Source organism: Lissotriton helveticus, chromosome 5_1 (genome assembly GCF_964261635.1).
Source record: "Lissotriton helveticus chromosome 5_1, aLisHel1.1, whole genome shotgun sequence".
Lineage (NCBI taxonomy): Eukaryota > Metazoa > Chordata > Amphibia > Caudata > Salamandridae > Lissotriton > Lissotriton helveticus.
The window spans coordinates 1,050,850,321-1,050,994,499 of NC_136065.1; the positions used below are offsets into that span (position 1 = coordinate 1,050,850,321).

The 144,179-nt window shown below is 45.1% G+C and overlaps 1 protein-coding gene across 1 annotated transcript; it reads left to right on the forward strand.

Annotated features, from left to right (window-relative positions):
* The first annotated feature begins 69,826 nt into the window (after positions 1-69,826).
* Positions 69,827-116,799, forward strand: LOC144753484 (neurotensin receptor type 1-like). The gene is made up of 2 exons (XM_078641156.1): positions 69,827-70,748; positions 116,228-116,799. Exons 1-2 carry the CDS (start codon positions 69,842-69,844, stop codon positions 116,797-116,799), a joined length of 1,479 nt encoding a protein of 492 aa, XP_078497282.1. The 5' UTR covers positions 69,827-69,841.
* Positions 116,800-144,179: the final 27,380 nt, after the last annotated feature.

Below are 144,179 nucleotides of genomic sequence, written 5' to 3' on the forward strand. Positions count from 1 at the left end.
AAGTTCAAATGTTGAAGCAGAGAAGAATCAAACTTCGGAACAAGGAGACCGCATAACTTGAAACTTGACTGGAGAAGGTCGAAGTCAGGCAGGAAGTAGGTTTGAAAAAGGCGCAGTCCAGATTAGGCGTTATCTGAAAAGATAAAGTAATTAGACTAAAGAATCTCAAGAGACATATCAAGAGAAAGATCAAATTCAAAGGTCATAAAACAAAGTAAACATTATATTGCAATAAGTTATACGATGTAGCAATAATAAATGGAAAGCCTCCAGAGGAGGGAGGGAGGGATAATGTCAGCCTCCGAGTCTTTAATGAAATCCCGATTCTCTAGTCATGTAAATATGAGAATCGCAATTTCATTACAAGACCGGAGGCTACATTATGCATGTTGGAAGCTTCCTAAAACAGCATCAGACATGTGTTGGATGGGTTTACAATAATGACGAGCGAAGGTACCTGCATTGGACCAATCAGCAGCTTTCACAATATCATCCAACTTACCTCCAGACCAAAGTGATTTGCTAGCCATAGCACCACTTAGGGAATGAGCCTGAAATATGGATAAATCAACTCCGGCTAACTTCATAACCATTTTAATCCATCTAGCAATAGAAGGAGAACTAATACCTTTATGAGGTTTGATAAAAGAAATAAGCAATTGATTAACACCAACTGGACGGAGTTCAGACATTCTGAGGTCATATTCTTTCATGCATTGAACAACACAGAGTTTAGGATGTAGATCGAATCGTGGGTAAAAGATGGAGTCAGACATGGTTTTAGTACGACTATGAATATCAAATTTAACACCAAAAACATTATAGGAACGATAGGAAATATCCAAAGAACGGATATCAGAGGATCTTCTGCAAGAAACCAGGCATAAGAGTGTAGCCAGTTTAATAGAAAGATACTTCCGGTTGAGGAGAGAATTAGAAGGCCAATTACTAAAGAGACGAAGAATCAAATTAACGTCCCAAAGTACATCATACTTGGGTCTAGGGGGTCTTTTGAGGCGAATACTCTTCATGACCCTACAAATGATAACATTTGTTCCAATGGTTTTGCCATTAACGAGGGAATGTCCCGCAGAGATTGCTGACCTAAAGCAATTAATGGATCTATAACTAAGTCCCCTTTCAAATTGTTCGACTAGAAAATTGGTTACGTCAACAATAGGAGCCTCCAAGGGATCCAGGTCCCTTTCCAAGCACCAACAAACCCAAAGTTTCCAGATTCTATTGTATCTGTAATGTGTGCCTGGTGCCCAAGACTCCCTGAGGAGAACTGAAGCCGTGTCCGAAAGTCCTGAGATCTCGTTAGATCTCCTGACACCTTCCAAGCAAGAAGGGACAAAGTCTGATTGAGAATAAGGGGATGAATTCGACCGTCTGAATCTGTGAGAAGATCTTCCAGAGGCGGGATTAAAAAAGGAATGCTGCAAGTTAGTTCCAGAGCAGTGGGAAACCAAGCTTGGGAGGGCCAGAAGGGAGTTATCAAGGTGAGGAAACATTGTTCCTGTCTCACCTTCTGGAGGACTCTCTGAATCATCGCAAAGGGGGGAAAGGCATATCCCCGGACATCCCTCCAAGGCTGGAGAAAGGAGTTGAATGCTCGAGCACCCGGGTCGGGCATCCAGCTGAAATAATCTGGAAGTTGGGAGGTGAGTCTGCTTGCAAAGAGATCCACCTCTAGAGGGCCCCAAATGTGATTTAAGGTCCGGAAGACGTGAGGGTTCAGCTTCCAATCGCTGAAATCCACAAGGAACCTGGAGTTCCAATCCGCGGATGAGTTGGCAGAGCCCGGAAGGTATTCTGCTCTTAGAGCAATCTTGTGCTCCAGGCAAAACATCCAAAGTTTTTTTGCTAGATCCGAGAGATCCGCCGACCTCGTACCTCCTAGGCGATTGATATAAGCCACTGCCGACATGTTGTCCATTTTCAAAAGGACAGACCTTCCTTGAAGCGAATCTTTGAAGCTCATAAGAGCATAAAGTCCGGCCGTCAGCTCCAGATAGTTTATGTGGTGGAGAGATTCGTCCTGAGACCAAAGTCCTCCAGTGTTTACATCCGAGAGGCAAGCACCCCAACCATGAAGGCTGGCGTCTGATTCCAGAACAAATTCCGGGGAAGAGCCAAAAATGGCCTTGCCGTTCCAAGCCTCCAGATTGTTTAGCCACCAAATCAATTCTGAACGAGAGTCTGAGTCCAGAGAAATCTGATCTCCGTACCAGAGTCCTGACCTCAGGGCTCTCGCTTTGACTCTCTGAAGAGCCCGATAATTGAGTGGTCCTGGAAATATCGCTTGAATTGAAGATGAGAGGAGACCTAGTAACCTGGCTAAGTCCCTGAGGGAGAGAGACTGTTTGCTCAGAGCATGTTTTATTTGCTTCTTTATTTTCGCGATTTTCTTTGAAGGAAGGAGGAGGAGACAACGGGTGGTATCGACCGTGAAGCCTAGGAATTCCAAGGATTTTGAAGGAGTCAAGTGAGACTTTTCCTTGTTTATGATGAAACCTAGACTTCCTATGAGGTTCATCGCAAAATCCAGGTCTCGAATTAAGTGTGACCTTTCCTGTGCCATAATTAGAATATCGTCTAGGTAGATAATTAGACGAACACCCCTTGATCTTAGGTGGGAAACAACGGCTCTCATCACTTTTGTGAAGCACCATGGTGCGGAAGAGAGACCAAATGGAAGAGCTTGAAATTGGTACAGTCGCCCCTTCCAAAGAAATTGGAGAAAACGTTGATGGACTTTGGCCATGGGGATAGTAAAATAGGCGTCCTTGAGGTTGAGTTTGGTTAACCAGTCCCCTTCTAGGAGCAGATCCCTTAGGAGGTGGATACCCTCCATCTTGAAATGTTGGTAGGAAATGAATCTGTTTACTTGGCGGAGGTTTATAACTGGCCTCCAACCCTTGTCTTTCTTTTCGACCAAAAAAAGGTTGCTCACAAAACCTAAGAGATCCATAGGGACCTCCAAGATTGCACCTTTCTGAATCATTGAAGAGATTTCCTCTTCTATTATGTCTTGTTGTACCTGCGACATTGGAATACATTTTGGGAGAGAAAGCTGAATAGGTTCTTGATCGAAATCTATCGTAAAACCCCTTACAGTGCTTAGAACCCAAGGATCCTGAGTGATGGATTCCCAATTTTTTACGAAATACTTCAGTCTTCCGCCCACCTTTGAAGGGAAAGAAAGGGAAGGTAGAGGGGAAGCACTCACCTGAGGAGTTGGTTTGGGTGTTAGACCCACGTGCCCTGAATCCTCTGCCACGTTGTCCTCTGCCTCTTTGCGGGTAGAATTGCGGACTAGAGTATTGATACTGTTGGTATTGTTGGTATTGAGGGTAGCCTCTGCCACCTCCACGAGATCTGAAATTGGGCCTCTGAGAGAAACGGCCGGAAGGTTGGCCGCGTCTTCCGGCCCTTCCAAAAAGGCTATTTCCAGTATTAAAAACCTTGCGCATGTTCTGTTGCGCTCTGTCTAAGGCAGTGAATGTAGAAACATACTTGCCGAGGGATTTAATTAAATCTTCGCCAAAGAGAAGTCCTTTTTGGTTATTAGAGGGCTCTTTATCGGCGAGATCTGCAAGTTTAGGGTTAATACGGGTGAGAACCACTCTACGCCTCTCAGCATTAATGCTTGTATTAGCATTTCCCAAAAGAATAATAGCTCTTTGGCTCCATCCTCTAATGAGCTCGGTATCAAGATGGGTTCCTTCTAGATGGGCCTCCTCTGCGGAGTCGAGGATTCTTGTGAGAGGGCCAAGGACGTCAAGGAGACAATCTTGACAAGTTTTGAAGGATTTTTCGAAACCCTTCCTTGGATCACGTCCCAATTTAAAAAGGAATTTGATCAAGTCAGGATCAAGATTTGGGGTGTAACAGGTCTTATCCCCAAGCGAGGGTCTGGAGCATTCTGCTCTCAAGATGTTACGAGTTTCCCTCTCCAAGGGATATCTAATCCATTTTTTAACAAACTTGGAAACGTGTTCTTGAGGGTACCATTCAGAGCTTCGAGGGTGTCTTAAGTTTTGAGGAGAAAGCATCTCCTCACCCAAGGGGTTACATATAACATCTTTACTGGAAGGGTCCGTATTATCTAGGCCATCTCCAAAATCGTGGTCTTGGTCATTAAGGTCGAATATATATTCGTCTAGAAACTCAGAGTTAGAATCATCTGAGGCATTATCATCGTCGTGGTGAGCATTCTTAAAATGTGTGTCGCTTCGGGCACCAATATTCTTTGTGCCGCCAAGGGCACCCAAACTAGTTAAGGTGCGAAGACCTCCCTCATTCCTTGAGGTACTAGGACCTCTAAATGTAGATGAGGTGCCAAGACCTCCCATGCTCAGGTCAATATTATTACTCTTTTTTAGTCTTTTGCCAGAGAAAGGATTATTTTGTTTTTGAATAGAGCGTTTAGAATTCATTAGTGCAGGGTGAGCCTCTTTAAGAGATGATCTCACTTCGAATAAATCAGTGGTGATATCCTGACAAGGGGCAGAGGCCTCTTCAGAGCCAGAGCTAGACATAGAGTAATAGATTATACCCACGAAGTAGGAGAAAAAACGGGGTGAAGACCACTCGAAATGCTGAGATAGCGTTTTAAAAAGCTAGAGTATTGAGGATTATAAGCCAAGTTGTTGAGGCGAGTAAACTGTCGTTTGCCGGTAAATACGAGCGCTGTCAGGCAAGGGGGGTTGCCATAGAGACGCGCTAAGGCATGTGGACGCGTGCGGAATAGAGGAAATGCTCCTAGCAACCAAACGACGCGGCGTCGCTGTTGCTAAGGGTCATTCCTCGAAAGCGCCACAGACGGGCGTTGCTGAGCGCGAGGAAAAGCCGGTCAATAACTAAACAAGAAAGAAGGTATTTACTCAATAAATAGCGACGTGTACCGTCGGAGAAGCTAAAGTTAAAGAGTAAGGGAAGAAGAACACTTATTTCTTATGAAAAAACGATGTGTATCGCCAGAGAGACTTGCGAAGCGCAATTTAAATAAAGCAGACAGGACGTCAAACAGCGAACGATCGTGTGTGTGGGGGGGGGGGGTTGAGATGAGGGAAATTTCCATATATTGGAAATCGGTATTGGAAGGGGTGTGGGATTAAGGGGGAAGGAAAGCACCACACCATACAAGCAGACTCATGCTAAAGTCAAAACCCCCAAAATACTTATAATCATTGAATAAAACTCTAAATAATGATCTAAACAATCAATAGAGTATAAAATATAAGAGAGTATAAGGTAGGACTTATCTGCTTGGGAGCCGCATTTAAAAGAGGCTGTGTGTTGTTGGCTCATGGCTTTTAGCTGTTGCCTTTGTTCTATTTGGAACTTTCTATTGTGATGCGGCTGCTGGGATCTGCATTAAAAGTTGTATGCATAATGTAGCCTCCGGTCTTGTAATGAACTTGCCTGGGTCTGCCTAGTGCCTGCGACAGGAAAAGGCGCAAAATGCAATGTGGTCGCACCTCAATTTCGCAGTGAAATCCTGCCCTTTTTGGGCAAAGAGACTACCTTTTGTTTTTGAACCCTAGCTCCGCCGGCACCTATGGAAACCTAGCAAACCTATACATTTTTGAAAACTAGACACCCAGGAAAATTCAGGATGGGGTGACTCGACTGCCTACCACCAGGTTCTGTTACCCTAAATCCCTTGCAAAGCTAAGAAATTGACAAAAGAAACGCATTTTCCTCACATTTTTGCGGTGGAAAGTTCTGGAATCTGCGTGGATCAACAAATTTCCACCCACCCAGCATTTCCCCGGGTCTCCCGAAAAAAATGGTACCTCACTTGCCTGGGTCTGCCTAGTGCCTGCGACAGGAAACAGCGCAAAATGCAACGTGGTCGCACCTCAATTTCGCAGTGAAATCCTGCCCTTTTTGGGCAAAGAGACTACTTTTTGTTTTTGAACCCTAGCTCCACCGGCACCTAGGGAAACCTAGCAAACCTATACATTTTTTAAAACTAGACACCCAGGGAAATTCAGGATGGGGTGACTCGACTGCCTTCCACCAGGTTCTGTTACCCAGAATCCCTTGCAAAGCTAAGAAATTGACAAAACAAACACATTTTCCTCACATTTCTATGAAAGAAAGGTCTGGAATCTGCGTGGATCAACGAATTTCCACCAACCCAGCGTTCCCCCGGGTCTCCCAAAAAAAATGGTACCTCACTTGCCTGGGTCTGCCTAGTGCCTGCAACAGGAAACCGCGCAAAACGCAACGTGGTCGCACCTCAATTTCGCAGTGAAATCCTGCCCTTTTTGGGCAAAGAGACTACCTTTTGTTTTTGAACGATAGCTCTGCCGGCACCTAGGGAAACCTAGCAAACCTATACATTTTTGAAAACTAGACACCCAGGGGAATTCAGGATGGGGTGACTCGACTGCCTACCACCAGGTTCTGGTACCCAGAATCCCTTGCAAAGCTAGAAAATCGACAAAAAAACGCATTTTCCTCACATTTCTGTGGTGGAAAGTTCTGGAATCTGCGTGGATCAACAAATTTCCACCCACCCAGCGTTCCCCCGCATCTCCCAAAAAAAATGGTACCTCACTTGCCTGGGTCTGCCTAGTGCCTGCGACAGGAAAAAGCGCAAAACGCAACGTGGTCGCACCTCAATTTCGCAGTGAAATCCTGCCCTTTTTGGGCAAAGAGACTACCTTTTGTTTTTGAACCCTAGCTCCGCCGGCACCTAGGGAAACCTAGCAAACCTATACATTTTTTAAAACTAGACACCCAGAAAAATTCAGGATGGGGTGACTCGACTGCCTACCACCAGGTTCTGTTACCCTAAATCCCTTGCAAAGCTAAGAAATTGACAAAAGAAACGCATTTTCCTCACATTTTTGCGGTGGAAAGTTCTGGAATCTGCGTGGATCAACAAATTTCCACCCACCCAGCGTTCCCCCGCGTCTCCCAAAAAAAATGGTACCTCACTTGCCTGGGTCTGCCTAGTGCCTGCGACAGGAAACAGCGCAAAATGCAACGTGGTCGCACCTCAATTTCGCAGTGAAATCCTGCCCTTTTTGGGCAAAGAGACTACCTTTTGTTTTTGAACCCTAGCTCCACCGGCACCTAGGGAAACCTAGCAAACCTATACATTTTTGAAAACTAGACACCCAGGGGAATTCAGGATGGGGTGACTCGACTGCCTACCACCAGGTTCTGTTACCCAGAATCCCTTGCAAAGCTAAGAAATTGACAAAACAAACACATTTTCCTCACATTTCTATGAAAGAAAGGTCTGGAATCTGCGTGGATCAACGAATTTCCACCAACCCAGCGTTCCCCCGGGTCTCCCAAAAAAAATGGTACCTCACTTGCCTGGGTCTGCCTAGTGCCTGCAACAGGAAACCGCGCAAAACGCAACGTGGTCGCACCTCAATTTCGCAGTGAAATCCTGCCCTTTTTGGGCAAAGAGACTACCTTTTGTTTTTGAACGTTAGCTCTGCCGGCACCTAGGGAAACCTAGCAAACCTATACATTTTTGAAAACTAGACACCCAGGGGAATTCAGGATGGGGTGACTCGACTGCCTACCACCAGGTTCTGGTACCCAGAATCCCTTGCAAATCTAGAAAATTGACAAAAAAAACGCATTTTCCTCACATTTCTGTGGTGGAAAGTTCTGGAATCTGCGTGGATCAACAAATTTCCACCCACCCAGCGTTCCCCCGCGTCTCCCAAAAAAAATGGTACCTCACTTGCCTGGGTCTGCCTAGTGCCTGTGACAGGAAAAAGCGCAAAACGCAACGTGGTCGCACCTCAATTTCGCAGTGAAATCCTGCCCTTTTTGGGCAAACAGACTACCTTTTGTTTTTGAACCCTAGCTCCGCCGGCACCTAGGGAAACCTAGCAAACCTATACATTTTTTAAAACTAGTCAACCAGGGGAATTCAGGATGGGGTGACTCAACTGCCTACCACCAAGTTCTGTTACCCAGAATCCCTTGCAAAGCTAAGAAATTGACAAAAAAAAACATTTTCCTCACATTTCTGTGGTCGAAAGTTCTGGAATCTGCGTGGATCAAAAAATGTCCACCCACCCAGCGTTCCCCCGGGTCTCCCGAACAAAAATGGTACCTCACTTGCCTGGGTCTGCCTTGTGCCTGCGACAGGAAACAGCACAAAACGCAACGTGGTCGCACCTCAATTTCGCAGTGAAATCCTGCCATTTTTGGGCAAAGAGACTACCTTTTGTTTTTTAACCCTAGCTCCGCCGGCACCTAGGGAAACCTAGCAAACCTATACATTTTTGAAAACTAGACACCCAGGGAAATTCAGGATGGGGTGACTCGACTGCCTACCACCAGGTTCTGTTACCCAGAATTCCTTGCAAAGCTAAGAAATTGACAAAGAAAACGCATTTTCCTCACATTTCTGTGGTGGAAAGTTCTGGAATCTGCGTGGATCAATTAATTTCCACCCACCCACATTTCCCCGGGTCTCCCGAAAAAAATGGTACCTCACTTGCCTGGGTCTGCCTAATGTCTGCGACAGTAAACAGCGCAAAACGCAACGTGGTCGCACCTCAATTTCGCAGTGAAATCCTGCCCTTTTTGGGCAAAGAGACTACCTTTTGTTTTTGAACCCTAGCTCCGCCGGCACCTATGGAAACCTAGCAAAGCTATAAATTTTTGAAAACTAGACACCCAGGAAAATTCAGGATGGGGTGACTCGACTGCCTACCACCAGGTTCTGTTACCCTAAATCCCTTGCAAAGCTAAGAAATTGACAAAAAAAACGCATTTTCCTCACATTTTTGCGGTGGAAAGTTCTGGAATCTGCGTGGATCAACAAATTTCCACCCACCCAGCATTTCCCCGGGTCTCCTGAAAAAAATGGTACCTCACTTGCCTGGGTCTGCCTAGTGCCTGCGACAGGAAACAGCGCAAAATGCAACGTGGTCGCACCTCAATTTCGCAGTGAAATCCTGCCCTTTTTGGGCAAAGAGACTACCTTTTGTTTTTGAACCCTAGCTCCACCGGCACCTAGGGAAACCTAGCAAACCTATACATTTTTGAAAACTAGACACCAAGGGGAATTCAGGATGGGGGGACTCGACTGCCTACCACCAGGTTCTGTTACCCAGAATCCCTTGCAAAGCTAAGAAATTGACAAAACAAACACATTTTCCTCACATTTCTATGAAAGAAAGGTCTGGAATCTGCGTGGATCAACAAATTTCCACCAACCCAGCGTTCCCCCGGGTCTCCCAAAAAAAATGGTACCTCACTTGCCTGGGTCTGCCTAGTGCCTGCAACAGGAAACCGCGCAAAACGCAACGTGGTCGCACCTCAATTTCGCAGTGAAATCCTGCCCTTTTTGGGCAAAGAGACTACCTTTTGTTTTTGAACGATAGCTCTGCCGGCACCTAGGGAAACCTAGCAAACCTATACATTTTTGAAAACTAGACACCCAGGGAAATTCAGGATGGGGTGACTCGACTGCCTACCACCAGGTTCTGGTACCCAGAATCCCTTGCAAAGCTAGAAAATTGACAAAAAAACGCATTTTCCTCACATTTCTGTGGTGGAAAGTTCTGGAATCTGCGTGGATCAACAAATTTCCACCCACCCAGCGTTCCCCCGCGTCTCCCAAAAAAAATGGTACCTCACTTGCCTGGGTCTGCCTAGTGCCTGCGACAGGAAAAAGCGCAAAACGCAACGTGGTCGCATCTCAATTTCGCAGTGAAATCCTGCCCTTTTTGGTCAAAGAGAATACCTTTTGTTTTTGAACCCTAGCTCCGCCGGCACCTAGGGAAACCTAGCAAACCTATACATTTTTTAAAACTAGACCTCCAGGGGAATTCAGGATGGGGTTACTCGACTGCCTACCACCAAGTTCTGTTACCCAGAATCCCTTGCAAAGCTAAGAAATTGACAAAAAAATGCATTTTCCCCACATTTTTGTGGTGGAAAGTTCTGGAATCTGCGTGGATCAACAAATTTCCACCCACCCAGCGTTCCCCCGGGTCTCCCGAAAAAAATGGTACCTCACTTGCCTGGGTCTGCCTAGTGCCTGCGACAGGAAACAGCGCAAAACACAACGTGGTCGCACCTCAATTTCGCAGTGAAATCCTGCCCTTTTTGGGCAAAGAGACTACCTTTTGTTTTTTAACCCTAGCTCCACCGGCACCTAGGGAAACCTAGCAAACCTATACATTTTTGAAAACTAGACACCCAGGGGAATTCAGGATGGGGTGACTCGACTGCCTACCACCAGGTTCTGTTACCCAGAATCCCTTGCAAAGCTAGGAAATTGACAAAACAAACACATTTTCCTCACATTTCTATGAAAGAAAGGTCTGGAATCTGCGTGGATCAACAAATTTCCACCAACCCAGCGTTCCCCCGGGTCTCCCAAACAAAATGGTACCTCACTTGCCTGGGTCTGCCTAGTGCCTGCAACAGGAAACCGCGCAAAACGCAACGTGGTCGCACCTCAATTTCGCAGTGAAATCCTGCCCTTTTTGGGCAAAGAGACTACCTTTTGTTTTTGAACGATAGCCCTGCCGGCACCTAGGGAAACCTAGCAAACCTATACATTTTTGAAAACTAGACACCCAGGGGAATTCAGGATGGGGTGACTTGACTGCCTACCACCAGGTTCTGGTACCCAGAAACCATTGCAAAGCTAGAAAATTGACAAAAAAAACGCATTTTCCTCACATTTCTGTGGTGGAAAGTTCTGGAATCTGCGTGGATCAACAAATTTCCACCCACCCAGCGTTCCCCCGCGTCTCCCAAAAAAAATGGTACCTCACTTGCCTGGGTCTGCCTAGTGCCTGCGACAGGAAAAAGCACAAAACGCAACGTGGTCGCACCTCAATTTCGCAGTGAAATCCTGCCCTTTTTGGTCAAAGAGACTACCTTATGTTTTTGAACCCTAGCTCCGCCGGCACCTAGGGAAACCTAGCAAACCTATACATTTTTTAAAACTAGACCTCCAGGGGAATTCAGGATGGGGTTACTCGACTGCCTACCACCAAGTTCTGTTACCCAGAATCCCTTGCAAAGCTAAGAAATTGACAAAAAAATGCATTTTCCCCACATTTTTGTGGTGGAAAGTTCTGGAATCTGCGTGGATCAACAAATTTCCACCCACCCAGCGTTCCCCCGGGTCTCCCGAAAAAAATGGTACCTCACTTGCCTGGGTCTGCCTAGTGCCTGCGACAGGAAACAGCGCAAAACACAACGTGGTCGCACCTCAATTTCGCAGTGAAATCCTGCCCTTTTTGGGCAAAGAGACTACCTTTTGTTTTTTAACCCTAGCTCCACCGGCACCTAGGGAAACCTAGCAAACCTATACATTTTTGAAAACTAGACACCCAGGGGAATTCAGGATGGGGTGACTCGACTGCCTACCACCAGGTTCTGTTACCCAGAATCCCTTGCAAAGCTAAGAAATTGACAAAACAAACACATTTTCCTCACATTTCTATGAAAGAAAGGTCTGGAATCTGCGTGGATCAACAAATTTCCACCAACCCAGCGTTCCCCCGGGTCTCCCAAACAAAATGGTACCTCACTTGCCTGGGTCTGCCTAGTGCCTGCAACAGGAAACTGCGCAAAACGCAACGTGGTCGCACCTCAATTTCGCAGTGAAATCCTGCCCTTTTTGGGCAAAGAGACTACCTTTTGTTTTTGAACGATAGCCCTGCCGGCACCTAGGGAAACCTAGCAAACCTATACATTTTTGAAAACTAGACACCCAGGGGAATTCAGGATGGGGTGACTTGACTGCCTACCACCAGGTTCTGGTACCCAGAAACCATTGCAAAGCTAGAAAATTGACAAAAAAAACGCATTTTCCTCACATTTCTGTGGTGGAAAGTTCTGGAATCTGCGTGGATCAACAAATTTCCACCCACCCAGCGTTCCCCCGCGTCTCCCAAAAAAAATGGTACCTCACTTGCCTGGGTCTGCCTAGTGCCTGCGACAGGAAAAAGCGCAAAACGCAACGTGGTCGCACCTCAATTTCGCAGTGAAATCCTGCCCTTTTTGGTCAAAGAGACTACCTTTTGTTTTTGAACCCTAGCTCCGCCGGCACCTAGGGAAACCTAGCAAACCTATACATTTTTTAAAACTAGACCTCCAGGGGAATTCAGGATGGGGTTACTCGACTGCCTACCACCAAGTTCTGTTACCCAGAATCCCTTGCAAAGCTAAGAAATTGACAAAAAAATGCATTTTCCCCACATTTTTGTGGTGGAAAGTTCTGGAATCTGCATGGATCAACAAATTTCCACCCACCCAGCGTTCCCCCGGGTCTCCCGAAAAAAATGGTACCTCACTTGCCTGGGTCTGCCTAGTGCCTGCGACAGGAAACAGCGCAAAAAACAACATGGTCGCACCTCAATTTTGCAGTGAAATCCTGCCCTTTTTGGGCAAAGAGACTACCTTTTGTTTTTGAACCCTAGCTCCGCCGGCACCTAGAAAAACCTAGCAAACCTATACATTTTTGAAAACTAGACACCCAGGGGAATTCAGGATAGGGTGACTCGACTGCCTACCACCAGGTTCTGTTACCCAGAATCCCTTGCAAAGCTAGAAAATTGACAAAAAAAACGCATTTTCCTCACATTTCTGTGGTGGAAAGTTCTGGAATCTGCGTGGATCAACAAATTTCCACCCACCCAGCGTTCCCCCGCGTCTCCCAAAAAAAATGGTACCTCACTTGCCTGGGTCTGCCTAGTGCCTGCGACAGGAAAAAGCGCAAAACGCAACGTGGTCGCACCTCAATTTCGCAGTGAAATCCTGCCCTTTTTGGGCAAAGAGACTACCTTTTGTTTTTGAACCCTAGCTCCGCCGGCACCTATGGAAACCTAGCAAACCTATAAATTTTTGAAAACTAGACACCCAGGAAAATTCAGGATGGGGTGACTCGACTGCCTACCACCAGGTTCTGTTACCCTAAATCCCTTGCAAAGCTAAGAAATTGACCAAAAAAACGCATTTTCCTCACATTTTTGCGGTGGAAAGTTCTGGAATCTGCGTGGATCAACAAATTTCCACCCACCCAGCATTTCCCCGGGTCTCCTGAAAAAAATGGTACCTCACTTGCCTGGGTCTGCCTAGTGCCTGCGACAGGAAACAGCGCAAAATGCAACGTGGTCGCACCTCAATTTCGCAGTGAAATCCTGCCCTTTTTGGGCAAAGAGACTACCTTTTGTTTTTGAACCCTAGCTCCACCGGCACCTAGGGAAACCTAGCAAACCTATACATTTTTGAAAACTAGACACCCAGGGAAATTCAGGATGGGGTGACTCGACTGCCTACCACCAGGTTCTGTTACCCAGAATCCCTTGCAAAGCTACGAAATTGACAAATCAAACACATTTTCCTCACATTTCTATGAAAGAAAGGTCTGGAATCTGCGTGGATCAACGAATTTCCACCAACCCAGCGTTCCCCTGGGTCTCCCAAAAAAAATGGTACCTCACTTGCCTGGGTCTGCCTAGTGCCTGCAACAGGAAACCGCACAAAACGCAACGTGGTCGCACCTCAATTTCGCAGTGAACTCCTGCCCTTTTTGGGCAAAGAGACTACCTTTTGTTTTTGAACGATAGCTCTGCCGGCACCTAGGGAAACCTAGCAAACCTATACATTTTTTAAAACTAGACCTCCAGGGGAATTCAGGATGGGGTTACTCGACTGCCTACCACCAAGTTCTGTTACCCAGAATCCCTTGCAAAGCTAAGAAATTGACAAAAAAATGCATTTTCCCCACATTTTTGTGGTGGAAAGTTCTGGAATCTGCATGGATCAACAAATTTCCACCCACCCAGCGTTCCCCCGGGTCTCCCGAAAAAAATGGTACCTCACTTGCCTGGGTCTGCCTAGTGCCTGCGACAGGAAACAGCGCAAAAAACAACATGGTCGCACCTCAATTTTGCAGTGAAATCCTGCCCTTTTTGGGCAAAGAGACTACCTTTTGTTTTTGAACCCTAGCTCCGCCGGCACCTAGAAAAACCTAGCAAACCTATACATTTTTGAAAACTAGACACCCAGGGAAATTCAGGATGGGGTGACTCGACTGCCTACCACCAGGTTCTGGTACCCAGAATCCCTTGCAAAGCTAGAAAATTGACAAAAAAACGCATTTTCCTCACATTTCTGTGGTGGAAAGTTCTTGAATCTGCGTGGATCAACAAATTTCCACCCACCCAGCGTTCCCCCGCGTCTCCCAAAAAAAATCGTACCTCACTTGCCTGGGTCTGCCTAGTGCCTGCGACAGGAAACAGCGCAAAATGCAACGTGGTCGCACCTCAATTTCGCAGTGAAATCCTGCCCTTTTTGGGCAAAGAGACTACCTTTTGTTTTTTAACCCTAGCTCCACCGGCACCTAAGGAAACCTAGCAAACCTATAAATTTTTGAAAACTAGACACCCAGGGGAATTCAGGATGGGGTGACTCGACTGCCTACCACCAGGTTCTGTTACCCAGAATCCCTTGCAAAGCTAAGAAATTGACAAAACAAACACATTTTCCTCACATTTTTTTGAAAGAAAGGTCTGGAATCTGCGTGGATCAACAAATTTCCACCAACCCAGCGTTCCCCCGGGTCTCCCAAAAAAAATGGTACCTCACTTGCCTGGGTCTGCCTAGTGCCTGCAACAGGAAACCGCGCAAAACGCAACGTGGTCGCACCTCAATTTCGCAGTGAAATCCTGCCCTTTTTGGGCAAAGAGACTACCTTTTGTTTTTGAACGATAGCTCTGCCGGCACTTAGGGAAACCTAGCAAACCTATACATTTTTGAAAACTAGACACCCAGGGGAATTCAGGATGGGGTGACTCGACTGCCTACCACCAGGTTCTGGTACCCAGAATCCCTTGCAAAGCTAGAAAATTGACAAAAAAACGCATTTTCCTCACATTTCTGTGGTGGAAAGTTCTGGAATCTGCGTGGATCAACAAATTTCCACCCACCCAGCGTTCCCCCGCGTCTCCCAAAAAAAATGGTACCTCACTTGCCTGGGTCTGCCTAGTGCCTGCGACAGGAAAAAGCGCAAAACGCAACGTGGTCGCACCTCAATTTCGCAGTGAAATCCTGCCCTTTTTGGGCAAAGAGACTACCTTTTGTTTTTGAACCCTAGCTCCGCCGGCACCTAGGGAAACCTAGCAAACCTATACATTTTTGAAAACTAGACACCCAGGGAAATTCAGGATGGGGTGACTCGACTGCCTACCACCAGGTTCTGTTACCCAGAATCCCTTGCAAAGCTAAGAAATTGACAAAAAAATGCATTTTCCCCACATTTTTGTGGTGGAAAGTTCTGGAATCTGCGTGGATCAACAAATTTCCACCCACCCAGCGTTCCCCCGGGTCTCCCGAAAAAAATGGTACCTCACTTGCCTGGGTCTGCCTAGTGCCTGCGACAGGAAACAGCGCAAAACACAACATGGTCGCACCTCAATTTTGCAGTGAAATCCTGCCCTTTTTGGGCAAAGAGACTACCTTTTGTTTTTGAACCCTAGCTCCACTGGCACCTAGAAAAACCTAGCAAACCTATACATTTTTGAAAACTAGACACCCAGGGGAATTCAGGATAGGGTGACTCGACTGCCTACCACCAGGTTCTGTTACCCAGAATCCCTTGCAAAGCTAGAAAATTGACAAAAAAACGCATTTTCCTCACATTTCTGTGGTGGAAAGTTCTGGAATCTGCGTGGATCAACAAATTTCCACCCACCCAGCGTTCCCCCGCGTCTCCCAAAAAAAATGGTACCTCACTTGCCTGGGTCTGCCTAGTGCCTGCGACAGGAAAAAGCGCAAAACGCAACGTGGTCGCACCTCAATTTCGCAGTGAAATCCTGCCCTTTTTGGGCAAAGAGACTACCTTTTGTTTTTGAACCCTAGCTCCGCCGGCACCTAGGGAAACCTAGCAAACCTATACATTTTTTAAAACTAGACCTCCAGGGGAATTCAGGATGGGGTTACTCGACTGCCTACCACCAGGTTCTGGTACCCAGAATCCCTTGCAAAGCTAGAAAATTGACAAAAAAACGCATTTTCCTCACATTTCTGTGGTGGAAAGTTCTTGAATCTGCGTGGATCAACAAATTTCCACCCACCCAGCGTTCCCCCGCGTCTCCCAAAAAAAATCGTACCTCACTTGCCTGGGTCTGCCTAGTGCCTGCGACAGGAAACAGCGCAAAATGCAACGTGGTCGCACCTCAATTTCGCAGTGAAATCCTGCCCTTTTTGGGCAAAGAGACTACCTTTTGTTTTTTAACCCTAGCTCCACCGGCACCTAAGGAAACCTAGCAAACCTATAAATTTTTGAAAACTAGACACCCAGGGGAATTCAGGATGGGGTGACTCGACTGCCTACCACCAGGTTCTGTTACCCAGAATCCCTTGCAAAGCTAAGAAATTGACAAAACAAACACATTTTCCTCACATTTCTATGAAAGAAAGGTCTGGAATCTGCGTGGATCAACAAATTTCCACCAACCCAGCGTTCCCCCGGGTCTCCCAAAAAAAATGGTACCTCACTTGCCTGGGTCTGCCTAGTGCCTGCAACAGGAAACCGCGCAAAACGCAACGTGGTCGCACCTCAATTTCGCAGTGAAATCCTGCCCTTTTTGGGCAAAGAGACTACCTTTTGTTTTTGAACGATAGCTCTGCCGGCACTTAGGGAAACCTAGCAAACCTATACATTTTTGAAAACTAGACACCCAGGGGAATTCAGGATGGGGTGACTCGACTGCCTACCACCAGGTTCTGGTACCCAGAATCCCTTGCAAAGCTAGAAAATTGACAAAAAAACGCATTTTCCTCACATTTCTGTGGTGGAAAGTTCTGGAATCTGCGTGGATCAACAAATTTCCACCCACCCAGCGTTCCCCCGCGTCTCCCAAAAAAAATGGTACCTCACTTGCCTGGGTCTGCCTAGTGCCTGCGACAGGAAAAAGCGCAAAACGCAACGTGGTCGCACCTCAATTTCGCAGTGAAATCCTGCCCTTTTTGGGCAAAGAGACTACCTTTTGTTTTTGAACCCTAGCTCCGCCGGCACCTAGGGAAACCTAGCAAACCTATACATTTTTGAAAACTAGACACCCAGGGAAATTCAGGATGGGGTGACTCGACTGCCTACCACCAGGTTCTGTTACGCAGAATCCCTTGCAAAGCTAAGAAATTGACAAAAAAATGCATTTTCCCCACATTTTTGTGGTGGAAAGTTCTGGAATCTGCGTGGATCAACAAATTTCCACCCACCCAGCGTTCCCCCGGGTCTCCCGAAAAAAATGGTACCTCACTTGCCTGGGTCTGCCTAGTGCCTGCGACAGGAAACAGCGCAAAACACAACATGGTCGCACCTCAATTTTGCAGTGAAATCCTGCCCTTTTTGGGCAAAGAGACTACCTTTTGTTTTTGAACCCTAGCTCCACTGGCACCTAGAAAAACCTAGCAAACCTATACATTTTTGAAAACTAGACACCCAGGGGAATTCAGGATAGGGTGACTCGACTGCCTACCACCAGGTTCTGTTACCCAGAATCCCTTGCAAAGCTAGAAAATTGACAAAAAAACGCATTTTCCTCACATTTCTGTGGTGGAAAGTTCTGGAATCTGCGTGGATCAACAAATTTCCACCCACCCAGCGTTCCCCCGCGTCTCCCAAAAAAAATGGTACCTCACTTGCCTGGGTCTGCCTAGTGCCTGCGACAGGAAAAAGCGCAAAACGCAACGTGGTCGCACCTCAATTTCGCAGTGAAATCCTGCCCTTTTTGGGCAAAGAGACTACCTTTTGTTTTTGAACCCTAGCTCCGCCGGCACCTAGGGAAACCTAGCAAACCTATACATTTTTTAAAACTAGACCTCCAGGGGAATTCAGGATGGGGTTACTCGACTGCCTACCACCAAGTTCTGTTACCCAGAATCCCTTGCAAAGCTAAGAAATTGACAAAAAAATGCATTTTCCCCACATTTTTGTGGTGGAAAGTTCTGGAATCTGCGTGGATCAACAAATTTCCACCCACCCAGCGTTCCCCCGGGTCTCCCGAAAAAAATGGTACCTCACTTGCCTGGGTCTGCCTAGTGCCTGCGACAAGAAACAGCGCAAAACACAACATGGTCGCACCTCAATTTTGCAGTGAAATCCTGCCCTTTTTGGGCAAAGAGACTACCTTTTGTTTTTGAACCCTAGCTCCGCCGGCACCTAGAAAAACCTAGCAAACCTATACATTTTTGAAAACTAGACACCCAGGGGAATTCAGGATAGGGTGACTCGACTGCCTACCACCAGGTTCTGTTACCCAGAATCCCTTGCAAAGCTAGAAAATTGACAAAAAAAACGCATTTTCCTCACATTTCTGTGGTGGAAAGTTCTGGAATCTGCGTGGATCAACAAATTTCCACCCACCCAGCGTTCCCCCGCGTCTCCCAAAAAAAATGGTACCTCACTTGCCTGGGTCTGCCTAGTGCCTGCGACAGGAAAAAGCGCAAAATGCAACGTGGTCGCACCTCAATTTCGCAGTGAAATCCTGCCCTTTTTGGGCAAAGAGACTACCTTTTGTTTTTGAACCCTAGCTCCGCCGGCACCTATGGAAACCTAGCAAACCTATAAATTTTTGAAAACTAGACACCCAGGAAAATTCAGGATGGGGTGACTCGACTGCCTACCACCAGGTTCTGTTACCCTAAATCCCTTGCAAAGCTAAGAAATTGACAAAAAAAACGCATTTTCCTCACATTTTTGCGGTGGAAAGTTCTGGAATCTGCGTGGATCAACAAATTTCCACCCACCCAGCATTTCCCCGGGTCTCCTGAAAAAAATGGTACCTCACTTGCCTGGGTCTGCCTAGTGCCTGCGACAGGAAACAGCGCAAAATGCAACGTGGTCGCACCTCAATTTCGCAGTGAAATCCTGCCCTTTTTGGGCAAAGAGACTACCTTTTGTTTTTGAACCCTAGCTCCACCGGCACCTAGGGAAACCTAGCAAACCTATAAATTTTTGAAAACTAGACACCCAGGGAAATTCAGGATGGGGTGACTCGACTGCCTACCACCAGGTTCTGTTACCCAGAATCCCTTGCAAAGCTAAGAAATTGACAAATCAAACACATTTTCCTCACATTTCTATGAAAGAAAGGTCTGGAATCTGCGTGGATCAACGAATTTCCACCAACCCAGCGTTCCCCTGGGTCTCCCAAAAAAAATGGTACCTCACTTGCCTGGGTCTGCCTAGTGCCTGCAACAGGAAACCGCGCAAAACGCAACGTGGTCGCACCTCAATTTCGCAGTGAACTCCTGCCCTTTTTGGGCAAAGAGACTACCTTTTGTTTTTGAACGATAGCTCTGCCGGCACCTAGGGAAACCTAGCAAACCTATACATTTTTGAAAACTAGACACCCAGGGAAATTCAGGATGGGGTGACTCGACTGCCTACCACCAGGTTCTGGTACCCAGAATCCCTTGCAAAGCTAGAAAATTGACAAAAAAACGCATTTTCCTCACATTTCTGTGGTGGAAAGTTCTTGAATCTGCGTGGATCAACAAATTTCCACCCACCCAGCGTTCCCCCGCGTCTCCCAAAAAAAATCGTACCTCACTTGCCTGGGTCTGCCTAGTGCCTGCGACAGGAAACAGCGCAAAATGCAACGTGGTCGCACCTCAATTTCGCAGTGAAATCCTGCCCTTTTTGGGCAAAGAGACTACCTTTTGTTTTTTAACCCTAGCTCCACCGGCACCTAAGGAAACCTAGCAAACCTATACATTTTTGAAAACTAGACACCCAGGGGAATTCAGGATGGGGTGACTCGACTGCCTACCACCAGGTTCTGTTACCCAGAATCCCTTGCAAAGCTAAGAAATTGACAAAACAAACACATTTTCCTCACATTTCTATGAAAGAAAGGTCTGGAATCTGCGTGGATCAACAAATTTCCACCAACCCAGCGTTCCCCCGGGTCTCCCAAAAAAAATGGTACCTCACTTGCCTGGGTCTGCCTAGTGCCTGCAACAGGAAACCGCGCAAAACGCAACGTGGTCGCACCTCAATTTCGCAGTGAAATCCTGCCCTCTTTGGGCAAAGAGACTACCTTTTGTTTTTGAACGATAGCTCTGCCGGCACCTAGGGAAACCTAGCAAACCTATACATTTTTGAAAACTAGACACCCAGGGGAATTCAGGATGGGGTGACTCGACTGCCTACCACCAGGTTCTGGTACCCAGAATCCCTTGCAAAGCTAGAAAATTGACAAAAAAACGCATTTTCCTCACATTTCTGTGGTGGAAAGTTCTGGAATCTGCGTGGATCAACAAATTTCCACCCACCCAGCGTTCCCCCGCGTCTCCCAAAAAAAATGGTACCTCACTTGCCTGGGTCTGCCTAGTGCCTGCGACAGGAAAAAGCGCAAAACGCAACGTGGTCGCACCTCAATTTCGCAGTGAAATCCTGCCCTTTTTGGGCAAAGAGACTACCTTTTGTTTTTGAACCCTAGCTCCGCCGGCACCTAGGGAAACCTAGCAAACCTATACATTTTTGAAAACTAGACACCCAGGGAAATTCAGGATGGGGTGACTCGACTGCATACCACCAGGTTCTGTTACCCAGAATCCCTTGCAAAGCTAAGAAATTGACAAAAAATGCATTTTCCCCACATTTTTGTGGTGGAAAGTTCTGGAATCTGCGTGGATCAACAAATTTCCACCCACCCAGCGTTCCCCCGGGTCTCCCGAAAAAAATGGTACCTCACTTGCCTGGGTCTGCCTAGTGCCTGCGACAGGAAACAGCGCAAAACACAACATGGTCGCACCTCAATTTTGCAGTGAAATCCTGCCCTTTTTGGGCAAAGAGACTACCTTTTGTTTTTGAACCCTAGCTCCACTGGCACCTAGAAAAACCTAGCAAACCTATACATTTTTGAAAACTAGATACCCAGGGGAATTCAGGATAGGGTGACTCGACTGCCTACCACCAGGTTCTGTTACCCAGAATCCCTTGCAAAGCTAGAAAATTGACAAAAAAACGCATTTTCCTCACATTTCTGTGGTGGAAAGTTCTGGAATCTGCGTGGATCAACAAATTTCCACCCACCCAGCGTTCCCCCGCGTCTCCCAAAAAAAATGGTACCTCACTTGCCTGGGTCTGCCTAGTGCCTGCGACAGGAAAAAGCGCAAAACGCAACGTGGTCGCACCTCAATTTCGCAGTGAAATCCTGCCCTTTTTGGGCAAAGAGACTACCTTTTGTTTTTGAACCCTAGCTCCGCCGGCACCTAGGGAAACCTAGCAAACCTATACATTTTTTAAAACTAGACCTCCAGGGGAATTCAGGATGGGGTGACTCGACTGCCTACCACCAAGTTCTGTTACCCAGAATCCCTTGCAAAGCTAAGAAATTGACAAAAAAATGCATTTTCCCCACATTTTTGTGGTGGAAAGTTCTGGAATCTGCGTGGATCAACAAGTTTCCACCCACCCAGCGTTCCCCCGGGTCTCCCGAAAAAAATGGTACCTCACTTGCCTGGGTCTGCCTAGTGCCTGCGACAGGAAACAGCACAAAACACAACATGGTCGCACCTCAATTTCGCAGTGAAATCCTGCCTTTTTTGGGCAAAGAGGCTACCTTTTGTTTTTGAACGCTAGCTCTGCCGGCACCTAGGGAAACCTAGCAAACCTATACATTTTTGAAAACTAGACACCCAGGGGAATTCAGGATGGGGTGACTCGACTGCCTACCACCAGGTTCTGGTACCCAGAATCCCTTGCAAAGCTAAGAAATTGACAATAAAAACGCATTTTCCTCACATTTCTGTGGTGGAAAGTTCTGGAATCTGCGTGGATCAACAAATTTCCACCCAGCCAGCGTTTCCCCGGGTCTCCTAAAAAAAATGATACCTCACTTGCCTGGGTCTGCCTAGTGCCTGCGACAGGAAACAGCGCAAAACGCAACGTGGTCGCACCTCAATTTCGCAGTGAAATCCTGCCCTTTTTGGGCAGAGAGACTACCTTTTGATTTTGAACGCTAGCTCCGCCAGCACCTAGGGAAACCTAGCAAACCTATACATTTTTGAAAACTAGACACCCAGGGGAATTCAGGATGGGGTGACTTGACTGCCTACCACCAGGTTCTGTTACCCAGAATCCCTTGCAAAGCTAAAACAATTGTGAAAAAAATGCATTTTCCTCACGTTTCTGTGGTGGAAAGTTCCGGAATCTGCGTGGATCAACAAATTTCCACCCACCCAGCGTTCCCCCAGGTCTCCCAAAAAAAATGGTACCTCACTTGCGTGGGTAGGCATAGTGGCTGCAACAGGAAAAGGTCCAAATCGTACGGTGGAGAATTAAGTTTTCAATTTGAGAGCGTGCGATTCAAGGGACAATATTACATGGAAATTGTGACAGACAATTTCAAGTTTGCAGGAGATTGTGGATAAAAATCAACAATAGAATTCACCAGAAAGACATGACCATATACTTCCATGGTTTAACAATAATATCTAAATTTAGTAAGTTATTTATAGCTATAATGTACACCTTAACAGAGTTACTCAAAAGTCAAACATTCAAGCATGGCTATCTATTCCTCAAAGACACACACATACAGGTTGGATTTGGCACGAGGGCGAGTGATGGTTCAGTACATAAAATGTTATTAACAAGATATTTCAAAAAATGAAATGCTCTGTCAATAAATAAATGCATGAAAACCGAACCAGTGACTCGCAACTCGTGAGCTGTAAAGCCACGACAAGGCACCAACCGTTTTACAGGCCATTCACTCACCTTTCATACCTGATACAAACCAGACCATTGACACCATCCGGAAGGAACAGCAACACATTACAACAATCACAATAAGGGACAAGGTACACCCTACTTCAGAAAGAGATAAAAGACAAATATTACTGCACAGCCATCTATTCCGCAAGCACACACACATACTGGTTGGATTTGGCACGAGGGTGAGTGATGATTCAGTACATACAATTGTATACGCAAGTATTTTCACAAAAAGGAAATACACTGCGTATAATTGAAAGTATGATGAACTGAACCACTGACTCACAGCTCGTGAGCTGTAAAGCTACGTCAAGGCACCAATCTCTTTACAGGCCATTCATACACCTTTCGTACGTGTGACACATACAAAACATTCACACCGCCAGCCGCGGACCCATCACATTTCAACACTCACACCTGCAGACAGCGCCATTCAAGGGCCCATCACTTTCACATGCCCACATTTCTGACATTGTAACAACACAAAATGATGGACTGCGTGGAGTGTCACTCAACTAGCAGTGTGTGTATTGACCAACAGAAAGTAACTACTCACACACCGCCAGCCAAGCACCAGTCCACCCACACCACCATCCAATCACCAGACCATGCACACCGCCAGCCAAACACCACTCAGCGCACACCGACAGCCAAGTACCACTCCACACACACCACCAGCCAAGCACCACTCCACGCACACTGCAAGCCAAGAGCCACTCCACACACACCGTCAGCCAAGCACCACTCCGTGCACAGACAGCCAAGTACCACTCCACACACACCATCCAGCCAAGTGCCACTCCACACACACCGCCAGCCAAGCGCCACTCCACGCACACCACCATCCAAGCACCAGACCATGCACACCGCCAGCCAAACACCACTCAGCGCACACTGACAGCCAAGTACCCTTCCACACACACCACCAGCCAAGCACCACTCCACGCACACCGCAAGCCAAGCGCCACTCCGTGCACAGACAGCCAAGTACCACTCCACGCACACCACCAGCCAAGCGCCACTCCACACACACCACCAGCCAAGCGCCACTCAACACACACAACCAGCCAAGCGCAACTCCACACACAGCGCCATGCAAGCACCACTCCGTGCACAGACAGCCAAGTATCATTCCACGCACACCACCAGCCAAGCGCCACTCCACACACACCACCAGCCAAGCACCACTCCAGCACACCACCAGCCAAGGACAAATCCAAACACAACACCAGGCAAGCGCAAGAGCACGCACACCGCCAACCAAACACCAGACCACGCACACCGCCAGCCAAACACCAGTCCACAGACACCGCCAGACAAGCACCAGTCCACAGACACCGGCAGCCAAGCGCCAAACCATGCACACCGTCAGACAATGGACACTACACGCAAACCAACATCATACTTTAATTTTTTTTGAAAATAAAAGAAAAACAAAAACAAATTGCAAATTGATACAAATCTATTAACTCAACAACTAAATCTAAAAAGACTACACAAATGCCAACTTTGAAACTGAACAATAAGACCAACCAGTTCACTTTACCACTCATTGATACTCCCAAAAATTATTTTGCGTGTGGTACAATCTAAAACAAGCAGGTACACACAGCCCGGGGTTTGAAGGGCAGTCGGGGCAGTACATACGAACCTCCTTCCACAAACCTCTTCGCCAACAGACTCTACATCTCCGACTGGGAAAGTCTTTTGAGATTGTAGGAGGAATTGTATCAGGAAAGTGGCGATCTTTCAATCTGGCAACATCCTCCACCACTCCAACTCTAGGAACACTTGCCTGTTCCACTAAAACAAGGCTGCCTATTACAGACTCCTGAAACTTTACAAAAGTCATCTTTGACTGGGGACAAGATTTCTGGAACACAACAAAAGCATTAAAGGTTGCCAAGTGGAAAAGATGGATAGCCAACTTCTTGTACCAAATGTAAGCCTTACGAAGAGCAGCATACGGTTTCAACCTCTGATCTACTCTGTCAACACCACCCATGTACTTATTGTAGCGCAGTATGCACACAGGTTTGCGCACTTCTGCAACCTGACCCCAAACAGTCACCGGTTCAGTGCTTTCATCATGTATTGTAGTCAACATGTAGACATCTCTCCTGTCTGAAAACTTCACAGCTAGAAGCTCCTCACAACGCAATGCACTGCACTGTCCCCAAGCAAGCTTTTGACAAACAAGTTCTTTTGGGAAACCTTTACGGTTTGAGCGGATTGTGCCACAAGCAACAGTGTCCACTTTGGCAAATTCCCTGAACAACCGCACACCAGTGTAGAAGTTATCGACATACAAATGATGGCCTTTGTTAAAAAATCCACGACCAAGTTCCCACACAATTTTCTCAGTCACTCCAAAAGTCGACGGACAACCAGGGGGGTTAATCCTGGATTCCTTACCAGTGTACACCCTGAAATTAGAGACATATCCAGTCTCACTGTCACACAGCATATAGTTTGATTCCATAGCGTGCCCTCTTACTAGGAATGTATTGCCGAAATACCAAGCGGCCCTTGAACAACAGCAAAGACTCATCCACTGCAATTTCTTTCACAGGTTAAAAGATCTCAGAAAATCGATCAACAAAATGATCAATGACAGGCCAAATCTTGAAAAGACGGTCACAATCAGGGTGATCTCGTGGCAAAGCAAGACTATTGTCAACAAAATGCATCATCCGAAGCAGAAGCAAATAACTATCACGACTCATGACTGCCGGAAATATAGCTGTTGCCATCAAGGGACTAGTAGACCAATATGAAGCCATTGATGGTTTCCTAAGCAAGCCCATCAAAAAAGTTAAACCCAAAAACTTTTTCATCTCCTCCAAATTTGTGGGAGTCCACCGGGTAGCTCTAGCGTGGGGCTTAAGGCTGGCACTGTTCACCCTCAAAAAAAATTCAGCATACAAATTAGTCTGCTCTACAATCTCTGCCAAAAACACATCATCCATAAACAACTTGAAAAAATCAATAGGCAAAAAGTTTTCAGTGTTCACCCTACACCCTGGAACACCAGTAAATTCAGGCAATGCCGGCTGCACCATGCCTGGTGCAACCCAGAGGTCAGAACTTTCAACGTCAAGTCTTGCAGCCGCAGGCTGCCGCCCAGCTGCCTCTTGTCTCACTACACCAACTGGAAGTCTAGCAGTCCCAGGCTGCAGCCCAGATGTCTCTTGCCGCACTATTGGCACAGCAATGTCCTCCGCAACCACAGGCACAGCAATGTCCTCCGCAACCACAGGCACATCATCCACAACAAAAGTAGCTTCATCAGCACTCAAAGTGTCTTCATCATCAGATGAAGCCATGTGTAGAGAAAACTCACTACCTGAATCTTCACCTCCCACCTCTGGCTCAGAATCAGAGTCAGTCTCTGGACCATGGTCAGAGGAAGAATCAAAAAGCATTCCAACAACTTGCTGAGCAGTAATCCGGCGGCTAGCCATTATCCTTACAAATAAAGGAGTCTGCACAAACAACTCAACAACCCCAACACTGCTCAAAGTAAGATAAAAAATGTAAGCCTTTTTCACAAAAAACTATATTTAGAAAAAATATACAATTCACTTACAAGACACAACTACACTCACCAGCACCTACTCTGCAAAGACACAGCAAATAGGCAACGATATCCCACTAGAAAGAAGAAAAAAAAACTTACATCTACAGAAGGACACATCAAAAACAAATGCAAAACATGTTTTACAATCACAACAAACAGAAACCAAACATACTCGTATTACTACACACTTTGCAAAATAAACAATTACATTACAATTGAACAAAAAAAAGGTCTCTTACCAAACACATGCAACTACAGAAACAGCAGAACAACAGAACCACCAGTAACGGAATCGCACACTGCAACAATCTAAAGAGAAAAAAAACCAATACACATTAAAAGAAACAAAAACAACACACATTACAACAGGCTATGTCACAAATGGGGTGTCTGTCCCCATGGGGGGCAGAATATAAATCATTATAAACATGGGCCCCCTGGAAGCAACCCTACGGAGGGCAGAGAGGCCAAATAAAGACACGGCAGAACATACTTTTGAAAACAAATGGGCCCAAGGAAGCAACCCTTGGCCAAGGGGTCGCTCCCTATAAAAAAAAAACCTGGAGTCTAGTGGGCTTTTCTATCCCCCCCTGGGTCCAGAAATGGTAAAAAAAACAGCCGATCTGCCCCCAGGGGGGGCAGAACAGTCTACAATATTTATAATGCCCCCTGGAAGCGACTCTTGCCCAAGGGGTCGCTTCCTTTATAAATATAATAAAATCCCTGGTATCTAGTGGGCTTTTCTACCCCCCCTGGGTCCAGATGCGGCCCAAAAAACAGCTGATCTGCCCCCAGGGGGGGCAGACAAGTAAAAAAAAACAATAAGGTCCACTAAGAAGCGACCCTTCCCCAAGGGGTCGCTTCCTTTTCAAATGTAAACAAATCCCTGGTGACTAGTGGGCTTTTCTGCCCCCCCTGGGTGCAGATCGGCCAAAAAAACGGCCGATCTGCCCCAGGGTGGCAGAAAAGTCTGAAAAATATTTTATCCCCCTAAGGAAGCGACCCTTGCCCAAGGGGTTGCTTCCTTTATAAATATAATTCAATCCCTGGTGTCTAGTGGGCTTTTCTGCCCCCCCTGGGTCCAGATGCGGTCCAAAAACAGCCGATCTGCCCCCAGGGGGGGCAGAAAAGTCTAAAAAAAATAGGGCCACTAGGAAGCGACCCTTCCCCAAGGGGTCGCTTCCTTTTCAAATACAAACAAATCCCTGGTGACTAGTGGGATTTTCTGCTCCCCCTGGGTGCGGATCGGCCAAAAAAAGCGGCCGATCTGCCCCAGGGGGGGCAGAAAAGTCTAATAAATAATATGGCCCAAACAGGAAGCGACCCTTTGCCCAAGGGGTTGCTTCCTCGACAAAAAATTATGCCCAAACAGAATCCCTGGTGACTAGTGGGGCATTCCTGGTGCACGATCGCGACGCTGTGCGCGATCGTGCACCAGGAATGCCGTGCATTGGGACATCAGGGGAGAGGAAACACAGTTTCCTCCCCCCCGATGCCTCAAGGCACCAAAAAACGCCCCCCCGCCTCACCGGAGCACCAAACACCGACCTGTCTGCTGGACGCGCTGGAAACAAATGGCTTCCAGCGCGTCCAGCGCTTCCTGATGACGTCGGCGCGCGCTGTGCGCGCTGACGTCACCAGGAAGCGTGGGGGGCCAGGGGGTGGCAGCGGAAAGTCTTCCGCTGCCACCCCAGGTACAAGCACCAACATCGATGACGGAGCGGTTCCGTCATCAGCACAGCCCAACCGATGCTGATGACGGAACCGCTCCGTCATCAGCATCGAAGGGGTTAAACTGGTGTAGATATTTCAAGAGCTCAATCGGGCCAAAAATGTCAAAATCAGTTCTGTCCCATGCAACCCCGCCGGGTATTGGATTGGCTGTGACGTTCACTGATGACAGTTCTCTTTTCTCGATGTGAGATGACTTGTGAGGCTTAAGGACCAAGTTGATGTTCTGACTTGCTGTGTCCATTGTACTGTATTTTCCCTCAATGAATTTTCCCAAACAAAGAACCATGATGAGCCAAAGCAGGAGGAAAAGTACACCTAACACAATCCAAAATTCAATCCATGGAGAAATCAGATAGGTTTCTTTGAGTTGATGAAGGAGTTCTGTTACTTTTTCTTTGAAAGTTTTTGTTGCTGGCGTTTCTTCAGGCTCGCTTGGATCTTCAGAAAAGTCCTCAAAATTGATGAAGTAGCCAGATGCAGTTCTGTCAATTGTTGGAATTGCTTCCAGATTTTCAGTTGCTTTTGGATTTTTCTTTGTTTCATTAGCATAGTCTGAGGCTACATCATTGTAGACTGGTGTTTCTTGACGAACTGTTGCAATTTGGGTTTCAAGAGGCACAAGTTCCATGGCATTTTATTCACTGCAGGTTTATCAAATGTGATTAGTCTCTCAGTTTGAACCTCTTGTATTGTAGCAAATTTTGGTACTCTGCTATTTCTTGGGAGTCCACTGGGCCTACTACTTATTATTGGCCACATGATTGTGGTTTTACCAGGTCGATGGATACAACTCGGTTCTCCTTTTCACCAGCAAGGGGCGGTAGTACAACTGATCTTGCTCTGTTGACGGCTAAGACAGGTACTGCTTTTCTGTAAGAAGGCCCAAATTCCTTCTTCACCGCGATCTTCTCTTTGACCAGATCCCCAATCTTTGGAATCCAGACAGGTCTTGCTGGGACAGGTGGTTTTTCTTCAGTGGCTGTTGGCTGTTGTTTTAACTTTATGTTGCTCAGGTTTCGTCTTGTTTCATTTAAGTCCTGCAAAACAGCCAAACGGTCTTTGATATCAAAGCATTTTTCTTCTACCACTGAAGTGTGACTATCAAGGTCCTGAATATGCATTCTAGTACCGAAGAATAGTTCGTACGGACTGAGACCTTTTAGAGAATTTCTTGGCAGATTATTAAGACTACGTTGGACACTTGTTAAATGTTTGACCCACCCATCACCCGAACCTAATACCCTCGCCGTTATAGATTGCTTTATGTCCCGTTTTTTTCTTTCCACTACCGCATTTCCCTCAGGATGGAAGGGACAAGAGTACCGCAATGCAATGCCCATGCTGGCCATGGCCTCTTTGTAAGCCCTAGAGCTAAACGCAGGACCCTGGTCAGAATGTAACATGCCAATTGCGTATGTGCCGATAAAGACTCGCAAATCTTTTATAACAGTTCTGGCGTCAGCCGAGCGCTGGGGCCACATCCAAATGAATCTCGTGCAGGAATCCACTGCGACCATGATATATTTATAGTTGCCATCCCCTTGTAAGGGACCACAGTGGTCCAGGTAAACACAAGCTAATGGTTTATCTGAGATTAGAAGGGGAGTCTGCGCTGGTCGTTTCACTGTTGATACTTTCATTCTTTGGCATATTTCACATCCTAGAACATAGTTCCTAGTTTGCTTTCTCATGCGCGGCCACCAATATCTCTGTTTTAATAACGATATTGTGGCGGAAACACCAGCATGTGCAGAAGCTAGCCCTTCGTGTGCCGCTATAATTAGTCCTAACCTGTGTTCCATGTTTGGAATTGCCCTATCCCCCACTCCAGGGATTCGTGCAAAAGGAACATTATTCGCATCAGTTATGTATGAGTACTTTACTGGAAAGCCTTTTGGGAGTGATTTTCTATCATCTTTTACTGAAGCACTGACAGCTTGCATTACATTGCTGTCTATTTTTGTTTTTGACCGGGTGATAGCAGCTACGGAAGCCGTTTGCACAGCTACCTTCGCGGCTTCATCAGCCAATGAATTCCCCGCAACGTGAACACCATCGCGTTTATGACTCAGTGTATGTATCACGTGAGTCTTTTGTAGTTCTTTCTGTGAAAGAACTACTTGTTCCCAAAGCATTTTATGCTTTATTGTGCCACCTTTTGCATCTTTGAAGCCATTTTGAACCCAGTTCTGCAAGTATTCATTACAAGACTGAACGCAGTAATATGAATCGCACACTATTAGTGTGGGGTATTCGCGATCGGTATTTTCAAGCGCCATCTTAAATGCTAGTAGTTTTGCTCGCTGAGCTGTACAATCTCCTAGAGATTGGGTTTTAGTGACCAGTGGTCTAAATTTTCCTTTGTGCCAACGACCTTTAACAATCGCGCACCCAGCACTGTAAGCTTGCTTACCCCCAACTGCGGGTTGTGCTGATCCGTCTGTATATATTATACAGCCGTAATGTTCTAGAGGCAGGATTTCGGTCGGCAGAGGACATTCATAATCATATTGGAGAACTTCTTGTGTTTTTAAATTAGGATCAAATTCGTATACTACGTCTGTTGAAGCAAGAGAATTAACCCATTGTATCCATCTTGGATGTAGTGCTTTAGCATTTGGAATGCTTGCTTTTGTTACTGCTTCTAGGGCAGGTACTGGTGTTACGATTATTATTCGTTTACCTTGTGCTAGGGCTCTTTCTTTTGCTACAGCAGTCTGAATCGCAGTTAGAATTTTTTCAGTAGAACTGAATTTCATTTCAGCTTGTGTGTACAAGTGTGATTTGTAAGCTATTGGTACCGTTTCTCCCTCATGAGAGGATAGGTACGTGAATCCGCATCTTCCTGGGATGACTCGGATTACAAGGTTGCGTGTGTTTTCGCGTGTTTGTAATTTAGTTTTAGCTAACATGTCTGTTTGCAATTATCTTAAAATTTCTGTGTGTTTCTGAGTCCAATTTATTAGTTTAAAATCAGGTTTTATCAATTCATAGAGAGGTTTAACCCTCTCCGCATAATTTAGAATGTATGTTCTTCCGAAATTCAGGAAACCTAGTATTGATTGTAAGTTCTTCAGCGTTTTAGGTGCTTGGAGTACAGCACACTTCTCTAAGAAGTTGTCTGCTAGGCTTTTGCCTTCACTTGATAATTCATATCCTAAAAACAGGACAGCTAGATGGGCAATTCGTGACTTTTTAAAGTTGAATTTGTAACCCTCAGCTGCAAACCCAAGTATTATGGTGTTTACTCTTTTCAAGTGAGTATCCAGGCCATCATCTGTGAGATAGATGTCATCGACATAAGATAATGCTTCATCATCATATATTTGTAGTAACTCTGTTACCCTTGCTGAGAATAATCCTGGGCTATTCTTGAATCCCTGTGGGAGTCGACAGAAGTTTTTTTTGTGACCTCATGATTGAGAACGCGGTCAAATACCTACCCTCAGGTGCAATGTTTTGACAAAAGAATCCATTAGAGATGTCTAATGTCGTTTTGTATTTTTTGCGCACGATGTTATTCATTAGTGCTGCACTGTGTGAGTTTTGTACTGCAAATGTTTTGCAACAGGAGTTTAAGTGTCTGTAGTCCAAAACTAGACGATATGAATCATCTGGCTTGGAGACAGGAAACAAAGGATTGTTCATTTGTGAGGTGCATGTTTCAATCACCCCCTGGTATTCAAGTTGATCTAAGATCTCCCTGACTTGCTTTTTAGCTTCTTGTTTAACTGGGTACTGCCTTTGCGCAGTGGGTTGACATTTTAACTGGATTTTGTGAGAAGGAGAGTCCTCATCCCATCCAACATGATTTTTATATAATGCAGGAGCTTGGGCCACTGCCCATTTTCTTGCTAATGTATATTTTTTATGAATTGGAATATGATTTGAGAAGGCAGGCATAATCATTTCTTCACCATGAGGGCACTCCCTGATAAACTCTGGTGGCCAGTCTTGCTCAGCTAAAAGGATGTCATAGCCTTTCGAAAGGTTATCCCAAAAGAGACCCCTTACTTTCCTAGTCTTGTCCCCCTCTATACGCAGTGTTATTTCGTATATTTTATTAGGTTTGCTAACTCTGGTATCTGCAATTTCCACCTGAATGTATTCATTCGTGTCCACTGTCTCCAGAAGATTCATCAGGATCTTGCGAGCTATGGTCACTTCTGCTGCGCTGTCTAGCATTGTCTGAGCCCACTCTCCGTTTTTCAGTTGTGTCCTCAGTATCCTCGGCATGTTTAATTATTTTAATACTAGCTACCTTCTTTCTTGGAAATTTTAATTTTTTACTTTGATGAGCAGGTCTTCGTCTTTGGACTTGAGGTGCTCTTCCTTGTGTTCTGATCGTCCTCTTCTTTCCGATTTCAGTGAGGAAGTCTGAAAAGATCGAGAGGGACGTCTATTAATATCTTGATATCTATCAGGTTTTTTCAGAGTATCCCTTTTTCTAAGGTTGTATCTTTTCTCAGAGGGCTCCCTCTGGGGAGACTTGTGTCCTTGGTCCGGGGATCTTTCTCTCCGTTGAGGAGACCTTCCTCTGGACTGGAATCGTTTTCTTTGGGAGTGGATTGTTTATTACCATCCCAACTCTTTTTTGGAGTATTTAGATTATTTTTAATAAAGGTTTTTTCAGGATTTTCAGTTAGTTGGGGTTTTACTGGTTTCCCACCCAAACTATCTCTTCCTAGTTCTTCATAGGATTTTTCTGTGATTCTGGCAAGTTCTAGAGGTTGTTCTGCTATATCTGTTTCTTTCAATTTCTGACGGATCGCCACAGATGCTGCTTCTCCTTTTATGTTGGCTAATAATATAGCCGAGACCTGCTTGAAGTCTTTCAGTAATTTCATACCCAGAGTTAAAGTAGGTTCTGGACCGTATTCATTTTGAATCTGTCTTAACACATCTGGTATTACCGCCATGGATGGAACACCATGTGTTTTTGTGTAAATGGAAGCAAAGACTGTGCCCCAAGTGTCACAGTCCTCCACATGTGGTGTGATCCCCATTGGAAGACAGTCAGAATTCTGTGTTTCTCAGTAGGTGTAGTATCAGGAAATACTGCCTCTATTTGAGTGATTTTTTGTGCTAACCAGAATGGAATTTGTCCTGAGTTACTCTACTGTCTAGCGTTAGATTATCGCCTTGCCCCACATTGGGCGCCATGTAGTTTAGTTCCTATATTCCCAATAGGCTCTGCGCATTGGAATAATATAAACAGCAGTGTAGACGTAGGACTGAGGTCGACTAGGTCTCTACTGACTATATTAGACTTAATTAGTTTTGCCAGCTAGCTCAGAGGTCACTAGAAACTTTCTCGAATGTTCAAGAAGGAGTTAACTTTCCTGATTAGACAAGAAGGGATTAGTTTCTGACAACCATAAAACATGACAACTTTGCTCCCTCAGAATAAGAGTGTATCTCTAGAGTCGTGTGAAAACAATAGACAGCTATTTTACTCAGTCAATCGTGCATACTTAGTTTCACCAGAGTGCAGAGAAAAGAGAGACGCGCGTTTTCAATAAAAGGTGTTATGAGCAGTCTTCTTTCTCATGCAAGAGAAATGAATTGCCACCCTTGCAATACTTAATGTAAAGTAAAGTGCGTACAGTAAAAGGAGTATTATGAAACAATACTGTAAAAGAATTGATATGGTTTCTTAGCCATATGATACTTTAAAATGGATAAAATATATACATACATAAATACATTGACTAACGTACTCAACTGGTGCTTCTAAATACGCCTACCCCGGTGTACCTGACCTAAGCCTAATACGTGGGAAGGAGTAAGTAAGTAGCAGTTTAAGTTAAGTTGGTTTTTGCCAAGAATCTGAGTCAAGAATTCTCTTAAGGGTTTAGTCAGCTCCGTACCTGGGTAATAGAAAGCAGGAGGTCTGGTATCTCTCTCTCAGGACTCGATATCCTAGCAACCCGCAAGGGCGGCTGAAAACACCGGAGCTGGATTTCTCAGCAGGAGAAAAGACAGCGTCTTTCTCAGTGCGTCAAAAGGGAGGGGCAGCGTCCGTGGGCTCTCGCATCAGCTGGGCTCTCGGGCAAGTAGATAGCCGCTCTGCTCCAAACCACCGTGTGTTTGCTTAAGGCAACGTTGGTATATTTATACCTGAAAGGTGCCGGGTTTGACGTAAGGTTGGACATAAGATGTCAATAAAGATGTCACTAAGAACTGGCCGTTCTTACAGTGCTCACAGGAGTTCTAGGACAAATCAAAACAAAATGTAAATGTAAATGTAAATGTAAATGTGCTGGACTTGTAAAGCGCACAGCTGCCTGTGAGCGTCCCGGCGCTTGCTTAGGGAACCCGTCCTGGTATTCCCCTGTGAGAAACCCCGGCAGGGTGTCCACAAGGTGAAAGTCAGGCATCCCGCCGCGAGGGGCCGTAGTGGAGATTAAGCAAGCTATTGCCCAGAGTCGCAGAGTGTGACCCCGTGAGTTGAGTAGGCACCAGAGCGAGAATTGTCGAGTCCGTGGAATTTTGAGCCCGAGACCCGCCGAGGCGGGGAATCGAACCCTGGTCCACGGTCGATCTCAGCTTCCGGGTCTGCCGCCTCTAACCACTGAGCCACGCTTCTCCAAAAAAGCTTGGGGAATTCCCAGGTTGCTGGAGGTTTGGTTTGTTTAGAGAACTCGTTGTACTCTCTAGGAGCCTGGGGAAGTAGCCTTGCTTAATTTGGACTGCATGGGCTATGACTAAATATGGATATGATTCTTATGCCTTTATAAGGATATTATTTATTATAACCACATAAGGGCATAAATCAGGAATATCGAGTTAGAATTACAACACCACTTGCATTCTGATTAACTAGGTTAGTCCACCCACTTATTTTTTTTAGGACTTGTGTCCTGGTGTGTGTATAAATGAATATATGTCTGTATATATAAATATGTATACATATGAGCAATGAACTCAAAGATAATCTACACGGAGAAGTGACAACATTGTGAAACCTCTTCTTGGGCTACTACAGCCAAATGACCATGATTGTATACTTTACCTCTTCTCATGAGTAATTGTTGACTAGTCACTTCGTGACCCATATCACGTATTTCTTTAGTCTGGGGCCAACTATGGGAGCATTTGGCAAGCATACCTGACTTCTGATCAAGGTCTACCCGCATCCTGGCGTAGACACATTCCTAGTGACATTTGGTTCCACCGTTGTCAAACCAACATTAGGTACCGACTCTGATTATTTCTGGCACTGTTCACCAGGACCAGGCCACCAAACGCAACCATGCGATACTGGGGACGGCATTATGGTTGTTGAGGTCCGAATGCAAATACCAAAGGCATGCAAGCTCATTTTTATCTGAATTTCAGAGTTTTTTGATGATATATTGCATTCAGTTTTGATGGCCTGCAGCAGGGGTTGACCACAGAGCTGAACCCTACAGCAACAGGGAGTTAAAAAAAAAATATATTATTCTAGGATGAGGTCCCATTAGGGCCCTCCACCTATGCCAGGGGGTCATGGGATGCTACCCATGCCCCATTATGGCTGCTTTACATTTTTTTGGGAAGACTCAGGGAGCAAGCTCAATGTCTTATCATAGATTTTCATATTTATTACACAAGCGGCAGTAGCACTGCTGTAGTCATGTTTAGGTCAGAGTTTCCACTGAATATGCATTTTTAGTTTTCTTAATAACTTTGGGTCCATACAACCAATCTGCACAGAATTTCCCTTAAAAAGGTCCTGGAATTTAGATTTGTCAATCCATGTTTCGCATAGGTCCATTAAGGGAAGAGCAAAAGAGATTCAAAATAATAGTGTTCTCATTGTAAACCCCATAGGAGTCTTTCCTCCCTGCCAGACACAAAAAACACTGAATATACTTACACCAAACTTGGCATGGAACTAAAACGTTTATCAGAGAAGTGCCTTTGCTTGGTTTAATGTAAATCCATTTAGTAGCTTGGGGGAAATTGGCATTACAAAAATGTGTTGAGTTGGCTTAAAAGGGATAAAAGTTAGTGATATCTGGACTGTTAGTTTGTGGACAGTCTGCAAACTTGGGTTCGAAGACAGTTTGTGGGCCCAAATCTAAAAAAATAACCAAATTATTCTTGGCTATCTAGTCAGGTTTCCAGAGGCAAAGGCTTTTATTGGCTGGCCATCATTAAAGGACACAGAGCACACTCCTACCATCCTGAAAACATAAAAGGCCACATAAGGGGAAAAGGCAGACACATCTAGCCCCCAGGCGTAAGTGGGAAGGCCACCTAAGGATCCTGTCCTTAATAATATAATATAAAATAAAAAAATAACATTAAAAAAAAATGTTCGTGCCGCAGATTCTGGAAACTCTTCTCAGGGTTGGTGGGCCCTAACAGGCACAGGCCACCTTGTGTTCACAGTCCATACTCAGTACAGAGACCCCAGACTATGAAACTCATGTAACTTGTTGAGTCCTGTTCCACAGTCAATACTCTTAGCACCCAAACGAAAACCTTTGAAACTTATTGACCTGCTTTGAGACCCATCCCAGATACCCAGGTCATGATACTTAATTTCAATTTGAGCAACATTTATAAAGCGCAATTAATGCACGAAGTCGTCAAGGCGTTATACTGAGTTCAATGATGATGGGTTCTCTTTTAGGTGTCTCACCTGCAGCTCTTATGCGTGTCCCTATTTAATCACAGTCCCTTTCACCCTGCCAAGCACTATTTATTTATTTCTGTGCCCTTTCGCCCCCTCACTCCTAAAGTCTCTTTGGATATCCCGTGCCTGTCTTGCAAACCCTCTGGGTTCCCTCGTCCCCTCATGCCCTTTTTAAACCACCCTGTCGAACTTCTACATGAACTCTTGGTGCCTCATATACACCCAGAATCGCTTGTGTCCCCAGTCCAACCCTTCTTTGGCTGTCTCGCCCACTCCTCGTAACACTCTGTGTGCCCCTCTGGTCCCCTGCAGACCTTGGTATGCCCCCTCCTGACCTGAGCCCATCTGTATATCTTATGCACACCCTCCACCCCCCATGTGCCACCCTCCTCACCTGAAGCATAGGTATATGCCCTATGACCTTTGCACCCCCTGTCTCCTCTCAAAGTGACTGTTCTCCCTTGCAGCCACTCTGGGTGCCCTTGTCCCCCTCCAGCTCCTGAGTGTGACCCAGTCCCTTCTGCCCCTCTGTGTGCCCCTCATAGCCGGCAGCCCATGTGCCATACTGAATCATCTACCAGACTATATGTCTCTCTGGCCCCTGCCTCTAACCCCTCTCCATTGAGGAGGGAAGGGTTAGATTAAACCCCTGTGCTCATGCAGCCTTTTTGTTTTGTAAATGTATTTGCCAAATTCTTCAAGAGATTGTTTTTAAAGAAAATTGAGTCAAGGGATCAGTGTTGTATTTTTTTAACAGTACTTAATCCCCAGGCTGAATGTTTTAAATAATTATTTTCTTCTATGCTCACAAATATTGGGAGAGAATAAATAAATACTGCTGGGATAGGATGTATAATATAATCACCACTGGGAGGGGACTTCAGAGCTTCTACCCCTTCCATGCAAATGGATGGCACGTTTTCTTTCTTTTTCCATGTTCTACTCCTTGCCTTCCTTAACGTTGCTCAAGAATGAGGGAGTGAAATTTGTCCTTCCTCGCCTTCCCCTCAATACAATTAGAAAGGAACAGGTGCCAGCTTCTCACCTAGTCTGCAGCTGTTCACTTTTGCGAACAGGGTGCAGGAGCTGGTGCAATCTAGCTGACTCCCCCATGAAAATGTTGCTGGCCACAGAGGAACAGATTAGCTGGCAATTGCTCATGCGCCCTCTTCACAACTGTGAAGTGGGTGTTGGCTGACCCATGACTCCATTTCCTACAACATTCTGCAGCAGTGAGCAGGCTATGGAGGAACGTGTCAGCTGCCACCCACTCCTGAGCCCTAGTCCTAATTATGATCAAAGCATGTGAATGGAGATTATTGGGCAAGGTGAGGAGGAGAAGGAGAAATTTCGAATTTCCCCTCACTTCTCCATGCAATGTGTGGGAGGGTTAAACGTGTATTCTATTGGCACTTGGACAGTATGTGAGCGTACACAGCATCACCCTCCTGCCCTAGGGCAAGGTGGACAAACATGGCTTCTATTGTCTCCTCCATACCCTTCCCAAACAGAAACGATAATTTTTATAAACTTGGTTCTGTTTGCATAGTTAGCAAGCTTGGCAACATAACTTCAATGGTTAGCTAAAATATTTTCTCAAAATGAGATCTGTTTAAAAATGTATTAAAGTTGAGCCAGATAGGTTGCTAGACTAAATGCATGACCATGGTAGCTTTCAAGGGCTCTGGTTATCAATGAGGAATATTGTTCAGGAGACTTTGCTTGTCTTTCTACCCCAGTTAGTCACATTCGTTTTTCCCATTTTCTTCCTCACTACTAGAGAAAAGAATCACTGAAAGTCTGCTGGACAAGAGTTGAGACCAAATTCTTTCTGAGACTTCAGTTTAACATTCTGTTTACAGAGTGTTTTATATATATATATTTTGGTACCCATTTATTGTGAAAGGACATAATATGGAGGTTTTTGATCAGATAATTCCTTGTACTGACCTAAGGAGCTATTAAAGTTGCCTGTGTGAGTTATGAGTCCTAATAAGATTTGGGTACGTGTGAGGCAGGAGCATAGATCAGACATTTTCTTGGTTGTAAAGGGGATGTCCAGGTGTGGACATTTCACAGGGAAGGCTTTGCAACCAGAAGCGGAGCTGTGGTGGCCGGTTGAAATTGGTTCCTCCCATCCCAGCAGCTACTGCTAAAAATCTGGGGTGAGGTGGGAAGCAGATCTATTCTTCTCAGCCCAAATCCGGCAGGTGGCAGCCTCCTGTTTCAGCAAATTATGCAATTTGTGGAAATTTCTTTATTTGCTGCCGGAGGAGTGCCGAAAACCATGGTCCATGCCACTGTGACATCCAGGCTGGACTATGCAAACGGCCTTTATTAGGGCCGGCCAGGGTACCTAGTAAGAAGATTGCAGATGGTTCAGAATGCGGCTGCGAGACTGATTAGACATGTTCCATTCCAGCATCACATCTCTCCGCACATCAAAGAGCTTCACTGGCCGCCAGTGGCAAGGAGAATTGAGTTTAAGGCTATGACCTTAGCTTTTCGGTCATGTCATGGCAAATGTCCGAGTTGTCTGAAACGTCGGCTATGTCATTATAAACAGAAGCGTTCATTGAGATCTAATTCTTAAAATCTGCTCTGGACTCCACGTTTTATGAAAGCGTGGCTGGGTGGCCGATCTTTCACTGTGGGAGCTACCAAACTATGGAACTCTACTAATTTTCGCCGGATTGAGTCAGATCCAGTATTTAGGAAGGCTGTGAAAACTTGGCTCTTTAGTCTGGGTTAGTTTCCCGGGGAGTCTCGGGGGTCTGCTTTTTCGGTCACTGCTGCAAGCTGCCACTGCTGGAGCGCCAGGACACCTCTGTGAAGGTAGCTGTTCACGCTTTATATACATGTTGGTATTATTATTATTTATACACTCTGTATATTGAATAGGAAAAACAGGTCTCATAATGTATTTTAAGTCCTCAACTATAGGAACTCAATCTGCCTAATGTAAACCTCCAAATATTTTAGGAAAAATCCCTTCACTCTAGTACAGCCAAAATTGGTAAGAAGACGGAGGCTTCCCATTATCCCATCTTTTTTTGCCTTGATTAAGTGTTTAAGTTCTCTTCACTATCAATGAAGTTGTGACTATGACCTGAAACGACCCTGTTTGTGCTGAGAGTACCTTTTAGGACAACTTCACACATAATGTTGATTTGTATAGCGCACTTATCACCTGAGAGGGTACCCAGGCGCTTGGGCAAGGTGCTTAGGTGTGTGGTCCCAAGGTGCTTTTATGAAGCGTCCGGTCTTCAGCTTCTTGGGGAACTCAAGAAGTGAGGAGGAGGGTCTGATGTGTTGAGGTAGGTCGTTCCATGTCTTGGGTGCGATGTAGGAGAATGAGCCACCTCCAGTTTTGCTTTTGTGATTGTGGGGAGTGTGTGCATGTAAGAGTGAGGCAGAGCCTCCGTAGTTATCTAAAGGCAACAAATTCAAATCCCGACAAGTCAGACTCGGCCTTTCATCCTTCTGAGGTTAATTCACTGAGTAATATTCAGTAGTGGCTGCTACCGGATGGGAGTGGTGAGGCGGGGGGAACGAAGAAAATGAAAAAACAAAAACAGTTACCTGGGCTGGCTGATCTGTGTCTTCTTCCTCCATCCTCTTCTTCCTGTCTCTGCCGGCAACAGGAAGCACCCGGGCTCCTCATAGACAAACAAAATGCTGCAATGTAATGTTGTGATAGGTCTGAGCACCATGGACCTGCGCTCAGATGGGGAATGGGAGGCTTTGCATGTTCCTCACCAGGCTGTGTAAAGCTGCCTGTTGGGGAAGATGCAAAGCGCACAAGGCTGGTTGGCTGGCCCGAGACAGCTGCCCAAGCAGTCAAACACACTTAAAGAGTGTAAAGCACTCTTCTCCCTGATCTGGCCAGCCCCGCAACGAGAGCCACTGACTCAATAGGAAAAATAAAATGATTATAATGATATGTTATTATCATTTATTTTTCCTTTTGAACAGTGGGCGATGCTCCTCCACCTTAGCGAGGAGCCGCCACTGGTAATATTAAATTGGGCAGTAGTAACATCTCTTCTTTGTAGTGCTTAGAAACAGCAAAACTGTATCATAAACAACATATTATTATTTAACATATTTCTTTTTATACTTACCTCCATCTTGCTCTGGCTGACCACCTTCCTTAGGTGTGTCCCTCCTGCTTGGCTCACTCTGCTCCACCCCTTGACCCTGAACTCAGAGCCTCAGTCCCACTACATGACAGGAAATGCATCACACTTAGTGAGATTGAGAGCTACATGGCAGAAAATGCATCACACTTAGTGTGATTGAGAGCTAGATGACAGGAAATGCATCACCCTTAGTGTGATTGAGAGCTCAGAGATTGATCCAAACCCCAGGACTGTTAATCATACTGCAAGTGTGAAATAAGACCTGTCTTTGCTTTAGGAAAATGATCACACACAAACTACTAGAGACTTGCACTGTAAATGTAACATAGTGCCTGCCATTGGTTAATGAACATAAACATTCACCACACGACTTGACTCCTGCAGGCCGCAATTTCAGGCTTTATCTCTCCCACAGAATGATGTGCAGGAGCGCTCTGAGCAGGACTAAATGTGCATGCCTGATCGGAGAAAGCATGGGCCTATGGTCCTGGGCCACTAGACGTGCAGTTTTTTTAAAATCTTTTATTAAAATTATAAACATCAGACAAAAAGACCACACATCGCTCCACATATTATGCGATTACCCCATAAAGCACGGATAGATGTCTGTGCTGTAGCTACAGTAAAGAACTAAACCTCCACCACACTACCGCACCCGCCAAATGTCCATTGTGAGCGAGCAGTTCAGTCAGGGCTCGGGCCGCTTAGAAGTCCATGGTTGCCATATCTTGTCCTATTTTTTGGGCAACCCCAACACTTATAAATTTGTTTCTCATGCAGGGAGCACTAATATATGTTACTTCTCCATTGATCCATATCTGGGGGGACTGGAGAACAATATTTTTTCTGACAAAAAAAGGATTTAAAGCACTCCGCTAAGTCATAGTATAACTCCAATCAAGCAACTTTTTATGTACATGAAACCTCCCACAGTAGTCTGATCCTCAAACAAGTTCCATAATCTCCAAATTCAAAACAGGATAATCACAGAAAATTTCACAGCCACCACGTGTTTCGTCTGTGTCAAAGATATAGTAGCAGACTTCCTTAGGGCTATACTATTAAAATATATATATATTAGAACACATTCTAAGTTGTTTGAGATGTTAGTACCTTCACTAAAGTTCACCACTAAAGCCACCTCTTGTGGAAATAGAAACCATGCAGCAAACTTCGCTGTGCCTCCAGTCCACGGTACCCAGATACCAAAGCCGATGTAACTAGACCCAGTGGAAATAAAAAAATTGGAGATAATAAGGCAGGTTTAAGGACAATAAAGAAATCAGAAAAAGAACCAAACTCATGTTGTGATAATAGAAATGCAAATAGAGACCTGTTGCTTACCTGCAGCTAAATATTCCATTTATCCCCTCCTAATATTTCTTCTGGCGACCTTCAGGCCAACCCTGTACAGTATTTTTGCATATTGTGATAAACAAACTTCCCCCCATATACCAAGTACCTCGTGTTTGCTGTGATAGGATCTTCCAGACGGATCACTGAAATTATATCGACCACAAAAATATCGAGATACAAAAATATCGAGGAAAAAATATTGAGGGACAAAATATCGACTGGCTATCTTCAAACAGGTAAGTACTAAAATATCGACTCAAAAATATCGAGTTACAAAAATATAGACTGTCAAAATATCGTTTTTTTTAAATGTCTTTAAATTAAGTTAAAACTAATATAATAATAAATATATTTAATATAAACGTAGTTAAAATTATTAAATAAATGTAATATTGATAAATAATTAATGTTAATTAAAAAAAATATAACAAAAATAATACATATAAATATATATAAAATCATATTATTAAATAAACATATATAATATTTTTACCGTAGCATAGCAAAATGGTTAAAATTTATTGTAACAACTCTACTGAGTTCAACAGTGGCAAAAGCGTTGGATAGCGTAGGGGTTAAAATTACTATTCCCACTCCAGTGGGTGCAACAGTAGTGAAAGCGTTGGATAGCGTAGGGGTTAAAATTCCTATTCCCCTTTCGGAGGTGCTGGGGTGGGACCTGCCCCGTACCCCTAGGCTGGGTCTCCTTCATGTCCTGGAAAATGTTGGGGGTAACACTTACAAACGTCACTTGCTGCTGTTGGGGCTGGTGGTGGCCAAGCGAGATCTGGCCCAAGCCTGGAAAAGCGAACGTGCCCCCCCAATTGGTGCATGGAAAGCGGGTCTGGACTTCCTTATGGGCCTGGAATTACCTGTTTTTGAGGCCAGAGGGTGTCCCCGGAAACATTTCAAAATTTGGAAAAGATGGGCGGACTACAGGGGTCTGAACCTCGATCCCCTGGCTGATATTGATGATGTGTTGGCCCTGGATGTAGACCCCGTACCTTAGACTGTTGGCTGACTCCACCTTTGTTTTACATCTTATGTTGCTACGCTGTGAACACGTGCACTGGGTTCGGGTGGGATAAGGGGTGGGTAGTAGGGGGGGGTGTTGCAGGGCGTTGTTGGGGATGGGTGGTCTGGGAGGGGATTAGGGTATGTTTTTCTATAACTCTGGGTTCACTGCTATGCCTTTTACATGTCTGTTGTTGACAGTCTCCTCCTGACTGTGGAGGGCTGTATTGCATCTTGCTTGAACTCTCAATAAATACGGTTTTGAAAAAAAAAATTACTATTCCCACTCCAGTGGGTGCAACAGTAGGGAAAATGTTGGATAGCGTAGGGGTAAAAATTACTATTCCCACTCCAAAGAGTGCAACAGTAGGGAAATTGCTGGATAGCGTAGGGGTTAAAATTACTATTCCCACTCCAGTGGGTGCAACAGTAGGGAAAGGGCTGGATAGCGTAGGGGTTAAAATTACTATTCCCACTCCAGTGGGTGCAACAGTAGGGAAAGCGCTGGATAGCGTAGGGGTTAAAATTACTATTCCCACTCCAGTGGGTGCAACAGTAGGGAAAGCGCTGGATAGCGTAGGGGTTAAAATTACTATTCCCACTCCAGTGGGTGCAACATTAGGGAAAGCGCTGGATAGCGTAGGGGTAAAAATTACTATTCCCACTCCAGTGGGTGCAACAGTAGGGAAAGCGCTGGATAGCGTAGGGGTAAAGATTACTATTCCCACTCCAGTGGGTGCAACAGTAGGGAAAGCGTTGGATAGCGTAGGGGTTAAAATTACTATTCCCACTCCAGTGGGTGCAACAGTAGGGAAAGCGTTGGATAGCGTAGGGGTAAAAATTACTATTCCCACTCCAGTGAGTGCAACAGTAGAAAAAGTAAAAACTTCATAAATAAATATAATTAATAGAAATATTATTACCAAATAAATTTAATTTCCTATACCAATTACTTTTATTTACCAATTAAAATTTAATTAATGGACAATTATTAATTAATTAACAATTATTATTAATTTACATAATTCATTAATTATAATTAAATTACTTCCCACCCTATTCCCCTATAAACCCACAACCCACTACAGAAAATAATTTACTAAAAATTAATGATTTATCAATTAATCAATTATTATTAATTACCAATTATATTTTAATTAATTACCAATTAATTATTATTAAAAAAGTATTATTAATTTACATAATTATTTAATTATAATTAAATTACTTCCCACCCTATTCCCCTATAAACCCACAACCCGCTACAGAAAATAATTTACTAAAAATTTATTATTTATCAATTAATCAATTATTATTAATTACCAATTATATTTTAATTAATTACCAATTAATAATTAATTAACAAGTCTTATTAATTTACATAATTAATTAATTATATTTAAATTACTTCCCACCCTATTCCCCTATAAACCCACAACCCGCTACAAAAAATAATTTACTAAAAATTAATTATTTATCAATTAATCAATTATTATTAATTACCAATTATATTTTAATTAATTACTTATTAATAATTAATTAACAATTATTATTAATTTACATAATTAATTAATTATATTTAAATTACTTCCCACCCTATTCCCCTATAAACCCACAACCCGCTACAGATTTATATTACACAATTATTACAAATTATTAAAAACGTACCTTATTTTCGATTTTTTTTTGGTCTATATTCTATCTAGTCGATATTATGTCTAGTCTATATTTTTGATTCGATATTTTGGCTATTAATATCGATATAACTCGATATTTTTGTAGTCTATATTATGTCTAGTCGATATTTTATCTAGTCTATATTTTTACCTCGATATTATGTCCAGTCGATATTTTGGAATCGATATTATGTCTGTGTACCCTTCCAGACCATTCATGCCAGTGAGGAAACCCTCCACCCCTGTCCAGAATGCCTTCAGTGCCCGGCATTCCCACAGTGTATGTATTGTAGCCATGCAGGCATCGATCAATCAATCAATCAGGGATTTGTGAAGTGCACTACTCACCCATGAGGGTCTCAAGGCGCTGGGAGGAGGGTGGGTGAATATCGGGTAGCTCCGGCTCATCCGAAGAGCCAGGTCTTGAGGCTCTCACGAAATGCTTGCAGAGTGGGGGTATGTCTGATGCTGAGGTGGAGCTGGCTCCAGGTCTTGACTGCAAAGTAGTAGAAGGATCTCCCTCCTGGTCTGGCTCTGCTCTGCTCTGCAGATACGGGGGATTTCAGCCAGTGCAAGGTCGGCGAAGTGGAGGTTTCTCTTGGGGGCGTAGAAGGAGATTCTTTTGTTGAGGTATTGAGGTCCGGTGTTGTGGTGGGCCTTGTAAGTGTGAGTGAGTAGCTTGAATGTCATTCTTTTTTCACAGGGGAGCCAGTGGAGGTCTCGTAGGTGCTGGGTGATGTGGTCTTGTCGTGGGATGCTGAGGATGATTCTGGATACGGTGTTCTGGATTGCCTAGAGTTCATGGAGTAGAGATTTGTTGATTCCGGCATAGATGGCATTCCGGTAGTCCAGTCTGCTGATTATAGTGTGTGGTTGACGGTCTTTCTGGATTCGGAGGGGATCCATTTGAAGGTCTTGCGAAGTATGCAGAGGGTGTTGAAGCACGTGGAGGATACGGCATTGATCTGTCGGCTCATGGTGAGGCTGGAGTCGAGTATGATCCCGAGGTTGCAGGCTTGGTCCGTGGGTGTGAAAGGGTTGCCAAGGGCGGGGCCACCAAGTGTCGTCCCACACAGAGGGTGTGGATCCAAGGACGAGGACTTCTGTTTTTTCTGAGTTGAGTGTCAGGCAGCTGCTGCTCATCCAGGATGCGACTTCCTTCATTCCTTCCTCTAAACTGTGTCTGGTGAAGTCAGGTTCCTTGGTGAGAGAAGCTAGGTGTCATTGGCGCAGGATACTATGCTGAGTCCGTGTTTTCTGACAATGGTTGTGAGTGAGGCCATTGAGATGTTGAAGAGCGTGGGGCTGAGGGAGGATCCTTGGGGTACTCCACTTCTAATCTCTGTGGGTTTGGAGAGGAAGGGCGAGAGTCTAATTCTTTGAGATCAGCCAGCGAGAAAGGAGCACATCCAGTCTAGGGCAGTTCCCTGTATGCTGACGTCATGGAGTCTGGCGGCTAGTGAGCGGTGGGAGATGGTGCCAAAGGCTGTTGAGAGGTCTGGTAGAATTTGGGATGCCATGTGGCCTTGGTCAAGGAGAGTGCGGATGTCGTCAGTGTGGACTAGGAGGGCTGTGGTTGCTGAGGAATTCAGATTGAGAAGTGTTGAGAATCGAGTTCGATTCTATGAAGTTTGTGAGCTGGTTGTTGATGATCTTCTCGGTGACTTTGGTGGCGAAGGGGAGGAAAGAGATGGGTCTTTAGTTCTTGAGTTCCGTTAGGTCTTCAGAGGTCCTTCTTGAGGAGGGGTTGGACTTCTGCACATTTCCAGTCGTCGAGGAAAGTGCCTGTTTTGAGGGTGCAGTTGATTGTACGCCGTAGTTCAAATGCTATGGTGGAGGCGGCTCAGTGGAAGATGTGCGGCAGGCAGGGGTCAGTGGGAGTGCTGGAGTGTATGCTCCTCATGGTCTTTGTGGTGTCTTCTGTGCTGACAGGAGTCCAGGCAGTGATGGTCCGCTGTGTGGCGTTGCTGGTGGCTGGTGCTGGGTCGGCGTCTTGCTTCTGTTCATTGAAGTTGTCGTAGAGGGTCCTGATCTTTTGATGGAAGAAGGAGCCGAGTTTGCTGCAGTCATGGGTTTCACTGGGGGGTTCGGTGAATTCTTGTATGATACTGAATAGGTCCTTGTAGTTGTGGGAGTTGGGGGGGGATTCTGTCCTGGATGTAGATTCTCTTTGTGGATCCGATGAGTTGGCGGTGTTCTGTCATGGCGGTCCTGTAGGCGGTGCGTGCTTCAGAGGTTTTGATGTTCCTCCATGCTTTCTCGAGTCATTGGCACATGCACTTGGATTCTCTGAGTCCGTGGTAAACCAGGGGGCTTTCGTGGTGCGTTGTCTGTCGGAGTTCTGGAGGGGGCGAGAGTGTTTGCGCAGTTGGCGGTCCACCTTTGGAGTTCGTTGGCTGCGGAGTTGGCATCAGTCGTGGTGGATGGAGGAGTGTGGCTGAGGGTGGCATTGAGTTGCTCTTCGGTGATCTTGCTCCAGTTTCTGTGCGGGGTGTGGTGTAGGCTTGTGTGCCGTGTGTTTCAAGAAGGAGAAGAGGACGTAGTGGTGGTCTGTCCAGAGTGGGCTGTGTGGTGTGACTGAAACAAATGTTGTTTCCTGCTGCGGAGATGGGGTTGAGGGTATGTCCTGCCTTGTGGGTGGGGTTGGTGATGAGCTACTTCAGTCTGATGTTGGCGAGGTTGTCAAGGAGGGCAGTGGAGATGGGGTCGCTGAGGTTGTCGAGGTGGAAATTCAGGTCTCGGGTCAGTGCGTAGTCCATGGAGGCAAGGGCGTGGGGCGGGATGAGGTCTGCCATTGTGTTAGTGAATGGGGAGCAGGGTCTGGGAGGTCACTTTGAACAGGCCTGGTGTGATCTAGTGCATGAGGTCTTCCGCCCAATTAGCCTTAAGGTCAACCAGCTCAGTCTGAGGTGTTGGTGGTAATGGAGCAATATATAAGAGAGATGGTTTTCTGCTGCATTCCCTGCATAAAAGATCTGTCCTCAAGTGGAGATGCATCAGCCAAAGCGGATTTTTTAGGGACAAGTTCCAACAGTGCAAGGCACAGCGGCGGGAGTTAAAAAAACCTTGGTACCAGCTAGATCGAATTACTCCTGCAGGTCCCTAAGAGTGTATGGTCCATCAGTATCCCATACATCACCCAGCTTGCTGATCCCAATCAAGTCCCAACAACAGAACCCTCGTAGGGGCTCTACCTCCAGGAGCAAGTCACTATCCCAAAGGGGTGTTTCCCTCATAAGGATTCCCTCCCATCTGTGGTGCTGTGTAGCCCCATCCCAAGCTTGGAACACTGCCAATGTGTGTTGTGGGAGAAAAGCCTGACTTCCCCTCGTACAGATGACCAGCAGATAGCCCCTGTAGCCCATTGTGTGTCTGTCAATTTTCTAGACAATCATTGAATAGGGCAATTCCACCCTCATATACTCCCATAGTTCGTTTCTCTAGGGATATCCTGGCAGGCTTTCCATTCCACAGTAGAGTTTGAATTTCTGTAACTACCCTCTGAAAGAGGTTTGTGGGTATCCAAATACCACAGGAGTGTTTTGGACTACATAGGTGAATTTTGGAAGGGGAATCATCTTGCACATTACAGCCCTACCGAGAAGAGGTGGGCAGACTGTACAAGTATTTGAAGAAATGTCAGAGTATGTCTAGGGTTGCATATAAGTTCATATAGAAACATTCCTGGCTGTCTCTGATGATATCCATCCCCAAGTATTTAAATCCCCCTGCTACCATGGGGATTGGCCACCTTAGCATGTTTTTGAGTTAATATCAAGAAAGAGTAGGCTACAAACAGATCTAGCATATGAAGCAGTTGATCTATGGTCAGCTCAGATGTCATGTAATTCCTATAAACCTATATGGGATCTGCGCATTTAGACAACATAGACTGTGCGATTGGTGTCCTGACTGATTCTAGACACGCCCACTGGGTATGTTTGACTGTATACCAGCTAGCTCACAGTGCCACCAGAAACCCCTCTTATCATGGACCCCGCTTATCACTGTCACATCAGTGATCGTGGAAACAGTACAGTACTTTTCACTCAGTCACTCGTGCTCACTTTGCCTCAGAGAGATACACAGAGTAAACGTGGGGACGTATTCAAATTAGCATTTATTGAACCTGTGTCATTCTAGTGTAAAATAGGTGTGTTGAAACAACCATAAGACAGAAACGAAAATAAAGGATTGTAAGCACCAACAGAGTAAAAGGATGGTATATTTCTACCATAGTGCTAAAACAATTAATACAGGCAGGTATTAAAATACATGACAGTAAAAATGTGTACTCCTACGATGCGACCCTAACTAGATGTACCTAAGTGTACCTAGCATGTATGTAAGTGTAGAGCCAAAAATCCCTCTAGGATAAAGCCAACCCCATTACCTGAAGTGAGAGACTGTGGGACCCCGTCTTGGTCTTGAGAGGACACCCCGCTAGGGATGTCAGACCACTGTGAGCATCTTCCATCAGTGTGTCAGCATGGAAGTCCTTTTCTCATCTGTCTACCTCAGCAAGATATGGTGTTTATATACCCAAAGTGGTACCTTCAGGGGTTCTAACTTGCTGTGTCATGTGGACTTATGATGACGGAAGGAATGACCCTTATACATAGTTATTCTGCAGGAGATAGTAGTCCTGCTTAGTTTCCAAGAATCTAAGAATCCAAGAATTGGTTTTAGTCAGCATATTTTTCTGTGCAGTTGTAGGTGCAACCTTATAGTAATATGAGATCGGGTTAGAAATGTTCAATCCGGAAAAATAAGAAAATTTCAGTGCAAACGTTCTCAAACTACTTTTTGGTGGTGTCGGGCAATGTTCCCATTGGTGGTATGTGAACACATTTTGTGGAATACTGGATTTGTGTAAAAAGTGATGACCATCATGTTGGTAACAGTACATAGTGTTATAGTCTGATATGACTTCTAACATTTCAGAGCTTGAAAATGTGACAGATTGTTCTAACTCACACAACGTATTATTTAGAGTTTCAAAATCCCAATTGTGAGATAATACACTGGAGGTAATGATATCATTTAGATCAATTTTAAATACATTAGGTATTTTAAAAGTTCTGTGGGACCAAATACATCATAATCAACCTTGTTCCAAACTATACTATCAGGAATTGGAACAGCTGTTATGTTCACGAAGGACAGGTCTCTTTGTTCACGATGAGAAGATGTATGAGGTTTCAGGACCAAGTTCACATTTGATACAGCAGAAAGCTCTGAGAGATAGTTTCCAGTCATGAGTTAGCAAAATACAGTGACTAGGCCAATCCAGAACACAAATAACAGTATTCCAGTTACTATCCAGAGCTGGAGCCAAGGGGGTACTAGGTAAGTCTTTTTCAGAAAAATGTAGAAGTCACAAATTTGTTGCTTACTGGAAACTGGAGCTGGCGTTTCAGGTTCACTGGGATCCAGAGAGAAGGTATTAAAATCATTGAAGGAGCCAGATGCAATTTGATCTATTTTTGGTAGCTCAGCGGATTTTGTTGAACTGGCAGACGTCTCTTGTAGAGGCATATTTATGTAGATATCGGTGTTAGGCCGAATTACTATTTGTCTTTCATTTTGGTTTTGAAGTTCTGTTTCCAGAGGAACGAGTTCCATTTCATTGTTGGAAATTCCAATATTTAATATAGATGACTTTTCAAAATGTATGAGTCTTTGTGTCTGAACTTCCTGTATGGTGGCGAGAGGAGAGCGTCGGCTTCCCAGGAGCCCACGGGGCCTACTATTCAGTATCGGCCACATAGTGTGGTTTGATCAGATCTATGGAGACAAATCTCTTTTCTTTTTTGCCGGCAAGAGGAGGAAGAAGTTCCGTTTTTGCACCTCCTAGGGAACTTCTTGGCATATTGTTAAGGGCCCTTTGGACCTTGTATAAGTGATTGACCCAACTACCACATGAACCTAATACTCTTGCTGTTAAAGTTTGCTTTAAGTCTCAGTTTTTCCTCTCCACGACCAAATTTCCCTCAGGACGGTACAGAGAGGAGTACCGCAAGGCACACCCAAACGTCCCATGGCTTCCTAGTAAGCCCTAGAGCCAAATGCGGGACCACGGTTAGAATGTAATGTGCCAATTGCATATGTCCCTATAAAGACTCGCAAATATTTCATAATAGTTCGAGGATCAGCTCATCGCTGAGGCCAAACCCACAGGAATCTGGAGCATGACTCCACTGTCACCAAGATATACTTGTAAGCCCCACCCGATTGTAGGGGGCCGCAGAGGTCCAAATAGACACAGGCAAGTGGTCTGTGTGATATTTGTAATGGTGTCTGCACAGGACGAACTACGGTGGAACCCTTCATCTGCTGATAGATGTTTCACTTTCACACAACATTCTTTGTTTGTTTAGGTAACCCTGGTCACCAATAGCGTTGTTTCAGTAATGAAACTGCCACAGTAATCCATGCGTGGGCATAAGGTAGACCCTTGTGTGCAGCTAGTATTAAGCTAATCTGCGATCTATGTTTGGTATTACCCTATCCACCACTCCTGGAATTTGAGCATACGGAATGTTATTTGCATCTAATTTGTAGGAGTACTCGAGTGGAAAACATTTCAGTAAGGCTGTGCTGTTTTTGCATGAAGCAATGACAGCTACCATTATTTGTTTATCTATTCTCATTTTAGAATGAGTGATTGCAGCTACAGAAGCAGTGCGTACTGCCCCTTTTGCGGCTTCACTGTCCAATGAATTCCCTTCAACGTGAACTCCATCACATTGATAACTCAGCGTGTGTATCACGTGAGCTCTCGGTAGTTCGTTTTTCAACTCAGCTACCTGTTCCCATATCAAGTTATGCTTAGTTGTGAAACCTTTTGAGTCTTTAAACCCATTCTGACCCCAGTAGTGAAGATATTCATTGAATGACTGGACGCAGTAAAAAGAATCACACACTATCAGTGTGGGGAATTCTCGATCTGTATTTATAAGTGCCAGTAAGAGGGCTTTTAGTTCTGCCAGCTGCGCTGTGTGGTCTCCTAGAGACTGTGTCTTTGTTCTGTTAGGATGGAACTTGCCTTCCTGCAAACGACCTTTCACAATCGCACATGCTGCGCTGTATTGTTGTTTACTACCTATGGTCGGCTTAGCAGAACCGTCAGTGTAAACAATATATTCATACTGATCAAGAGCCATTATTTCATTCGGGAGAGGATATTCTTCTTCATATTGCAGAAATGCATCAGTTTTTAGAGTAGAGTCAAATTTGTAATCTGCATCTGTTGCAGTGAGAGAGTTAGACCATTGTATCAATCTTGGATGTAAGGCTTTAGCATTTGGAATGCTTGCCTTTGTAACACCTCTAAGGCTGGTACTGGATTTACAACAATTATTCGTTTCCCCTGAGCCAGTGCTCTTTCTCTCACTACAGCGGTCTGTACTGCTATCGGAAGTTTTTCTGTTGAAGCAAAACGTATTTCAGCGTTTGTGTACAAGTGTGATTTGTATGCTATGGGTACTGTTTCTCCTTCTTTGAAGGTTAGGTAAGAATACCCTGATAACCAGGGGACGACCCATATGAACAGGTTGCGTACATTTACTTGTGTCTGCAAGTGTTTTGATGATATGTCAGCTTATGGAGAATGAAGGATGTATGTGTGTTTCTATGTCCAATGAATAACTGAGATTTCAGTTCTTATTAGGTCGTAGAAAGGTTTTACTTTTTGTACGTAATCTAAAATTTAAGTACTGCCAAAAATTAAAAAATAAAGAAGTACGCAGGAAGGAACATACATAAAAAAGAGTAAGACCACACATAACAGGGGAAGTCAGCTTGGAGGGTCCGAAACAGCAAAAGGCGGGAATAATTAAGCATATTTATTAAACAAAGGCAGACATTTAGGAGGAGCACCAACTGAGGCTGATAGAAAAGATGGGAGGTGCTTTAAGCACATATTCTGGATACAGCATGCCTCACCTCACAGAACAGTGCATAGGCTGCCTAGGCTCATTCTAATAAAAGGTTAGGTAGTGCCTAAATGCCTTTATGTGCAAGCTACCCTTGCTCGCTGAATGAATAGCTCATAACTTTTTCCCTGTTCCTGCATCCCTTATTTCTCTCATCCGCTCTCATGTCTCTCCTCTGCTACATCCCTCACATTTCCTGTGCCCTTTCTTCCTTCTCTGTTTCTTATTTTATCTTTCATCTTTCTTCATCTCTCCTGTTATTATCTCTACTCTTCCCAGTCTATTTCCTTCCACTGGCCATCATTTTTCTCACCCTTTTTGATATTACATATTGCGCACTTATCTCCTTATCTCTCTGTGCCCTCTCTCACCTGTCTCCAGGCCTTAATTTTGCAGGTCTGTGGAGTAATGTCCTATGCTCCCCTGGTGAAGGACCGTTCACCAACAAGCCAATGTGTTAGCTCCCTTCACTGTGGTGAACTTTGCAGAGCAGGTGCCATACTTAAATCACCTAGTCAGTAAACTATTTTGTTCAGAGAAAACAAACACACTCTCAAACCAAAATGTGTTTTTTTCCTGAACAAAAAGAAAATGGCCTTAACTTGCAGGTAGCTTTTTCTCTGTCTGATGGGGCTATTTACTTTTTTCCCTGCCTGTTTCCTACACGCCTGGCTTGGTGGAAATGGGCAGGGAAAATGTGTGATGGCAGTCCCACCCTGAATATGGTGACACAACTGTCACTGTGATCTAGTGGTCCTGTGGCAAATGAACCACTGAGTCAGGGATTACCGTTGGCAGTGGCAGTGGAGACTCCATCAACGGTAACCTACACATTTTCCAACTCTAAATAGAGCGAGGAAATCGCTAGTTTGGTGTGGCGGAAGGTCCTTCAATTGTTGATGGTCCTTTTGTTCCACCAAACTCAAAAGTGTTTTGATGCTATCATGTGAGCTTATGGAGAATGAAGGATGTCTGTGTGTTTCTATGTCCAATGAATAACTGAGATTTCAGTTCTTATTAGGTCGTAGAAAGGTTTTACTTTTTCTACGTAATCTAAAATGTAAGTTCTGCCAAAAATTAAAAAATATAGAAGTACGCAGGAAGGAACATACATAAAAAATGAGTAAGACCACACATAACAGGGGAAGTCAGCTTGGAGGGTCCGAAACACCAAAAGGTGGGAATAATTAAGCATATTTATTAAACAAAGGCAGGCATTTAGGAGGAGCACTAACTGAGGCTGATAGAAAAGATGGGAGGTGCTTTAAGCACATATTCTGGCTACAGCATGCCTCACAGAGCAGTGCATAGTCTGCCTAGGCTCATTCTAATAAACGGTTAGGTAGTGCCTAAATGCCTTTATGTGCAAGCTACCCTTGCTCGCTGAATGAATAGCTCATAACTTTTTCCCTGTTCCTGCATCCCTTATTTCTCTCATCCGCTCTCATGTCTCTCCTCTGCTACATCCCTCACATTTCCTGTGCCCTTTCTTCCTTCTCTGTTTCTTATTTTATATTTCATCTTTCTTCATCTCTCCTGTTATTATCTCTACTCTTCCTAGACTATTTCCTTCCACTGGCCATCATTTTTCTCACCCTTTTTGATATTACATATTGCGCACTTATCTCCTTATCTCTCTGTGCCCAGGCCTTAATTTTGCAGGTCTGTGGAGTAATGTCCTATGCTCCCCTGGTGAAGGACCGTTCACCAACAAGCCAATGTGTTAGCTCCCTTCACTGTGGTGAACTTTTCAGAGCAGGTGCCATACTTAAATCACCTAGTCAGTAAACTATTTTGTTCAGAGAAAACAAACAAACTCTCAAACCAAAATGTTTTTTTCCTGAACAAAAAGAAAATGGCCTTAACTTGCAAGTAGCCTTTTCCCTGTCTGCTTGGGCTATTTACTTTTTTCCCTGCCTGTTTCCTACATGCCTGGCTTAGTGGAAATGGGCAGGGAAAAAGTGTGATGGCAGTCCCACCCTCAATATGGTGACACAACTGTCACTGTGATCCAGTGGTCCTGTGGCAAATGAACCACTGAGTCAGGGATCACCATTGGCAGTGGCAGTGGAGATTCCATCAACGGTAACCTACAAATTCTCCAACTCTAAATAGAGCGAGGAAATCGCTAGTTTGGTGTGGCGGAAGGTCCTTCAATTGTTGATGGTCCTTTTGTTCCACCAAACCCAAAAGTGTTTTGATGCTATCATGTCAGCTTATGGAGAATGAAGGATGTCTGTGTGTTTCTATGTCCAATGAATAACTGAGATTTCAGTTCTTATTAGGTCGTAGAAAGGTTTTACTTTTTCTACGTAATCTAAAATGTAAGTTCTGCCAAAAATTAAAAAATAAAGAAGTACGCAGTAAAGAACAGACATAAAAAAAGAGTAAGACCACACATAACAGGGGAAGTCAGCTTGGAGGGTCTGAAACACCAAAAGACGGGAATAATTAAGCATATTTATTAAACAAAGGCAGGCATTTAGGAGGAGCACTAACTGAGGCTGATAGAAAAGATGGGAGGTGCTTTAAGCACATATTCTCAATACAGCATGCTTCACAGAGCAGTGCATTGGCTGCCTAGGCTCATTCTAATAAAAGGTTAGGTGGTGCCTAAATGCCTTTAGTGCAAGCTACCCTTGCTTGCTGAATGAATAGCTCATCACTTTTTCCCGGTTCCTGCAGCCCTTATTTCTCTCATCCGCTCTGATGTCTCTCCTCTGCTACATCCCTCACATTTCCTGTGCCTTTTCTTCCTTCTCTGTTTCAAATTTTATCTTTCATCCTTCTTCATCTCTCCTGTTATTATCTCTACTCTTCCCAGTCTATTTCCTTCCACTGGCCATCATTTTTCTCACCCGTTTTGATATTACATATTGCACACTTATCTCCTTATCTCTCTGTGCCCTCTCTCACCTGTCTCCAGGCCTTAATTTTGCGGGTCTGTGGAGTAATGTCTTATGCTCCCCTGGTGAAGGACCGTCCACCAACAAGCCAATGTGTTAGCTCCCTTCACAGTGGTGAACTTTGCAGAGCAGGTGCCATACTTAAATCACCTAGTCAGTAAACTATTTTGTTCAGAGAAAACAAACAAACTCTCAAACCAAAATGTGTTTTTTTTCTGAACAAAAAGAATATGGCCTTAACTTGTAGGTAACTTTTTCCCTTTCTACTGGGGCTATTTACTTTTTTCCCTGCCTGTTTCCTACACGCCTGGCTTGGTGAAAATGGCAGGGAAAATGTTTGATGGCAGTCCCACCCTCAATATGGTGACACAACTGTCACTGTGATCCAGTGTTCCTGTGGCAAATGAACGACTGAGTCAGGGATTACCATTGGCAGTGGCAGTGGAGAATCCATCAACGGTAACCTACAAATTCTCCAACTCTAAATAGAGCAAGGAAATCGCTTGTTTGGTGTGGCGGAAGGACCTTTAATTGTTGATGGTCCTTTTGTTCCACCAAACCCAAAAGTGTTTTGATGCTATCATGTCAGCTTATGGAGAATGAAGGATTTCTGTGTGTTTCTACGTCCAATGAATAACTGAGATTTCAGTTCTTATTAGGTCGTAGAAAGGTTTTACTTTTTCTACGTAATATAAAATGTAAGTTCTGCCAAAAATGAAAAAATAAAGAAGTACGCAGGAAGGAACATACATAAAAAAGAGTAAGACCACACATAACAGGGGAAGTCAGCTTGGAGGGTCCGAAACACCAAAAGGCGGGAATAATTAAGCATATTTATTAAACAAAGGCAGGCATTTAGGAGGAGCACTAACTTAGGCAGATAGAAAATATGGGAGGCGCTTTAAGCACATATTCTGGATACAGCATGCCTCACAGAGCAGTGCATGGGCTGCCTAGGCTCATTCTAATAAAAGGTTAGGTGGTGCCTAAATGCCTTTATGTGCAAGCTACCCTTGCTCGCTGAATGAATAGCGCATCACTTTTTCCCTGTTCCTGCAGCCCTTATTTCTCTCATCCGCTCTCATGTCTCTCTACTGCTACATCCCTCACATTTCCTGTGCCCTTTCTTCCTTCTCTATTTCTTATTTTATCTTTTATCTTTCTTCATCTCTCCTGTTATTATCTCTACTCTTCCCAGTCTATTTTCTTCCACTGGCCATAATTTTTCTCACCCTTTTTGATATTACATATTGCGCAATTATCTCCTTATCTCTCCGTGCCCTCTCTCACCTGTCTCCAGGCCTTAATTTTGCAGGTCTGTGGAGTAATGTCCTATGCTCCCCTGGTGAAGGACCGTCCACCAACAAGCCAATGTGTTAGCTTCCTTCACAGTGGTGAACTTTGCAGAGCAGGTGCCATACTTAAATCACCTAGTCAGCAAACGATTTTGTTCAGAGAAAACAAACAAACTCTCAAACCAAAATGTGTTTTTTCCTGAACAAAAAGAAAATGGCCTTAACTTGCAGGTAGCTTTTTCCCTGTCTGCTGGGGCTATTTACTTTTTTCCCTGCCTGTTTCCTACACGCCTGGCTTGGTGGAAATGGGCAGGGAAAATGTGTGATGGCAGTCCCACCCTCGATATGGTGACACAACTGTCACTGTGATCCAGTGGTCATGTGGCAAATGGACCACTTGCGAGAAGTTGGCCTGATATATAGTGCTCACTATTCTAGTGATCACTCTGTATCATTCCAAACAACTCTTATTGATGATTGGTTGTAAGTCAACCTTATAGACCAGCTATCCTAGTAGCGTGGACAAGATCAGTCTTTAGGCTAAACTCTAGAGGGCGTGTTAAGCCAGCTGTTTTACCATTTTGAACACCAAGTGAAAGGACACCACACAAGTTGTTATAAAAATAAAGGATATTTATTAATAACAAGTCTACCCTGAACTCTTTATGAGTCAGGGAGCTAAGCACAATACAAAACTCTTACGAAAATACTGCAAGTTGCACAAATAACACAAATGCCCGAGGGGCACGAAAAACCATATACTCTAAAAGTGGAATGCGAAATGCTAGCAGGTGAGTAACACGATCCAGAGGCTTCAGGACCGCTAGGGCTACCTTACTGAACCCTTAGGTTAGGAGCAGGAGGCCTAGGGCGCCCGGGTGCAGAGTGGGAACTCTTACGCGGGATGCGGGACAAAGTCTATGGATGCTAGCAATTCTAAAGTTACTGTTTCCGGACGAATCCGACTATGTAGACTAAAAACGACAAAGGATCTGGACACTAGGATAGTGAACCTTGGCTGGAGCACCGAGATGCTCGAGTTACCTAGCCCAGGGGCTGCGGCTGCATAGGGTTCAAAAGACGTCGGGAATCCTCGTTGTAGTCTATGGAGCCTGAAAGAAGATGTTGCTGGCAGGCGACCAGTGAAGATGTTCGGTGTGATCCAAGGCTGGATCAGTGAAGAAGACGACCTGAAAGCAGAGGGGACTCAGTTCTCAATCACTAGCCAGTGATTGTGTGGGCACCAGGATGGCACCGGATGAAGTCACCGCGACCAGGTGAGTGGGCGACGCTGGACTCTGCAGCTACACGGGCCAGGAGGCGTTGTCGGCGTCCAGGCTGGAGGTGCGAGCTGTCCCACGATGGTGTCTGCTGTCGGCGATGCTGGATCCAGGATTGGAGCAACAAGCCTTGGCAAAGGCAAGCCCACGCGGTTGAGTCAAAATGGCGTCTGGAGTGGACCAGGAGGGTCCAGGGTACTTCTTGTTGGACAAGGAGCAAGGGCCAGTCTAGGGGACCTAGACCAGCAGTGAAAACGTCGTGGTACGTCGTCAGGAGGGTCACTAGCTGACAGGCAAGTGACCGGACAACGTGGTGAACAGCAAGGCAGCAGAAGGGCCCCACGCAGATCTCGTGGAGGCTGGGGGGCTGGACTTCGGTGCTGGCGCTGCTCAGGGTTGGGGCTTCTCAAACCCCAGTGCACCCACTCGAGGATCCCTCGGTGGTCGTGCTGGTTAAGCGTCGTGCAGGTCTTGAAGATAGCCGGTCCCACGGGTCTCGTCGCACCCACGAATCTCAGCTGGGCTGATCATGCAGGTAGAGGTCATAGATGGCAGGGAATCCGGGTCTCGTCGAGCTGGTCAGTCTTGATCCGGAGGATGGACGTGCAGCAAACCGCAAGCGCTTAGATGGTGCCTACTGGTGCAGGGTGGCTACTCGTTAGCCACAAGGGAGAGTCTTCAGAGAGTGACAAGAGTTCCTTTCGTGGAAAGTAGTTCAAGTTTCAAGATTATCCAATTTGGGAAGGGTGCCCGCTCCTACCTTTATTCTAAGAAGAGGGGCTGGCACGCGACTAGGTCCTGCCCATGGGTGGGACCAGGAGGGGGGTGGTTACACCCCTCTCCTTTGTCCGGTCTCTCCCCAGCTCAGGGGCTGGTGTGCCCCTGGAACTGGTTTGAGCCGGCATATGCACAGTGAGCACCGGGGTGCCACTTGCAGTCACCTTCCTCTCAGCCCTGCCTACCTGGGATACACAAAATCCTGTCTGGGATGGTGCTGGCACCGCCCCTGACAGGAAACCCTTTGTCCAGGCCTCCCTCGCTGGAAGGACTCCCAGCAGCAGGAGGTCAGACTTGTGTCTGTGGTGGCAGCCTCCATTTTGTGATGCTGAGGCTCGAGTTAGCTTTAACCGGGGTTCACAGTTACATACATGTCGTGTCCCTCTAGAAGGGTGGAATGCTAACCCCGTCGCCAGAATTGGCGAGGGGTTAGTATTCCAATTCGTATGACACCTTATTCAACATGTTTTGATAATGCTATGCCAAAGTTAGCATTTAACCGCGAGGATTATAATGCACTTAAGAGTATATGGTATAGCGTTATCATGGAACAGCTATTAGGACTTGGTTCCGCAAGCTTCAAACGGGCTCAGCTCATGCCAGAGCACCATCTCACATAATTCCAAGCACTCTGCCTTCAGGATTGATAAGGCCTTCCATAGGAGTGACTGATAGGAATATATGTGTCCATTTTAGGTTTAGATATAGGGAACTATATCTAAAGCAAAGGGTGATTACACCACCTTGCCCCAGCTGTCATGCAGCCAGTTGTGTCTGTATTGGATGGCCAGCCAGGGGTGGCATAATACATGCTGCAGCCCCTGGTAGGCCCTGGGTACACCTATGCCCTGGATACCTAAGGTATACTGTACAGGGACTGATAAGGTGGCCCAGTACCAATTGGTAAATGCACCTAGGGTACATGGTTGTAATTTTAGAGAGAGAACAGCTAGGCTGTGGGTCTGATTAGCAGGCCCACAGCCAGGGAAAGTCGTAAACCAGTGAAGCAAAAAGCAAAAATCTGGGGTGGCCATGGGATTGCAGACCCCACTCTCCTAAATAACCCCCCCCAAACTTAGGGACATCAAACTAACCTTGTCCAGGTGAGTCTTCTGGTTCTAAGTGGAAGCACCTGGAGAGACCATCTGCATTACCATGGTCAGTCCCTGGGCGGTGCTCCACTGTAAAGTCCATCCCCTGTAGGGAAATGGACCACCTAAGAAGTTTGGGGTTTTCACCCTTCATTTGATTTAGCCATAAGAGGGGCTTATGGTCGGTCTGAATCTTGAAGTGAGTACCAAACAAGTATGGCCTCAACTTCTTCAGGGCCCAAACCACAGCAAAGGCCTTCCTCTCAATAGCTGACCAACGTTTCTCTCTAGGGGTCAGCCTTCTACTTATAAAAGCAATGGGCTGGTCATGACCATCAATATTCAGCTGAGATAGAACAGCTCCCACACCCAACTCAGAAGCATCTGTTTGGACAATGAAAGGTTTGGAGTAGTCTGGACTCTTGAGAATAGGTGCAGTGCACATGGCCTGCTTTAGGTCATCGAATGCCTTCTGACAGCTAACTGTCCACTGAACTTTCTTTGGCATTTTCTTACTTGTCAGGTCATTAAGTGGAGTCACAATGGTTCCATAATTTCTGACAAATTTCCTGTAATAACCAGACAGGCCCAAGAAAGCTCTGACCTGTGTCTGGGTGGTTGGAGGAGCCCAGTCCTTTATGGCCTGTATCTTGCTCTCCAGAGGTTGAACTTGGCCTCCACCTGCAAGGTGGCCCGAGTATACAACTTGACTCTGCCCTATCTGGCGCTTAGTAGCCTTGATAGTGAGGCCTGCCTTTTGCAGGGCCTCTAAAACTTTCCTTAGGTGGATCAGGTGATCCTCCCAGGTGGAGCTAAAGACAGCAATATCATCTAGATATGCTGCACAAAAGTCATCCAACCCAGTGAGAACTTGGTTCACCAACCTTTGAAAAGTGGCAGGTGCATTTTTCAAACCAAAGGGCATCACCACAACTTGGTAATGACCTCCTGGGGTAGAAAATGCTGTCTTGGCCTTGGCATCCTCAGCTAACCTGATTTGCCAATATCCAGCTGTTAGGTCAAATGTACTTAAGAAAGTTGCAGAAGCCAACTTATCTATCAGTTCATCTGCCCTAGGTATTGGGTGGGCATCTGTCTTAGTGACAGCATTGAGACCCCTGTAGTCTACGTAAAACCTCATCTCTCTCTTGCCATCCTGGGTGTGAGGTTTAGGCACTAGAACTACAGGACTAGCCCAAGGGCTCTCTGAGGGTTCAATGACTCCCAATTCCAGCATCTTTTGTACTTCAGTTTTTATGCAGTCCCTGACGTGGTCAGGTTGCCTGTAGATTTTACTCTTTATAGGCAGACTGTCTCCAGTGTCCACCTCATGTGTGTACCAGTTTGTCTGACTGGGGGTCAGAGAAAACATTTGTCTGAAGGATTGAAGGACTTGCTTACAGTCCTTTTGTTGATGCTCAGTGAGGCTGTCAGAAAAGACTACACCATCTACTGACCCATCATCAGGGTTCTGAGTGAGCAGGTCTGGGAGAGAGTCACTCTCTTCCTCCTGTCCCTCATCTGTGGCCATGAGCAAGCCCATGTCCTCCCTGTCAACAAATGCTTTGAGCCTATTCACATGAAGTACTCTGTGAGGGCTCCTGGGAGTTCCCATGTCCACCAAGTAGGTGACTTCTCCCTTTTGCTCAATGATGATGTGGGGTCCAGACCATTTGTCTTGGAGAGCTGTTGGGGCCACTGGCTCCAACACCCACACCTTCTGTCCTGCATGGTAAACAGTTAGGACAGCCTTTTGGTCATGCCAAGCTTTTTGAAGTTCTTGGCTGGCCTCCAGGTTTTTAGATGCCTTCTCCATGTACTCTGCCATCCTGGAGCGGAGACCAAGTACATAGTCCACTATGTCAAGTTTAGGCTTTTTGAGAGGTAACTCCCATCCTTCCTTCACAAGACATAGGGGTCCTCTTACAGGATGTCCAAACAAAAGCTCAAAAGGGCTGTAACCAACCCCCTTCTGTGGGACCTCTCTGTAAGCAAACAGAAGGCAGGGTAAAAGGATGTCCCATCTTCGCCTAAGCTTTTCAGGTAACCCTTTTATCATCCCTTTGAGGGTCTTGTTGAATCTTTCAACAAGTCCATTGCATTGTGGGTGATAGGGTGTGGTGAATTTGTAATTTACACTACACTCCTTCCACATAGCAGTCAAGTATCCTGACATGAAGTTTGCACCTCTGTCAGAGACAACCTCCTTAGGAAACCCCACTCTGGAGAAAACTCCAACCAGGGCCCTAGCCACAACAGGAGCTGTAGTGGTCCTAAGGGGAATAGCTTCTGGATACCTGGTGGCATGTCCACTACCACCAGTATAAATCTGTGCCCAGATGCTGTTGGGGGGTCCATTGGTCCAACAATGTCAATCCCCACTCTCTCAAAGGGAACCCCCACCACAGGTAGTGGTATAAGGGGGGCCTTTGTGGTGCCACCTAATTTGCCACTGGCTTGGCAGGTGACACATGGGCGACAAAAGTCTTTAGTGTCCTCAGACATATGAGGCCAGTGAAAGTGTGGGGCAAGCCTGTCCCAAGTCTTGTTCTGGCCTAAGTGACCTGCAAGGGGAATTTCATGGGCTAAGGTGAGAAGGAAACCTCTCAGAGACAAGGGGATGACCAGCCTCCTGGTAGCACCAGGCTTGGGGTCTCTTGCCTCAGAGTATAGGAGTCCATCGTCCCAATATACCTTATGGGCACCTGTAGCATTCCCTGCAGCCTCAGCAGCAGCCTGCTGTCTGAGGGGTTCAAGAGAGGAACAGTCTAACTGTGCCTGCCTCAAGTCTGCCATGGAAGGTCCCCCTGTCCCAAGAAACTCAACCTGTACAGGCTCAAGTTCTTCTAGGACAGTTCCTTCTGGGGTCTTGGGGTCAGTCTCCTGAGAGAGCTGATCTTCTACCTGAGGCAGGGGGGGAAGGGTCAACCTTACCCCTACTGCTCTTTCTCTTGGGTAGTGTCTGGTCCATTCTTCCAGGATCCAGCACTAGTTCAGCTGGGCATTTCTTGGCCTGTGACCTAGTCACAGCAAGGACATGTGCTGACAAACCTAACATTTCCACATGAGTCCTATACTCCACATCTGACCATAAGGAGGATTCCAAATCATTGCCCAAAAGACAGTCCACTGGGAGGTCTGAACTAACAACAACCCTTTTGAGGCCATTTACCCCTCCCCAGGAGAAATTAACAAGTGCCATACTATGGGAGGTAGTGCCATTGCTAGCATTGGTCACCAGGTAGTCTGAACCTAGTATTACCTGTTCAGGGTCCACAAAGTTTGGTGTCACCATAGTGACACTGGCACAAGTGTCCCTGTAGGCCTGAGCCATTTTTCCATTGATCAAAGGCGTCTGCCTGTACTTGCCCAGAGTACTGGGACTTATTGTAGGGGTCATATCCATGTCCCCAGTACAAACAAGAACAGCCTGAGTAGGTATCCTGACTAAGTCAGAACCCGCCTCAGTTCCCAGGGTTAACCCCACTATAGCCTTGGGAGGATTACTACCACTACTAACTGTACTAGGGGGTGCAGATGCCTTAGGGGCAGTAGTGGTAGGAGTTAGGCCTTTCTTGGTGCACTCACTAAACCAGTGAGTATTACTTTTACAGTATTGGCACCATGGTTTCTTCTGACCATTATTCTTCTTCTTTTGGGAATTCAGGGACCCACCCTCTTTAGATTGTTGGGGCCCTGTTGAAGACTTCTGGTCATTTTGCTTATTCTCATTACCCTTGGGGTCTGCTTTCTTTTGGCCACCGCCCTGGTTCTGGTTCTGCTGCTTGACCCTTGTCCTGACCCATCTGTCTGCCTTCTTTCCCAATTCTTGGGGAGAGGTCAGATCTGAGTCAATAAGGTGCTGATGCAACAACTGATTTTGACAATTATTTAAGATTTGTTCTCTCATAATTAGATTATACAATCCTGTGTAATCAGTAACTTTACTTCCCAGTAACCAGCCTTCAAAAGCCTTAGTGGCACAATCAACAAAGTCAGCCCAATCCTGAGACTGAATTTTCTGGGTGTCTCTGAACAGCAACCTGTACTGTTCAGTTGTTAAGCCAAACCCATCAATCAGCGTATTCTTCAGGACTTGGTAATTGTTAGCATCCTCAGCTCTAGTAGTGAGGAGCTTATCTCTACCTTTACCTTCAAAGGAGAGCCACAATATAGCTGCCCACTGACTCTGGGGGATGCACTGGACAGTGCAGGCCCTCTCCAAAGCAGTCATCCATTTGTGGATGTCATCCCATTGTTTAAAGGGGGGCACTATTTTACTCAGGTGTCTAGTATCAAAACTCCTGTCTTTATCCTTAGGGATATTGCTGCCACCAGTGGGGACTGCCCCACTCAACTGTTGCTCTCTAGCAAAGGCAAGCTTCTCCTTGGCAAGGGCAAGTTCTTCCCTCTGAATCCTCAGATTAGCCTGTTTCATCCTTGCTTCATGTTCTCTCCTCTGAGGGGAAGTCATTCTCCTCTGGGGAGAAGTCATTCTCCTCTGAGAAGAGGCATGAGAGTGCACAGATCTATTGGAGTCCCTAGAATGAGACCTATCTCTTCTAACTCCAAAGTTAGGCCTGCTTAGGGTCAGTACTGGGGGTCCCCCAGATCCTTCCCTATGTAGGTCTAAGTTGGCCCTAGTAAGTCTGCTGACTAGCTCAGGACCTTTGTCTGCCTCATCCCCAGAAGGATCCTCTTCATCCTCCTCCTCCTCTACTTCCTCAGTTTCAGGGAGGTCAGGATCACCAAGGGTACCCTCTAAGGCTGGCATGCTCCCATCTGTCTGAGAAGCTTTTCTAGCATCATATGTCTCTAAGAGACCTAACAGAAAAGGAGTGGTAGGGTTAGAACCCTGTTTCAATTTCCTGGAGGTACACAATTGTCTCATCTCCTGGAAACTGAGAGCTGCATATCTGGAAAGGACCTGTGGAGGGTCACTAACCACTAGGGGAGTCTCTGCAGACTCTCCATGGGTAGACATGCTTCTAGTGTGGTGTAAGTGATGCACCTACCTACACTATGGGTTTACCTACTGATCACTTGCTAGAGTTGTAGTTAGGGTGTGCTAAGCCCTGTTACACTACAACAGCTGGTTCAGTAGAACTCAGAGTATTCTAAGCTAAGTTATATGTACCTTGGTACTTATGTGATCTTTCAAATGATATTCTTAGGATACGTGTGTGGTAAAACAACAGCAAGCTCAAATCCCAACCGCTGCTCACCAATGTGAGACGTTGGCCTGATATATAGTGCTCACTATTCTAGTGATCACTCTGTATCATTCCAAACAACTCTTATTGATGATTGGTTGTAAGTCAACCTTATAGACCAGCTATCCTAGTAGCGTGGACAAGAGCAGTCTTTAGGCTAAACTCTAGAGGGCGTGTTAAGCCAGCTGTTTTACCATCACATATACCCCTTGAACACCAAGTGAAAGGACACCACACAAGTTGTTATAAAAATAAAGGATATTTATTAATAACAAGTCTACCCTGAACTCTTTATGAGTCAGGGAGCTAAGCACAATACAAAACTCTTACGAAAATACTGCAAGTTGCACAAATAACACAAATGCCCGAGGGGCACAAAAAACCATATACTCTAAAAGTGGAATGCGAAATACTAGCATGTGAGTAACACGATCCAGAGGCTTCAGGACCGCTAGGGCTACCTTACTGAACCCTTAGGTTAGGAGCAGGAGGCCTAGGGCGCCCGGGTGCAGAGTGGGAACTCTTACGCGGGATGCGGGACAAAGTCTATGGATGCTAGCAATTCTAAAGTTACTGTTTCCGGACAAATCCGACTATGTAGACTAAAAACGACAAAGGATCTGGACACTAGGATAGTGAACCTGTGCTGGAGCACCGAGATGCTCGAGTTACCTAGCCCAGGGGCTGCGGCTGCATAGGGTTCAAAAGACGTCGGGAATCCTCGTTGTAGTCTATGGAGCCTGAAAGAAGATGTTGCTGGCAGGCGACCAGTGAAGATGTTCGGTGTGATCCAAGGCTGGATCAGTGAAGAAGACGACCTGAAAGCAGAGGGGACTCAGTTCTCAATCACTAGCCAGTGATTATGTGGGCACCAGGATGGCACCAGATGAAGTCACCGCGACCAGGTGAGTGGGCGACGCTGGACTCTGCAGCTACACGGGCCAGGAGGCGTTGTCGGCGTCCAGGCTGGAGGTGCGAGCTGTCCCACGATGGTGTCTGCTGTCGGCGATGCTGGATCCAGGATTGGAGCAACAAGCCTTGGCAAAGGCAAGCCCACACGGTTGAGTCAAAATGGCGTCTGGAGTGGACCAGGAGGGTCCAGGGTACTTCTTGTTGGACAAGGAGCAAGGGCCAGTCTAGGGGACCTAGACCAGTGGTGAAAACGTCGTGGTACGTCGTCAGGAGGGTCACTAGCCGACGGGCAAGTGACCGGACAACGTGGCGAACAGCAAGGCAGCAGAAGGGCCCCACGCAGATCTCGTGGAGGCTGGGGGGCTGGACTTCGGTGCTGGTGCTGCTCAGGGTTGGGGCTTCTCAAACCCCAGTGCACCCACTCGAGGATCCCTCGTGGTCGTGCTGGTTAAGCGTCATGCAGGTCTTGAAGATAGCCGGTCCCACGGGTCTCGTCGCACCCACGAATCTCAGCTGGGCTGATGATGCAGGTAGAGGTCACAGATGGCAGGGAATCCGGGTCTCGTGGAGCTGGTCAGTCTTGATCCAGATGGATGGACGTGCAGCAAACCGCAAGCGCTCAGATGGTGCCTGCTGGGTGGCTACTCCTTAGCCACAAGGGAGAGTCTTCAGAGAGTGACAAGAGTTCCTTTCGTGGAAAGTAGTTCAAGTTTCAAGATTATCCAATTTGGGAAGGGTGCCCGCTCCTACCTTTATTCTAAGAAGAGGGGCTGGCACGCGACTAGGTCCTGCCCATGGGTGGGACCAGGAGGGGGGTGGTTACACCCCTCTCCTTTGTCCGGTCTCTCCCCAGCTCAGGGGCTGGTGTGCCCCTGGAACTGGTTTGCGCCGGCATATGCACAGTGAGCACCGGGGTGCCACTTGCAGTCAACTTCCTCTCAGCCCTGCCTACCTGGGATACACAAAATCCTGTCTGGGATGGTGCTGGCACCGCCCCTGACAGGAAACCCTTTGTCCAGGCCTCCCTCGCTGGAAGGACTCCCAGCAGCAGGAGGTCAGACTTGTGTCTGTGGTGGCAGCATCCATTTTGTGATGCTGAGGCTCGAGTTAGCTTTAACCGGGGTTCACAGTTATATACATGTCGTGTCCCTCTAGAAGGGTGGAATGCTAACCCCGTCGCCAGAATTGGCGAGGGGTTAGTATTCCAATTCGTATGACACCTTACTCGACATGTTTTGATAATGCTATGCCAAAGTTAGCATTTAACCGCGAGGATTATAATGCACTTAAGAGTATATGGTATAGCGTTATCATGGAACAGCTATTAGGACTTGGTTCCGCAAGCTGCAAACGGGCTCAGCTCATGCCAGAGCACCATCTCACATAATTCCAAGCACTCTGCCTTCAGGATTGATAAGGCCTTCCATAGGAGTGACTGATAGGAATATATGTGTCCATTTTAGGTTTAGATATAGGGAACTATATCTAAAGCAAAGGGTGATTACACCACCTTGCCCCAGCTGTCATGCAGCCAGTTGTGTCTGTATTGGATGGCCAGCCAGGGGTGGCATAATACATGCTGCAGCCCCTGGTAGGCCCTGGGTACACCTATGCCCTGGATACCTAAGGTATACTGTACAGGGACTGATAAGGTGGCCCAGTACCAATTGGTAAATGCACCTAGGGTACATGGTTGTAATTTTAGAGAGAGAACAGCTAGGCTGTGGGTCTGATTAGCAGGCCCACAGCCAGGGAAAGTCGTAAACCAGTGAAGCAAAAAGCAAAAATCTGGGGTGGCCATGGGATTGCAGACCCCACTCTCCTACACCACTGAGTCAGGGATTACCATTGGCAGTGGAGACTCCATCAACAGTAACCAACAAATTCTCCAACTCTAAATTGAGCAAGGTAATCGCAGGTTTGGTGTGGCGGAAGGACCCCCAATTGTTGATGGTCCTTTTGTTCTACTTAACCCAAATGAGGTATTCTGTCTCTTTAATGGTGATCTCCCTCTACTTCCTCTTAATGTCTTTCACCCTGTGACTTTCTCTGTCTCTCTCTCTCTCTCTCTGTCATCTCTTTAATGTGGCCATACTCTTTCGAGCTTATTTTCACCTCTTAGATTGGCCAACCTAAGATGCATTTGTCATTTTCTCTTTAGAAAGAGACGGGCACAATTTCCAGTCGTATGCTAATCATGAAGTTCTGCCGTGGATCACAGAGTTATGCCTTTCTTTCTTGGTTTAATTATGAGCATCGTGGCTTGCTAGCATTTTCCCTCTCTCACACTAGAGCACATTTGTTGGGGACTGTGCTACCTTTCTAAAAATATTTTTAGGAATAATTGGCCAGGAAGCAGGCAGTAATTGCAAGCTGCAGTTAAGCACCACGATTCATGAAAGCAAAAATTAAAGACACCGTCGAGCATTTACATCTCCGCCTGAAGGCACTTTATGCTTTTTTTAATTATCGAAGCTGGGTCAGACACAGGTATCTGGGCATACACCTGGGAATACTATGTGCCATCTCCAGTAGGCTCCCATTACCCCTGTGAGGAACTGTACATTGCGTAGATTTCCTCAAGGTGGAATGGAGTTCACTGTGTAAACACAGATTATTATTTTTTTTTAATATCCACAGAGAAATCATTTTCCCAACAAAAATAAGATTTCCCATGAAGAAATCACTTTGATCCATTCTGGCAAATGAATTACTCCAGGCTTGGTCTACATTCACTTTCCAGCCATTTCCAGGGTAGGAAGGGGGTCTCTTCAAAGCTTTGAGAAGGCCAGGAAATACATCTTTACTGTGGGCATTGACCAGCGTGCAGTGAGTGTTAAACAGGCTTTGCAAAGCGCACCCTCCCTCCCCCGTGTAGAAGTTCCTATTGTGTTTTTTCCTCATTAATAGCGAAGAAATATGCAGTAGTAATACAGTAACGCCTGCCAGGAATACTTTTGTAAATTCCTGGCATGGGTTTGTGAGGTAATTTCATCCCCAAACCCATGTTTATGGCCGAAAATGCCTACATGAATTGCGCCCTTATAGTCTCTTTAAGGTTCCAACCCCACACGGCCTTCCTTTCTCATTGCCTAATAATATTCATTTTAAATGCATTGCTTTTTTGTCACATGTTAGCAGAATGGGGGAAAAGATTGTGTATGCACGTGCGCGCGTCTCAGTCATCAAAAGCATCGAAATTGTGTTTGATTGTACCGCTCTGCCCATCCAGCGAGAAAACGCTCGTTTAAGACATTTCTGTGGACAAAGAAAATTGTTGACTCTGCTGTGACTTCAGTGGTAGGCATACAAAGCCGCAGCAATAACTCTTTTGTACTTTTTCCACTCAGGATGAAGAGACGGCAGAGGAGCTGCGTCACATCCAGCTATCAAAAGAGGCACCACAGACCTGAACCGAGTGCTTGTCACGCCGTGCAGGGTTCAGCTAAAGGAATACATATGGTGCTCTCGAGAGACATCGTCTGAAGGGGCTCGTGCTTTCTCTGGACACCTCTAGCAGAGCGCAGGCAACTTTGCTCTGGTGTAAACATGAACCAATCAATCGCGTCGTTTCCCAATGAGTGCTTGAAACACATCAGCTTTGAGAATGAGTCTTTATGGAACGAAACTACAAGCACAAACCTGACTAGAGAAAGCAGTCACCATCTCTTCATTGGTGCCCAGCAACAGGAACCCAATCATATTGCCATTCCGGCAACCATATTTTACAGCCTTCTCTTCATTTTTGGCATCATGGCCAATGGCCTTACCATCCTCACCTTGCTGAGGAACGGGCGCATGAGGGTGAGCGCCGTCCGCTTTTACCTCCTGAGCCTGGCTATGGCTGACGTCCTACTGCTGCTGACTATTCCAGTCACCCTGTATAGATACTTCTGGCAGTACTACCCTTGGTCCCTCACTGACCCTGTCTGCAAGCTCTACTTCATGATCCGACAAGTCTACTGTGTTACCACCAGCTGGACAATCATCGCCTTTACAGCGGAGAGGTACATCGCAATTTGCCATCCAATGTGGTCCATTACAGGCCTCCGTCAGTCTCGCATGGCTTACCTCCTAGGCGTTATCTGGCTGATCTCCTTCATCACTGCTGTGCCCGTTGCCATGGTCTACGGCCAATCAGCTGCCTGCATCCTGGACTATACTGCCACCTCGCAGGAAGAGGCAGTGCTTGATTCCACGGTGTGTGAGATGCTCGAGCAGAAGCCATACATTGTGTACAAGAGCATTGTACAAGTGCGCAGCGCTTTATGCTTTGTCATGCCGTTGGTCACCATCATGATCTTCCATCTTCTCATCTTCCATCATCTGAACCTCAACCACAGGCAGAGAGAGCAGATTGGTCTCACTGGCACCCGGGGATGCAATTTCTCCTCAGCTCATGCTAGCTGTACAAGGAACCGCCCTCTCTCAGAGAAAAAAGCACGGCAGCTCATGGGTGAGTCATTTCCTTTTTGCCTCACACTTTAATGATTATTAAGTAGGATGTCATGGTCAGTCTTGATATGTGACATAACATAATATGGCCTGAGAACTACTTTAAAGCTGTTGCAAAGCACTAAGATGGGAAGGAGGGGAGGGAATGTTAAAAGGGGAAGGTATTCAAAATGTACCAGAGTGTGGGTGGACAAAAGGTTTGCATGACATATTCCCTGAATTGCAGTTTGTAGCCCTGAGAGTATGGTGAGGTCTTCCCTCAAATTTCTTGAGTTGGTGTCCTTACATGATGATCGAGGCCAGTGCACTCATGCAAGCATTAAATAAGCTGGGGCAGTGCAGATCCTAGAGGTATCCTGTTTTTCAAGGAAGCAATTTTGCAAAGGAAAGTCTCAAGCTAAACCTGATACATCCAGTTATCCAGGCAGAAATTGAACAAATCAAGGCCCATTGTGACATTCTAGGCCTGAAGTGCCAGATAGTTAGGAGCTCAACCTGTGCGTCGGTGTCTAATGCAGTGAGATATGCGAAATGATCAATGCAAAGCCTAGGTTTTGATATAAGGAGGGAATGAGCTCCTACCAGATTTTAATCAGGGCTCGGCCTGCGTCCTAGTTAGACAGAAGCGGCACTGAAGATACAGTGAGGCTCAGCATGAACAGTGAGCCTTGAGACAATCTTCCAAAGGGGCATTTGTCAAGCTGGCAATACCAGAAAGTAGATGAAAATTAGATAAGGTCCCTGGACTGACTCTCGTTGTTTTACAAGAGGTGTGATGATGGTATGTTTCAAGACCTGTTGGTGAGCATGGTGATGTGATGGAAGAGGACTGGGAGGCATAGGCTGGCTAATTTGGCAATATATGTTTTTGGTGGCAACATTTGTTTGAAGGTGGCCTGAGTTCTGGTTAGCTTAGTTTCTTGATCAGTTGGGACATTGAGCAGAGCAAGGCAGGTGAAAACAGGTGGTAGCCTCTTTGCATGTTGTTTTTTGGTGATTGATGCACTGGAGGACGTGGTGGTCACTATATTGATGAAAAAGGACGATGTCAAAACAAAATGTTTTGCAAGGGTAGTGGATATGCAGCTGGTTGTAGAGAAGTTACTAGTATGTGATAATCTCCGACCAGTTCCTAATATGAATTTTCAACTTCAGAGATTCAAGATTGATAGTAGGCGTTTTGGTTCTGAGAATGGAGTGCTTGGGTACTCTCTAGGAGTTTAGATGACACATTTCTAGTTGCTTGCTCTTTCATTTCATTTAAACTGGATCAATAGTAATCCAAGAAAATGATGGTGATATGACTATTTATGCTTTCTGAATTTAAGTGGGTCAATGTGGTCAACAATGGTAGAAATCCTATATTTAATGGTGTCCATAAATATTCAGTGTAAAGGAATTTTTAAAGGAGGTAGAGTTGATGCTTTTAGGTTTCTCCTCAGTAGAGAAGCCTCTGAGTCTGTGGGTTGTTTGGGTGGGTTGCTAAAATTCCTATCCATATCAAATTTGTGGATGTAGTTATCAGATTGTCACGTTATGAATTCCGGTGTGGGGCTAGTAATGCTCAGATTAGAAATAAAATCAGAAGCAGACTATGTCCACCCCCGCATTTTGGTATATGCACAACGTCAAGTATAATACTTTGAAATGTCTAGAAATACCTGGCGCAGAATCGGAAACTAACCTCCTCAGAGGGCGATCTCTCTGCTTCCACACTCTTAGAACCACCTTTGTTAAAGAAATATACAACCGTAGCTCAAACATTTTCAGGAAGCACCCCAAAACATCTGGAACTCTATTACTTCCATCATCTGCACATGCCCCTTTCAGAAACCAGTACAAAAGGGGGTGGTGATGGACAGAGCATCAGAACCAATCAAACACTCACACCCAGTCAAAAGATCTGGGTTTGATCCATCACCGTTCTTTAGCCCACTCTGCCACCCCAGTTCAGACATGGCTATATGCAAATCAGTCTGACCCTGTGCCTCATGGGAGCAGTCCAGCCCGAACTGCCAAGCCATGCCTCCCCTGGACCGGAAACAAGCTTCCGAGGACCGGTTTCTGGCATTCCAGCCGTCTTCAGCCCGGCTTGCTTGAATCCAGTGGCAAAGTGAGCAAGGGACTCACGTCTGAGCATACCCTGCCACACTTACGACGGCCAAAGCAGTACAAAAGGGGGTGGTGATGGACGGAGCATTAGAACCAATCAAACACTCACACCCTGTCAAAAGATCTGGGTTTGATCCATCACCGTTCTTTAGCCCACTCTGCCACCCCAGTTCAGACATGGCTATATGCAAATCAGTCTGACCCTGTGCCGGTCCAGGGAAGACATGGCTTGGCAGTGCGGGCTGGACTGTTCCCATGAGGCACAGGGTCAGACTAATTTGCATGTGGCCATGTCTGAACTGGGGTGGCGGAGTGAGCTAAAGAACGGTGATGGATTAAACCCAGATCAGTTGACTGGGGTTGAGTGTTTGTATTGTCAACGCTCCGTCCATCATCCCCTTTGGTTTTTCTTTGTTCGCCCTAAGTTGGCAGGGTATGCTCAGACGTGAGTCCCTTGCTCACTTTGCCACTGGATTCAAGCAAGCCCGGCTGAAGACGGCTGTAATGCCAGAAACCGGTCCTGGGAAGCTTGATTCCGGTCCATGGAAGACAAGGCTTGGCAGTTCGGGCTGGACTGTTCCCATGAGGCACAGGGTCAGACTGATTTGCATATGGCCATGTCTGAACTGGGGTGGCGGAGTGAGCTAAAGAACGGTGATGGATTAAACCCAGATCAGTTGACTGGGGTTGAGTGTTTGTATTGTCAACGCTCCGTCCATCATCCCCTTTGGTTTTTCTTTGTTCGCCCTAAGTTGGCAGGGTATGCTCAGACGTGAGTCCCTTGCTCACTTTGCCACTGGATTCAAGCAAGCCCGGCTGAAGACGGCTGTAATGCCAGAAACCGGTCCTGGGAAGCTTGATTCCGGTCCAGGGAAGACATGGCTTGGCAGTTCGGGCTGGACTGTTCCCATGAGGCACAGGGTCAGACTGATTTGCATATGGCCATGTCTGAACTGGGGAAGCGGAGTGAGCTAAAGAACGGTGATGGATTAAACCCAGATCAGTTGACTGGGGGTGAGTGTTTGTATTGTCAACGCTCCGTCCATCATCCCCTTTGGTTTTTCTTTGTTCGCCCTAAGTTGGCAGGGTATGCTCAGACGTGAGTCCCTTGCTCACTTTGCCACTGGATTCAAGCAAGCCCGGCTGAAGACGGCTGTAATGCCAGAAACCGGTCCTGGGAAGCTTGATTCCGGTCCAGGGAAGACATGGCTTGGCAGTTCGGGCTGGACTGTTCCCATGAGGCACAGGGTCAGACTGATTTGCCTATGGCCATGTCTGAACTGGGGTGGCGGAGTGAGCTTAAGAACGGTGATGGATTAAACCCAGATCAGTTGACTGGGGGTGAGTGTTTGTATTGTCAACGCTCCGTCCATCATCCCCTTTGGTTTTTCTCCTTTCAGAAACCAGACACTTCTTCTTTTTCAGTGACATCTTCGTGGGTTAACATCCTACATATAGGTATGCTATACAGGCTTTCATCTATGCAGTTCTAGAAAAAAGATATCTAATCTGTCTGAATGAGTGCAGAAACTTCCAGGAGTATGCTGGTTCAAACCAAATTATTACAGAATAGAGAAGAGTCTGTTTTAAAGTTTAAAGCTTGATGTAGAGGTAGAGGATGGATAAGAGTGGAGTGTAGTTAATTGCAAAAAATGAGCTCCGTTTTGCATTGTAGATATACTTTAAGACACATCATAAAATGTCAAGCTAAACTTTGCTCCAGTAGTTTCAAAATTTAAAGCAGCAATCAATAAGCTACGCCTCGTGCTAATGTCCAATGACGTTTTTAGCAAGTCAGCAATTTCTAACATGGGTGAGGGAGGGAGGATGTACAATGTAAAACAAAGAGTTCCTGCTTCCTGCACTACATACTGAATGCTTTTTTTTTGGGCAGGATTAACAAAGATATATGTGTGTGTGTGAGCATATATATATATATATACATATACAATATATGTATATATATATATATTTTTTTCCAAACAAAGCCCTGGCGCTCAGGCGGGCACACGACGTTGTCCTGCACTTAACAGTGTTCTCTGCCTCGTCGCAGCTCGCTGTCAGTCCTCCTCAATTTTCACATGCTCGATGCGTTTCGAGGCAATCGCACCTCTTCTTCATGAGCTAAACATGCAAGCACTGTCTTTGCATCACCTATTTATTCATTGTTGCTTCAATCAATTGGAACCGCCTTTAGTGGGCGTGACTCGGTTGGTGTCCTGTCATATTGCATGCTGGTATTTGCAGTTCTTTAGGTGAGCTACTAGTATTTTACCATGGTAGGTTCAGTGTCTTTCTGTTAATTTTAAGCTTGTCATTTTCCTTAGTAGGGCGGAGTTCCTGAGTTCACGAGTCAATTTTGCGAAGGGGCAACGTGCTGAAAGAGAAGGAAATGGTGTCCTTCTCAGCCTTTCCTTGCAGAAATGGTGCTCAGCCTGTTTCCGCGGCGCAAATACCAGCATGCAATATGACAGGACACCAACCGAGTCACGCCCACTAAAGGCGGTTCCAATTGATTGAAGCAACAATGAATAAATAGGTGATGCAAAGACAGTGCCTGCATGTTTAGCTCATGAAGAAGAGGCGCGATTGCCTCGAAACGCGTCGAGCATGTGAAAATTGAGGAGGACTGACAGCGAACTGCGACGAGGCAGAAAACACTGTTAAGTACAGGACAACATCGTGTGCCCGCCTGAGCGCCAGGGCTTTGTTTGGAAAAAAAATAATAATAATAATAAAAAAAAATATATATATATATATATATATATATATATATATCTTTGAGCAATCCTGACCGCTATCGAAGCGGTATCGCAACATGCACAGACCTCTTCTCCTTCACACAGATTAAGCTTTAAAGTAAAGCGCCATCACACCATCAATTGTGTTCGCAGTGGAAATTTATTACAGCAAGTGCAGAGCAAATGCTCTCCTTGGCGCGTTTCGCTCCGCAGGCGGAGCTTGGTCACATGACGCGCCCAAAGTAGGTGTAACAATATATAGTGATTGAAAGGCTCTATCACCCATAGAAAAAGAGATGAAAAGCACATAACAACAAATTGGCATAAAATTAACTCATGAATATATAGATCACAATGTATGTGTGTTCAATAAAACACTCAAACACAGCAAAACAAATGCAAGCATAGTGCTCAAATCATTATGAAATGAAAACAACCATTACATTAGAAAATATGCTATGTACACAAGGCAAAGTCATGATAACAATCAGAGCATAGTGCTCATATTCAAAGGTTCAAGGTATGATTGAATGAACTATGATCTATGATGATGATTTCATAAAAAATGAGGGTAATAAAGCAACTTTACCAATTTCTAATGTTGAATATAGGTTTCTCAATAGGAGCTTGATTCTATGTAGAATAAATTATTGATAAATTACATACAGTATGTTTCAAACCCCATATATTTTACTTAAAGTTGCCACTACCTCCCCTAACAACCCAACCACAATGTTCAAAAGAACATTTCTCCTTGTAACAAACGTACCAAAGTGAAAATAGAACATGATATACAATATGCCAACTAGACCAAAAGTGCTTGTGTATACTGGGGGAACAAACAATTTATAAAAAATATGTAATTATGAACGAAAACAGCTGAAGCACAAATTATGAAAATCCTACTAATTCATTTAGCATACATAAATGTATATCTTCCAAAATCGGTGCATTATCAGATTACTCAAAAATAACCTATCTTTAGACAAAATTCCACAGAAACAGCAAAAATGGATTTAAAGTTTCAGTTATAAAAAATTGTGAAGTTCATCAATTGCATTTAAACCATTGGTGCCTTGGAATCAAGTAATAAAATAAAATATGTCTCTCTTTGTCTAAGGAGTTTTTCTCTATCTCCCCCCCCCCCCCGTCCGGGGTTGGGAACCGACCCTAAAAGTGTGTACTGGAGATCTTTCAATTTATGACCATGGATAGCTTTGAAGTGGCGAGCCACCGGGTAATTACTGTCCGAATTCACAATTGCCCATATATGCTGTAAAATACGTTGATTGGCTGGCAATTTAGTGCTGCCAATAAATGACAAGTTGCATGTACACGTTAGTTGATAGATGACAAAATCACTACGGCATGTCAGATATTCTGTAATGGCGATCGGTTTATCATTAATTGCAGATTTATAGTGTGTGCCGTTCTTTGCAAAAGTACAAGCGCGGCAAGACGTGCATTTGAAAAAACCTGTTTTAGACAGCCAAGTTTGTTTCGTTGTTAATTCAGGTTGGGTCTTGTCCAGTACATCTTTCATGGAGGGAGCCCTCCTGAAAGTAATCGCCGGTAATTTGGGTAAGATGGGACCCAAAATGACATCCGTTAAAACAATAGGCCATTCTGAATTAATAATCCGTCTCAACATGCGTTCTTGTGAGCAATAGGTGGTAATGAGACAAACAGAACCACTGGAACTGTTATCAGAAATAGTCAAAGTTCTAGGGGTCAGTAATTCATCCCTCGAAAGTAGAGATGCTTTCGAGAGGGCGCGGTTCAACAATTCAGGTTTGTAACCGCGCTCGAGAAACCTCTGAGTTGATTCAACTAGACATTGATCCGATGCAATTGGATCACTACAGATTCTTTTGATGCGAACAAATTTGCCAAATGGAACACTGTTAATTGTATGGGATGGATGAGCACTATGGGCATGCAGAATGGCATTGCCTGCCGTTGTTTTCCTATACAATTTGGTGTGGAGCCTACTCTTCTCAATGTACATCTGTACATCAAGAAACTCAGCAGAGTCTGATGTGATGGTAGCAGTGAATTTTAAATTGCGAGTATTGATGTTAATCTCGTCTACAAATTTCTGAGCCTGAGCCTGCGAACCATTCTATATGATGCATATATCATCGATGAAACTCCAGTAATAGGCTAGATGTGAAAGCCACTGGCTGTGGTTTTTGCCTAGCATGTGCTCCTCCCACCAGCCAACATGTAAACATGAATAGCTGGGGGAGAAGCACGAGCCCATGGCAACACCACGTTCCTGATGGTAAAATTCATTTTCAAATTGGAAATGGTTGTTAGTTAAACAGATCGTAATCATTTCTACCAACATGTTATTATGATCTCGCAGGATTACATCGCGGTTATCCAAATAGTATTTGGCAGCCTCCATACCTTGGGAATGATTAATGCTTGTATACAAAGATTCAATGTCCATCACCAAAAAAACAGAAATCAGAACACCAGTTGACATGTTTAATTTTAACCAAAAAGTCTGTAGTGTCTTTAAGATAGGATGGGAGTGAAGTCATGTGAGGTTGGAGAAAATAATCAATGTACTTGGATAAGTTTTCATTCATACTGCCTCGTGCCGAAATGATAGGACGACCAGGAACAGGGGTAATCAATTTGTGTACATAGAAGAAAGAGTTGCCCCAAGGTGGGAATGCACTTACGGGTAGGAATTAATGCCAAAGTCAGTCCTTTTGCTGCCAGACGCGTTTCGGTCCAAAGCCCTCTTCAGTGGCAGACCATGTGACATGACGGCAAGCGGCAAACACCAGTAAATACCCACAGTAATTATACGCAGGTGTAGCACCTGAGGCAATGCTTTCTGGGACTGGTAGTTTATCAGTGGAACCCAAGTGGGTCGCCGCCGCCATTCACATGTAAAAAAGTGTTAAAAGGATTGCCAATGTCCCCGCAAGCACCCCACAAGTAAAAGGCACTTCCCGTACCACAATACGCTGCCAAAATGAGGCAGCTGTGGACCCGCAGTTTGTCCGCTGTAGTGCAAACCCGCGACCGGGCCGGCCGCAAACAAATGGAAGAAAGAGGTGCCCCAAGGTGGGCATGCACTTGCGGGTAGGAATTAATGCCAAAGCCAGGGCGCGAGCCGCGAACAAAGTCCTTTTGCTGCCAGATGCGTTTCGGGCCAACGCCCTCTTCAGTGGCAGACCATGTGACATGACGGCAAGCGGCAAACACCAGTAAATACCCACAGTAATTATACGCAGGTGTAGCACCTGAGGCAATGCTTTCTGGGACTGGTAGTTTATCAGTGGAACCCAAGTGGGTCGCCGCCGCCATTCACATGTAAAAAAGTGTTAAAAGGATTGCCAATGTCCCCGCAAGCACCCCGCAAGTAAAAGGCACCTCCTGTACCACAATACGCTGCCCAAATGAGGCAGCTGTGGACCCGCAGTTTGTCCGCTGTAGTGCAAACCCGCGACCGGGCCGGCCGCAAAAAATGGAAGAAGGAGTTGCCCCAAGGTGGGAATGCACTTACGGGTAGGAATTAATGCCAAAGCCAGGGCGCGAGCCGCGAACAAAGTCCTTTTGCTGCCAGACGCGCTTCCGGCCAACACCCTCTTCCGTGGTAGACCATGTGACATGACGGCAAGCGGCAAACACCAGTAAATACCCACAGTAATTATACGCAGGTGTAGCACCTGAGGCAATGCTTTCTGGGACTGGTAGTTTATCAGTGGAACCCAGGTGGGTCGCCGCCGCCATTCACATGTAAAAAAGTGTTAAAAGGATTGCCAATGTCCCCGCAAGCACCCCGCAAGTAAAAGGCACCTCCCGTACCACAATACGCTGCCCAAATGAGGCAGCTGTGGACCTTCAGTTTGTCCGCGGTAGTGCAAACCCGCGACCGGGCCGGCCGCAAACAAATGGCAGAAAGAGTTGCCCCAAGGTGGGAATGCACTTACGGGTAGGAATTAATGCCAATGCCAGGGCGCGAGCCACGAACAAAGTCCTTTTGCTGCCAGACGCGGTTTGGTCCAACGCCCTCTTCAGTGGCAGACCATGTGACATGACGGCAAGCGGCAAACACCAGTAAATACCCACAGTAAATATACGCAGGTGTAGCACCTGAGGCAATGCTTTCTGGGACTGGTAGTTTATCACATACATATTCATATAATATATTCACTGAAAAAAACATAGGTTTCAGGCACGTTATAGTTAGGAATTAGCATTTAAAAAACCCTAGAAATTGACTGAAAAAAAACATAGGTTTCAGGGGCATTAAAGTTAGCTGGACATTTCACTCGTACAAAACCATAGAAATTACCCTGTTATAGTTAGTTCAGCTAACTATAACTCGTGTGCCCGCAATGCACTGCTGATGACGTCACATATTACATCATTCATGACATGGCCAGTGACATCACTCATGACATCACTGATGACATCTCAAATGACATCACTGATGACATCATCCAATGAATGTGTGTTTTTCTGAAAATTAAACATGTTTTATGTATGTATATCTCAAGCTCAATGGAAGAATAAATGGGTAAATGAGTGTCTAAATGGATGATTTGTTTTATAATACTTATTGTATAACGGACTGATTAAGTGTGTCTTAGTGAAAACATGGGTTAGTGAGTAATGTTTAAATATGTAAATATCTGTATCAGTCTCTCACTTTGTGTATAATTGGCTGCATGGGTTGGTGAGAAGCTACATGAGTGTCTATATGGGTTATTAGTTGTTTTTTTTGAGTATCAGTATGAGTGTCTGAGTGTCTGTATGGTTCGGTGGGGGGTATTACTTAGCGCATAGATGCATGAATGAGTGACTCGCTGTTTGTATGTGTTTTGAAGACAGCATGTGTGCAGGACTGTATGGGTGGATGAGTGTGTGTATGGGTGTGTTAGAGAGTGAATGACTGTCTCAATAGTGTCTTTATGAGTAACTACATATGTTTTAAACTAGTATATGTGAGTATTGGTGTATATAAGTGAGTACAAGTGTGAGTGAGAGATTGGAAAAGTTCCTGTATAAATAAGTATGTGTTTCTATAAGTGACTGTTTAAGAGAGTAGGTTTGTGTACGTTTCAGTAGAAGTAAGTGTAGTGGTGTGTGTATAACGGTATATACAAGTAAATGGATGTTTGAATCTTTATTAGCATGAGTGACTATGTGTGTGAGTAACTATGAATGAGTGGCGGTGTGTAACAGGATGTATAGGTGTATGAGTACATATGATGAGTGAGTACATGTATGAGGGACTATATAGGACTGTTGGTGAAAGAGTGGATGTGGATGTAGCTCTTGGAATTACTGAATAGGTCGTTGTAACTGGTATTGATATGTCAATTTATTTGAAAATGATAGTTCCTATTTTTGAATGAAAGGTTATATTAGGGTGAGAGGAGGTCTGCCACTCTATCACAAGGATGATGTCATCAGTGATGTTATCAGTGATGTCATTTGAGATGTCATGAGTGATGTCACTGACCATGTCATGAGTGATGTAATATGTGATGTCATCAGCAGTGCATTGTGGGCTCGCGAGTTATAGTTAGCTGAACTAACTATAACGGGGGAATTTCTATGGTTTTGTACGAGTGAAATGTCCAGCTAACTATAATGCCCCTGAAACCTATGGTTTTTTCATTGAATTTCCAAGGTTTTTGAAATGCTAATTCCTAATTATAACGTGCCTGAAACCTATGTTTTTTTCAGTGAATTTCAAAGGTTTTTTAAATGCTAATTCCTAACTTTAACGTAACTGAAACCTATGGTTTTTTAAGTGAATTTCAAAGCTTTTTTAAATGCTAGTTTCTAACTATTCCTACAGAGGTAGGACATGTGAAGAAAGGAGAAAAAACACACAGAAAGAAGAAAAAGAAATGCAGAAAGAAGCAACAGAAGTCCTCAAAGACGAAGAAAAGTGCAGGAAGAAAGAAGACGTGCAGAAAGAACAAACAGAGGAGCAGAAAGAGGCCTTTGTTGCAAAATCATCCTGTACCCTCAACTTTTTCAGATGGGTACTGGTGGTAACTGCCTCTGACTAACCAGTCCTAGAGCCAGTGCTATGCTAAAAGACACTTAGAATACAGTTAAAACACCTTCCTTCACTAGGGAACACTATGCGTGGGGTACCCCTGTTATTAGCATGACCTCCTCTGTAAGCCTCTAGTATATAATAGGGTCGGGGGATTAAAACTAACTCTTAAAACGCGCCACAGGGCACATTTGCACACTGGTGAAGGGAGGGGGGCTGAGCTGAGCTGCAAACACGCACTGTGACCGTTTTAATTTGGGGGATAAAGTCCCCTTGAATCCTGAGTGTCCCTTGGGTACAACTAGCCCATCAGGTATCTCTCGTTATCACCACAGAGCTGCGTTGCAGAAAAAATAGGCATGGCCCGACCACCTCTCTGCAACACAGCGCTGTAGCGCTTACTGGAAGCACCTGGTGGACTAGTTGGCCCCCTTGGGCCCTCAGTATTGAATGTGAATTATTTCCCCAACTTAAAACGTGCCATAGGGCGTGTTTGCACACGTCACCACAGGCCCCATCCCCTCCCTTCCCCACTGTGTAAACATGCCCTGTGGCCATTTTAAATTGGGAGATTAACTCCCCTTGAATCCCGAGGGTCCCTTGGGGCAAATTAGCCCACTAGGTACGTCCAGTAAGCACCATTGTAGAGAGGTGTAAAAAGGGGCAAAGCCTGCACCACCTCTCATCTCACCGCAGTGGCGCTTACTAGAAGCACCTGTTGGGCTAGTTGGCCCCCATGGTCCCTCAGGATTTAAGAGGAATTATTTCTCCAACCTAAAATGCGCCCCAGGGCGTGTTTGCACACGTCACCTCAGGACCCGTCCCCTCCCTTCTCCACTGTGTAAACGCGCCCTGTGGCTGTTCTAAGTTGAGAGATTAAGTCTCCTTGAATCTTAAGGGTGCCTAGGGTCTAACTAGCCCACTAGGTACCTCCAGTAAGCACCACAGAACTGTGTTCCAGAGAGGTGTAAAAAGGGGCATGGCCTCTGAACACCTGTCTGCAATGCAGCTCCCTGGCGCATACTGGAGATACCTGTTGGGCTAGTTGGCCCTCAGGGACCCTCAGTATTGAAAGAGAGTTAATCCCCCAACTTAAAACACCCCACGGGGCGCGTTTGCAAAGTGGTGGAGGAAGGGGGCGTGGCCTGAAGTGACATGTGTGCAAACACACCCTGGGCGCGGTTTAAGTTGGGGAATTAATTCCTCCTCAATCCTGAGGGTCCCTGGAGGCCAAGTAGCCCACCAGGTACCTCCAGTATGCGCCAGAGAGCTGTGTTTTTGGCCCCCAGGGACCCGCAGGATTGAAGAGGAATTAATTCCCCAACTTAAAGTGGGCCACAGGGTGTGTTTGCACACATGTCAACTCAGGCCCCGCCCCCTCCCTTCACCACTGTGCAAACGCGCCCCGTGGCACGTTTTAAGTTGGGGAATTAACTCCCCTTGAATACTGAGGGTCCCTGGGGTGCAACAAGCCCACCAGCTACCTCCAGTAAGTGCCACAGAGCTGCGTTGCAGAGAGTCTAAAATGGGACGTGGCCTTAGAACACCTCTTTGCAACGCAGCCCCCTGGAGCATACTGGAGGTTCCTGGTGGGCTAGTTGGGCTAATTCAAGCAGAATTCTTTCCCCATCAGCAAACGCGCCAGGGGGCGCGTTTGCAGAGTACTCAAAGGAGGGGGGGTGGCCTCCGGAGCGATGCAAGTCCTTTTTTAAAAAAAATGTAAGAAGGGGTCTGTGTGCCCCCCCCTTCTTTCCCTAATATTCTTGGCCCTGGGGACCCCATCCCCCATGGCCTGCCCCCAAGTGTATTTTTTTTTTTTTTATTTTGGCAAGGGGGCCGCGTGGCCTCCCTCCTGAGGCCAAAATCTGCCCCCAGGGACCCCATCCCCCGGGGCATGGCCATATTGTAAAACATTTTTTTTTGGAGGGGTCTGCCTTGCCCCCTCCTTAGGCCATTTATGGCCCCAGGGACCCCATCCCCCGGGGCCAGCCTTTGTTCTTTTTTTTATATATATTTTTAAATTTTGGTGAGGGGGGCCGCGTGGCCCCCCTCCCGGGCCACTTGTAGCCCCAGGGACCCCATCCCCCTGGGCTGGCCCTCTCCGTTGGTGATCGTGGGGGGGGGTCCTCAACACCCCCACGGTCCCGCCGGTTACCCGCATCCTTCGGGAGCCGGCATTGCTTTTCCACATGGGGAGCTGCTAAGATGCAGCTCCCCGTGTGGAAAAGCAATTTGGTTTGAATTTTGAAAGAGAGAGCAGGTTTCAAGGATGTTATGGTTAGTTAGACTTTACTCTCGTACAAAACCAGAGAAATTCGGCCGTTATAGTTAGTTCAGCTAACTATAACTCGCGCCCTCTCAATGCACTGCTGATGACATTACATATCACATCATTCATGACATGGTCAGTGACATCACTGATGACATCTCAAATGACATCACTAATGACATCACTAATATATATATATATATATATATAAAACAACAACTTCGCTCACCCAGGCTTGTCGAACACTCGGCCGGTGCTTCCAATGGCGGGGGTGAACCGCATCTGTTACACAACAACTACGAATCGTGGAGCACTCTCAGGAGTTTAAACGTGATTTTATTGCGCAAATGCATTTCGGCATAGGCCTTCTTCAGTGCATAAAACCATTTCAATTAGGCATAGCCCACATCCTCTTCGGTTGCCGGGTTCCGCTAGCAGTGGTTCGGACAAACCAAAATAAACAACAACTTCGCTCACCCAGGCTTGTCGAACACTCGGCCGGTGCTTCCAATGGCGGGGGATGAACCGCATCTGTTACACAACAACTACGAATCGTGGAGCACTCTCAGGAGTTTAAACGTGATTTTATTGCGCAAATGCATTTCGGCATAGGCCTTCTTCAGTGCGTAAAACCATTTCAATTAGGCACAGCTTGCGTTTTCCTTTTAAGTTTTCATTGTGTTCTCTATTTGTGGAGCTTAGACCAATCATAGGGCGGCATCCCCATGTATGGAAATGTCTATGGCAACCTGGAAAGGCATCAATGTCCCATAATGCAATGTAACTGTTCAATCATGCCCCACATTGGTGTTTTGCGCTTATTGCCATTTCCCATTGCTCAATATTTTGCCGCCTCTGTGGTCACTCACACCTGCTCGCTGCGCCTATCATCCTCGCCTGCTGCTTTGTTCGTTCTTGCGGTGTCCCGTAGGTGTCCCTCATATGGCAGGTAACCTTGGACTTGGATAGCCCACATCCTCTTCGGTTGCCGGGTTCCGCTAGCAGTGGTTCGGACAAGCCAACATAAACAACAACTTCGCTCACCCAGGCTTGTCGAACACTCGGCCGGTGCTTCCAATGACGGGGGGTGAACCGCATCTGTTATACAAAACTACGAATCGTGGAGCACTCTTGGGAGTTTAAAGGTGATTTTATTGCGCAAATGCATTTCGGCATAGGCCTTCTTCAGTGCGTAAAACCATTTCAATTAGGCACAGCTTGCGTTTTCCTTTTAAGTTTTCATTGTGTTCTCTATTGGTGGAGCTTAGACCAATAGATATATATATATATGTATATATATATATATATGCCAAGGTGTAATAAAGAATGAGTGGGTGTATAAGTGTCTGAATAGATGATTTAGTAGGTGCGTGACTGTCTGTATAAGTGAGTGATTAAACGTGTTTTACTGAATGCATGGGTTAGTGACTAAACTGTGTAAATGTCTGTATCAGTTTGTCAGGTGGTGTGTAGTGGTTGCATGGATTGGTGAGTAGCTAAATGAGTGTCTATATGGGTTATTGATTGGTTATCTGAGTATCTGTATGGTGCCTGAGTGTCTGTGTGCGTGGGTGGGGGGTGTTTGACTCTGTGCATAGATGTGTGAATGGATGATTCACTGGGTGTATGGCTTCAAGAGTTATGTTATGTTATATTATATTATGTTATGTTATGAAACATTTGTATCGCGCACTGGTGGACATAACAGAAAAACAGCAATTTTAGGTGGCTTGCTTGAAAAAGAAGGTCTTCAACTGCTTCTTAAATAGCATGGTAGCCTGAATATTACGCAGCTCCAGAGGGAGGGAATTACAGGCCTCCGCTGCTTTAACAGAGAGGGAACTACCCCCTAGCCGAACCCTACGAAAGCGGGGAATGACTGTCAAGCGCTGAATAACAGAGCGGAGATTTATGCGAGGGACATAGAAGGAAAAGCACCTCTGGAGATAGACCGGGCCTAAACCATGCAAGGCTCTATGAGCCAGAGTAAGGGCCTTGAACTGGACTCGATTGACTACAGGCAACCAATGCTAGTCCCGTAGGTGCTGTTTCATACTTGAGCACCCAGGGATTTGCAGCAGAACCCTAGCTGCCGCATTCTGTATTACTTGTAATTTTTTTGACTGATACCCTAGAAGTCCAATATACAGACCATTAGCATAATCAATGCAGGACAGGATAAGAGCCAGAGTCACCATTTCCCTGGCTGACCTAGGTAGCAGACGGAAGAACTTCCTGAGAGATTTTAAAATATCAAAGCACCCGCCCGCAAGTCGCTTTATCTGAACGGTAAATCTAAGATCCTCCCCAAACCAGATTCCCAGATTTTTTACAGAGTTGCCAGATGACTTAGGCTGGGGGTACTCTGGAGGCCACAGAGTCTCCCTAAAAGGCGGTCGGGAAGGAACCGTAAAGAAGAACCTCAGACTTGCCCTCGTTGCACTTCAACTGTGCCCTAGCCAGCCATATGAAGACGGCCGAAAGGCAACACTGGGCTACTGTGGGGGACAGCTCACTTTCCTTCCAAGTGAAGAGGAGCTGGGTGTCATCTGTACATCTGTGAGGGACTGTATGGGTAGGTGAGTGTGTGTATGGGTGCGTTGTTGAGTGAATGGATGTCTCAGTGGTACATGTGTGAGTAACTACATATGTAAAAGGCAGTATATGTGAGTGTTGGAGTATATAAATGACTATTTGTGAGAGTGAGTGATTGTGAGAGTGGCTGTATGGATGAGTATGTGCTTGTATTAGTGATTGTATAAGAGTATAAGTATGTGTTAGTATATGTATGAATAAGTGAGGTGGTGTGTGTATAACGGTATGGTTGAGTAAATGGGAGTGTGATTGATCTGACTGACTAGGTGTGTGAGTAAATATATGGATGCGTGGTATTGTGTGAGTGTTTTTATAGGTGTATGAGGGCATATGATAGTGCCGTATTGATGAGTGACTGCATGTATGAGTTACTGTATGGGTGAATGAGTAGATGTGTGTATAGACCTAGGAATCACTGAGTGGGTATGTAGTAACTGGTTTTGGTGTGTCTATGGTTTCGAAAATGGTAGTCTGTAATTTAGAGTGGGTGTATCACAGGTTAAATTTGGGTATGAGGAGGTGCATCAGATTATCACGTGGATGATGTCATCAGTGATGTCATCAGTGATGTAATTTGAGATGTCATCAGTGATGTCATTGACCATGTCATGAATGATGTACAATAACGGCTGAATTTCTCTGGTATTGTGCGAGTGAAATGTCTAACTAACTATAACGTCCCTGAAACCTGTGGTTTTTTTCAGTGAATTTCTAAGGTTTTTTAAATGCTAATTTGTAACTAAAATGTCCCTGAAACCTATGGTTTTTTCAGTGAATTTCAAAGGTTTCTTAAATGATCATTTCTAACTATAACGTCCCTGAAACCTATGGTTTATTCAGTGAATTTCAAAGGTTTTTTAAATGCTAATTTCTTACTATTCCTACAGTGGTAAGACATGTGCAGAAAGAGTAAGAAAAGCACAGAAAGAAGCAAGAGAAATGCAGAAAAAGTCAACAGAAGTCCAGAAAGTAAGTTGAAGAAAGTTGCAAAAAGAAGCAAGAGATATGTAGAAAGAACCAACAGAGGTGCAGAAAGAGGCCTTGTTGCAAAGTCATCCTGTGCCCCTAACTTTTTGCTGACTGGTACTGATGGTAACTGACTCTGACTAACCAGGCCCGGAACCAGTGCTCTGCTGAAAGACACTTAGAATGCAGTAAAAACACCTACATACACTAGGGTACACTGTCAGTTGGGGTACCCCTGTGATTGGCATAAATTCCCCAGTACATAACAGGGCAGGGGAATTAAAACTACCTCTAAGTCAGTGATGCCGAAAGAGGCAGGAGAGGTACCAAAAAAAGCGATAGCAGTGCAGAATGAACCAACAGAGGTGCAAAAAGAGGCAAGAGGGGTGCAGAAAAAGGTAGGAGGGGTGCACAAAGAGACAAAAGAAGTACAAAAAGAGGCAGGAGGAATACAGAAAGAAAAAAAAGAAGTGCAGAGAGAAGTATCAGAGGTGCTGAAAGAGGCGTGAAGGGTGCAGAAAGAGGCAAGAGAAGTACAGAAAAAAGCAACAGAGGTGCTGAAAGAGGCAAGAGAGGTGCAGAAAGAAGCAAGTGAAGTGAAGAAAGAGACAACAGAGGTACATAAAGATGCAAGAGAGGTACAGAAACAAGCAAGAGAAGTGCAGAAAGAGGCAAAAGAATTGCTGAAAGAAGCAACAGAGGTGTAGAAAGAAGCAAGGGAAGTGCAGAAAGAACCAACAGAGGTGCAAAAAGAGGCAAGAGGGGTATAAAAAACGGAGAGAGAAGTGCAGAAAGAAGCAAAAGAGGTGCACAAAGGGGCAAGAGGGGTACAGAAAGGCATGAGCAGTGCAAAAAGAACAAGAGATGTGCAGAATGAGGCAAGAGATGTACAGTAAAAAGCAAGAGATGTGCAGAAAAAAGGAAGAAGGGTATAGAAAGAAGCAAAAGAGGCGCAGAAAGAGGCAAGAGAAGTGCAGAAAGAAGCAAGAGAGGTGCAGAAAGAGGGAAGACGAGTGGAGAAAGAGGCAACAGGGGTGCAGAAAGAGACAACGGGGGTGCAGAAAGTAGCAAGAGAGGTGCAGAAAGAGGCAATACAAGTGCAGAAAGAAGCAACAGAGGTGCAGAAAGAGTCAAGAGGTGTACATAAAGAGGAGAGAGAAGTGCAGAAAGAAGCAAAAGAGGTGCACAGAGGCAAGAGGGATACAGAAGAGGCATGAGCAGTGCAGAAAGAACCAAGAGATGTGAAGAATGAAGCAACAGGGGTGCAGAAAGAGGCAAGATATGTGCAGAAAGAAGCAACAGAGGTGCAGAAAGTAATAAATGTGCAGAAAGTGGCAAAAGAAATGCAGAAACAGGCAAGAGATATGTACACAAAGGCAAGAGATTTGCAGAAAAAAGCAAGACTTGTGCAGAAAGAGGCAAGAGAAGTGCAGAAAGAGGGACAAGAAATGCATAAAGGGATAAGAGAAGTGCAGAAAGAGGGAATTGAGGTGCAGAAAGAGGCACAAGTGGTACAGAAAGAGGCAAGTAATGTGCAGAAATAGACAAGAGAGGTGCAGAAAGAAACAAGAGAAGTGCAAAAAGAGGCAAGTGAGGTACAGAAATAGGCAGGAGAGGTACAGAAAGAGACAAAAGAACTGCAGAAAGATGCAAGAGAAGTGCAGAGAGAGGCATGAGAAGTATAGGAAGAGGCAAGAGAGGTACAGAAAGATGCTAGTGAGGTGCAGAAAGAGGCAAGAGAGGTGCAGAAAGAAAAGAAGTACGAAAAGTGCCAAGAGAAGTGCAGAAAGAGGCAAAAGAAGTGCAGAAAGAGGCATGTGAGGTGCAGAAAGAGGCTATAGAGTTACAGAAAGAGCCAAGTAAGGTGCACAAATAGGCAAGTGAAGTGCAGAAAGAGGCAAGAGAAGTGCAGAAAGAGGCAAGAGAAGTGCAGAAAAAGGCAAGCGAGGTACAGAAAGTGGCAACAGTAATACAGAAAGAGGCAGGAGAAGTGCAGAAAGAAGGAAGAGAAGTGCAGAAAGAGGCAATAGAAGTGCAGAAAGAGGAAAGAGAAGTGCAGAAAGAGGGAAGAGAAGCGCACAGAGGTAAGAGAAGTGCAGAAAGAGGAAATAGAAGTACAGAAGAGCCAAGAGAAGTGCAGAAAGACACAAGAGAAGTACAGAAAGAGGTAAGAGAAGTGCAGAAAGAGGTAAATGAAGTACAGAAAGAAGCAAGTGAGATGCAGAAAGAGGCAATAGAAGTGCAGAAAGAGCCAAGAGAAGTGCAGAAAGAAGCTAGGGAAGTGCAGAAAGAGGCAAAAGAAGTGCAGAAAGGCAAGTGAGGTACAGAAAGAGGGAAGAGGAAAGAGAAGTGCAGAAAGAGGGAAGAGAAGTGCAAAAAGAGGGAAGAGAAGTGCAGAAAGAGGCAAGAGAAGTACAGAAAAAAGAAAGAGAAGTGCAGAAAGAGGAAATAGAAGTACAGAACGCGGCAAGAGATGTGCAGAAAGAAGGAAGGGAAGTGCAGAAAGAGGCAAGAGAAGTACAGAAAGAGGCAAAAGAAGTGCAGAGAGAGACAAGTAAGGTGCAAAAAGAAGCAAGAGAGTTGCAGAAAGAAGCAAGAGAAGTGCAAAAAGAGGAAATAGAAGTGCAGAAAGAGCCAAGAGAAGTGCAGAAAGAACCAAGAGAAGTGCAGAAGGAGGCAAAAGAAGTGCAGAAAGAGTCAAGTGAGGTTCAGAAAGACGAAAGAGAAGTGCAGAAAAAGGGAAGAGCCCAAACTACTGAACTGAATTACACCAAATTTGGCAAAAAGGTAGGTCTTGGTCTAAAAAGTGTGCTTTTTTTTAAAATGGTGTAAATCCGTTCAGTAATTTCTAAGAAATTCAAAAATAAAAAAAAATTCGATATCTGGGTGGAGCCTAACCACACATCTCAACGTGAGATCTGATTGGTTGTCAGCACTCCAACCAGGAAGTGTTGGCAGCCATCTTGGGACTCACGCCACACAGCTGGATAGCAGAGAGGTGGTCCGAGGCCATGCCCCTTTTTATACCACTCTGCAAACACACCTATTGGTGCACTACTGGGTGGGCCGATGAGATCCTCCTCTGTCCTGAGGACCCCAGGACACAAGTGGACTTCATCCCCCAAGCTGCAGTGCTCCAGGAGTCATGTTTGCAGTGTGGTGTGAAAAGGGGGCATGGCCTCGGACCACCTCTCTGCAATCCAGCTGTGTAATGCTTATTGGAGGTACCTGTTGGGCTAGTATTTACTATTCCCATTCCAGCCTGTGCAACAGTTGGGAAAGTATTGGATTTTTGATGGATGGATTAAATTTGCTATTCCCACTCCAAACAGGTCACCAGTATGGAAAGTATTTGACTGAGGAGGGATAAGACTTACTATTCTGACTCCAGTCTGTGCAAAAGTAGGGAAGGTGTTGGATTTAGGCGGGGTAGGATTTAGTATTCCCTCTCCAGCTTGTGCAACAGAACGGAAATCTTTGGAGTTCGGAAAGGTACGGTTTACTATTTCCATTCCAGTCTGATCAATAGTAAGGAAATTATTGGACTTTGGAGGGATTACATTTCCTTTTTCCACTCCAGTTTGTGCAACAGTAGTGACAGCGTTGGACATCGGAGGAGTTACATTTACTATACCCACTCCAGTCTGTGTAACAGTAGGGAAACAGTTGGACTATAGAGAGACTACATTTACTCTTCCCACTCCAGTCTGTGCAACAGTAGGGAAAGTGTTGAACTTCAGAGGGATAAGATTTACTTTTCCCACTCCAGGATGTGCGACAGTAGGAAAAACGTTGGACTTTGGGTAGATTAAATTTACTATTCCCACTCCAGTCTGTACAACAGTAGTGAAATAATTTGACATCAGAGGAGTTAAATGTTACTATTTCCACTCAAGTCTGTGTCACAGTAGGGAAAGTGTTGAACTTTGGTGGGGTAGGATTTAGTATTCCCAAACCAGTCTGTGCAACTGTAGGGGAAAATATGGAGTTCAGAAAGATAAGATTTACTGTTCCCACTCCACTCTACTCTTTGCAACAGTAAGGAAAGTGTTGGACTTGGAGGGATTACATTTACTATTCCCACCCCAGTCTGTGCAACAGCAGGAAAAGTATTGGACATTGGAGGGGTTAAATTTACTATTCTCACTCCAGTCTTTGCAACAGTAGGTAAAGAGTTGGAATTTTGAGTGGTAAGATGTACTATTCCCACTCCAATCTATGCAATAGTAGAGAAAGTGTTGGACTTCGGAGTGGTAAGATTTACTATTCCCACTCCAGTCTATGCAACAGTAGGGAAAGAGCTGGACTTCGGAGGGGTAAGATTTAATATTCTCACTCCAATCTGTGCAACAGTAGGAAAGCATTAAACTTCTGAGGGATTAAATTCACTTTTCCCACTCCAATCTGTGCAAGAGTCCTGAAAGCGTTGGACTTCAGAAGCGTTAAATATACTATTCCCACTCCAGTCTGTGCAACAGTAGAGAAAGCGTTAGAATTTGGAGGGATTCGATTTACTACTCCCACCCCAGTCTGTGCAACAGTAGTGAAAGCACTGGACATCGGAGGGGTAAGCTTTAACATGCCCATGCCAGTCTCTGCAACAGTAGGTAAAGAGGTGGACTTCGAAGGGCTAAGATTTACTATTCCTGCGCCAGGCTGTGCAATAGTAGAGAAAACATTGATTTTTTGAGGAGTTAAATTTACTATTCCAACTCAGGTCTGTGCAACCCTAGTAAAATTGTTGGACTTTGAGGGGGTTAAATTTACTGTTCCCACTTCAGTCTGGCAACAGTAGGGAAAGTGTTGAACTACAGAGGGGTAAGATTTACTATCCCCAGTCCACTCACTGCAACAGTAGGGAAAGTGTTGGATTTCAGAGGTGTGAGTTTTACTATTCATTCTCCAGTCTGTGCAACAGAAGTGAAATTGCGGGACTTCGGAGGGGTAAGATTTACTATTCCCACTGCAGTCTGTGCAACAGTAGGGAAACATATGGGCTTCGGAGAGGTTAAATTGACTATTTCCACTTCAGTCTAAGCAACAGTTGAGAAAGTAGTTCACTTCAAACACATTACATATTTGAATAACCGTATTAATTTTCAACAAATATAAAACTCTTAATATGAACATTAATAATTAACTAATGTATTTTTATAAATATAAAAATAAAAAACAATAAACAATTTACATGATTATTAAACAATTTAATAATCAATCATAAATAAAGAAAACATTATTTATTTATTACGTAATTGACTTTCCACACTATACCCCTGCAAACGTAGTAGGCCACACATAAAATATTACTAAAATAAATGAGTATTACACAGTTTACATAACTGATAATCAATTAACTAATTTACTAACAATGAATAATTATTTGTTAATTATTAGGTAACGTCGCCAGCAACCCGCAACTAAAATGTGAGTAAATAAATCCGTATTATGTAATGTACATTATTATAATGTACATTATTATCAATTAAATAATTAATAATAAATTAATAATTCATTGTCACTTATTACTTACTTTACACCCTATATCACTACAAACCTAACAACCCATGTCTAAAACATAACTAGAATATAAAGCTCTTACACAATTTACATAATTCATAATCAAGTAAATAACTATTAATAAATTAATGAATAATTGTTCATTAATTATTACTTTATCAACTTCCCACCCTATACTGCTACAAACACATCAGCAATTATAACAAAACATATAATTAGAACACAACTTAAATAATGAATAATCAATTAAATAATTAATAATAAAGTAATAATTAATTGTGTATTAAATATTACTTGAAGTAGCTTCTCACCCTATACCCATACAAACCCAACAGTCCACACCTCAAATATAACAAAAAATATAATTATTACAGAATTACATAGGTAAAAATCATTTAAATTTGTAATACTATACTAATAGTTCATAGTTAATTAATTACTACTTAATTAACTTCCCATCCAACACCCCTACAAACCTAGCAATACTATGAATTATTCCTAGCAGATAATTTACAAATTATATATCACTTAAAGTTACAAACTATATTTAAATATATTATTTACAATTATACATTCAAAAATAACACATTGAATTAATATATTAACTAAAACACATAAAAATAATAAACAAATTATATTTTTACAGCTATATTATTTAAAACAATATTAACAACAATGATATGCTTTACAATGATATTACTTACCCGAGAAAAATGATAATCTTGACAACAATATTTCTGCACCATGATATTTTGGTATCACAATATGTTTTTTCCTGATATTTGTTTCTCCTGATATTTACAACTCAAAATGTTGTCCAAACCCAGATTGGTCGCACTTTGACTACACTTGCTCTACAAGAGTCCTCACCCTGCTTCAGCATCACAGGCCCTATCTGTGCAGGCTTTTTTTCACTCTGTTAACTCCAAATATTTAACCATGAATAAAATCGATTCATCACTCCTTTAGAGCAGTCCCCACCCCAGCTGTATGCCCTACTCACTCTTTAAATGTACCCTGAAACACCAAATTTAAAACATGGCTTTCTAACCCGCATACCTTAGCACATATACACTGAGGTCTTCATTATGATAGGCGAAGCCTGGTGTTTGTGGAATTGGAATTAATTGGTCTGAATATTCCTGAGCTGGCAATCCGGGACCTGAGATATTGCACCCAGACCATTGTGTGGTGGTACGGGTTCTGTGTGCAGTTGCATCATCGGCTGCTGCCTAATTTCCTGCTGCACAATGGAGGAGCAGCGAACATTCCTTTGGAACTCTTCCCACCCACTCTGACCACCCACACCACAGTCCTGTAAATAGCTGCCATGCCCATTTTCCACCATCTTCAACAAAGTGGCAAATAGGTGTGGGAGAGCTCCACCCCACTCTTGAAGGGAGCACTTTGATTTTACTTGAAGGGGATCTTGGAATAGGTAATACAACGCTTAAAGGTAACTCCCTTTTTTCCTGTTTTATTCTCAGTGGACCTTTGGCTGGTTGAAACTATGTATGTGATTGAAGTAAAACATTCTATAACATGTATATGCATTTCTGTGGCCAGATTTATTGAACACTCAATTGCATTGAGAAACACATTGTTATGAATGTACGATTATTTATTTTAAAAGCTTTAAGGTTGCCTGTCCTGATAAATGCACTTTGCATGCCATGTTTTAATGCACTGGTTATTCGATTGGGTTGCTCATAGAGATACAATTATTTTAATGAATGGTTTGTCACTTATTTTTGTGTATCTTTTACTGCAACTTTCCTGATTAAAGTTTGTTTGACTGGTCTAAATGAAACCCTACCACATATTTGATCTAATGAAGCACTTTCAATTACTTTATGGGCCAGATATCAATTCATTATCTATTGATAAATAATAATTCCACAGATATGGTATACATTAAGTAGTGAGTTGCTAATGACTATGTAGTTATGGTTCAAGATAATAATCAAAGGAAGCTCATGCTCTTCATGTTTGATTTTTATTTGCTCGAATACTGGTTTAAACTAGTACATTTCTATAGTTCTGTAGTCTCTCTAATAACTTTGAGCCTGATTATGAGTTTGACGGTGCAGGAGTGGGTCATTCTACCCCTCTCCCCCGCCCCTTCATCAGCGGTGGTCCACTTGACCAACGGCCACCCACCAGATTATGAGTTTTCTCATTATCTGGAGGGCAGTCCTTTGCCATGGCCAGGGATTGCAGATCCCTGGCAGTCGCGGCACTTCCAAAACGGTCCGACCACCATACTCATAATACAGAGCTCGCACCACTGGTGTGGACCTCCCCAACCGCCACCACACCTCCACCACGGGACCACCAAATTCACAATCAGGCGCTTTGTACCTATGTCTGCTCTTTATGGGCATCCCTGCTATCAGCAATTTCACCCCTTTCTTAAAGCCATCACTGCTTGAATAGTAAAGTTTAAAGTGGGAACTGGTCACTGTAGCCTTTATGTTGAAATAAGCAATGCTGTTTCTATGTTCAAACTAGTCAAACTATATGACAGGGATCACAAGCACATTATGAACTTTCCACTACTAGATTAGACAAATTTTGATCAGTTAGGAAATTCATATTATTTCGAGCCCTCCTTACGAAATCGACAAAATTCAGAGGCGAACATGTCAGGGTCAGAATCAATCTCAATCATTTCCATCATTATCTCCAGCTCTGAATGGAGCCATTAAGAGATACAGTGCCTGGAATATGGAATCATTGGCAGGACTCAGAATTACTGGGTCTTTTCCTGCACATTTCCCAATTCCATAGACTTTACTGCGGATGTCAGCAGACCTGTGGTTGGTTGTACCAAGTGGGTAAATGTACCCAGTAAAATGTGGTGAATATGCCCACACTTGTAATTTCAGGTGCGGGAACACCAGCCTATTCACAATCAGCCACAGTCCAATCTCCCCTTGTGGTGCCACTCTGGCTGACTCACAGTGAGCGCCTAAAATATTTAAATCTGTGTAATTTCTGATGTTTGGTCAATGTATTGATATTTTTGACAAAAAGCATTCAATCTAGTCCAGCCCTGGTAGGAAACACTCACAATGTTTGAAGAAGATGTGTTGAGAGATTTAAACCCTACTGTGCAGAGGATGAGATTTTCACATCCTTCATTCTACCCATGCACTGCGAGCGCATGAATGTCTCATCCTCCCTCTGCAGGGAAGAAATCATTCTGTGGCTTGCACCAGAGGAATTCCCTTTCTACTATTTCAGTTCGTTATGCAGTAGCCCAAGCCTAATTTATTTTGTCCTGAGTGATGATCAGCGCACATGGTAAGCTCATGTCATCAGTCCCAAGGTGAAAATAAAAAAGACCTTTGACTGCCTCCTTTTACTTTCACTGTATTCAGTGATCAAGAGGCATATCTTACCCCACTAAGGACAACAGTAAAGATATCATTGGAAAATGCAGTTTCTGCCGTTTCCACTAACATTCCTCCAAATGGATCCCAGTTCTGAGATTTCCGCAGCATGTCAATATCTGAGCAGCGATTCAGTCTCTAGATATGAGGGATAGTAGAAGGCAGGGAAGAGGCTCTCAGGCACCAGCAATTGCTTCCCCTGCCCACCAAAAAGACTAGACAATCATATAAACAATAAAATTAAACCAAGTCCACCAAGACCAATAAAACCAGAATACAAACAACTAACGGGTCTATACTGCAATGCACGGTCTCTTGCCAAACATGCAATTGAGATCTGGTCTCTCCTAGATGCTGAAAAACCTGATATTCTCTTTATCACTGAAACATGGCTCCATGAACAGTCTCAACCCGATCTCTCGGTAGCACTTCCACCTGATTACCAAGTAATCAGACTGCATAGAAAAAATAAGAAAGGCGGTGGCATAGCCATTGCTTCCAGAAGTACAACTAACATTCACATGGTAGAGGCAGTACAAGAGATCTGGTGTGAAATCTGTATCTTCTCAATGGAGAACACAATAAAGGGAACATGGAAAGGCGCCCTTCTTTATAGGCCACCAGGAAACAAAACTCTCTTCCCCAGCAACCTCATAGAAATTATAGCTCCTTATGTCCTAGCTGCTGATAACTTTTTGCTACTAGGCGACTTTAATTTCCACGCCGAGCTTATTACAGACTCTCACACCCAGGACCTTATAAGTAGTCTTGAAACCCTGGGCCTAAAACAGATGGTGACCGGACCCACACACATCGCAGGCCACACCCTGGACCTAATATTCACAAACACCATGAATATTAAAGTAGATCAACCTACCCCTATCCTATGGTCTGACCACCATGTTATAAAATTCTATCTAAATGGATTATTAACACAATCCCACTCTACGAAAGAAATTAGATTAAGCAGATCCTGGAGTAAGATAAATCCAGAGACCTTCAAGACCCATCACACTCCGCCGGTCTTCTCTGGAAAAACGACTATCAACCAGGCTGCAAAAAATGTTGACCTAGCAATCAGCACATCCTTGGATATTATTGCCCCAAAGAAAATAACCAAGGGGCATATTACCAACGTTAAGCGATATTTATCGCTAACAATGCTTAGCAACATTTTTTTTAACGCTAAGCATCATCAGAAATTATCGCAGATAAACCTTGCTATTATCAAGGTTTATCGCAAATGCGATAAAAAACGGCCGCAATGCATGAATATCGCTGAAAAGTCCGCGATATTCATGCATTACCGAGCTAATGCTCTTAGCCGTGTTATCCACCTCCCATTGGATAACATGGCTAAGAACTGCTCAGGGCAGGTGTTAGTTTTGGGAGATATTCGCGCTTAGCGCGAATATCTCCAAAAGTTGGTAATAGGAGATAGCGATGTTAGCGACTGTTTCCAGTCGCTAACATCTTGGCACGCCCACTTTGCATGTCATTAGTGATAAATATCACTGACATGCAAAGCGGGGCCCAAGATGGTCGCTATCTCCTACTAGCTGTCGCTAACTGGTGTTAGCGACAGCTAGGTAATAGGGAGATAATTTTATCTCCGCTTTCTTGGCTTTTAAAGCCAAAAAAGCGGAGATAAACCCCCTTGATAATATGCCCCCAAATGCCCGAAGAAACTATCCCCTTGGTATACCCCCGAACTAAAAAGTGAAAAACTCATTGTAAGGAAGGCAGAACGAAAATGGAGACAGACAAAAGATAACACAGATAGACAACACTATAAAACCCTACATCACCATTATATGGACAGTATAGCAGAAAGTAAAAGAACGTACTTCGGAAACCGCATCAACCAAGCAGCAAATTCCCATAAGGAATTATATAAGATCGTAAAGGAATTCACGAATCCCCCTTCCAGTTTAACATCCCAAACTGCTTCCCAGGAATGGGTGGACTCACTCTCAGAATTTTTCATCACCAAAATCAATGACATCCATAAAGCTTTCCCTCCAGCAGACAACACCTCACAACTGGATAGATCGATAACTCCTCCCAGCCCGATTAATTACTTAAAAAAGAAGAAGAAGAATACACCGCGGCAACACTTAAAAAGATGCAATCCGGTTCACCAGCAGATCCTGCATCTCCACAGATCCTATCTAAAATTGGAAACAGCCTCATACCTGACCTCACTAAAATTCTAAATTTATCACTAATGCAGTCCACAGCCTATTTCACTACTCCCCTTGTTCAGGAAAGTAATAGAATCAATGATTAATAAACAGCTATCAAGCCATTTAGAAAACAATAGAATCCTCAACCCATAAATCGCTTGGACTATGGTAATGCACTATTTGCATCGCTAAACGAGAAACTAATATCCAAACTTCAAGTACTACAGAACACCGCAGCGAGGCTAGTGCTAAATCTCCCCCGCGTTCACCATCGGCTCTTAGCCTTAAGACGCTTCACTGGCTCCCTATTAAAAAGAGGATTACATTTAAGATATGCTGCATTGTACATAAAACAGTCAACAATAATGGCCCAACATATCTGGCAAAGAAACTAAGTCAATATCAACCGACAAGAACACTCCGCTTGGCAAATAAACACCTTCTGACAGTTCCTAAGGTCCGCACGGTGAAAAATCGTAACAGATCCTTCTCCAGAACCGCACCGGAGACATGGAATACCTTACCACTGCGGCTGCGTCTTGAAACTAACCACAAAACGTTTCGTAAAGCCCTAAAAACATGGATTTTCTAAGAAAGAATAGGAAAAAACAAAATGTCATTCTGTTTTGACTTGGCTCTCTTTTTCAGCTAGCGCTATGAGACCTACGGGTGAGATAGGCGCTTAATAAAAACCAATACATAGACATAGACCAAAGGCCACCGGGCTCTTACTGCCACCCCACCTCCATGGGAATGCTATTGAGGGCTTACCTTCAATCTTCCTCCTCAGGGGGCAGAAAACCTTCTAGAAGCAGGCATAGTATTTAAAAAAGAAGAGAGTGGTAGCATGGTCAATCCTTGCATTGGACTGTGTCCCCACCCCTTAATTGTCTTACAAGTCTTTCTGCGTCCCCGGGGAGAGATTGGGGTTTACCCCAGTTCTGGCCCACCTGGTAAACAAAGGGCCCACTAAACACCAGGCATTAAGTAGGGTAAAACAATAATTGTGTGGGTTGCATGCTCTGGCATCAGGATGTTCCCCCACTTCCTTACTGCCCCTCCAGTCTCTCTGCTCCCCGGGGACTGTAAGCCCACTTGACACTAGGGATTAGAGCAAAAAGGAAAGGGGTGGGGGCAGCCTGCCTTGGCATTGGGCCATACACACTCCCTAATTGCTACAACACTCTTTCTGTTTACTTAAGGGGCAGATTAGGGGGTTTACCCCTATCTGCCCCTCCCTTGGAACAGAAAGCACACTAGACATCCGACATAGGTTGAATTAAAAACAGAATATGGCTGAAGAGACCTGCCCTAGCAGCAGGCTTCCTGCACCCCATAACCTCCCCAACAGTCGTTTTGTCACCTGTGGTGCACAGTATGAGGTTTTGTTCTAGTATACATTTCCCAAGGCTGAAAGCCCACTCGACACGAGGGATTGGGTTTAGGTGCGTGGGAGATGAAGTGCAGTGCCAGGATGTGCAAAAGCACACCTCATTCTGGTTCTCAGTTTTTTCCCTATTGGTCTGGTTGAATTTCTGATCACTCCTTGGACTTGCAGGTACATGGTAAGCATCCCAAGCTACCCACTCAGGTGGGATAAAAGCCTCTAGAATACTATAGAACAAACTGAGAAAAGAAGTTGGGGTAGGGTGGGGTGTAGAATTACTTTGGCTTTGGTCTCCACCCACCAGCAGCAGACAGCATTTCTGCCTCCTGGGCGATGCAGAATGCAGGTTTACTCACTCTCTGTCAGCCTGTATATCTAAACCACACCAAAGAAATCCCAATTTTCTCTCTTTTCCCAACGTGAATGGTTCGACTATTTGGGCTCTTAGTCAGCCGGCAACCAGGGAACCATATCAACCCTTGGCATTTTTAATGCCTAGAGATACAGGAGAATCCACGGTGGTATGGTTTGCATGGCTACCATTTTTATTGGGAGAAGTGTGCATATGCTGGTCTGTAGGAAATATGTTGTTCCTGGCAGATTCTGGAACATTCCCTCACAGAAATCAAAGTTGAAAATGTGTTATTTTAGCCAAAGTCTGATGTTTGCAGAACATTCTAAATAAGAAACGGTAATGGGATCCACACAAGACATACCACCATGGACACTCCTGTGTGTCTAGTTTTTAGGTTGAGCCTAGCGTTTCAGCGCATGTGCTGCTCGCTCTGTGAGGCATGCTGTAGTAGGGTATGTTTTAGAATTGGAGTTGAAGACCTGAGCATACTTTTCATTAGCTGGTGCTATTGTCCTTGGTAAATGCTGGCTTCCCATTCATAATGAGGCTTGATAGTCCTTCCTTGTTACTGCCCTGTCGCCATTTGTTACCTCCCAGAGGACTCGATCTTTTACTTGTGGCGTTACCTGGTCTCCTTCATAAGTTGGTAAGCACACTTTTTTTTATTTTATTTGCAGTGCGGTCCGGGTCGCTGGACCACACTCTCTAAGCGGTGCATGATAGCAGAGGGTGCTCGGACTGACAGCACTGTGGGGACTCTACAGGGATGTCACGGGCTTGCATGAGGTGAAGTAGAGGGCAGCAGGTGCCCCCCTGAGGGTAGAAGAAGCAGTCTGACACATCACTTCCTGCTGCACTTCTGCAGTTTTACAGCACTTTAACTCCAGGCACTGTCATTGCTGTACTTGGTAGAATTTCCAGAACCTTGTAGGATGGAAGGCTGGGTTGGCCTCACAGGCACGTACTTCCATCCCTGGGTCTGTGCCCGGTCTCTGAGGGTTGGTAGCAGGTGTGGTCTGTTCTGCTGATGACTGGAGGCTGTGCAGGGCTTAAGCCGAAGCTGCACAGTGGGGGCCACAGGTCACATGTTCACACGTGAAAGCAGCAGGGGCAGCAGCATCTGGCTGGTCATGGTCATCAAGCACGGTGCCACTACGTGTCTGCTTCACACATCACCGATGCCGTAGGGTGGATCAAAAGGTGGCTGGAGACCCCCTGTAGAGTGGTATACCACTCTGCAGCCCATGGCCATTACTAGTGTGAAAACACCCCAGGGCGCCGGTGGCGGGCTCACAAGTGTGAGCGTGTGCTTTTTTTTTAAGGGGGGCAGATATGCCTCACAAGCAAAAGTCTGCATCAACTCTCTCACTGCCAGCCTGGCACCCAGCATCCTACAGCCACAGATTTGTGTGCCTGTGTAGTCCACCCGTCTGGACGCAGTGGGATGGAGGAGGGAAGGGCGGCCAGGGCATTTGTTCTGAGTGAAGTAGTGGGGTGGTGCCAGAAGATGTTACTGCTGAGAGCGCAAGAAGGCCGAAGGCCATGTTCTGCTGCAGGGAGAGGGCACATGGGGAGTGCAGAGGAGGGGATGGTGCGGGAGGCAACCCCTCAGAGAGCCCGCTGTGCCAGGCCACTCTGCAGGAGGGCAGCTTGGAGCTGAACCACTTGAGAGCCGAGGGAGGAGTCCAGGGAAGGTACCGATCCTTGGATCGGGTAGGAGTAGGTATCCATTCATGTTTACCAGAGTTTACGCCATCGTGGGTCGACATAGGGCGCGATGTCACCTCTGCCAGGCCAGGAGGTTGCACTAGTCTGGCAGGACATTTGCCGTCACTCCTGAGGGGTGGGAAAGTCGGGTAGACAATTTATTTGTGCCAACGTGACTCAAGCAACACAACAAAATGGGTAGAAGATGCACTTTTTAGAACAAGTGGTTCAATGTCTCTTCAGGGGCCAGAAAGCACTATATAACCTGTAATACGTTGCATTTTAATAAAGATCGCACAGGCACAGCATCAGTTTTAGCTGCATGGCATAACCCACGCTTGGAAAATTGTCTCTGGGTGTTTTTAACTCCTATCCTCCTTGCACCCAAATCTCCCAGTGTCAGTGGGACGGGCGAGGGTCCACAGTCCACAGACAAAAAAGTCTGAGGACTCGAATCAGGACTGCTGAGAACGAGAACATGCAGGAACTAGAACATGCACTTTTTTTACTGTGTTGCTAAGACAACCCTGCTCTTGAATAGCGAACGCAGTTTTTTCCCCAGTATGATTTAATAATGTATTTACTCCAAGTGGTTTTATATTTACAATGTGTTTCCCCCTTAATCCTTGCCGAAAGTCCCAGCTCTGGAGCCCAGGTCCGGAAGTCTTTTGTTTAAAACTATAAATGACATTGTGCCTGTCGTACTGTTTGCACACTAGTAACGAGTTTTCTTAAATGTGACATCGAAGAGGCTCACACCCTCCAACACACACTTCCGAAGTCATATAATGCATCGCATAACTGGAGCATTTCAGGGGTCTTACTAAGGTTTGGGCCCAGTGATGGTGGCCCACTTGTTGTCAGACCGCAGTGGTCAGCATTCTTAAAAATATGCAAACCAAAAGTACACTCTGGTCTTGTATATTTGGGATGGCAATCCCCGAATGCCTGGCTTCGCCAATGCTTGTTTTCAGAATTGTGTCTTTTTAGGTGGAGCCTCCCATGAGGACTGGCCCTTATACTTCTGTTGTTACACAGTATGTCGTATTTAGTCTTTAATACTTAGTTAGCGCACAAACATCGTAAGTGCGTCCCTGCGGTTGGGCACACCTTTGGGTTTGTCACAGAGGACAGACTCCGTTGTTTTATATTTGGTGTTTTATTGTTGTTTTACAAGTTCAAAAAGTTCATTTGTGTCATACTTTCATTAGCGAATATTTCATTTCATATCCTCATTCAATGGATTCCAGTGTACATTTATGGTGAAAAAACAAACGCTCCGATGCATTTCGGGCATGGCCCTTTCTCAAGGAGCTCTGTTGGTGAAATTAACATCATTGGTATGCGCCATAATAAATGACATTCAGCACACAAGACTAGAAGCAAAAAAAACAGGAAAAAACGTGCAAAACATGCAGACTGTATCAGTGTTGTTTAAATAAATACATGCTAAGCGTGTGTTGTCATGATCCGTGAAAGTGCATGGTGGCATTACGGAGTGTCAGACAGCTAAGTGTTCAGAAACAAAACATACCGGATAATTCGTGATGACAGCAAGGTTTCGGGGCAGTCGCTAGCATGCGCTGTTAATTAAAGAAAACAACGAGGATTAAAGAGATAACGTAACGCGGTGGCTAGTCAGCAAAGTGGCTCGAGTCAGTCTCGCGAATTAACTTACTTCGATATGAAGCTGAAAACGTTTCTAGGGCTCTCTTCCTTTCATAGAAGAGTCGTATCAAATGCTCTCCTCCTTTCGGGGCGCCGAGGTAGCCTAAGCGTGGGTGTGTCACCGCGTTAGCAGGGAATTTGAATCTGATGGGAACCCAGAAAGGTTCGTGGTGTCAGGAGATAGAAAACGGACTGGTGGAACTGATAGAATTTTGGCGGCCATCTTAGCATGGGTCAGGTAATGAGCGATGAGAGAAGTGCAGTGAATGCACTATCTTCAAGATAATAACAACGGTTGTATGAGAAACGGGGTGTACGGGGTAGAAACAACAACGTGTGTGAGCTTAAAGGCATGTGTGTAATTGTAATATGTCACAAAGTCACGAGAGTTGCACAAAAAACATAAAACATGGGTAACAAAAACAGTTAAACAAACCACTCAATTTGCAATGCGTTCCGATATCGTACAAATCTTTACAAATAACAGCTAAGTTCAATACGGTCATTGAGGCCGAATTGTTTGAAAGATTGTAACCGATAAATCCAGGCTGTCTCCCTTTGTAGTAGAGTTTTGTTATTGTCTCTGCCTTCTCTTTTCTCAACCAACTCTAATACCATGAATTTGAGCTGGGCAATGTTGTGTCTCTGTTCATGGAAATGCGTGGCTATGCTGGATCGTTCATTTTTTGTCCGTATATTAGATTTGTGCTCGTTAAGTCGTGTCTTTATTTTCCTCTCAGTTTTCCCTATGTAGATCTTTCCACATGGGCACTTTAATAGATAAATAAGGTTCATAGAATCGCAAGTGGCATTTACATTCACCTTGATATTATATCCCCTCATGGGGTGGCTTATGCTGTTCCCTCTTATTATGTTGTTGCAGCTCTTACAATTGTAACAGGGAAGTGTTCCATTGTGTGCAATCTGTTTTGTAGATTCCCTTGACAGTTGTTACGGTCTGTGTCTTTCCTGAACAGATCGGTTTCTAATCTTCCTTCTGTTAATTCAATGGATACATCCAAGAAACTTATGATATGATCGCTGATGTGCCAGGTTAGTTGGATCCTGTTATCTTTGGTGTTTAATTCGGTGAGTGCAGCTTCCAATTTGGCCCTTGTGTCTTTCCATATGAAAAAAAATCATCAATGTAACGGGCGAACATTTTGAGATTGTCTGTCCAGTTTCTGTTGCCATAAATGAATGTGTTTTCGAACTCAGCCATGTACATGTTAGCGTAGGTTGGCGCGGCGCAATTGCCCATGGACATCCCGGACAGTTGTAGGTACCAGTGCTTGTCGTAAGTAAAATAGCTGTGGTATAGCGTGTAGATCATCAACTCCATAAGGAAAGGTTGTAAAGAGGTTGGAATGTCACTGTTCAAAATTGCTTTTTCCACGGCGTCAATCCCTCCGCCGTGTGGGATTGATGTGTATAAACTTCTCACATCAGCAGTACATAGAATGAGGTCGTCCCCTTCTTCTATGTTAACTTCAGATAATTTGGCCAAAAATTTGGTGGTGTCTTTTATATAGCTTTTTTGACTCTTAACCAGCGGCTGTAGATATCGGTCCAAAAACTTACCCACCGGTTCATGGATGGAACCTCTGGTGGAGACTATCGGTCGGAATGGTGGGTCCACCATGTCTTTGTGAATTTTTGGAAGCATTGTAATGGTTGGACTTCGGGGATGTTCTACCATAAGGTATTTCCTGGTCCTGTCATCAATGATCTCTTCATTGACGGCTTTGAGGATAAGTTCCCTTAGTTCATTCTTGTATTCAAGGGTTGGGTTGCCTTCAAGTGGCATGTATGTATTACGGTCAGAGATATGCTCCATTGTCTTTGCTGTATACATGCTGGTGTTTACAATGACTATTGCGCCACCTTTGTCTGCCTTGAGGCACTTGATTTGGTTGTTGTTGGCTATTTTCCTGAGAATATCCTTATCTTTTTGAGTGATGTTTAGTTGAGTCTTCCTTTGGAAATTAATTTTGGCGATGTCTTGTTTAACGAGAGTTTCCAAAGTGTCTATGCTTTTGTGGCTGCATGGTGGCATGTAGGTACTTTTTGGGCGTACGCCAAGCAGTTGATCCGGTTTCACCTCTGTAGTTGGTGTTAACACATTGCTGAAGAAATGCCTCAGCCTCAATTTTCTGGTCAATTTAAATGTACTTATCTCCAATTCGAGAAGGTTGCTGGAATGAGTTGGGATGAAAGATGTTCCTTTTTGTAAAAGCTTGACTTCATATGGTGTCAGTGTCGTGTCCGAAATATTGATGGCTAACGATTCTTCTTGCTGTCATCACGAATTATCCGGTATGTTTTGTTTCTGAACACTTAGCTGTCTGACACTCCGTAATGCCACCTTGCATTTTCACGGATCATGACAACACACGCTTAGCATGTATTTATTTAAACAACACTGATACAGTCTGCATGTTTTGCACGTTATTTCCTGTCTTTTTGCTTCTAGTCTTGTGTGCTGAATGTCATTTATTATGGCGCATACCAATGATGTTATTTTCACCAACAGAGCTCCTTGAGAAAGGGCCATGCCCGAAATGCATCGGAGCGTTTGTTTTTTCACCATAAATGTACACTGGAATCCATTGAATGAGGATGTGAAATGAAATATTCGCTAATGAAAGTATGATACAAATGAACTTTTTGAACTTGTAAAACAACAATAAAAAACCAAATATAAAACAACGGAGTCTGTCCTCTGTGACGAACCCAAAGGTGTGCCCAACCGCAGGGACGCACTTACGATGTTTGTGCGCTAACTAAGTATTATTCATTGAGCGTACTTGGACGGTTACGCTACCTGGTGGAGCACCCAACCTTATAAACTTTGCAAATTTACAAGAACTTTTCAACAAACCATCGCTGTGCACCAAGCCACATCCCTGTTTATATGTACCACATAACCGCCCTCAAGGCTGGTAGCACGCAGTTACAAACCTCCACTATGCAATATGATGAGATTTCCAAAACCACAGAACAAAGAGCCAGCACTCTGGCCTTTGGAGAGGATGAAACCGCACGGATTTACGCTCTAATCAATGAGGATCTCACACAAGCTACTTCAAACTGCACAAAAGAGCAATGCATTAAACAGCTACTATACCTATCAAAAAGGAGGATAAATCAGAAACTCCACGCCAACACTCTTATTAAATACCACCGAGCACTGCACATACCACGTGGACCCAGGATAGCACTTAAGCCTTCTTTGTGCAAAAACTCCAAAGACTTTCGGGAAAGATGGAATGCTATTTTAAACAAATGCAGCCTAGATCTAATCTTATTGATTGTGGAAGAGCTATCATGCATACTTACAGACCTATCTAAAGAAATCATTGAAATTGAAAAAGAGTTGGAACAATCTATCTCACCCGAGGATTTAACCAAAACTATGGAAGAAATCAATTCACAACTCGATAAACATACCAAAGAAATTAATGAGAGGAAAATTCGGAAGTTCCGACGGGACACTTTAGATTACAAATTAGGTGAGGTTAACACCTAAGCGGACATATACGCCCAACGGCGTCGCAATAAGCCATATAGCCAACAAACGGACACCTCATCTTCAGGCAGTGAGACATCCAATCGCCCACCTAAACGTACCACTTTCAGCTCAACCACACCAAGAGATACCCATGAAGCTGGTCTCAGTACCGACTCAACCACAAATAGCATCCCCACCCCGGGGCCTTTTTTAGAGGAGGGCCCCGAGGAAACCGAAGACTCCGGAGGGGCAAAAGAAAAGGAAATAAATCAGACCGAAACAAGAAGCACAAAGAAAATCAACAAAAAAAAGAATCGTTAGTCATCAATATTTTGGACACGACACTGACACCATATGAAGTCAAGCTTTTACAAAAAGGAACATCTTTCATCCCAACTCATTCCAGCAACCTTCTCGAATTGGAGATAAGTACATTTAAATTGACCAGAAAATTGAGGCTGAGGCATTTCTTCAGCAATGTGTTAACACCAACTACAGAGTTGAAACCTGATCAACTGCTTGGCTTACGCCCAAAAAGTACCTACATGCCACCATGCAGCCACAAAAGCATAGACACTTTTGAAACTCTTGTTAAACAAGACATCGCCAAAATTAATTTCCAAAGGAAGACTCAACTAAACATCACTCAAAAAGAGAAGGATATTCTCAGGAAAATAGCCAACAACAACCAAATCAAGTGCCTCAAGGCAGACAAAGGTGGCGCAATAGTCATTGTAAACACCAGCATGTATACAGCAAAGACAATGGAGCATATCTCTGACCGTAATACATACATGCCACTTGAAGGCAATCCAACCCTTGAATACAAGAATGAACTAAGGGAACTTATCCTCAAAGCCGTCAATGAAGAGATCATTGATGACAGGACCAGGAAATACCTTATGGTAGAACATCTCCGAAGTCCAACCATTACAATGCTTCCAAAAATTCACAAAGACATGGTGGACCCACCATTCCGACCGATAGTCTCCACCAGAGGTTCCATCCATGAACCGGTGGGTACGTTTTTGGACCGATATCTACAGCCGCTGTTTAAGAGTCAAAAAAGCTATATAAAAGACACCACTGAATTTTTGGCCAAATTATCTGAAGTTAACATAGAAGAAGGGGACGACCTCATTCTATGTACTGCTGATGTGAGAAGTTTATACACATCAATCCCACACGGCGGAGGGATTGACGCCGTGGAAAAAGCAATTTTGAACAGTGACATTCCAACCTCTTTACAACCTTTCCTTATGGAGTTTATGATCTACACGCTATACCACAGCTATTTTACTTACGACAAGCACTGGTACCTACAACTGTCCGGGATGTCCATGGGCAATTGCGCCGCGCCAACCTACGCTAACATGTACATGGCTGAGTTCGAAAACACATTCATTTATGGCAACAGAAACTGGACAGACAATCTCAAAATGTTCGTCCGTTACATTGATGATCTTTTTTTCATATGGAAAGACACAAGGGCCAAATTGGAAGCTGCACTCACCGAATTAAACACCAAAGATAACAGGATCCAAGAAACCTGGCACATCAGCGATCATATCATAAGTTTCTTGGATGTATCCATTGAATTAACAGAAGGAAGATTAGAAACCGATCTGTTCAGGAAAGACACAGACCGTAACAACTGTCAAGGGAATCTACAAAACAGATTGCACACAATGGAACACTTCCCTGTTACAATTGTAACAGCTGCAACAACATAATAATAGGGAACAGCATAAGCCACCCCATGAGGGGATATACCATCAAGGTGAATGTAAATGCCACTTGCGATTCTATGAACCTTATTTATCTATTAAAGTGCCCATGTGGAAAGATCTACATAGGGAAAACTGAGAGGAAAATAAAGACACGACTTAACGAGCACAAATCTAATATACGGACAAAAAATTGACGATCCAGCATAGCCACGCATTTCCATGAACAGAGACACAACATTGCCCAGCTCAAATTCATGGTATTAGAGTTGGTTGAGAAAAGAGAAGCCAGAGACAATAACAAAACTCTACTACAAAGGGAGACAACAGAAATATATAGTGTTCTAGGTACACTGCAGGGTTTCACACCTGTTTCTACCACAAAAAGCAGCAGGTAAAAACCTCAATGAAATAGGAAAAATATACTATTTCTTCAAACAATGAAAAAACTCTGTCCCTGAGAACTCTGAAGAGTGTCCCTTGAGCGTGAGTGTGCTTTGAGCACAGCAAACCTTTTATTGATGCCTTTTTTAGAAAACAAATACACTTTCTTGCGCAGCACTTTTACACATTTTTCCAATAAAACCCCAAAATGTTGCTATTTTGGCTAATTCCTCTGCTCTCTCTGGGGTAATTGCCAAATCCTGGATGCCTTTAGAACTCCATCCATGTAATTAAAACAGGACTTGATACCTTAAGTGGGAATCATTTTTATGATGGTTCAAGCACAAAGTGCCCCAAACAGCAAAAAATGTTCAGCACAGGGGGGGAGGTCTTGGGTGTGAGAGGCATAGCACTGCAGGGTTTCACACCTGTTTCTACCACAAAAAGCAAGCAGTTAAAAACCTCAATGAAATAGGAAAAAGATACTATTTCTTCAAACAATGAAAAAACTCTGTCCCTGAGAACTCTGAAGAGTGTGCCTTGAGCACAGCAAACCTTTTATTGATGCCTTTTTTTAGAAAACTAATACACTTTCTTGCACAGCACTTTTACACATTTTTCCAATAAAACCCCAAAATGTTGCTATTTTGGCTAATTCCTCTGCTCTCTCTGGGGTAATTGCCAATCCTGGATGCCTTTAGAACTCCATCCATGTAATTAAAACAGGACATGATACCTTAAGTGGGAATAATTTTTATGATGGTTCAAGCACAAAGTGCCCCAAACAGCAAAAAATGCTCAGCACAGGGGGGGGGGGGTCTTGGGTGTGAGAGGCATAGCAGTTAAGGGGTCAAACGTGTATTTATTATTGACCACCTTACACAAAATGTCTCCTTGTCTCCCTGTTCGGGGACATCAGTTAAAAAAAAAGAAAAATCACATTTAGAGCTGCCACCAGGGAGGGCAGCTTTTTAAAATAGAAAAAATAAGGCTATATGGTACATTTCAGCAGTGCTTAGTTTGTGGAAGAAAGAGTGCCGGTGCCGAAGCTCTGTTCAGAACCTGGTGGCCAGTGCAATTACACGTCAATGATTCAAACAAGTCTGGTAGTCGTTAATCCACAACCAGACACTCTCTGTCCCTTGTTCTCACTCACTCCTGCTGGTCCCTGCTTTCTCTCTTTGTAACAGTTGTGCCGTCTTTCTCTTCCTTCGTCTTTCTGGTTTGGGTGTTTTTCCCCTCTCTTGCACTTAGTAAATTGCTGGTCTCCAAAAATAGGTGGCTGGTGTCCGTCCACCCCACTCCCCCCCCCACACACACACCTTCCACCGGCAATCACTGACTAAAATTAAGCAGTTCAGTGAGCATTCATTGGCTTACGTTTGCTCTGGCAACACCTCCGCAGGTGTAAAGCATTTATTCTGAGAATATTACATTGTTATAGCTGTTACCTGGCTACTGAGTTCGAGACAGGTCAGGGATTTAGACTGAGGGTGCATTTTGATCAATCCTGACGCTTTCCATCTAATGAATATTTTCAGATCCAGGCAGCAAAGACATGGTACCACTTCTCAGTCTAATGGAGTAAAAGCGGTGTCTCTCGGATCTCTGACTGTGTTTCACAGAACTCCTTCGTGTTTGCTTATTAAAAAGCTGCCAGTCAACCGCGGTCTGTACTTACATACCAGGCCCGGCTCCAGGAATGTGAATTAGGGTGGGCCAAGGGTGCATTTGGGTGGGCCACTGCGGGCTCGGTTTGTCGCATACATTTCTAGGCAGACCTGCTTCAGGGCCCTCCTTTATCTCTTCTTAGTCTTACAAGGCCCAGTACAATTCACTCTTTTCCAAATATCTTTTTAATGCTATCACTCTCAAAAAGTGTTTTTTCCATGTAATGTTCCTTTGATGGGAAGAGGAGGTTTCTGAGGTATCAGGCAAGTGGCACTTCTCGGGCTCCCTCTGTGAGAGCCTTCAGGGAGAATCCCTCTTCATTACTACCTCCACCTGACCACGGAATCTGCAACGCACTCCCTTACAGGCATGTTTAGCCACTGTTCCTCTCCAGTGCAACTTATCTCAGAGATGACCTTGGGCCCCAGCCCCATATCAGGCACCATCGGGCTCCACTTTCATTTTTCCTGGTAAAAACATTAGTAAAATCACCTTCATACTTAAAACATTGAATATAGCAGTAAATATAATTAGCACACACTTTAAAGTATGTTCCACAGTAGCCCTTATGGCCCGACTGCTAATTAAATAAACAAAAACAGAAAGGCCATGACAGGGCCGGCTTCAGCGCTGATGCAAAAGTCTTTTTTGGCACAACCCCAATAACCTCTTTCTCTGTGAATACCTTTACTACCACCTTCCAACAGTGCCCCTCAGCCCTCCATGGTCCCCCTATTGACATCTTCCTCAGATTTCCTCACTGCCACACGCTACAAGTGCCCTTTATCTCCCCATAGCCTGCAGGGCTGCCCCGATCGCTGCTGGTGCCTGTGGAGCGGCGCTGGTGGATTCCTCTCGATCCCTGCCTGGGACCCAACATGGCGGCCGCCCGATACCAGCCCGGGCTTAACAACAAGGACGAGGAGCTGAGCCTGGGGCATCCTGCCGGGGGCGAGTCTGACAGGCGCCGATCACCTGAGCGGTATGTAGGGCTCCTACTGCGTCCCCCGCTGCCGCCCGCCGCCGCCCGCCGCCACCCGCCGAGACTCTGCGGTCATTCCAGGGGCACACCAGGAAAGGGCAGGTGATTGACGGCGGCGCCCTCTGCTGATGACGGCGCCGCCTCGAGACCATCCCCACTTACCTGCTCCGGGGGCCATACATCCGTTCCCCGCCGCTGACGGGCCTGGGCCCGAGGGCAGTGATGTGCCCCCCCCCCTTGCTGACTGCGCTGTTTCGCACCAACGGTGCCTGACTTCAAGATGGCGCCCCTGGGGTCACGCTTCCTACGACCGGCGGACACAGGCTCCAGGGACACGAACACATGCCAGGGCGGATGAACTCTCACGCAACCCTCTGGGAGCCAGCGCGACCGCATCCATAGCGCCAACACGGTCTCCCCCCCCCCCCACACGCTCAACGCCACCACCCACAATGTGCTTAACTGGGCTCTGGTGAGAGGCCCCTCCTTCCCTTTGCTTCAAACTTTGCTGCCCTCCATCTCTGCCTGGGCGCCTGTGGTCTCTCTCCCCTGACCCTCCTCTGGTCTCCGGATTGATCTCCTCTGCCCCAGCTCCTCATGGACGATGAGGCTGTGACTTTGCTACGGACTGCCTTTCTCCCCTTGGACTTGCTGGCTGTGCCAGCCCTCTTCCTGGACTTTCGGACTTGGACCTTTGTGCTCCCCGCCATTTTCTCTGTATGACTTGCCTCTTCTTCTAACTTTCTCTTCCGCCTTTTTAGTGATCGCCCACTGACATTTTGACTTTCCTATTGTCTCTCCTGTTGCCTCTGACACACTCCTCACTGTCTTTTTCATCACTCTCTGCTTCCCTCTCTCGTTTATCTCACGTGCCTGCCTTCTCTGTGACTCTTAGAGTATATCCAGTCCTTTCCCTTCCCTATGTATATAGAGATAGCTCTAATCACTATTATATGCAGTAGAACGTTGTGCTCTCCACCATTCCTATGTGACTCTTAGAGTATATCCAGTCATATCCCTTCCCTATGTATATAGAGATAACTCTAACGACTAGTCTCCCATTTGATTGTTTAGAGTATATCCATGTCTATCCCCTCCCTATGTGATAGAGATATTACTAGTTTAGGCCTAGAGTATATCCATTTGTATACCTTTTTTGTAATGCTTGTAATCCTAAGTCCGTATGCTTTTAACTGGTTCTTTTGTAATGCAAAATTTTTGCAATCATTTTACGCATGTAACCGTCAGTCCTTATGTTGTCCACTGGATCTTATGTAAAGCGCTCTGACACCTTCGGGTAAAGTTCGTTATCTCACGTGCCTGCCCTCTCTTAGAGTATTTCCAGTCCCTTCCCTTCCCTATGTATATAGAGATAGCTCTAATCACTAGTATATGCTGTAGACCGGTGTGCTCTCCACCATTCCTATGTGACTCTTAGAGTTTATCCAGTCATATCCCTTCCCTATGTATATAGAGATAACTCTAACGACTAGTCCCTATATGACTGTTAGAGTATATCCATGTGTTTCCCCTCCCTATGTTGATAGAGATATTTCTAGTATAGGCCTAGAATATATCCATTTGTGTATCTTCCTTGTGTACGCATGTAATACTAATGTCCGTGTGTTTTCAACTGGTTCTTATGTAAGTCAAAAATATGCAATTCTGTTCTTCCGAATGTAACCATCAGTTCTTATGGTTGAAACTGGGTCCTATGTAAAGCGCTCTGACACCTTCGGGTAAAGTTCGCGCTATATAAAATCGCATTAATGAATAAATAAATAAATAGCCCCTCCCCTTCATGACCTCCTCCTCAGACTCCCTCACTACAACCCTCCAACAGAGCCCCTCATCTCTCCTTAGCCCCCCCAGTAAACTCCTCCTCGGACTCCCTCACTACCACCCTCCACCAGTGCCCCTCATCTCTCCATAGCCCCCGCCTATTGACCTCCTCATTGGATTCCCTCACTCCCACCCTCCACCAGTGCCCCTCATCTCTCCATAGCCCCCCCTATTGACCTCCTCATTGGATTCCCTCACTGCCATCCTCCACCAGTGCCCCTCATCTCTCTGTAGCCCCTCCCCCTCATGACCTCCTCCTCAGAATCCCTCACTACCACCCTCCATCAGTGCCCAACATCTCTCCTTAGCTCCTCCCTACACCCCATGACCGCTTCCTCGGATTCCCTCACTACCACCCTTCATCAGTGCCCCTCGTCTCTCCCAAGCTCCTCCCTCCACCCATGACCTCTTCCTCGGATTCCCTCACAGCCACCCTCCAACAGTGCACCTCATCTCTCCATAGCCCCTCCCACTACCTCCTCCTCGGATTCCCTCACTGCCACCCTCCATCAGCGCCCCTCATCTCTCCCTAGCTCCTCCCTCCACCCCATAGCCTCTTCCTTGGATTTCCCTCACTGCCACCCTCCACCATTGCCCCTCATCTTTACGTAGCCCCTCTCGCATATGCGTTTCATTTGTTGTATAGCGCTACTCATATCAGTGTAGTGTGTCAGTACTTTACACCACGCATACATTATACAGAGACAATGAATCATACAAGTATGTACATCAGTCTACAGGGAATGTCACATAAGCCAATGAGGATTACAAGGTGTAGGAATCACATGTCATCCATACTGGTGGGCAGTATATTTTAAGAGGGTTTGGTCAGGGGAAACACAACCTTAGGATTTAAAGAGTATTCCAAGGGGGTCAGCTTTACTGATAAAAATGTACATCTGCCCAAACATACTCATTTTAGCAACATTAGAATAATGAAAGACTGGGGAAGTTCTAACTATATCACAAAACAAAAAAAAGTTCTATCTAAACCATTAATTTTTGTATGCAGCTCATTGGTCACTGTTCTATGTTAGGATTGTAACTTCTGAACTGCAAGTAAGACAAGGATCTTTGTGACAAAGGCAATAACCCACTGAGCTATCCACATGAAATACCGCTCATCTGCATTTAAAAACTACTAACAGACAAATGATTGCTCTCCAGCAGGAACATTAATCACCAGCATTATGTAGGCATTTTGTATTGTCTTATTGTGGTCTTGCTGCGGCCATGATCATGAAAAAACTGTTTAAATGAAGCACACAAGTATGTGTCCTGCTGGGCCTGGGCAGATTTTAAAAAGAAAAAAAATGTAACACATTCTCTTACCTACTCCATTAGTCAAACTTTGTGTCACAGCCTGATGTGATAAGCCGCTACAGGGGTCAGAAAAGGTGACTAGGAATAAGCAAACTGATTTTACCTGCGCTGCATAGAAAAAGAAATATCAAGGCAGCAGTACAGTAGGCAAAGATTACCAAAGGTTACCATTGTCAAAGAAAGGATTTGTCGCCTTTCGCCATGCAGAGATGAAGGGGTGAAAAAATAAACAAAGCCTCGTTAACATGTAAATGGTCTTTTAAAGACCTGTGAAGTACTCGGGGCTGCGCTAATCTCTAAAACTGTTTGAGTGTGTGTGCTCACCCGGTAGCTGTCTCGGCCCGGGCTGACACACACGACCTGTGCGTTGCACGCCTGCCTTCGAGCCCTCACTGCGAGGGCCAAGGCTCCTGGTTGGGTGGGCCTGGCCCACCCGCTAGAACCGGGCCTGTTACATACACTCTTTACAGACAGGTCTTCAGAGCTCGGCACCCCCACTGGTCATTTTGAATGCGCATATATCAAACTTACTTATTCCCAATTCTGCCTTTAGAACCCATTTTCTGATGCGGTTTACTGATGGTAAATGATTTTGTATTTTCGGCACAACAGTGCACGCTCTTCTCGGTGTTACTACTTATGTGAGACATGAGTAGGTACATAAGACGCAGTAAATAATAGGGCTCTGCTGCCCCACTGCACGCCTAACAATGGCAAAAAAAGCTGCTTCCAGATCAGATTATATTTAATCATATTCTCTAAAGTGCCATTTATTTCTGACAACTACTGCTTAAATTCTGTTCTGTAAAAAGCACATTTTGTTTTAATTTGCAGTACATTCATGAAATAAATGGAATCAAGATAAACGAGTGTTTGGCATGTCTGTGTCGAGTGAATTGCGGTGTCTACAGCACCGTGATGAGTACAAAAGGAGACAATGCTCACAGCTGTAAATATGTATGTTTGTATTTAATTAGTTTATTGAAGTGGCAATAACGCTTACAAGTTGATTGAAGTAACATCTAAAAGCTCAGGATGTAATTCTCCCTTCAGATTATTTTTCACCATTTGCATGACTAATATTCTTTTTTTTTCCCTGCAGGTGCTGTTGTGGTTGCTTTCTTTCTTTGCAATTTCCCTGACACGGCCTCATCCCTCATGCAAATTTATATCGACAACTGGAACGCCTACGTCTACAAAGTGTACACCTGGCTGAAGACGTACCTGTCCTTGCCGCTCTGGTACCTCAACAGTGCGCTGGACCCAATCCTCTTCTGCATCTCTTCTACTTCTTTCAGAAGTGCATGCTGGGAAAGCTTGACCCCGCTGCTCCCCTGGATGAACAAGTCTCTCAAAGGAGCTCGAAACAACTTCCAGGTTTCCTGTGGCAGGTCCGGGGGCTCGTCCCTGGTGTCGGCGCCGAGCAATCGTTCAACGTGGACCTTAAACTCAAATGAAGGGGAACACAGGGATTCTATAGGGCAGGCGCGCGCAAGCGACCCCCAACTCCTGTCGATGAGGCACATCACTCTCATGGAGGCCAGGAGTCCGACTTACTCCACACCAGTGAAAGCAGACCTCAGGGTGCAAAGAGTGGACGGCATTTTGCATCCTGTGCACACAGATGACACTCCCCTGAGAAACCATGCTGTGAACAAGCAAGCTCCTGTTTAGCTGTGCGTGTAGTCACAGGTGGGAGCAAGATGTTAAATTTCCACACCGCCTCAGAATCCTCTCCCCGAGCTGCTAAATGTCATCAGTCTATAGAATAAATAGGCATAATGAGAACGGACTAGTAAAAACGTGCATTTGTCAGGAGAGATGGATGAGGCAGGAGTGCAAAGCTATGAGATTGAAGAAGTGAAGTGCACAAGACTGTACCACAACTTAAGGAAGCACCAAATAGCGTACCACAATGTCATTACTTTCCTTTCTGTCTTCCACAAAAAGCGCCAGACACCTCTTCCGGGTGTCTGCAGCCTCTTTATTGCAGGACAGAACCTGGGCTCTTTATGTTGGAGTGGAAGGCACTCAGGATAGTAGCATGGGCCTGGTGTTCAGTCCTAAAGTGTGGACAGCACTGGCATTAACAAAAGAGAGGTACAGATATTGGAAGAGGTGGGGGGGAAAGTGAAGCAAGTTTGAAGGAAGAGGATGAGGTTGTGGTCTAAAGAGCCAGGTAAAAAAGGAAGATTGGAACCAGTTAATAAGTTACACCACTTTCAGAAATTGTTCCTTATTTCCAATTCCTGAGGGTCTCTTGGAAACCAGGTTTGCGATATACCTTGTGACAGATCACTTTCTTTCAGGCATAGGTAAGAGATATATAAATCTCAAAAACTACTTTGGTGGTTAGAATATGGGTTGATATTCACAAGTTAACAAGAGGGCAGGTTCTCCGTGCCAGGAAGGAGAATTAAAAAGGAGCGTAGAGGCTCCTAAGTAAGTAAAGACCACTCATCTGTGTCTTCTCTGTCTTCTTTTGGCACTATGGTGCTAACCGGTTTGAAGATTATAGACTTGCACTATCGGTTTCAGTGTACACACAAGTGTAAACAGGGAATAAAGAAGACATCCACGAAGACGGTAAGATGAAACAAGTCTGTGAAACCAAAGTGAGATGTGGGATCAGGGGAAGATGAAGCACTGAACAGCTAATATTTACTTTAATTGACTGTGTGCGTCTTACAAGCCAGCCCAAGCTTCTTCAGTTTGGTAGCAGCCGCTACAACTCAGAATCCATCATTTGAATACTTTAGCTAAAACCTCACACAATCATTTACCCTGGAAATGGGAGCTTTTCCTAACCACTAATTCACCAGTTTTCATTGATATAGATCCTGAAAAAGCTCATTATACCAACATTGGTCGGATTATTGATCGAAAACATCTACAAACTGCATGACACAATACCTAATACTTTGACTGGAGTGTGGTGATTTGTGATGATATTGCTTTGTAAGTGATATATAGGCTAATTCAAAGATTCTGATCAGCGTTCAACAGTGATGACGCCTCCATTGCATGCCGTGGACAACATGGTACAAAACAAAAAAACACTGCGTGTGTACGCACAAACTACGTCAATGTTCCTGTTGGTGTATATATGGCATAATTTCCAATGGTCTGCTGTAGTGTTGTAACAAAAAATGGCCCCGTTCTGGGCGTTGCTGTTTCATTTTTACTACACAAAATGCCATCTCAAGGCCCTCTGCTCAGCAAAGGACCTTTGTGTACCTGTGAGACGTCCAGCCATGGTGACGTTTTAGGGACCTTTCACCACATTTTGCAGGGGTGTTCAATGATTGTTGCATTACTCCGTTGTTCCTAAAGACTTTTGATGAATGTAAGGCTCCAGGGCAATTTATTTCTACTTGGTCACAAATAAGCAACAGTTTCTTTTTCTCTGTCAATTGAGGGTACCTTGAGCTAAGATAGTTCTTTGAGTCGATTCCAAGCAATTACAACCACAGACAACATGCAAAACTCTTCACACGTGGAGGAGCACAGAGGACTTTGCTGAGATTTAGTGCTGCTCTAAACTGTTGGGGATACACTAGATGTGGTAAAAACCCTGGGCCGAGAATCTTTGAGGCTACATTTTGTTTGACCAATTGAGATGTGCCATGAGGACACTTCACCATAGGCCTGTTTCAAAATCAAAGAAGGATAAGTACAGGCATAGAACTCCACCCCCACCTGCGCGTACCTTTCTGGAATTCACTAATGTTCTCATAGCTAGAAAGCAGCACCCCAAATGGGTATCCAGAAGTATTTCGGGGAAGGTCATGTGGCATTCCCAGTGGGATCTTATTCCCCCTGTGCAGGGTTCTTCATAGAAGAGGACACAGCAACTGGGGAATAGGCTCCCCTGTGCCAACACAGACTTTTTTCACGCATACGAAGTTCATTTTCTATGTGGAGAAAACCCTTCCCCTGTATGACCCCTAATCTGGGTTGATCTATTCTTTTTACCATCCTAGAAGGGGAGTTAGACCATCGTTTATCTATAGTAAAGACATTTGACTCTTTTCAGGGCGGAAAGTGTGGGGGGTTGTGAATGCCGACAAGCATCCATGTTTGTTGGTGTTCACAAACATCCAATGTTAACCACACCTTCGCACACCCAATTTGTCAGTCCTTAAGTGGGATTTTGTGGTACGGGGACTCCACACTCATGGAAAACATTTCCGAACGTGTAAGTGGCTTATGCCTATTAGGTATCCCTTTGTGAATTCCTGCAAGGCATAAGAAAGACAATTTGATCATAAACAAAGGTGTACAACTGAATTTACTTTTGTGGATAGGACCCTTTGTAATACTGGCAGCATTTCTAAAAGTGCACAGCCACCAAGGCTTGACTGCAGGATTGTGGTTGTTTGCTTAAGTATTTTTATTTGTTTATGAAGCTATTCTATCCATAGCCATAGCAGATAATAAAGACTGATTCAGAAAAATGATGACCTTTGGTGCCCAAAGAATTTAAATGGTGCTGGGGTTTTCAAGAGGCTCCTGGATGTGGGATACATACAGTTTATCATACCAGGTGGAGCAGGTGAGGGTCAGTGGAGTTCTGAGTTCGAATTGTTACTTGGCTCAAGGTGATGCAGGTACAGACCCGCCATGGAGAGTGGCTTCTTCAGACACCATTCTTAAATATAATAATTCCTCTTTTCTCCTTAAGAGGTAACTCAGCCTACCGTGAATGCATGAAAAATGTGTGTTCTCTTTTATGTATGGACGAAACTTGAATAAAAAAATAAAACAATTAGTTGTGTTAATAATGCTTTAAAAATTCAACACAATTTTTGGGGGAGAAGTTAAGTTATGACTCCTTACAATACTTTATGTTTGATTAGGGCATGTCACGGTGATGAGATCTATGCTGTACCAAGTTATGCTATCCCATGCCTTCCTATGTTATGCTCTGAAGGTTCGAGATGATCACTAGCTGCGCTATGATCAAACAATTCTAGGTTTTGTGCATGAGTGTTTTTGTCTGAGTTGTTTGTATACTTTTGGCCTGATTACAATGCGTGTCATATCGAACGTCTGACTTCTATCTTCGCAAGCCCTTTCCGATTGGCGAGGCCTGGAAGCTTCCCCCACTCTATTACGATGGAACCACTGCTACTGCGGCGGTCGCAGCTACGGCAGAGCACATATCTCTGAATATGTTGGTGCAAATGTGTACAAAACTCACAGAAAACATGTGATATTTAGACACATGCATAAAATATTTGGGGATATGCCTTGTGCACCCCATAACATATTGCTGGAGTGTGGCAGAATGTGCAGTCCAGTCAATGGGGATACATACTGCAGAAGGACTTACCTGGATTCCTGCCCCCACAGGATTGTTGTCATTGAGGTTCAACTTCCTGGGGGTAGGGGGGGCCTGGAGGAAAGGATCCAAGGCAGAGAGTGCTTGAGAGAAGCTGGTTGGGGTGAGTATGCAGCCCAAATCCTTTGTTTCCAATGACTAGATGAGCCGGTCAGACTGCCACGGTCGGGTCATTGGAAACCCACATCAAATCAGGACATCAGTCGGGAGACCCTTGGACAGCTCTATAGATGTAGTTTGTCTCCGACCACCATCTTTGTGGTTGCAGAAAAGCTGTCAGAGTTAGCAATCTTTAAGCGGTCCGTCAGAGTACACAATGCATGCATCATAATCCGGCGGTCGGACCGATCACTTCGGAAGAGACCTTCGACGGTCCGACTACCTCTAACAGGACCAAGGAGGCTCGTCCGACCGGTGACATAATCAGGCCCTTTATCTCTATCTTTATATTTGAAAAAGGTTTCTTAATAATTATTGGAGCCAATTTACTAAAAAAACAGATAATTCTTCAAATACACAGTGATCTAAAAATCAATTTGCACATCTCCGCATTTCAAACAAATTGATTACTCTATCCTCAGCAATGGACCATATGCAAGTGTTTGCGTGAGTAAAATTGCCTTAGAGGTTGTGCACAGGGTCACAGATAGGCATGAAGTACTAAAGGGTTTCCCTGCAGCTGTGGCAACTTGTAGCCAGGGCAGAGACATTTTAAGGCACAAACAAGGTGGACAAATGTCCTGTTCTCCCACCTTTCAGGGGCCTCCCATGGAAAGTGAAGTTTCTCTCTAGCTCACTTAGGTGTATTTTAGTGTCTTAACCTTTAAAGTATAAATCAGTCTCATTAGCCAACATTGGGCTTGAATTAGCAAAAAATGGATAATAAAATTCAAATTTCATTCCAAACACGGCCCCAAAATGTTTCTTGCCCGGGACGCTCAAAATCCCTAGGATGACACTGAGCCAGGGAACAGAGTAAAAGCACAAAAAAGCAATCTTAAAGGCAGGACAGGAAAGGAGGCATCTTGTTCTATGCAGAAGAATTTAAAGGCAGTTGGAAAATCTACCCATGACCATGAGAGGTGCCTGGAAACTGCCAAAAGATGCTAAGGAAGCAAAATGGAAGATTATCTTAAGGAAGATATCAACTCTGAAGGGCGGCGAGGAGAAGTTTGAAAACGTGTAAAAAAAATACATGGGATAATTTCAAGCGGGATATATAGAAAAACGTCCCTTCTCGTGTGATTTTACAAATGCATTAGGCACAGGTGAGACAAACAACACCCTGTTGCCTCACAGAAAGCATGAAAGGGAGAAGTGGTCAAAATTATAGCCCATGACAAAGTGACCACATTAGATGTCATTCATTAATCATCATGTAACAGGTCATTGTCCGAGTTTGAGCCACAGCGAGCATTTAAACTATAGTGTTGTAATGAGTAATCATTATGTATGAAATGCAATCCCCTAGAAGCACAGGCGTCCCCAGTGTGAGATGGCATAACGTATCTGTGAGCCACATGTCACCAAAATCCCACACAGGCAACCGACAAGGAAGAGCTGATTGATGGACATTATAGATGTTTTGTGGCCCTCCAGGAAAGGCAACATTCACATTCGTGAATCAGCCCCTGGCATCACAGACAGTTTGTACATTGATGTAGTGGTTGTGGAAAAGGTGTTCCCTGTGGTGAGTTGGCTCACGTGAATGTGGCTGCAATCTATTTAACCTAATATGCAAGGAAAGATGGCAAAGGCATAGACTTCTTTGACACTCTTTGCCTTTCCTTCAGTGGCATGGTGAGAAACTGGTGCATAAACAGGAACAGTGTGATCTAATATAGTCAATGCGCTGCCTCCTAGGCATTCACATACATGCATTGTGCTTAGAGCAATTAGTGAAGTATGGAGTGGCTGCCTGAAGCAATTGCTCTGTTATTCACTGTGCAGATGGCACCCACCTGCAATTCAACCCTCACTCATACACCCATGTCCGACAAAGCAACAGTAGAGGAGGCTTCTCCTACCTCAACGTGAAGGCCTGGAACAGCCTCCACCTCCACACCTCACCTTCTCTTCAAGAATTCAGAGGGAAACTCAAGACCTGGTTATTCAGCTGATCCACCCTAGCAGCTTGGCTCCCAGCTCCTAGCGGGTGAATAACAGCACTATATAAACCCTGTTTGATGGATTGATTGAAAAGGGCAAAGAGATTACCCCTGCAGATGGGTAAAGTCAGTGATTGCACCTGTCTTCAGGGGATATGCAAATGAAGGAACTCCATCTTAGGACACATTGGCACTACAAGTGCACCAACGCTATCAGTAATCAAAAAGGGGGTCACAAAAGCACCTACTTCTGAAACACTACAGTGCCCTTGGGGCACAGATGACGGGTGAACATTCCCATTGTGCCCTGCAAAACCCTCTGTAATGCAGCCCATATGTTCGTTTTAACATATACAAAGAAGAAAACTGTGCACACCACGAATCTTTGGCGCCTAACATTCAAGTCTTCGGTAGGAGAGCACATAATTGAGCTCTAATGCAATGATCAATGACTGTCTTAGAAACTACTCCCAACCCTAAAAGCATTTTCAAGTTTAAAGGCATTTATCAAGAATAGTGCTACGTTGCATTCTTTGGGAGGAAGTCTCTAAATTTTATTACGTGTCAATGTTAGTATATGAGGCTTCGAATTCAATATCCCATCCCCTCCATATCTGACATAACTGATAATTCTCCTACATGAAAATCAGACAGGACCCAGTTCAGCTTAGCATTCATCCTTCTTTCAGAAAGTACCAAAGCCTGACAGCCACAAAGTCTCAAAAGTCAGAAGATTCTTGTTCTCACTGAAAGAAAGGAGTGACTGAAGAAAAAGCCTTAAAGTCTGAAAAGCCAAGTCCAAGTGACCTGGGAGACAGTGGGTTGGATCCTCAAAGAAAAAAAACATGTGTAGATCAATTCGCATGCAGATCAACTCTACACTTAGCTGTTACGCGCCACTTTTTGGCTATCCACGATTTCCAAGATTTCCATCCAAGTGTAGACTTACATGGCTCCACAGCTCCAACGAGTGGAGGAGCCTTCTCTGACTGAATTTACAACTACAAAATTATGACTAATAACTTTATTAACATATTTTACATTCTGACTGGTTGGCGGAGATGGCTCGCTATGAACATGAAGCCTCTGAATGAAAGAGAATAGGCAAAAATGATCCCCATCAGTCAAATCACACTCAACTAACACCGACTCACCTAAAAAGGCATAAATAAAGCCCTCACATGGTGCTTTGTCCTCTTTCCCTTGGACTAAGTGACCATGCAGCCAACAAGAACCCCATCAAGTCTCCAGGATGCAGACCACACCACACAATCAAACACTGCAAACAACTATATGGCCTGCATCCCTACAGCCTCAGTGGAGCACAGAAGGCAGTCTTGTGGCAGGAGGGGTCATACTCTGTCAATGCACTGGGGAGGACGACAAATGTCAAAGGGAGTTGATTTAGAAATTGAGAAACCACATTTTAAGGTTTAAACAAGTGTGTTTACATTTTGTGTGAACTATGTGAATGATTTTATTTCAGCATAAAGGTGTAAAAACGATAGAATGAATGTAAAATTGAAGTGTAAGTGTATTATTTAATAGCGCCTAGCAAGGCTGATTGTGACATTATGGTAGTGCAACAGTACTGTCTCAGGGCGGTATATGCGGAAGATGTATTTTTCCACATTTATCATTGACAAGACACCGTCAAACCACTATAAATCAGCAACCAAATGAGCAGCTCATGTTAAAATAAAGGGGGCAACTAGTAAATTAAGCACCTGCATACCCTGACCTCTGTAAAGTGCATCACACCAGGGACCTGGAAGTGGCTGTAGATCAGGGGTTATATCTATTTGTAAGACTTGCCACAACGTGATGTTGTCCAACGCTCACCAGGGTACTTCTTTCTTTCACTCAATTAGTGGGAAGTACAGCAGCACCTGCACCACCCACCCATATGGTCAAGACATCCGAAGAGCAATTTAAGGATACCCGAAGTGTCTTCAATGATGGCTCATGTACGTTTGTGGTGCCTGTTGCTCCTCTGTGGAGGCTGTGTGGTTGAACGCTGGAAGGATGAGAGGAGATGGGGAGAGAAAGCATACCCGGCATCCCCTGCAACAAATACATGTGCTATTGCTTAAGAAGTCGTTCTAGTCTAAATGTATAGTTAGAGTGTATATATACAAGCAGGGCACCATTTGCAAGGCCACTGCATTGCCGGTGCATCCCATTTTTTTACGCACCAGTGGCACAGTGTGCCATTTTTACAAGGCCACGTAAAGTCACCCTGCAAGACTTTTCATGGCCTTGTAAATATAGGCCCTTTTCATACATTACTGCACATAAAAGGTGCGATCCATGGGTGTTGCTGTGGGTGTTCCCATGCAACATCCGTAGAACCTGACACATTCCCAGATTTACAACATTTTGCGAAGCTGGGAATGCGTCAGAATCCTACACCTCCCAATGGTGCAACGAGAAATACTTTTATTTCTCCTTGTTTTTTCCTCTTTCTATACGTGCTGCATTCTGCAACAAGCATCGAAAGAGGAAAGTGCCATCAATGATTATTTTTGTGCAGGAAGGTGTCCCTTCCTGCACAAAAACAATCATCCCCGCAACACAAGGGTGATTTAATTGTTGGCAGAGAGGGAACTCTGTTTCAATCGTGATGGTGTTGCCTCCCAGTCAACATAGTGGTCTGCCCACCCGATTCCAATATGGGCAAACCATAGTTTGGCCATGAAGGTGACTACTAAGGCGGACATTTAGCCATTTTTGTTACTTTCACCGCCACCAGGCAAACCCTTGCGCTAAGGGACAGTAAAGAACACAAAATGCACCCCTTGCCTTTGGAGACGACTCTCATTGCGGGGGAGAATTATCTTTTTTATTTTCAAAATAAATATCCTGGTACAGGATTTTCTTGTTGAGAAAAAAAGGAAACCAGTTTGGTGCAAAGCTGCATCATAGTGACAGAGCCCTGCCCCAAACTGTAAAAAGTATCGATGGTGGTTCGTGGCAATGCTTAACCCCTTCGCTGCTAGGCCTTTTCCCCTCCTGTGCTAGGCTTGTTTTATGGCGACTTGGGGTAGTGCGCGCTTGGGCCCCTGTAACTTTTTGACCACATAAGGTATCCACTCCAAATTTGGGTCCTTTTCTTCCAACATCATGTGGATTCTAAAGGTGCCCAGGGTTTGTGGATTCCCTTGGAGGGGTCGCAGAAATTAACCAAAATACAGTGAAATGTTAGTTTATTTTCAGAAAAATGGGAAAAACGGGCTGCAAATGAAAGCCTCTGGGTTTTTCCCTGCAAATGTTATCAAAAAAGAGTTTGTGGGGCTGAAATCTCCATTTTCTCAGCTTTTAGGGAAAGACAGTCTTTTGTCAGAGAACCAACATTTTTCACACAGTTTTGGCATTTTTCTGGGACATAGCCTATTTTTGCTATTTTTAGAGCTTTCAACCTCCTTCCAGTTAATGGTAGAAATGAGTTTGAAAGCAATAATGGATCCTGGAAAGCTATACATTTTCGAAAAGTAGACAAAATTCTGAATTCAGAAAGGGGTCATTTGTCTAACTCCATGAAGGCTTCTTTATAGAAACTAACAGGTAAATATTGGAATAATTGAAAATTTGTTGAAAAAACCAGCCTTTTGTCTCAACGTTTTCACCTATACCTTCTTGTAATTTTGATAGCTCTTGGAAAGCAATATACCGTTACATCCGTTAGACCTTCCGGGTTGTGGGGATATATAGGACTTGTAGTTTCACCAAGAGCCCGACGAACCCAGATGTTATGTTATGTTAATTTTATTTTTATAGGGCGCTGCTGCCCCAGCAAAGGGGCGTCCAGGCGCTCAGACAGGTACTATAACATAACACGCAGAAAAAATAGGAGGGAGCGGCTACTCAGAGACAGGAAACAAAAAAGTTTTAATAGCACGCCTGAAGGTGGACAGGTCATTCAGAGCTCGGATGTGCACCGGGAGCGAGTTCCACAGTCCCGCGGCAAGCACCCGGTAAGAGCGGCCACCCATTCTACTGAGTTTGAAACGGGGGCAGACCGCCAGATGCAAAGCCTCTGATCTTAAAGATCTCGGAGGAATGTAGGGAATGAGCAAGTTAACAAGAGCCGGCGGCGAGGAAAGTTTCATGATTTTAAAAGCCAGACAGAGCGCTTTAAACTTAATCCTCTGTCTGACCGGTAACCAGTGAAGGGCAGAGATAGTACCGGAAACAGAGCAATGTCTGGGAAATCCAACAATGGCCCGCGCCGCGGCGTTTTGTACCCTCTGAAGCCTGGATGCCTCAGCCTGATTAACCCCTAACATCAACCCAGTGGCGTAACGAAACTTGAGGGGGCCCCCCTGCAAAGCACATGGAGGGGGCCCCCCTCCCCCGGCGGCCCGGTCCACCACCTACCACTTTGCCCGACCACCCTGAAATCTAGTATATTTTGATTTGAAACCTCCAGCAGTTGTCCATTCTGAAAATACTGTGCCTACTGTTTAAAGTTAATGGTCATGAGTAGGCATAGATTAAAGAGTGCACAGTGAGTGATGCAACAGTGAGTAGGGTAAGAGGAGCGACTGCAGGGTGAGTGAGGTGACCATATGTAAGTGCAGAGTTGAACGAAAGAATGCATGGTTAGTGATAGGCTTATTTGAGTTATATTGCAGATTGAGCAGTGAGGGGGACAGGTGAGTGAAGTGTTACATGAGTGCAGGGTGAGTATGTGCTTGTGTGCTTGCAGGGTGAGGGACAGGGTGAACAGTGCAAGTGCATTGCGAGTGCAGAATGATTACTGTGAGTGCAGGGTGAGCGGGTGAATGGTGCGAGTGCATGGTGGTCAGTGTGAGTGCATTGTGATCACTGTTAGTGCAGGGTGAGCGTAAAAGTGAAGGGCGAAAATGAGGAGTGAGTTGTCTGAATGCAGGGTTCATTCCCGGACACTTGAAGTAACTCAGCATGTTATTGACGGCGGTGTAGGGTTTCAGGTACAAGTTAAACTATTGTTATTCTGGCATTAATAGTGATCGAGGGTGTAAGAAATAATGTGCTGATCCTGCAACAACTTCCAGTCTTATGATTAGGGTTGCCAGCTCATTATTTTGATGCCCCATACAGGACAAAAATAAGCAGTCACCTAAAGCTGTATTTTCAGCACTTATCTGTGCATACTTCGAACAGTAAATAGAAATAGAAAACACTTTTAACTGTGTTTTAGGGCTGCCTGAATGATCCATGACTGGTGAATACATACATTTTTATTTATAACCCTATTTAGTGTTAAGACTAGGTCTTTCAGTGTCTTTAAACAACAAATGGCTGGCATTTTTCTTTTGGCAACCTTACTTTGTATTCCATTTCATGAAATGCCTTCTCACACTACAGCAGTAATTGTAAATTTCAAATGTAAAGAATAGGCCCAGGGGGTACTGGAACCAGAAAAACTAAGCCTCTGTAACCAGTTTACAAAGGTATGTAAATACAAATGGTCTCTGTCCTCGAGGCAGTTGCCTTCCACCCCCTTGTTTCTGGTCACCTGCACCCACCGCACACGGCACGCACCTTTTAATTTATGAGGTAGGACTGTTATGAGGCAACTCACTGGTGCAACCAACACCGGCGAGAGAGTGTAGCGCTGCCTGTGTGCGCTAGAGTGCTGATGGGGCCCCTAGAGGCTGGAAAACGGCAGCGGCTGCTGGGGGCATAGCTGCCAAGGTTTCAGATTGCCATGTGTGACTGTTGATGTAAGCTGGATCCCATCATGCGGTCAGTTGCCTATTACTGACACTTCGAACAAGTGGTTCTGTAATATTCGGCAACTGTGTCCCCGTGTGTATAACACTGAATGGACACATAGATGCAAACACAGTGTTTCAGTGGAGGCGCTGTGCTTAAGGAAAGGAGCATACAGGAGTTGATGGACACCGCACGTGAGACACTAACGTGTGCTACAGACATCGATTAATACAAACACCCCATGTGTGATCACTAACATCCACAGATGTAGCGCCTAAATGTAGCAATGAAAGGGACTGTGAGTGCCAAAATCACAATCTCTGCGTCTGTTGACGAAACCACCACTAACACACTTCTAGCAACCACACACACTTGCCATTGGAGAATTTTAGGATAAAAGAACTTGCATGCCCCTTCTAACCATCAAAATTATGGACAAAGGAGGTAAGTTCTTGTAAAAGTGTTTGATTTCTACACAGCAAAATGTTCTTCTCTGAAATGCAGTAAAATGTGCACCTTTTAATAACGTGGAAGAGCAGGAGTTAATGCTGCGATAAACCCAAATCTTATGTACTAGTACGAATCTAGGTGAGTAGATTGGTAATTCAATGTTTGAATTTATTGTAACTTCATTCAATGAAATCAGCAAGAATAAAATGCCAGCAACTGTGTGCAGAAAAATGGGAGGTGACATATTTATTTGCCGGGCATAAAAGAACATTATGTGATATTTTTGCATATAGGTTGGTGATATAGCGATGCTAAAAATTCTAATAATATTTTATGAAGCCAGCTGAAGATACAGATGCCTTAAGTGGTACCTCTAAATCTGAGCCCGCTGGGCAAAGGTGAAGTATGGCGTATGACCGTATTTCCACCCAGCGTGCGCATCCTGCTGTGATACTCTGACAGATGCAACAGCCATCAATGTGTACCTTGCTATGTGTAAGCAATATAACTAATGTTGCATTGCTATATTTAAATAGTATTTACAGCAAATGATGTCACATCATCATCATACCTGACTTTACACCTTCAGTTGATGTCAACCTCACCATGCGGCTTCAATGTTACAGTACCAACCTCACCTGTGACCTACCTCATGTCCTTTGTCCCACCTATGTAACTAGCACCTTGTACCTAACTACCTCATATATTACTTTGTATATACGCTTTATTACTTTGTATTTTTTATCCCCATGCCCTTGTAAAGCGCTCTGATATCTGCAAAGATCTTGTTCGCGCTATATAAAACTTTCAAAATAAATAAAATGTTTCAATTTCCATAAAGTTACCAGATGATGTCATTGTGGATACTATGTTCACAGTCCTTGTCTTTTTCATTTAATAACCTAATGCATTCTGGGAGTTGTACTCTGATTTCATTTTAGCTGAACTAGTTTGACTGACACAACTGAAAACAATGGTTTGGAAAACAAAACCGTGAGACTAGATAGAGCATGGTGCCCCTTTTGACATGCTGCCATCTGGGGGCCTTAGTTTTACAGCAATGACAGACAACCAAACTGTATTTGTTCTCCAGGCCTAGCTGTGGTCAAAGACACCATCTCAGCTCTAGAGCCACCAAAGTAATTAAGATCTGAGTACGACCTTTCCAAATGAACAAGGCCACCGAGATTATTCGGGTCTATGGTGTTTTCCTCATACTCGTGGGTTTGTCCCATAATTCAGCATCTGCTGTATAATTTACAGATATCACCCAAAAAATAGTTTCTAGCTCAAACCAGTCAAAGGTCACTTAACAAAAGTCACTACACATGCTTCCACATACCTGGTTATCTTTGAGTTGCTGATAGCTACATTCATGTGTTAAACTAGCACTAAGGCAGGCAGGGGTTGTGCATTGAAAAGGAGGTGGACTGTCACAGGTTCACATCTCGGTGGGTTCACTCAGCCTTTTATCCTCCTGAGGTCGACAAAATAAGTACCATTGGGTTGGTAATAATAAACATCTGTTATTCAGCACCATGAAGCCTACGGGTGAAAGTGCTCTCTAAATATACGTAAGTTATGTAATTGTGGGCAGGGGCATCTGTATGCACAGAGCATTCACAAAGGCTGGGAGGCTGCCCCCAAAGTGAGGTGTGCTGCATCCCCAGTGGGTAGGGCCTGCTTCTACTCTGCAGCTACTGGGGGGCAGGGGGAACCCTATCAAGGGAGAGAGTCACAGATTAAGATCTCATTCTTCCACAGGTGATGAAAGGATTACCATTTTAGAGAATACCCGTTTTTTACTGTAGCTTCAAAGCACAATTCAATGTGTGGTCTATATTGTAAATGGTGACAGTATGCTCCATTCTCCATAGTTAGAACGACTGTGATCATGTGAATATGCGGCTGCAGCATTTTCTGCAAAATGATGTATTTAGTTCATTGTCCGCATAATTTACTAATTGCTGCATAATTAGCGGATTTCAACCTTTTATTTAATTTCTAGCTGGAATGGACCAAAGATTGCTGAGAAAGAAACTGGTAATGTTTCAGTCTTGCTTGCTGTGTCCAGGTATTAAACGGGCATGAATGAGGTAAAACTTTTTCCTCAGACAGCATCAACAAGATTTGAAACGACAAACTAGCAAAGTAATACTGCCACAGAATAAGATGCATTATGCACCACAATTTACCTTTTTTGCCTCATAATTTAGCCAACCATGCTGCATAATTTGGTCTACCATTGCCACATACTTCCAGTGTCCCTGTCCATAAACTTGGGGAATGTGAAGTGGAATACACTATAGCCTTTTCTGAATGTAACATGCACATAGCATAAATAGTCTGGTTAATGTTCTTTACACACAGAAACAGATGCCTAACTACTAATGTGAGGTACTATAATCTGGTGAGTGTGCAGTGCACAAGACTACAACTTAGTGAATGCTCAATATAGCCTGATAAATGTGCAATGCCAGCTATGTAGTGTACACTTTGGTCTGACAGCATGTTGAATGTACTCTATATTTTTTGTTAGAGCACTTTACTAGTCCCAATGACCAACAATACCACTTGATTAACCACTGACCTTGGATTCAGAGTAGTGTACTACTCGCCATAAAGTTCTTCTGCGCCTGATCAAGGGTAGCAAGCGCTATATAAATGCAATTAGATTTGCAATTACAATATAATATAGACTGTGAAACGTACAGAGAGTGAGCTATAGTTTGGTGAACTGACAATGCAAACACTCATTTGGGGAACGTACAGGCTGAAGTCTGGTGAATGTACAGCATAAATGAAGGCAAGCATACAATCTAGTGCTGACTGTACAATACACCCCGTATGGACTGGTGTCCCACTGCACACATTGCATAGTGAATATCTCTGCCTACCGTATACCCTGGTGAATTTACAGCTTATGCACAGACAGAAATAGTAGCTAGTGGCAAAAAACTGGTGCTGTCTGATGAAAGTACAGTGTGCTAGTGCGATGCACTCGTGAAAGTACAGCATACACAAAGGAAGATAACTAGCCACTGGTGAATATGTAGTGGCACCAAGTGCACACTCTGGTGAATGTAAAATGCATGCATTAAAGCATATTAATGTCCAAGCCTTGTCTAGTGAACATAATGTGGCACACTCACAAGAGACCACTTTGAAAACCAACATAACTGTCAGCTGTCAGCGTTAAGAGGCCAAGGCACTGGCAGACACTGCACCCCACCTTATAACACCAGCTAACCTTGACAAAACACGAGTCAGGTGGAGACTAAAGTGATCACAACCAGGTAGGTTGGTCATAAATAAAAAGCCTCAGAGGCCCGGCCGGGGCCCTGACGTGCACACCATTAATAAATGAAGAGGCTAACACCCCCCCCACCCCGCAGTAGAAACACACAGTGGGAGTCGGTACAGATCTCTACCGAAGTGGCTCTCTTATTCATAAGGTCTTTTAAGACCTTGAATATTAATTTGGAGGGATTGGTGCTGGCTTGAAACTCCTGAGCATAGAATGCGGCCCGAGTTCTGCATATTGCCCTATGATAGGTCTTGAGTTTGGCAAAATACAAGGTTTTCAAGACGGGATCGTAGGATCTTCTCCAGTCCCTCTCCGCTTTCCGGCAAGTTGTTTTAAGCTCGGCAAGGGAGTCATTATACCACGGGCTCGGTACCTTAGAATGACCTTTCGACCAGCGCATGGGTATAAGGGAATCAAGAGCGTCTGAAATCCATGTGCAAAACAGTTGGTAGCCATGATCCACATTCAAAAAAGGGCTCAGGGGTTTCTGCTCCAGTAGCCTGTAAAACTCCTCAAGTTTAAGCTTATGCCAGTGTCTTTTAAGGATTAGTCTATCCACAGGTTTAAATGGCTTGTCGTGAATAAGACAAAAGACTTCCACCAGCAAATGATCAGTCCATCCCACCGACAGCGGGTCAGACACCTTCACCCTCTCAAGCGTGGAAAAAAAGGGATCGAGAATATGTCCTCCAGTATGGGTGGGAAGTGTAACTAGCTGGACAAGTTGAAGTGCTTCCAGATCCGCGAGTAAGGTGTTAATGGCTATGGACGACCTGTTGTCAAAATGAATGTTGAGGTCACCCATGATGTTAAAATTCGCACACCCGGGCGCTAAAGAGCTTACAATATCGGCAAGAGCGGACTTGAAGACTGTATCATTGCCTGGTGGGCGGTAGATGAGAATGCCACTAAACGTAAAATGATGGCTGAAGGCTACTTTAAAGAGGGCACTTTCACAAGCAGGCAGCCCAAGAGCTTTCCATTCAGCAGGAAAGCAAGATTTTACTGCCATGGCAATGCCACCTCCTCTCGTAGTCCGATTCAGAGTGAAGATCGTGTATTCCGATGGGAAGGTAAGATTCAAGATGGCGACATCCGAATCCTGAAGCCAGGTTTCGGTAAGGAGAAAAAGATCAGGGCCATCTTTTTCAATGAGTTCATGTATAAACTGGTGATGTTTAACCAGTGACCTCACGTTCAAATTCCAGATCCGGAGCCCCCGGTCCGAGGTAAGATTACGCTTGGTCGGGGTAATAACTTCCAAAGAGCGGATTTTAGTCGGGCTATCTAGAGACCAACCATTACAGGTACAGACGTATGGGCCAGATAGGGGGTCCACAGGGTCGCATGAGCAGACCTCAGCCCTATTCCCAATGGTTAGCAAATCTGCCCGAGTCTAATGGAGCATTGGTGGAGCCTGCATGATGAAATAGTAGCTAATGATCAGAGGCCTACCACGTCTCGCGCTTCCTCGTCGCTGACGGGCGCAGACGGGCAGGGCTCTGGCACGACTCCGGCTAAGCGAGGGCGCCCCTCCTGCGCGTCCCGCTGCGCGGGAGAGGAAAGCTTTAAATAGGCGATCCAAGCGCGAGCGCGAGGACGCTCCAAGATGGCGTCCGTCGATGGAGTTAGGAGCCCAAAGCAAGATGGCGCCTACACAGGACCACCCCCGGGACCCGGACTCGCTAAAACGGCGATGATTTAACCTTTTATATGCAGTAAGAGGGAGGGGAACGAAGCCCAGCCTAATCCCACTTAAAAGCAGGGAAAAAGTGAAATAATAAGAAGAAATAAAAATGCAAAATCAGGGCGAGTTAAAATACACGAGCGCCGGCAACAGCGCGTGCGCAGCAGTGCTCAGTCCAAAAACTGAGCAGCAACTTGGTATTTTATTATTTACTGGGTATAGAGCACTTATTCTTGGAAAATGTATACATGGAAAAATCTGTATGAAAGACACCTATGTATTTCTGAATTGGGTACAAATTATAGAGTTTAGAAACAGTATATATTTGCACATTTTCAAAAGTGGGAATACTCATACTAGCATGAGAATTATTGGTCATTTTTGAAAAAGATTTTATTTTTACACAATGTCTTTCATTGGGAAGGGAGAAGTGCATGAAAACTCAATTGGTAATAACAGTTGATTTACAAATCTGAATTACCCTAAGTCTCCCGATAAAAACAGGACCTCACTTGTGTGCGTCGGCCTTGTGCCTGCGACAGGAAACGGCGCAAAATGCAACGTGGTCACACCTCAATTTTGCAGTTAAAAATCGACCCTAGCTCTGCCGGCACCTAGGGAAACCTAGCAAACCTATACATTTATGAAAACTAGACACTCAGAGAAATTCAGGATGGGGTGACTCGACTGCCTACCACCAGGTTCTGTTACCCAGAATCCCTTGCAAAGCTAAGAAATTGACAAAAAAAATGCATTTTCCTGATATTTCTGTGGTGGAAAGTTCTGCAATCTGCGTGGATCAACAAATTTCCACCCACCCAGCGTTCCCCCAGGTCTCCCAAAAAAAATGGTACCTCACTTGCCTGGGTCTGCCTAGTGCCTGCGACAGGAAACAGCGCAAAACGCAACGTGGTCGCAACTCAATTTCGCAGTGCAATCGTGCCCTTTTCTGGCAAAGAGCCTACCTTTTGTTTTTGAACCCTAGCTCTGCCGGCACCTAGGGAAACCTAGCAAACCTATACATTTTTGAAAACTAGACACCATGGGGAATTCAGGATGGGGTGACTCGACTGACTACCACCAGGTTCTGTTACCCAGAATCCCTTGCAAAGCTAAGAAATTGACAAATAAAATGCATTTTCCTGACATTTCTGTGGTGGAAAGTTCTGGAATCTGCGTGGATCAACAAATTTCCACCCACCCAGCGTTCCCCCAGGTCTCCCGAAAAAAATGGTACCTCACTTGCGTGGGTAGGCATAGTGGCTGCAACAGGAAAAGGTCCAAATCGTACGGTGGAGAATCTAAAATAACCTATAGCAAAACCACCTTGTTTTTTTGGGGGGGGGCTACTGAATTGTTTGGGCCCGGGGCTCGGCGGCCATCTCTGGAAACTACCAAACCCAAACAGTTCTGAAAACTAGACACCCGGGGGAGTCCAGGGAGGTATGGCATGCATGAGTACCCCAATGTCTTCCTACCCAGAATTCCTTGCAAACCTTAAAATTAGGTAAAATAATCACGTTTCCAAACTTTTTTGCGTGGGATCTCCGTGCCGGCAAAAATGTCCTACCACCCAGCTTTCCCCCTGTTCTCCCGAGTAAAATGATACCTCACTTGTGTGGGTGCCCCAAAGCAGAACAGGCTAAAAATGCATTTTTAAAAATTGTAGTATTTAGGATTGACAAATTAAGCACCTCACCTTAGTCACAGGCCTTTGGCCCACCCACACAAGTGAGGTATCATTTTACTCGGGAGATCAAGGGGAACGCTGGGTGGTAGGACATTTGTGCCGGCACAGAGATCCCACGCAAAAACGTATGGAAAAGTGTTTTTTTAACCTACATTTAAGGTTTGCAGGGATTTCTGGGTAGGAAAACATTGGGGGACCCACGCATGGCATACCTCCCTGGACTCCCCCGGGTGTCTAGTTTTCAGAACTGTTTGGGTTTGGTAGTTTCCAAAGAGGCCCGCCAAGCCCCGGGCCAAAAGCTCTGGTGACCCCCCCAAAAAGTAAGATAGTTTTGCTAAAGGTAATTTTTAAGTCTCCACCGTACGAATTGGGCCTTTTCCTGTTGCAGCCACTATGCCTACCCACGCAAGTGAGGCACCATTTTTATCGGGAGACCTGGGGGAACGCTGGGTGGGAGGAAATTTGTGTGAGCCCAGTGATGCCACGCTTTCCCACACAAAAAAGTGTGAAAAAACTGATTTATTCAGTTAAAATTGAGGTTTGCAAGGGATTCTGGGTAAAGGAACGTTGGAGGATCCACGCAAGCCATACCTCCTTGGAAGCCCCCGGGTGTCTACTTTTTAGAAATGTGTGGGTTTGGTAGGTTTCCCTAGATGGCCGTCTAGCACGGGGCCAAAAACCCAGGTAACCCCTCTTGCAAAAGCTGGTGGTTTTGACATTGTCAAAACCACCAGCTTTTGCAAGAGGGGTTGCCTGGGTTTTGGTTGGATATTGGCACGAGGGTGAGTGATGATTGGTTATATTTGGCACGAGGGTGAGTGATGATTCAGTACATACAATTGTATTCGCAAGTAATTTCACAAAAATGAAATACACTGCGTATAATTGAAAGTATGATAAACTGAACCACTGACTCACAGCTCGTGAGCTGTAAAGCCACGTCAAGGCACCAAGCTCTTTACAGGCCATTCATACACCTTTCGTACGTGTGACACATACAAAACATTCACACCGCCAGCCGCGGACCCATCACATTTCAACACTCACACCAGCAAACAGCACCATTCAAGGGCCCATCACTTTCTCATGCCCACATTTCTGACACTGCAACTACACAAAATGATGGACTGCATGGAGTGTCACTCAACTAGCAGTGTGTGTAGTGACCAACAGAAAGTAACTACTCACACACCACCAGCCGAGCGCCAGTCCACCCACACCACCATCCAAGCACCTGACCATGCACACCGCCAGCCAAACACCACTCAGCGCGCACCGACAGCCAAGTACCACTCCACGCACACCATCCAGCCAAGCACCACTCCACACACACCGCCAGCCAAGCACCACTCCGTGCACAGACAGCCAAGTACCACTCCACGCACACCATCCAGCCAAGCGCCACTCCACACACACCGCCAGCCAAGCACCACTCCGTGCACAGACAGCCAAGTATCACTCCACGCACACCACCAGCCAAGCGCCACTCCACACACACCACCAGCCAAGTGCCACTCCACGCACACCACCAGCCAAGGACAAATCCAAACACAACACCAAGCAAGTGCAAGAGCACGCACACCGCCAACCAAACACCAGACCATGCACACCGCCAGCCAAGCACCAGTCCACAGACACCGCCAGACAAGCACCAGTCCACAGACACCGGCAGCCAAGCACCAAACCATGCACACCATCAGACAATGGACACTACACGCAAACCAACATCATACTTTAGTTTTTTTTTTAAATAAAACAAAAACAAAAACAAATTGCAAATTGATACAAATCTACTAACACAACAACTAAATCTAAAAAGACTACACAAATGCCAACTTTGAAACTGAACAATAAGTTTTAAAGAAACAAGACCAACCAGTTCACTTTACCACTCATGGATGCTCCCAAAAATTATTTTGCGTGTGGTACAATCTAAAACAAGCAGGTACACACAGCCCGGGGTTTGAAGGGCAGTCGGGGCAGTACATACGAACCTCCTTCCGCAAACCTCTTCGCCAACAAACTCTACATCTCCAACTGGGAAAGTCTTTTGAGGTTGTAGGAGGAATTTGATCAGGAAAGTGGCGAGTTTCAATCTGGCAACATCCTCCACCACTCCAACTCTAGGAACACTTGCCTGTTCCACTAAAACAAGGCTGCCTATTACAGACTCCTGAAACTTTACAAAAGTCATCTTTGACTGGGGACAAGATTTCTGGAACACAACAAAAGCATTAAAGGTTGCCAAATGGAAAAGATGGATAGCCAACTTCTTGTACCAAATGTAAGCCTTACGAAGAGCAGCATACATTTCCAACCTCTGATCTACTATTTCAACACCACCCATGTACCTATTGTAGCCTATTATGCACACAGGTTTGCGCGCTTCTGCAACCTGACCCCAAACAGTCATCGGTTCAGTGCTTTCATCATGTATGGAAGTCAACATGTAGACATCTCTCCTGTCTGAAAACTTCACAGCTAGAAGCTCCTCACAACGCAATGCACTGCACTGTCCTCGAGCAAGCTTTCGACAAACAAGTTCTTTTGGGAAACCTTTACGGTTTGAGCGGATTGTGCCACAAGCAACAGTGTCCACTTTGCCCAATTCCCTGAACAACCGCACACCAGTATAGAAGTTATAGACATACAAATGATGGCCTTTGTTAAAAAATCCACGACCAAGTTCCCACACAATTTTCTCAGTCACTCTCAAAAGTCGACGAACATCCAGGGGGGTTAATCCTGGATTCCTTACCAGTGTACACCCTGAAATTAGAGACATATCCAGTCTCACTGTCACACAGCATATAAAGCTTAATTCCATAGCGTGACCTCTTACTAGGAATGTATTGCAGAAAAACCAAGCGGCCCTTGAACAACAGCAATGACTCATCCACTGCAATTTCTTTCCCAGGATAAAAGATCTCAGGAAATCGATCAACAAAATGATCAATGACAGGCCGAATCTTGAAAAGACGGTCACAATCAGGGTGATCTCGTGCCAAAGCAGAACTATTGTCAACAAAATGCATCATCCGAGGCAGAAGCAAATACCTATCACGACTCATGACTGCCGGAAATATAGCTGTTGCCATCAAGGGACTAGTAGACCAATATGAAGCCATTGATGGTTTCCTAAGCAAGCCCATCAAAAAGGTTAAACCCAAAAACTTTTTCATCTCCTCCAAATTTGTGGGAGTCCACCGGGTAGCTCTAGCGTGGGGCTTAAGGCTGGCACTGTTCACCCTCAAAACATTTTCAGCATACAAATTAGTCTGCTCTACAATCTCTGCCAAAAACACATCATCCATAAACAACTTGAAAAAATCAATAGGCAAAAAGTTTTCAGTGTTCACCCTACACCCTGGAACACCAGTAAATTCAGGCAATGACGGCTGCACCATGCCTGGTGCAACCCAGAGGTCAGAACTTTCAACGTCAAGTCTTGCAGCCGCAGGCTGCCGCCCAGCTTCCTCTTGCCAACAACTTGCTGAGCAGTAATCCGGCGGCTAGCCATTATCCTTACAAATAAAGGAGTCTGCACAAACAACTCAACAACCCCAACACTGTGCAAAGTAAGTAAAAAAAATTTAAGCCTTTATCACAAATATCTATTTTTTGAAAAAATATACAATTCACTTACAAGAGACAACTACACTCACCAGCACCTACCCTGCAAAGACACAGCAAATAGGCAACGATATCCCACTAGAAAGAAGAAAAAAAAACTTACATCTACAGAAGTACACATCAAAAACAAATGCAAAACATGTTTTACAATCACAAAAAACAGAAACCAAACATACTCGTATTACTACACACTTTGCAAAATAAACAATTACATTACAATTGAACAAAAAAAGGTCTCTTACCAAACACATGCAACTACAAAAACAGCAGAACAACAGAACCACCAGTAACGGAACCGCACACTGCAACAATATAAAGAGAAAATAAAACAATACACAATAGAAGAAACAAAAACAACACACATTACAACAGGCTATGTCACAGGGTATGTCACAAGTGGGGTGTCTGTCCCCATGGGGGGCAGAATATAAATCATTATAAATGTGGGCCCCCTGGAAGCAACCCTACAGAGGGCAGAGAGGCCAAATATAGACACGACAGAACATACTTTTGAAAACAAATGGGCCCAAGGAAGCAACCCATGGCCAAGGGGTCGCTCCCTATAAAAAAAAACAATCCCTGGAGTCTAGTGGGCTTTTCTATCCCCCCTGGGTCCAGAAACGGTAAAAAAAAAAGCAGATCCGCCCCCAGGGGGGGCAAAACAGTCTACAATATTTATATTTCCCCCTGGAAGCAACCCTTGCCCAAGGGGTCGCTTCCTTTATAAATATAATATAATCCCTGGTGTCTAGTGGGCTTTTCTGCCCCCCCCCGGGTCCAGACCACACGCTAACACGGGCGATCTGCCCCCAGGGGGGGGCAGAAAAGTCTATACTAAATTTTTATGCCCCTGGAAGCGACCCTTGCCCAAGGGGTCGCTTCCTTCGCTAATATAAACACAATCCCTGGTGTCTAGTGGGCTTTTCTGTCCCCCCTTGGTCCAGATTTCCCTAAAAAACGGACAATCTGCCCCCAGGGGGGGCAGAAAAATCTAAACTAAAATATTATGCCCCAGGAAGCGACCCTTGCCCAAGGGGACGCTTCCTTTACTAATATAAACACAATCCCTGGTGTCTAGTGGGCTTTTCAGCCCCCCCTGGGTCCAGATTCCAATAAAAAACGGGCGATCTGCCCCCAGGGGGGGCAGAAAAGTCTAAATAAAAATTACATGCCCCAGGAAGCGACCCTTACCCAAGGGGTTGCTTCCTTTCATCAAAAAACATAATCCCTGGTGTCCAGTGGGCTTTTCTGCCCCCCCCCTGGGTCCAGATCACGCGCTAAATCGGGCGATCTGGGGGGCAGAAAAGTCTGTTTCGAATTATTATGCCCCTGGAAGCGACCCTTGCCCAAGGGATCGCTTCCTTTGCCAAAAAATACCATCCCTGGTGTCTAGTGGGGCATTCCTGGTGCAGGATCGCGACGCTGTGCGCGATCCTGAACCAGGAATGCCCTGCATTGGGACATCAGAGGAGAGGAAACAGTGTTTCCTCCCCCCTGATGCCTCAAGGCACCGAGAAACGACCCCCCGCCCCACCGGAGAGCAGGAAACACACCTACCTCCTCGACGCGCTGGAAGCAAATAGCTTCCAGCGCATCTAGCACTTCCTGATGACGTCGGCGCGCGCAACAGCGCGCTGACGTCACCAGGAAGTGCCCACTACTGCCAACATGATCGGTGCCCCAGGGGGGGAGCGTCAGCGCTCCCCCGAGGGCTGTGATGATGACGGAACGGTTCCGTCATCAGCACAGCCCAACCGATGCTGATGACGGAACCGCTCCGTCATCAGCATCGAAGGGGTTAAGGAAATGACTGCCTGCTTGGCTGCTATTTCTGACTCTGGCGGATAGTACCTCCATCAGGGCGACTGCGTAATTAACCCCATCGCCCTAGTAGAGAAACAGGCCATCGGGCAGGTTCTAAATTGGGCCCTAAGTTTCTGACAGTGCAGCCTTAGCTGACTCAGAAGTCAGAAATATTAGACCCTTGAGCACATTCAACACAGGACTGATGGCTCGAGCCATCCGATTTAAGTTAGGCCTTTCAATGCAGTTTTTTTTATTCGCAGGGCATTTCTGGGAAGAAATCTATGGCCCATACAGAGGGTGATAACTTCCTGCACGCCAAGCCTACTGACATTTTGTTTTGTAGAAAATCACAATGTTTGTTTCTGAAAAAAAAATACCAACTGCTTGTTATGACAGCTGGCCTACAGTAAATACTGATGTGTGCTTCTGCTGTGAGCGTGAAGCACTTTCCTCAAATCGACCTCGATTGCCAAAATTGGATCTCTAAATATTGCATGTGTTTGTCAGCCAGGGAAGCGAATGTGACGGTCTTTACTACCACTGCGGGCTGGTTGCCAGACAACAGCGTCTAAATGATCCTGAATGAGTGTTGGTGACTTGTTGATACAGCTGGGGTCACGCAATATCAAATGACACTAGGCAGGGAAGAAAGGAGAAAGTGGTTGAAAGGAATGAAACAAGAACTCAAAGTAAAGAACTTAGAGCCAGATGTACAAAGGTTGTTTGCGTGCGCAAATGGGGTTTAGACCCGTTTGCAACCGCAAAAAACCTGTGGCACATATACTAATCCTATTTTTGCGAGTCGCAAATCAATTTGCGACTCGCAAAATAGGATTAGCGACTCGCTATTTGGAAGAGGTGTTCCAAGCACGTCCCTTTCTAATAGCGACTCCATAGGCTATGTAAGAATGTTTTGCGACTGCAATTGCGGTCACAAAACACTTGCAGTTTCTCACCCTTCTCAAGCGGGTGGTAAAACACTCGCATACGGGAAGCGGTTGTGAATGCATGCACAAATATTTTTTAAGGGCAGGCAGTGGCCCCAGGGACCACGGCCTGCCCTTAAAAAATGAAACTGGAAAGTTTCACTTTTATTTTTTAAATGCATCCCGTTTTCCTATAAGGAAAATGGGCTGCATATTTTTTAAAAACTGCTTTATTTAAAAGCAGTCCCAGACATGGAGGTCTGCTGACCGCAGCAGGTCACCATCCCTGGGAGTGCCAGCCATTCCCAATGGGGTCGCAAATTGCGACTGCCTCATTAATATGCATGATGAGGCATGCAATTTGTGACCCCATTGGGAATCGCAAACAGTGTCGCAGACACTGTTGTGCATCCCAAATAGCGAGTCACAAATAGCGAGTCACAAATTGCGAGTCGCAAATGCAATGCAATTTGCGACTCGCTAATTGGCGGGTCGTACGTCTGGCCCCTAATGTACAAGGCTTGAGCCAAGGACTTAAAATGGGCCATGCCTAAAAGTTATGGAACTGGGAAATGGCAAATCTCATGATGAAGGTGTGAAATTCGTAACTCTGACAAAACATGGTGCGAATAATCAAACTATCAGCCAAAGAGATATGAAGTTCCTCTATTATAGCGCCAATGAGTCCAAGGTCTTAGAGAGGGAGGGGAAGGAAGGGAATCCTTCCTGTCGGAACTAGGGTCATCTGAAAGCATACTTCCAAGATATACCCCAGACTTACACAAGAGACTCTGGTCTACGAAACCCTTCCACTTTCACCCCAAACAACAGCATGGTCCCCCCTGAGATACTAACTTTTGAAAGGGTAGTACTGAAGGAATTGGCTATGTTCCCGAGAGGCAACCCTTTCCATAACCTTTCAAATACCGAATAAACAGCAGCACAAACCTTAGCCGAAGACACTAGCATCACTATAAAGCAAGCCAACAAGGGAGGTGCCGGAGGAGCTTAGCGCGCATCCAAGATGGTCGCGTGAGCACAGGGCTCCCGAGACCCTCGCCGCCTTCCGCATATATCCTGCCACTAATCCTGCCACAGATGACGGGTTATTGAAGATTTAACCCTGCTGATCTGAATGCTCTTTTCCGAATTTGATTTGGATGCCGGGAACCGGACTTACTCCGTTTGCAAGTTGGCGGCCTACAACGGGGAGCAGCCTGGGACTCAGGTCCCCGCAGTACCCGGGTGGTAATCGAACAACAACGGCCAGTGTAGGTTGTCTTGTGCCCCCGTGGTACTTTCGGTTTCGTTTTCGGACTCTCTGGGCTGAACCCATCTTCCATCTTACTCCATTCTCCCGAGGTCTGCACTTGGCTTGTGCGCTGGCCCGCCACTCTCCGTGCTTTAGACTTTTCGGATATTGACCTGAAGAGGAGCCATTCATACCAGGTCTCAAAGGGCCCTCAGGGGCACGTTGCACACTTTGGCGGGCAAGCCTGAAGGCGATAAGCGGACGACCAAGAACACGCACCGAGGGGGTGCCTCTCAATCGAACATCATGGATCGCTACACCCGTCCCAAAGGTTCCCCCAGTGGTACGTGCAACACACCGGACGAGACCAGAGATGGTTCTGCGTCGACAGCGGAGCTGACCTTGCGTGACGTCATGGGCGCCATTGCGGAGATTAAGACTTCCGTGGGCCAGCAGTATGAGACACTGGCCTTGAAGTTAGACACGGTGGCGATCGACATTAACTTGATCAGGACAGATCTGGCGAAGACCAATGAAAGGGTCAAGTCTTTGGACATCAAGACCGCCAGTCTTACAACCGACGTGTCTGATCTTCAAGCTGAGATCCGAAACCTACGCTCCACTAACGACTTGTTCGCCCGCCGGTTGGAAGACTCCGAGAGTCGTGCAAGACGCAACCATGTCCGCATTATTGGGGTTCCGGAGAAGTCCTCTGAGATGACTACAGATCTCCTCGTGGAGGACCTGATACTGAACCATCTGGCCCCCAAAGGCCTCAGTACCTTTTTTGCAGTTGAGCGTGCCCACCGTGTTCCGGGTGGAACTTATAAGCCAGGCGCTCTGCCGCGACCCATCATAGCTAGAATTTTCAACTTCAGGGACAGGGACGCTATTCTACAGGCATCGCGAACCGGAGGTCCCACGAAATTTGAGAATGCAACCGTCAGCTTCTACCTGGACTTTACCCAAGCAGTTCAGAAGCAGAGAATGGAATTTATGGGGGTCAAGTCGAGGATGCGGGACATGGGAGTGAAGTACTCTATGCTCTTTCCTGCCCGGCTTCGAGTTGAACACAACGAGCGAACGCTTTTCTTTGATCGGCCTGAGGTCGTCAGTGACTGGCTAGACACTTTACCGGCGCGTCGAGATCG

What these genes read in the sequence shown, in the direction of transcription:
- LOC144753484 (XM_078641156.1), top strand. Translation starts at nt 69,842, where the DNA reads ATGAACCAATCAATCGCGTCGTTTCCCAATGAGTGCTTGAAACACATC. An exon ending in AAAAGCACGGCAGCTCATGG is followed by an intron (nt 70,749 to 116,227) that starts GTGAGTCATTTC and finishes TTTTCCCTGCAG; the next exon opens with GTGCTGTTGTGGTTGCTTTC.